We start from the raw sequence: 141,607 nt of genomic DNA on the forward strand, positions 1-141,607 counted from the left end.
AAATTATGGTTAATATTCATTAGTGAAACGAATTTAACAAGATCCCCACTTAGATATTTTTTATATACATTATTGCCAAAAGAGAAAAAAAAATATATAAAATAAAAAATAGTCATGTAAACCCTAAAAAAGATAATAAAAAGAGCAGAAAAAAGGATAAAAGATGGTTTAAGAATGTAAGTGAAAATGAGGAAATAACCAAAAGGTAACCTTGCCATGAAGAAATCCACATATCCTTATTTACAAGTTCACACAATCTATTCAATTGTCATTAGCTATTCATGTCAGTTTAGCACACAAACACATAATGTGAATCAACACACCACATAAACTCATCTTAAGGTACATGAAAACCATATTTGCATATGACGAGTTGAAATTATTAAATATAAATTACACGTTTTTGACACTGATCGTCATACAATTGATTTGTTATGCTTCATTAAATCTATTAATATATAGGGTTGCATAAATCATTCACAAACCTTGTACGCAAAAGGTAATGTAAGCTAATGAGATATAAATCGACACACATTTGTGCATTGCACAAGCTTGATAGCTACTTACCATGAACAATTAATTAAAACCAGTCAACCCTAAACACGAAACCTATTAAACCCAAACACGTTACTAATTCAACATCCAATATTTTGCCAATATATATCATCAAATTTCATAATTTAATTATATAACCTTATCGCTTGTTCATTAGGAATTGGATATACATTTCATGTTAATCATTAATACCTTCTTAATTTACTAAACTTAATTGTCATCAGATGCTCATTAAAACGACATTTATTGACTGCTTTGGAATCTTTGAACTACTTGCATTAAACTTTATAATAACAATTATCATATTATAATTTTATTTTTGAAGAAATATCGTATTATAATTTTTATATACTTTGATTGCCTTTTAATATACTTTAATTCAAAAAATAGACAAATATGATACTCCAAAACCCATTTTAAGATTTATACCTTTACATTTTCAGAAAGCAACCCACAGATTCTTTGGCGGTTAAAATTTCTTAATTTCCCGCCATTTTTTTTTCTAACTGTCATTTTCATCGCGATTAATCTATGATTTCCAAGTGTCGTCCCCCTTCAATCTACACCGTTCATTTCAAAATTCCGTTAATTTTACCGTTTGTACGATCTTTCTCTAATGCTGGGAATTCAAGACTCGGTGTTTTGATGCCTGAACATGAGTCAACTCGTTCTTTTTGTTCTTTGGCGCTTAAATTGTCTGCAATTTATGGGTATTTTTGTGAAGTGAAGCAGATTCATTCACATGTAATAAAGTTAGGGTTTTATAAAGGGTTGTATATGCAAAATCAAATTTTACATGGTTATGTGAAATGTGGGGAGTTTTGTGATGCTGTCAAACTGTTTGATGAAATGCCTGAGAGAAATGTTGTGTCGTGGAATACGATGATTAGTGGGGTTGTTTTCAGGGTGGGATTGGGGTTTTGTTACTTTAGGAGAATGTTGTTGGAAATGGTGAGACCGGATTCTACTACGATGAATGCCTTGATTCGTTCGAATGTTGTATTGGGTGACCTTGCAATTGGTAGACAGTTGCACGGTTTTGCTAAGAAAATTGGATTGAGTTTGGATTGTTATGTGGGTAGTGCCATTGTTGATCTATATGGAAGATTCGGGTTAGTTAATGATGCGCGATTTGTGTTTGATGAGATGGAGATGAGGGACTTGGTTTCGTGGAATGTGATGGTTTCTGCATACAAAATGAATGGTTTGGTGGAGGAAGCAATCAGGGTTTTTAGATCAATGCAGGTAAAAGGAATTCGAGGGGATGAGTTTACTTTCACTAGTCTTTTGAGTGCTTGTAACTTGGGTGGATGTCGTGAATTATGCAAACAAATTCAGGGACTTGTTATCAAATTATCATTTGATTTGGATCTGCAAGTGGCTACTGCTCTTATTGATATGTATGTGAAGAATGGAAGTGTAAAAGATGCTAGAAAGCTGTTTGATGGGATGGTTTTCCGAAATCTTGTTTCTTGGAACACAATGATTGTAGGTTATGGACAGCAAGGTTATGGTAAGGAGGCTATGAAACTTTTCGCAGAATTGTTCAGGAGAAATATTAAACCAGATGAACTTACTTTAGCTAGCATCGTTAGCTCATGTGGCAATCTAGCAGCCTTTAGTGAAACCACTCAAATACATGCTTATGCTATGAGTCTTGGGTTTGATGGCTATTTATCAGTTGCTAATTCTTTAATAGTCGCATACTCTAACTGTGGCAACCTAGCAAGTGCCTCTCTATGTTTCACTTCCATATCAGAACCAGATTTAATTACTTGGACATCAATTATCAGTGCTCATGCATTTCATGGCCATGCTGAGCAAAGCGTTGAGATCTTTGAGATGATGCTATCAAGTGGTCTAAGGCCGGATAATATATCCTTTCTTGGGATACTTACAGCATGCTGCCATGGTGGTCTCATAAGAGAGGGACTTGATTACTTTAAATTAATGGCCACTGACTATAATATTACACCAAGCTCAGAGCATTATGCTTGTCTTGTCGACCTCCTAGGGCGTGCTGGTCTCATAGAAGAGGCTTCCAGCATTTTGAGCACTAAAACTTTTTCCCTTGAGTTAAACGCACTAGGAGCATTAGTTCGAGCCTTTAAAGCTCATGGATATTTTAAATTAGCAGAATGGGCTGCTGGAAAGCTCTTTGAACTAGAGCCTAGAAACCCTGTAAATTACACTCTTATGTCAAACATGTATGCATCTGTTGGCCAATGGCATGATGCAGCCAGCGTTCGCAAGATGATGAAGCAGAAATGTAATCCTAAATTACCTGGATGTAGTTGGATTTAAAAGTGCAGGAAAGGTTTTCACATCTCTGCTGTTGATACATGAAGTGTACTATGTCTATATGCTTGCCATGTGGAGCCGAGCAGGCTAATGAAATATGATGCAATTGTTGGTCTGCGCTTACGAGACAGGAGTCATCTTTTTATATAATGTTCAGGAAGCAGAAACCAATCGTAATTTCTTGCTTGGGCAGTAAGTCTGGACTCTGAAACTTCTCCAAGATCTAAATGAGAGACCAAAGTGTATTAACGTAGTTTGAGGTATGGACTCATCATAATTTCAAACCTAATTTGTTCTATATCTTATTTCATGTTGATCTTGATTATTTACATCTTCTAAGGAATGAATGATACATACATACATACATACATACATACACAAGATACCTAAAACATGCAAGTTCTTAACATCACTGATAGTTTTACTGACTGAATCACTAGTCCATGACAATATAAATTCTACATAGTGTTGCTTGACTTCTTACATCGACTAGCATCCTAGTTTTTCTATGTCTCATCACCACGTTAGGAAATAGAGTATGGTTTTAAACAGCTGTGCACTTGTGGAAAAATTGTGAATTTCCATATGCTATTATACAAACACAAAGCCAAATAATACAAATATATAGTAAGCCTGTTAAGGTATTAGGCAGGTCCAGTATATTGGTAAAAACTTAGGCCTGCCTTCTCTGAAATCCCTCCCTTACATGACAATATTTACGAAATGCAAAACCCAATATGAATAAACATGTTAGCCACCCAATCTAGCATGCAACTATCAAATTGACAAATAATATTCTTAGAAACAGGTGTAATATTAGTTGAAGCTGGATCATGGAAGAAAGAAAAATGCTTTCATAGTTTTACTATGAAGCACTAACTGATGATCAGTTAGCCATTTAGCCGGACTCTAAAAAACCATCATTTCTGAGATCTATGTTCTGTCATACTAGATTTCTTACTACCTTTGGAGGGGGCTACTCTTCTTTTTTGTCGATGGAGCCGCTTCCTGATACTATCCTATTGACCTATTCATATTATTTTGCCTTTTTCTTATTATTGCGGTCTATGATTGCCTCTATACATGGTTTAATGAGAAAGAGGACATGAATCATCAATGTGTACATGATGTGGACCTCAGAACTAAATGCCAAGGTTTGCTGGGTAATCACATCAAAGTAATTATCTCAACTCAGATCATTACCCATGGAAAGGATCCATGAATTAACAAATGTAAACTTTTTCTATCTTTTTGAGTAGATTGTGAGTCACCCTGCATAACCAACACTGATTTTTAACTGGTAACTAACTTGATGGTATATATCTCTCCCTTTTCTTTACTGTATTTTTACTTGTCGTTGATGCTACTATAATTAGTAAAATAAACGGGTGATAGTATTAGTAAAACATAAGTTATTGTTCTTCTAAATTTTTTTTACAGTTTATTCTTGATTGTTATAATGAGCATGATTGTTACTTTGTTAGTATGAGTTCGTGACCAGTTACTGATTAGAGTATAAATTATGAAAACTGATTTTGATATTGAATACATACTCGAAGTTAATCCTTCGAATAGTCATATAAATAATTTTACACGACATATTTCCTTTTTTGGGATGAGAATAATACATGTATTATGTAGCATAATGTTGCACATTTAATTAATGACCACTATTTCTGATTCATAAACTACTGTCTGTGAATGAACATGCCACCAAACTATGTACGGAACAGTACAAAACCATTATAAAATGGAACTGTAGCAGATCTTTGCTATGCTAACCTTGGAATTTGACATAATCTTGCTTAAGTATGCTTTTTTAGCGCGTTCTTGTTATATGGAGTACTTAATTAATATGAGGGGTTGGTGGTGGGGGTTGGATCTGACAAATGAGCAGCTTGCCAATGAATTATCTGCACAATTTGAAGTTTTGAGAAGGATCTGAAGTGCATTATATGTTATACTTAACGTGTACGGAATATTGATAGAGATGCTAAAAGCCTAAAACATTACTTTAAAAATAATTACTGTATACAGGCAAGAAAACTTGTTTTTTCAGTTCATATTATTGTTTCAGTACAATCCCTTTCTTGGTGGTCCATTTATGTTTTTTCTTTAGTCATCTTTTTAGTCTAGTAATCAGATCAAATCATTACTCTCTATTATTATTAAAAAGAAAATTCAAAAATATATTACAGCACTTTTCGAAAATCTGTTGTATCTTAAAAAGTCTGTTGGACATCCTGAGAATATTTCAGGAATAGTAGTAGGGTTAGTAGTGTTGCCAAAAAAAAAAGTGAGAAAATTATTTCAGAAATATTAGTAGGGTTAGAAGTGTTACAGTAGGGATGCAAATTGCAATAGAGACATTGAAATTATTTTATATCATCAATTACTCATTATTTTTGCCTAAGAAATACTCACTTAATGTGGCAAATGAAAAGTACTAGGTTATTTTACAATGAGATCTTAATTTTGAATGTTCTTATCCTCATGATATTGGCTATAAGGCCGCTTTTATCCAAATAAATAGAAAGATACAAGATAAGATAAAGCGGTAAAATATACGTGGTTTTATTCTTAACACGATAAGATATATGTCATCTTAGCTACTTACACCTAAGTGATTTTAGAGTGAGACTTATATATACTTTGTATATACAGCTGATTCGATCTAGTATATCGAAAACATAGGAAATTATGGTTTCCCTTGGCTTATAATTTATACGGACTGGCATTATACCAGTCTTCTGAGCTAGGCACCAAAATATATACTTCGTATATAATAAAAACAAAAACTCTTAGCTTTGGATCATATTATGATTCTGAAATTTAAGAATTGACAATAAAATTTTCTAGACCATACATTTGTTGTGCATGAATATAGGTGTATGTCCTTTACTGTAATGTTAATGTCTCATTAATTTAAAAATGCTAGCTTAAGTGAGTCACTGGACCCAAACCGTTGAAATATCCAAGTCTTTCTTTCTCTGTTTTTCTCTGTCTCACTCAATCCTCACAAGAAGCAATGTGTACTTGTCTAAGACCCGCCATTATCTACCCCAACCCGATTTCTTCTCTCCCTTTTTCTTTCTTTGGTATTCAACAATAATTCTCAGGTATGAAGAAAATTGGAAGTAGTAAGGAGAGGAGCTCTGAAAAGGCAATAAGACCTGAGGCTCTGTCTCGGCCCTCTGTTTCCGACACCGCCATTGTCTGTTCCAAGAGTCGTCAGAAATCAGGGAATCCTGTTAAGTATGCTGCAAAAGCCGTTGCCGGAGTTATTATTGATTGTTTTACGCCTCCAGAGGATGAAAATCCTTCTAACTATCGAAAACAGCGTAGTTTCCAGCAGTTAAAGTCATCTTCAGGTAATTCTGAACCTTTTCTTTTTTTGCTACTCACTAGTTTACTTACAGTAAGAGGGTCTTGATTAATTTAGCGAATTTGGAATCAATCTTTTGATTAATGAGTTAAGTTTTTATTTTTTTTACACCAATGGAGAAGACAGGAAAATTTACAGTGACATTGAAGATTAGTAGTTGATTCAATGTATCTCTTGATATTATAGTTGAAGATTATGTAGAAAATTCAAATTTTCTGTTCTGAACTCTAAACACTTAATATACTGGTATGGTAGAACTCATTCTCATAATATAAAAATGCTTGCTTTGGTATTTGACAGTGATTGTGTCAGATTCTGATCTATGAAGTTGCTTGATTTTCAGTTTCATCTGGTACGAGTGACAGTGAGAAGAAACATGGTTCAATTCAATCATTCCGTCTAAGTATGGAGGGTGACCTTGGAAATGACAAGTTTACCTTGTCACAAATATACAAGGCAACAAGGAATTTCTCCCCTTCCCTTAGGCTTGGTCAAGGAGGTTTTGGGACTGTGTATAGAGGAACACTGGATGATGGCACCCTTGTTGCTGTGAAACGTGCCAAAAGGGTATGCAGGAAGATCAGAATGTCATTTCGTTCAATCTATATCGTTGTAACTCATGTTCTTTGAGTCTGCATTTTTTTTCCTTGACATGTTTCTGTTTTGCCAGAACGATCATGGTAAACATTTGGGAACAGAATTCCAAACTGAGATCCAAACACTAGCTCAGGTGGACCATTTGAACTTGGTGAGGTGTTATGGATATCTGGAGGAGAATAATGAGAGAATCCTTGTTGTTGAGTATGTTCCTAACGGAACTCTCAGAGAACACTTGGACTGTAAGTCCTCTTTTCCACTTGAGCACTTTTCGTAAGAAAATTCAGAGCTCAATAGCGTATAATGCAATACTGAATTATTAATGCAGGTATGCGCGGTGAGGTTTTAAGTATGGCTACAAGACTTGACATTGCAATTGATGTTGCTCATGCTATTACTTATCTTCACATGTACACAGGTATAAATATCCCTACTGTTTTATTCTTAAAAAGAGGAAAAAGGAAGTATGATACGAGCAAGTATTTGTAGCTCTTGAGTATGAATATCTGGTTTACTTGATTAAAACTTTAAATTTGGTTGCAGATAATCCTATTATTCATAGGGATATCAAATCTTCAAACATTCTTCTGACAGAACGTTGTAGAGCAAAGGTGGCCGACTTTGGCTTTGCCCGGCTAGCAGCAGACAGAGACTCCGGTTGCACTCACGTGTCTACTCAAGTTAAAGGCACTGCTGGGTACTTAGACCCAGAATACCTTCAGACCTACCAACTCACTGAGAAGAGCGATGTATATTCCTTTGGTGTATTGTTGGTGGAACTGATGACCGGAAGGCGTCCTATTGAAAATAAACGCATGATGAAAGAGCGGATTACATCAAGATGGGTATGCCTTAATCTCCTCTGCTTGTTTTATTTTGGATTTCATGACTCTTAAGACTTCATTTAATAAGGAAAAATAAGTTCATTTACGTGTTTTGAATATTGGATGAGCTAAACTGCAAAAGTGTCATGCAATTGTTCAGTTTTGAAGCCCTCCCTACTAGTCCTTACCTAAGAAACTTTCAACTTTGTTTGTAGGGTTATATCACATTGGGTTTCCCTTGCTTTAGTTTTAAAAGAGGAGCAAAAATTTGCATTTTTTATAAAATTTACTCTGTTGATTGATAATGTGTGAGTGTAGGCCATAATGAAGTTCACAGAAGGAGATGCAAGATCAACGCTTGATCCGAAACTAGAAGCAACCACATCAAATATCACTGCATTAGAAAAGATTCTTGAACTGGCCTTAATATGTCTAGCTCCACAACGTAAGAATCGGCCAATTATGCTGAGATGCGCAGAGATACTCTGGAGCATACGCAAGGACTTCAGAGAGCTATCAGCTTCAGACGCCTGCTCTCTCTCTCCCAGCATGCGCAGAAGTGACTCAGTAGGAGAAGTCATACTTGCAACAATATGACAAGCTACTTTATTCTTAGAATTTTAAGCACATATTTTTGCCCCTGCAAATATTTTTGGTTGTTTATGAAAGATATGTACATCAGTGTATAAAACAGAAAAGATGAATTTCATAAACGAGCTGTATTGATACTTACACCATTTAAGTGTTAGTTACATGAGATTCAAAGGATAAAACCATTCTTTTTTCAACCTAGAAATGTACATGAGCAACTAGAGAAAGACAACTACCATTACAAAGAGAAAATCTTTGATTTTCCCTTGAATAAATACAGAGTTTCCATCCTTCAGTGTGATCAATGTACTATATCAATGATATTGTATTTAATCCCACATTATGTATAAGTGCACTCTATATAGTCTACCCACATTGATACTGAAGATCTATCTCAGAAACAGGTACGATAATGTAGAAATCTTTTCTCAGTAGAGACCTCTATTCCTTTTAATGTGCCACGTATCTACTATCTACATGAAAGATGGAGCATATCACCCAATCTGTTCAGCTCACTCATAGTCTTTCTAGTAATACCATAATTAACAGCTATACTCTAATCAGCTCCACGGGAACCTGACTCCTGTCGAGTTAATTGGTAGTTTTCAATTTGTGGTCTCCGGTTCTCAGTATTGGTTGCTCTAGGTGTAACCTTTGAGCAAAGAAAGAGAAAAGAAGATGTATATATGCTCACATGCCATAAACTGTAACCCGAAAAAAAAAAATCAGATCAGTTGCCTTCAAAAAGGGTTGAAATTACATTAGCCTTCTTAGTGACTCATATGGAGATTGATAGCATCATAAAGATTACCTATGCCAAATCCAATAATTCTGATAGTTTTCAAGGCTCCAGCTTACAGCAGCCATTGTCAGTGCAACAAAACCAGCCACCAAAAAACCCCAATGAAAACGCTTCAAGAGCATCTTGACAAAATTCTGAAGTGATGTTTTTATGCCGTGCCAACTGAAAAGAAAAAGGCATTAGATTGTACTAGTCAAATATTATATTGCATGACACAGCAAAAATGCTGTTCAACAATTGTATGTATATCCCAGTCCAACAATTGATCAATTTGCAACAATAGTTGTATAGTTATCACCTGTAAAATTCACTCAAACAAAATCCAGCAGGAAATGAAATTGATCTGAGTTTAGTGGATAGCTCAATGAGCCAACCAATAAACAAAAAAGTGGCCCCAATGGCAATTACCAGAACCAAGTTCGAAGACCTGCAGGGATCATCAATTCAGCACAGTTAGTGGGGGAAAAAACTTAAAAGTTCAAGTTTTGCATCAAACTGTACATTTACCTGGTCGCCCCAGTTATGGCCATTAAAGCTGTAACAATTGAAACAACAGCGTGGATAGTCCTTCTCGAAGTTTCAGTGATATCAGCCAAATACACAAATGTGTTCACCACCGCCATAAAAGACAGCCAAAAATCCATGAACTGCATATAGCATGAGGAAATAGTAGTAGTTTAAACAGTTAGGAATATAAAACTAAAAAACATGCATCTAATATGTGCATAACTGCAGGATCACACACGACTGATGCTAAAACCAACTAGACCAGATAGCAAAAGATTGGTACATAAAGACAAATTATACAGAGGGTAAGTCTTAGAATGCGACCGTATAATAAATAATTTATTGAGACTCTAAGAGCCTCCCTTGAAAAAGCAAGAAATCACCTTAATAATAGAAAGATTGATCCCAATAGGACAACAAAACCAAAGACTTATTCAGAAAGGATGGGATCAGTTACATGGAGATCATTTCTACCAACACTGACAAGACCGTTTAATTAGGCCCAAGAATTTATCTTATATGATCATTCACAAAGATCAAATGAGTGCCCCAATATCACAAGTTAATAAGTTATTGCAAAGCCGTCCCAGATATGCTTCATGTCAACATGAGAATTTGATACAAACTACACTAAATAGAGGATAAACAATACCTGTAACACACGAAATGTCAGTGCACACCAGGTACCCACATCACAAGCATGATAAAGTCCACTTGAAATTCCACTCGATGTATAAATAACCCACTCTGCATAAGCCTGCACCAAAAATTTTCCAGTGGATAAGGACCAGAGAGTCCCAGAGACCCAAACGACATCTAGCAAGACACTTGTACACAATGAAAATATGATGTAGAATACAACGGAAAGGTCTGCAACCACCTCTTGAAAAGGATCAGTTTATGTATCTTTAGATTTGCAGGTTCAAGTAAATAAATGTTTATCAAACTCGTTTTTTACCTTATTTCGAAGAGCCCAATATGCAGGAAGAACAGCAGCAACATTAGATGCAACAAGTGAAATTGACTGCCACATGTGCCCTGCATCACTTTTAGTTGCATAAATTAAAATTTTCCTTTGATGAGAGCTAAAATTTTTAAGGAGGAAGAGTATAAAGTATCATTGTGAGTTACTTTCATCACAGAAGAATTACAAGCAAGAATAAAGCTTTTTCCGACATGAAGTAAAAATCAAATCAGGCATCCAGTCACTAGTCAGCAAATTAGATCGATTATGACAAAAGGAACTACATAGTAGATACTGTCTCAACAAAATTACCCTATGTTCTATGCATGCTATATGTGGCTGATATGAAGGCCAATGCATATAGATCGAGACTAGATTCCCTTCTAATTTAACATCATGATTCATGAGCATGAAGAAAACCTTCAGCTTACATGTTTCATAAGACACAAGCAAACAAAATGTATATGTCAAGTAGTTGCACCAAAATGACAGCAGGTAAAGCATGTTATAATCAATAAACATACCTCGACGAGAAATAATTTCTGTACTGCAATCAATGCCCCCATGGGTCCGGTCACAAGCACAGTAGCTGAGGAGTGACATTATACAATAAATAGAATCAATGGTGAATAACATCATAATGAGAACCTAAATTAACTTTCATATATATAAGTAGAGATATTGAGTGGCTGAGCCAACAGAAATGGCAACTAAAACACTACACCTGTATACCGTCAAGCCACTTTCATCCACAAAATTTTGACACGCTCCATGAGGGGTAGAGCATTTCTTGGGACATCTTTCAAGAGAAACAGAAATCATAGTCTTCTCTAAGGATGGACTATTAATGGAATTTAGACGCTTTAAGCCAAAAGTCCAGGTTCCTTCCCTAGCATATAAGACATAGAAATCGACCAACTCTTTGCTAGAATTATATAGAAGGAAAAACATAGAATCATCGCTGCTGTTAATATGGTTTATGTAGTAAAAATCCCATATATCAGCAGATGGAAGCCCCCCATATCTCACATAAATTTCATAACCAGCTTTCTCTTCTGATGTTAGTCTGAAGTGCAAATTTAATCCAGCTGCACCAAGAGGAATGTCAAGAACAAAGTATGTCCAAGTGATATTTCCCAGTGTTGAATTACTGATAAGGGGTGCAAGAGGAAAGTTGGCTGAATTAGAAGACGCGATACCATTCAGGGGTACATAATAAGATTCAAAGGGAACGGATGGATTCTTCCTCAGAACTGTCTGCAGCAAACCCAAATTTGATGCATCAATAAGTTATTCTTTCATGTGAGCTTGCTTACATAAGTCAGCAGGAGAAGTAACCAAAAAAAAAGCTCAGAGCCACAGTATGAAACAAGTATGAGACAGTAGCTAAATAAAGAGAATATGCAACTATAATGACTATATACACAACATCTGTATAATATATATATATATATATATATATATAAAATTAAAAAAATTTTAAAAAAAAGGTGTCCTTTGAAGCAAAGCACTGCTACTGAAATTAAAATAGCATACCTCATTATAAGAGGACATGCAATTACAATAATATTAATTCCATCTATGTGATTAAAACACCAGCTATGAAGTGGGAATAGCAAGAATACAACCAGTTAAGAGTCATATGACTGTTTACAACAGTTGTGAGAGAAATTTTTCCCATCTCAGCCTGTTGTCTCCTAACTTGGACTACTGTTGACACAAATAGCTTTTACACACTAGCACATTTGTTAACCTCACTCTCACAAAGAAAGCATATACTACTAAAGGATAGAATATTCACATATAACCAATAGAGCATACTGCACAGAAATGATCAAACATAATCTAACCTGAAGCGTGTAAATATCTGAAGTACAGTTGAATCCAGCTTTTCCCAAAGGACATTCAGACACCTCCCATGATAGGGAATAGCAAACTCTCGTGCCACTCTCTTGAACCGCATCTAATCCATTAGTCAGATTAATAAGGGCAATAGTGATGAACCAGCGACCTACCTTTGGTGATGGGACAATTAAAGAGCCTTTACTAATGTCACCAGAGAAATCATGCATGGTAGCAAGAGCAATAGTGCCATAGCGAGCATAACACATAATAGCAACTTTCCCAGCTTTATCTGCATTGTTGAATGATGATGTTCTATTTAATTTGACGACTGTGGCTGAAATGGTTAGGCTCTCTACCATTCCAATTATTTCCAAGGAGTAGACTCTGGTTTCATTATCCCCAAGGCAAGAATTTCCAACAGGATCTCTACAGGAAACCACATCTTTTGTAGTCCCATCATTTAAGTCAGCAGCAGATACATTTGGTATAGCATAATCAGGATATGCTTGAGAGCATGAAAGTGCTTTGATACTCTGGTTGCAGAACTGGCCCCACAAGTTTGATGCTATACATCCTTCCACACTCACATTGGCAGAAAAGGAATATGAACTTCCTCTACTAATCTGCACAGCACATCCCAAACCAGAGAATTACCAATAGATTTCCAGGAGTTTTTGTTTCATATATTATTAATTGCAATGAGCACAATATCACTTAAGAAGACATAAACAGAAAACTATGACACTGTCATTGGGACAACATTCTCGAGCAATGGTTGCATAATTTGAGATTTTGAAATACACAGGTCTCCATAGTACATTTTACAGGCGAACCATGTATCGTATGTAGTTAAGTATAAAATCCACATTTTCTATCCATCTCCAGAATCCAGTCTTCATTGCTATTAAACATAATCTAATTTCACTATTTCAGCAGTGATTCTAATCTGTATTAATAATGTTAAGGAGAACTATGTAAGCTAAGCTTCTGCTATGTGCTCATATCCTATTCCCAAAGGCAAGTCCTTTTTCAACTGGCAGGATTGCAATCTGCCACTGAAATCAAGCATGTTTCGCCATGCCAAAATCAGCTGAAATAAAGACGATCTGGATCCATCCCCCTCTCCCCACCCACACACATAGCAAACTAATACATATTGTTAACCCAATAAGTTTTACAATGATATTTTACGTTTTAACCTAAAAAGATACAGCATGCAAGAATGAACGAATCACATCTATAATTAGTCCAAAATCAGTAATGTCCAACAGTTAAAACAAGACCTAAAAGAAAGCAGTGAAAAAAGAAAAAAAAAAAAAAAAACTCCAGCAATAGCGTAGGATAAATTAAACAAGGTTTAGAGCACAAATGATGTATAGTTTACCATCTTTGATTGTGTCCTCATAGCTCCAACACCATTGAAAAGGCCAACATACCAGACACCAGGGGTTATCTGCAAAAATCACTTGAAAGTCAGACCATTGAAGAAATATATATTTCAATGTCACAAGGCGGCTACCAATTTACATCAGCACTAAAAATATTAGGGACCTGTTCATTTGTCCAATTCAAAATTATCCTCTTTTCCAAAGGGTAGCAAAGCTCAACATTTTGTACACTTTCAATGAGTCCAACTGATCCATTAGAAAGTGATCCTAAAACTGCACCATTAAAAGATCACACTTTTCAAAAGGATGAAGAAAATGATATATGTTAGCTCAAAACAAAAGCATAAATAGCTCATTTATGACCGAAATATAAAATAAGAAATCAAAAAACAGACAATAAAGACTATCACCTAAATGATTCAAAGCCTTTTTTGAGGAATCGGGTAGAGGGGGACTTCCAGATCTGAAGCAAATGAGTGGCAGCGTGCTTTTGGAAATTTTTTCCACACTTCCATGACCCTGGTACAAAATTTAAGTCAAAGAAATGTAAAATATAGTGCACAATCCAAATTGACCAACTGAATTCCACGAAATAATAACCCTACCAAAGGCTAATTGCTTGCTCATTTTGAGCTCTTGATGATGAGCATATGAGGAGACAAATGGCCTCATATACCTACTCACTCATACTGTCATAGTTAGAAGTTTATGCTAGGTAATGTGCCTACCTATAGAAGTGGCATTAAAATTTTCAAATTTAATAAATTAAAGGATCATTTTTTTTTTTGACAGCAAAAAGGATAAATTCTTTATGACAGTAATCTGAAGCAAAATTTCCAAAGGGTATCCCCTAAGAGACGAGAATGCGAGCTTGCGTCAGAGCAGACTTACTAATCGTACTTACAAGGTTGACATCTGACTCTAGTCCTATAGACACTGAAGAGAACCATGGCGGCAAATCAACTGCAAGAACGATTACAATTCAATTACTGAATATTAGTCTATTAGATGCTTACTTCTACAATATAATCCACAAATTAATGAACTCTACTAATACTGTAGAAAATAATTTCTTCAACAAACTGAGAGATCATTTAAGCATAAAAAATAATCAAGAACCATAATAACCTCAGCAAAAATCTCTAAATACAGAAAGCTGATAACAATTAACAATAAAGTTTTTGATTTAAATTACAATCCCAACACTTTAAATTATAAAATCATCGTTCCCTTAAAAATTATAAATTTCTACCTAACAATCAATACTAAAAAGAATACTAAAAAGAATACTTTACAAAATACACAACACTCAACAGAAATAATAACTTAACCAATAATTAAACATGAAATATTACAGAACAAACAGCACCCAATAAAGAAATGACAACTATAATGGCTCTAAATTCACACAATCAATAATTAAACAACCAAATTGCATGAAAAAATTAAAACTTTAAAAAGGGTATCCAAAAATCAGAAGAACTAACCTCTAATATAACGCCATTCATAAGGTTTAAGCTTAGTTTGTGGGTAATTAAAGCTGGAAATAGTGAAAGAATTGTGCGGAATTTGGTCCGCAGATGAATAATCAAAGAAACCCAGAAAAAATACAAAACATAAATTCAGAAAATAATGAATTTTCTCCATTTTTCATTGAACTCTGCTCTACAATCAAAAGGGTTTGGGGGAGATTTGTATAAGGGCATTTAGTGAGCTTGTTGCTCATCAATTAATGAAATAAATAAAGTGTGATCGATGTTAATTTGTTGAGAGTAAAATAAAGCACTTTTTCTTATTATTTAACTTTAAATTTTTGTGAGTTGGTTGAATTTTCTATGGGAAAAAAGGAGACCAAAATAAGACGACGAAGAAATGAGGTGGGTTGACCCGGTTTTTCTATTGTTGACGGCTTCGCGCTGGAGAAGGTGACATCATTTTGAGGTTTTTATTTATTTATTTATTTATTTATTTATTTATTTTGAGCAGTTTGTAGTAACATTATTTGAGTTTGGAGATGATGAAAAAAGTGGTGTTTTATGGCAGTAATTCCAAAATTATGAATTTTTTCAATATTTACCCTAGAAAATTGTAACAATAAACCTTTAATTTTTGCAAAAACTAAAGTAAAAACTAAAGCTTCGTGGTAGTTTTCTGTTTTTTATTTTTCAAAATCATATGATACATGTCATATAATGAATTAAAAAATAGTCAAACTTATTAATACCATGATATTTTTAATAACTAACAAAAGAAAAAAGAGGGTGTTAAATACCGCCATCCAAAATGATCAAAACCGCCAACATTTAGTGTGAATTGACAGCCATACCCTTATTACGTCACCACTATCTTCCCTCTTGTCACCAATCATTAACACCTTGACACCACCACCCCAATTGACGACTAACACCACCACCACACTGATCGGCGACGATGACCACCACCACAACCACCCTGACCGGCGACCCACCACATCCCCCTCAAAGATGACCCACCACCTTCCCTCTTTGGTGGAAAGGTGGTGGTTTTTTTTTTTCTGACAACCGTACCAACCGAAGCTCAAAACCGGTTACCGGACACGATAACCGTTTTTGGGCTCCGGTTACCATGGAATCGTTTAAGGTGCAGGGTAACCTCCATGATAACCGGAGCCCAAAACCGGTTACCATGTGTGGTAACCGGAGCCCAAAACCGGTTACCGTGCGCGATAACCGAAGCCCAAAACCGGTTACCATGCGCGATAACCGGTTTTGGGCTCTAGTTACTGCGGTTTTTTGAAATAAAAAAAAAATATATATTAAACTACCACCTTCTCGTCGGCGAGGGAAGGTCATGGGTCGTCATAGAGGAGGGTATGGTGGGTCGTCGATTAGGGTGGTGGTGATCATCGCCGATCGGAAGGGGTTGTGGGTCGCCGAGAGGATAAGGGGTGGTGAAGTAATAAGGGTACGATTGTCCATTCACATCGAATGTTGACGGTAGTGATCATTTTTGTTGGCGGTGTTTAGCAATTCACAAGAAAAATGGAAACACCTTTTTCTTGTTTCCTATTTTTTGTTTTTTGTTTTAAAAAAACTAAAAATTGAAAAGAAAAAACGATGTTAAACAAGCCCTAAAGTACTAAGTGATAGGTTAAAAAACATTAGGTTAATTTGAGAGATACAACAAGATTTTGATTGTGATACAAAATGTATTTGGGTAGAACCATTGGCAAAACTCAACTAACTCATCAAGTCATCCTTATAAATTTGACTTATTTGACAAATAATAAATTTAGATAGTATAATTCAATAAAGTTTAATTTAAGTTTTGACATAATCACATTTTATTTTATTTTTTGAACGGGACATTATCACATATTTGACAATTTCTTGAACTCGGAAAATCTTTTTTTTTTTTTTTTTTTTTTTTGTGACAAAGAATTTTTGTAATTTCTTATAAATGAGTTTTTGTAATTCAGGATGGAGGAAAAGTCAAAAAATGGTTAGAAAGAAAAAAAAAATGTGTCTACTCTCCTCAAGTTTGAACCAACTAACCAAATTATGTCAAATAGAGCAAACTCTTGTTGGGAAAAAAGATAATTTGATATGTGGTTCTCATAATCTCATAATGATGAGAACAAAATTTTGACATAAATTTATGTTTTACTCCATTATACGGAGTAAATTGTAAAGAGGTCCAAAAAAATATAGAAAAGGGATTGTCACTTTCAATTAATTCTTTTATTTTACTGCAAGAAACTGAGAAATATCAATACGAACCTTTAAAAATTTCATCTTTGTCTATGCTCAAAGGTATGACACTGAACAACATTACACTGGTGACAATGTGACATGGTATAAGGTGGAACAACATCATGAATTATATATGACTCGAGTAACATTTTGAAATGCCAAGATTCGAACTAATTTGAAACCGAAAACAGAGCATAGCATAAGATCAAGCAAATTCAAACAAGCAACCTCGAAACAAGTTTACAACCACAACCCGTAAATCACTAAGAAAAACCCTAATTCTAAGAACTTCTACGTGAACCATAATTTACTCCTGAAGTATGCACATGAGTTAAAGCTAAGACTAAGTTATTCACTTATTCTCAGTATTTAATCCTTCAGTAAACTCAAACCTATAATGAATATACAAGTGTACGCATTTTTATACCATAGAAAGGAGATGATATATACTATGTGCATGGCATCATCATGCATTGTGTATAATAGAAAAGCTGGTGGTACGAGTAGTCGAGTATGAACATCTAATAGCATCGAACTCACTTCAGCGCACTGCATTCAGATGTCAGATTCGTCAGCTACAGCTAAATATAAAGAACATACAATATCTGTAGATACTACCAATCTCATCAACCAGTCCAGCCAATGAATATGTTCATTAAAGTTTGCATGTCGCAATCTAAGGATAAACATGGTACTCTGCCTCTGATTTTACAAAACAAGTTTCATACAAAAACTAGAACACATATCTTTCTTTTCATATTGAAAATTTAGGAAGAAATGGAGATATTATGGTAAGAAAAGTAAAATCATGCACATTGTCATGAACATTTTATACAAACAACATACATACTTCGAATTTAATATCATTAACGTCACCTCCAATCAGACATGCGTACTTAAAATATTCTCTTATTCTTCCAATAATGTGGGGTAGGAAATTTAGCAATTGCAACTTGCAACAAAATATACGTGTGACAAGAGGAAGAGATTTCACTTCTATATCACCAAGGCATAATCCTGTCCACCGAGCATTGCCTAGACCCCAATGATGCATAATGGGGGCCAATTGATGTAAAGGGAAAATCATTCCAAAAAAAACTCAAACCCGGATGTAGAGAAAAGGATACCTCAAATAAAGATATCAGAGCCCATAAATTAGCACTATTTAAAAATCCCCCCCTCCCTATAAAATTGGTGCATATATATGTCACATTGTCAAAACTCAAAACCATCATAGAAAAATAAGGGATAAGACATGGAATAAGACAATGTTACTTCAACGGAATTTATTGAAAAGTTAAAAGAGAAGACAATCATAAGCCCCACCAAAGCAAAAGCCAACACCTAAACTTATCCATCTCCAACACCTTAAGGACAACATATTCTGCCATCTAAATTCGTTTTCCCTCCTTATTCTCGAACAAAGAATTATCAACTTACAGCAAAAGCAACCACTTGAAAGAAGATTTAGGAAGAGGTGGTTACTCATATTCAATTAAGTGGGTTTGTTTTTATTATTTAAAATATCACAAGTGAGCACACTATTAAATCACAGAGATTATTACAAATGTAGAAGTTAGTCAGACTCAGAATCATTACTCCAAAGGATCCAAAATTAGAACAAGGGACAACTTTTGTCAGCAAAATGTGAAATTCGCTAGTAATAAAGTGGTCTAATTAAATATCGAAATTTTTTCTTCTTACTGATCAGGTAAACTATTCCACTCCATTTCTTCCCTTTCCCTACCCACTACTCCACTCTTCTCCCATGTGCACTATGCATTAAGCCTTCCAAGGCTGTTTCGTACAGGAGCAATACTTGACCATACTATATTTAAGAACAATGCGATTCGAACAATTATGAAACCGACAACATGATAAGCAACAAAAGTTCTAAATCAAGATAAGAGAGGAACTCACTTATACAAGTAGGCTGCTATTCCCAAAATTATACACAAGAGTATGATGTCGAGGCAGAAGTTGCGACTGGACCTCAGCTGATGATGATCATAAACAGATAAATAAATAAATACATAATTATCGAAAGTATACTTACTATTCATCAAATTTACGGATGACACGAGACATAGTTTAACTTCTAGAACGACTGAAGTACTGAACCCACCAAACATGCCCACAATAGGCAGCCAACATACCTGGGTCAGAGTGTCCTTGAGTCTCACATTGGTATTTTTGAGGTCAGATGTTGCTCTGTCAGCCTAGAATAAAGCCAAAAACAGGACCATAATTAATACAAAGTATAACATTGAGAAACATGAGCAAAGCAAAAGAACATAGAAGTCCAAACATCTATATACTGCAACAGTAATTGAAAATGAGATCATAATTATAGCAAGAAGCGATGTGCAACAGGCTAAGATATTAGATTATTAGAGAACACATAGCATAACTACACAAGGCACGTATGATGTTATAATTCACCATTCACTGCATCAACTGGATACTAACTATCACGTTAATTTTTTATTTTTTTTTTAAGACTAGGTCAGTGGTAAACCTAATAAAGAACATCAGAATACAAGAAACTATTCTGATTCAAAAGAATTGGGATAGAATGAAGTCTGAAGGCATCAAACATTTACCTTCTTATCCATTTCATCCATAAGTGGCTCTTGTCTATCCATTTCCTGCACATTACATAACTCAATTTACTTCTAGTTTCTGATTATTTTAAAGGTCTCAACGAATTATATCGCCAGCAAACCTCATTCATAGCTTGGGCCATATCTTTCAGAGTGTCCAGTCCTTCAGCAATATAATCTAAACCTTCATCCTGTAAAAACTAGAAAAGTTATCAAACAAAGAATCTGTGGATACGCATACATTATCCAAATCATCAGGAAAGTCATAACTACAACCACATAAGATTTACAAACTGTAATACTGTATTGAAAAATAGTGATCCACAAGAAATATTTCAATATTTCATCCTACCATTAGCACAGCACTGTAACTATAATCTACAATTCGAGCTATCTATCAGAAACATATCTAGACAGCCAGTCTACAACCCTGGATTAATAACACATCTATTTGGAGAACATAATCCCCCCCCCCCTCCTCTCAACCCACACAAACATATTTCTTACTGACCTCGTTCCCCCCATGGGACCCCATCATATCACATCAGTTCCAAATAATATCATTGGCTCCCTAAACAAACAAAAGAATCTAACACATAAGAGCACAAGTTTGGAAGCGGATACTTGAATCATCAAGAGTGGGGGGAATGCGATGGTATCTTTAATAAAGATCAGCAGAAGGTAAGACTTGCCTGCTTCATTTTCCGCATTTCATACTCCTGCTGAAACTTAGAAGGCTCCTCACTTTGTTCAAAATACCCAGCACGAGTCCAAGCCTCTACACCAATTTAGCAAAAGCGTCAGCACAATCATAACACTGGAAATATCTACTGTTATAATTTAAGTGTCGTATCACACCATTTCTATCTATAAAGTTAAAGCTTACAAACTTGAAAAAGAAACAAAACCGTATAACTATTATAGGGGCACCCTGGAAGTTATAATTCCCGATCATAAAGGAAACAACCCCCGTAGTAATCTTTAGCAAAACAGCTTCAGCTACATACATGATTAGATGACTACCTGAATGAGTGTCTATTTTAATAGCTGTCATTGAAGTCGAAGCAGTCCATCCACCAGTTTGCTTGGGTACAACTTGAGTGCCATCCGGTATTGACTCAATCCTCTCTTTCAGAGCAGACACTAAATCATTACGAGCTTCAAGCTCCTCCCTCGAAAGTCCTTTCACCTATAAATCATCATCTAAACTAATGAAAAAAAAAACAAACTAACACCACATAAGTAAAAAAAAAAATAGCAACCACCCCACTGCTTCATCAATTCCAAAATACTCTCTTATATTGCCTTTTCTTTTATATTTTCAACAAGTTCCATACTAAGATCTACTACAAGTCTACAACTCTACAAGTATACTCATTTTACATGACCAAAATAATAAGCCATGTTACTCGCACAAAATAGCCAAGTTAGACACTTGGACACACATTATGTCGGACACAAGTACCTGACTCGGAGTAACAATAAACAAAAAAAACTCGTAATTCAATCGTGAAAAGTATTGCAACAACCTTAAATTGTTTAAAACAAGTTGTCACTCACAAATCACAATTACCCACTACTTACAAAATAATCTGAACCAACTTGAGTCTTAGTAATTTTTATAATCTTGTGGTAAATATCAGTAAACTCAAACCAAACCTTATGCTACAATAATTCGATCAATTTACAACAGATCATCCGTTTGATTAACTGAAAAAATTAAACTTTTTCTGTAATTTGATACATAGTTTCTAAAAAAGGTTTAATTTCCCGAAAGTTTGTATCTTTGTATAATTCCTTCAATTTAATTTTTGGCCCTTTCTTAGTACAACTAATTATCTTTAAACCATATCAAAAACAAATCAATAATACAAACAAAACAAATCAATCATGAAAAAAAATAATAATAAAATAACAGAGGAAGAAGGAAATGATTGCGGAATTCATGGGTAGTCAAAATTAGGTCAAAGGAGAGAGAAAACAAACCTTTTTATAAGCTAACTTGTGTAATTTGGGAAGTTCCTCAAGCAAACGAGCCTTAATCCGTCTAACTTCGGCAAAAAGAGCGACAGCAGAAGCCCTATTTTTCTCGGAAGAAGCGGCGTCGGATTTTCCGACGGCAGTGTCGATATTTGACTGAAATTCGGAGTAAAAACGAGCGAAAGCATCTTCGCCGGAAACATCGAATTCGCGGCGTTTGTCGACGTCGTACTTGTCGTACTTGTTGCAAATGGCGTCTACTCTTGTTATTATGTCTACTAAACTCATTTTAATTGGGATTTTGAAGAGAGAGAATTTGGAGAAATGAAAGAAACAAATGTTTTAAGGAATTTATGTAAGAATAAAAAAATGTAAATAAATTAGGAGTTAGTAATAAATAGTTTTGATTAGTGCAAAGTTTAACAAGTGTCGGGGTTAGGGACAGTTTTGTTGTGTTGATGATGATACTCCATACACTCCAATACTCCATCATACTATTGATACTATATTACTATTGTATGTTGTCTTTTTAACTTGGGTTAGTTGGTATGGATGTGATTGAAAAAGTCCTTGATATTCTAAATAATAATGGTGATGTAGGTTCTATTAAAAAAACTCATATTGTTTTAATTTCGAAAAAAAGAAAGAGTGTGAGTCTCTTGTTGATTTTAGACCTATTAGTTTGTGTAATGATATGTATAAGATAGTCACCAAAGTTCTAGCTAATAGATTGAAGCTAGTTCTTCCTTATATTATTCATGAGTCGCAGAGTGGTTTTGTCCCTGGGAGGTTAATCACTGATAATGTGCTGGTTGCGTATGAATGCTTTCATTATTCGAGGAAGAAAAAAACAGGAAAAAAAGGTTTTTTAGGTCTCAAACTTGATATGAGCAAGGCCTATGACAGGGTTGAATGGGTGTTTTTGGAGAAAATGATCGATGTTGAAATTGGGGTTGCCAGATAATTTTGTTCGGTTGATTATGAATTATGTGAGTTCTGCAGAGTTCGATATTCTAGTGAATGGACAGCCGTCAAGATGTTTTAAGCCTAGTAGGGGGCTCAGACAAGGTGACCCTCTATCACCTTTCCTTTTCATCATGTGTGCGAAAGGTTTGTCGACTCTCCTTCGAGATGCCGAGAGTAAGCAGTTGATCCATGGTAAGATTGGTAGGCATGTCAACCCCATTACTCACTTATTTTTTGCGGATGATAGTCTTTTATTTGTGAGAGCGACAGAAGAGGAAGTGGATAATGTGCTTAATATTCTTTCTACATATGAAGTGGCTTCGGGGCAGAAACTTAATATGGACAAGTCGGAAGTGTCTTTTAGCCGAAACATGGAGCAAGAACGGAAAAATATGCTTCAGATGAAGTTATCTTTTAAGGTTGTCTAAGGACATGACAAGTATCTTGGGTTACCGACTTATATTGGTAGTTCAAAGAAGCAAGTGTTCCAAAATACTCAGGATCGTGTCTGGAAAAAACTAAAAGGGTGGAAAGAGCATTTTCTTTCACAAGCAGGTAGGGAAGTGCTAATTAAATCAATTGCACAGGCTATTCCAACATATGCTATGCAATGTTTCCTCATTCCGATGAGCATTTTGAATGCAATTGAAAAATTGTATCGACAATTTTTTTGGGGGCAAAAGGCGGAAGAAAGGAAAATGTGTTGGATTGCATGGGAAAAGTTGTATATTTTCAAGAAGGAAGGGGGTCTTGGCTTTCGAAACATGAAGAATTTTAACAAGGCTCTCTTAGCTAAGCAAGCATGGCGGATTATTTCTAATGAAAACTCTTTTGCGGCAAGGGTGTTGAAAGGAAAGTATTTTCCCCATTCTGATTTTTTCAACGCCAAGGTATCTCCTAATTCCAGCTATACGTGGAGATCAATCTTGGGTGCTAGGGATTTACTTGAGAAGGGTGTTACAAAATCTGTCGGCAATGGAGCCTCAGTCCGTATTTGGTATGACCCGTGGGTGCCAAATCTTCCTGCTTTTAAGGTAATTTCGACCCAACCCCCGAGTGTTGATGTGCCTTATTATGTTCGTGACCTATGGGTTGATAACTCATGGAATTATCAGTTGCTCCTTGATCATTTCAATGCTGTGGAGATGCAGGAAATATGTAATTTGCCAATCCCTATTCATGCTAGAGCCGACTCATGGATGTGGCATTACACTAAAGACGGACAATACTCTGTGAGAAGTGCATATAATCTGATCACTCTGGAACAGAAAAATGAGAAGCCTTCCACTTCGGCTTCAAATTGCAGTTTCGACTGGAATGTGGTGTGGAATGCTGAGTTGCCACCCAAGATTAAGAATTTTGCGTGGAGGGCTGTGAAAGGGGCAGTTGGTGCTCGTGAAACACTGGTGAGAAGAGGTATGCAGCTTGATCCAATTTGTCCTGTGTGTGGGGAAGAAAGTGAGAGTGTGCTGCATATGCTTGCTTTTTGTAAAGAGGCGAGGCTTCTTTGGTACTTGTCCTCGCTGCGACTGGAGGTTGGTAATTTTGTTGGGGATACGTTTGGTGATTGGTGTGTGTCTGTGCGTGAGAAACATAAAGACTCGCTATGGTGGAATGTCTTTTGGAGCTTAGTATGGGGAATTTGGCTTAGGAGGAACGCATGGTGTTTTGATGGATGGAAAAAGGAAGGTAATGAGGTAATTCGTAAGGCTGTTGGCTTGATTGGGGACTTTGAAAGTGCTCAAGGAACCTGTTGGTGAATGTTGCTCAACCGAGACAGAATGTCAAGTGGTGCGCACCAATGCAAGGGGTGATCAAGATCAACTCTGATGCTTCCGTCCCAAAGTCGAGCAATGTGGGATTGGGGGGAATTATGCGTGATGCTTTGGGTGAAGTTGTGGCTGCTATGTGCTTGCGGGTAGATGGTCAGTTTGGGGCTGATATTGCTGAAGCTCTTGCGATGAGACATGCTCTATGTATTGCTATAGAGTCGGGGTTTCGCAGAGTATGTGTGGAGACTGATTGCCTCAAACTTCATAGCTATGTCTCGAAAGGGAATGCTCCTCCTACAGAATTTGGCTCGATTGTTCACGACATTCTGCACATTGCCAAAGGCTGCCAGTCTTGCTCTTTCACTTTTGTAAAAAGAAGTGGTAACCGAGTAGCTCATGAACTAGCTAAATTGGCTCTTTCTTTTGATAGTCTTAGAGTTTGGCTTGAAGAAGTTCCTGGTTGCATTGCTGAATTTGTATTGGCTGACTTAAGCCCATTGAGTAATTAATAAAATTTCAGCCCTGTTCTCGTCAAAAAAAAAAAAAAAAAAAAAAACAAAACAAAACAAAACTTGGGTTAGTTGGGTAGTGGTTACGTAACAGCGTAGTGCCTTATAAGAGATTAAGCGGTTAAAATTTAAATCACTTAAATATTGCTCATAGTTTCACATGTATTGAAACCTAGAATGTTAAACATTATAGATTATACTGTCCAAAAAAAAAAAAAAAAAAAACATTATAGATTTATTAAATTGAAATTCTATTTTTAGCATGGTCATGTCCAAGCGTTACGATGTTGCTGATATTAGATTCAATGCTTACTTGTGAGTCTTCTAGATTTATGTGGTAAATTAAAGGGCATGTGCAAAGATTTCTACATCTATAACCTATATACGTAGTATAAATATGATGAGGTTTTGTTAAAAAGCATAAACAATTACAAATAAAGCGTAATACAATATAAATATGTATAGACACAAGCTATGAATTGTTCATATATATAATAGGTTCAGATATACATAATTTTTTTTTTTCTTCTTATAATCTATTCTATACATTTAACAGTATCACATTACAATTTACAGTCAAGTGCTTTGCTTGTTGACCAACTCTTTATCCATCAGAATCATAAAGGATTTAAATAGTCTTGATTCTCGTAGTTATTATGCTCACACTTTACAATTTTCAAGAGTAAATTAAATGCTTATATGTAGCCCTTAGGGCTATGTATATCATTTTCCTTATATTTAAAATCAATTTTCATAACATGTTTAAATATAGATCGACCACTGCTTTTAATACTAGGAAATTATTGTCACTAATTAATGACGATTAACCATCTCGATTCTCATAACTTAACTTATTGCTTATTTTAAGAAATTTATATCACACCATCTGGACAATTATTGCATCATTGTCTCTTCATTTAGACAATTTTTTTAATATAATTTTAATTACACGCGAGTAGTATTGTGTAAAGAATATGGAGTAATAATAAAAGTATATCTTAAAGGATCGAATTTATTGTTGAAGTTACCACAACATATCAATCTAAAGAAAAACATCCCAACATACATGATATTGATTAAATTACCTATAAGTCTGTGACTTAAAAATTAAAAAAAAAAAAGTTACAAACTTGCTTCTGCTACTCTCATGTAGGTTGTGGTAGTCCAACTATTTTGAATGAGTTCATCTCAGTTTTCGTTGTCATCGTCATCGCTAATGCAAATGAGTCCATCTATATTGTCGTTGTCATCGTCATCATCATCGCTAATGTTGATGGCTTGTTTATCAACCAGCACCGAAGCATCCTCATTCTTTTTATTCTCATGATGTATAACAACATCACTTTCGATTATGATACCTGTCTTTGCTTTACCATTGTGACTTCTGCTACCATCATCATCAGTAGGCTTGACCATACCTCTCTCTTTGGCCCAATTCGGGCCGAACATAGTATAGTAATAATAGTCAGAATATTTATTATTCTTAGCAGCACTTGTAGTATCCAACGTCTTCCCTCGAGTCTCATACCTATGCTTCTTCAAGGAAGAGGGGACATTTGATGGTAATGGTGGCGTCGAATTTGCTCCCAATGATGGCCTCGGAGAGGAATCGGTGGGTGGTGTCGAAATTGCTCCCAATGATGGCCCTTCAAAGGGTTGTTTTTCATCCTCTTGATGTTGTTCGATTGATGGTGGTGGAGTAGGCGATAGTGGCTTCCCTATGTATTCAAAAACTAGTTCCATCCGCGACTCTAGAATTCGATTACTATTTATATAACAATCAAATACCAAAATGGAAAAGAAAGTTATTAATTCAATTTTATTACAAACATGTTAAGCAAAAAAGTAGGATAAAAATTAAGAAAAATACGAGTTTTGAACACAAGAGATAGATTAAGATCTAAGAAACAAAAATACCTGTCTGAAATAGGAGATGGATTGGTCGAGCTTCTACCTTCAAACAACTATAATCGATGTCGATCGTAAAAATTAAAAAAAAAAAAAAAAGTCCCAACATTTAGAAAACAAAAAACTCCGAGTAGAAACATAACATTATAGAGCAAAAAAATGAAGTCAACATGAAGCTAATTACAAATTTTACATATGATAAGGTTAAAATGAGTAATGATTCACTAAGAACCCTAGGTAGGGGTTGTTTGCAGTGCGGTTTTGATCCTAAATCGAACCAAATCACAAAATCGCTGTTTATATTCTTTTCAAACCGCACTTATAACCAAACCACATCGCAAAAATGCGATTTGGTCTGGTGCGATTTGCGGTGTAGCCACATTTTTTTTAAAAAAAAAGACTATTTTAGAACGTTTAATTATCTAATAGTAAAAAAATGCATCATATTTTTAAGCTATCATATATATATTTTTTAATTGAAATAGTAAAAAATTGGTATTATGGTTTGCGGTTTGACGATCTATACCGCAAACCACTTCAAAGTGCGGTTTGCGGTGCGGTTTGGTCTAAATTGTTTTGGAAACGGCACCAACGAAATGCAAAAGTGCGGTTTGGTCTAAATTGTTTTGGAAACGGCACCAACGAAATGCAAAAGTGCGGTTTGGTCATTTTTCAAAATCGCGCCACAATTTCCAAATTGCACCAAACCGTATAATTGCGGTTTGATGCGGTCTAGACCGCACTCTAAACAGCCCTAACCCTAGGAATTTTGGATGAAAGCAGAAAAATGAGCGATTTAAAAAAACCCTAATTTATCACAAGAATTATCAAAAAAATGATAGCAAAACTTAGAGAAAACGTGAGATTTCATGATAAATAAATAAACAAAAAATGGAATAAATAGATATGAGTTGAAATGAAATTACCTGGGAAACGAAGGCATCATCATCCCAACGAGATTGATTAAACTTACAAAGTAAAAATGAAGCTCTTAATGGAGTTCCTTCAGGAACCACCCTCCTTGCGTGTTTTCTTATTCTCATGATTTGGTGCTTATTTTTTAAGGTTTTTGATTGAAAATGAAGAAAGAAATGAAGAAATTTGGTGTTAGAGTTTTCTTGTGTTCTGCAAAATTGTTTTTGCAGAAATTACTCTCCTTTTACATATTGTAACATAGGTGTGTATTTATAGTCAGTTTTTATAAAAATAATTAAATAAATTTTTTAAAAAATTAAAAAGGGCATTTTTTTTATCCTATTAATCCATAACAAAAAAAAATGTTGAAATAGAAAGAAATTAAAATCTGGACCTATTATGGTCTTTTATATCTCTTCCACTTTTTTTGTTTTATCCAATAATGCCCTTGCCAATGTATTTGAATTTAGTATAATGCCATTCATTGTTTTTTAGTAAATTGTTTTTTTTTTTTTTGGTGAGGAAAGAATTATCTATGCCAATATAATTTGCAAGTTTGTCAACCATTTTAGGGTGACACTTTAAATTTGAAATTAAATTGATCTAATTGTGTAGATTTTCTGACTCTATCTTTGGGGGAAAAAAATATATAAAGCGTACATACAAGTACTCATGTTGTGGATATTATATTTTTCTTGAAAAATTTGTAGCGGTATTTTAAAATTGAAAAAAAAAAAAGTTGTGTTGAAATGCATTACAATAAATTTTCATAATTCTAATTTTGAATTTTATCTGTGAAAAAGTATGTAATAATGCAGATATCACATTAAAGCTTCCCAATGAAAAGTTTTATATATAATTTGTTTCCTTGTTAACAATGATTTGATGATATCTCAATTATTTGAGATTGTATTCATTACCTCAGCATGCTATCAAATATTATCAATGGCAAGGTCTACATAGTTGATTACGAATTAGAGTTTATTCTATTCACTTGATTTTCACGTACTTATTAGAAGACTTATTGGATTTGTAAAAAACATTTTCATTGTGAATTATATTAGGATGACATTGATTTTTTACTAGACTTAGCTGTGAACTATGTTGATACAATGATACGTACAAAAGTATTTGAAACACGTTAAGGTCAGTATTTATTGTTTATTTTTTTTTTTAAAAAAAAAAAATCTTTACGATCAAACTAATCAAATCAAAGACCTTTCTTCCCCAAAAAAAAACACCTAAATAAATTCAGGGATCGTTTGACATTGTTGTGGTTTTTTATTTTTAGGTTTTTTGTAATCTAAAAGTATATGATATGTGTCCCATAATGAATCAAAAATTATATAAACTTATTAAAATTATGATAAATTTGAAAACTGACAACAGAAAATTGGAAACACCTTTTTCTTGTTTCCTATTTTTAGTTTTAAAAAAAAAAGGAAACTGAAAACCAAAACTGATACCAAACAAGCCCTCATATATCAGTTTTTTTTTTTAAAAACCCTCATTGTAGGTAAAGAGGCACATGATTAAAATTTAAGAAAACAAAGACACAACTAGTAATTATAAGTGTATAGCCCAATTCCAAATGTGTGGCCCAAAATCTAGGCAGTCATAAACCTTTATAAATAGCCCACTCCATAATCTGCCCTATATTTCTTAAAGACCTAAATTTAAAAGAAAGACCGTACGGTAAAAAATAAAAATAATTAATAAATAAAAAATAAAAAAATAAATAAAATAAAAAATCCCAAATTCGCAAATCACTAATGCGATTTAGCTTGTTTAAAATTCTTTCATCTCATTTGTAATTTGTATTTCCTTTATCTAATTATTCTCTATAAAAGGAAAAAAATAAAATAAAAATCTCAAGTGAAGGTGAATTAATCCTACCCAACTCATGGACAACCCAAACACAGCCTGCTATGTCAACTAGTTGGTGCATCCCTAAGTCATCTAACCCCAAGATCTCCAAGTCAATACACCTATAATCTATTCCTTAGGAATTCTCCTTGTGAGAAAAGCTTTCTAAGCTAGTGTTTTCTTTTCGTTCCCTTACTTGGCTTAAAACTAATTAAACTATCATCTAAGACCTAGCCTTACAAAGCCATAAATGGAATTAAAGAAAAACTAGGGAGATCAATAAGGATTACAACTAAATAAAAATCAAGAAAATGTAATCAACTAGGAACATAAAGAGTAACCTATGTAAATTTGTAAATTAAGAGATTATAGTAGTTCCAATTTTATCGGATGTCTCCAAAGAGACACAGTAAAAACATTGTTATTTTGGTAACAATTGTGTTTGTGTTAACATCCATATATATGGAGTATTTAATTTAAAATACAGATATAATAATAATATTAGTACATAGTAATATACTAATATCTATATTATATATATTCTAAGTTTCAACTATGTGATAAAAAAATAAATAAAAAAGAGGTCCTAATCAGATTAAAGATTAATGAATATATAACTATATAAAAGAAGCCTAAACTATTAGTTTAAGCCATTAATTGATTTATCCCTACTTCCCTACTTTATAAAAAGGGGAAAGATGTTCTTATGAATAGTGTGAGGACTATTATACCCTTAAAAAAGTTTATTTACCTATTTATCCCCAATTAAAATTTTGATACATTTGACCATTCATATCTTTTTACTCAATGTATGTGGGTTACATTAAAGCACTTTTGAGCCCACAACCATCTCTAAAAAAGGGTGTTTTTAAAAATAAATTACCACATTCACACTTTCCATTGACTTGTTGGAGACAATTACATAAACCTCTCCATATTTTATTATTTTATTATAAAAAGTGGGAAGATGTTCTTATGAACAGTGTGAAGGCTATTATACCCTTAAAAAAGTTTATTTACCTATTTACCCCAAATTAAAATTTTGATACATTTGACCATTCATATCTTTTTACTCAATGTATGTGGGTTACATTAAAGCACTTTTGAGCCCACAACCATCTCTAAAAAAGGGTGTTTTTGAAAATAAATTACCACATTCACACTTTCCATTGACTTGTTGGAGACAATTACACAAACCTCTCCATATGGCCATAACACTCTTATTGTAGTCATGGAACAATTTAATAGCTTTTATTGCCTTTTTATATAGTAATACATTGGTGAGTTATATTATAATCATTTTTAAAATAAATAATCGTAACACAAACGTGCTTCTACAATAAATATATAAATAATCTCTATTGATCAATCTAATACATGTATAATGCAACAACAATTAAAAGTCTGTAAACTATGATGTTCAAATACATAATTCTCTCACGAAAGGCTAGCTATACCGCGCGCATCGCGCGCATGGGCTCCCCTACTATGAAGTAAGTTTTTAATTATTCCACCATTCTTAATTAGTCATTAAATTAACTTATTTATTCTTATATATTGGCCATAACTGTTTGGCGTGACTTACTTGATCATCAATATTTATAAATAATTGTAAATAAAAGGCTAATGTACTATAATCATAATTGTATATTATGTGGAATTGAAGTTGACAAGTAATTCACCTGGATTTTTTTTTTCACTTAATTAGGAAGCATGTACTATTGTATTTAAAGAGAATAATACTCGTATATGATAAATGACAGGGCAGAAAAAATAGAGAATGAAAAAGCAACGACTTTAATTTAGTTTTGGATCTTTGTAGGAAAAATAATGAAAAATTAAATATTGATCTACCCCATTAAAATAAGGATATTTTAGTAATTCATTCCTTCAATTGACAACTCGTACTTTGTTTGTACTGTTCAAGAATCACATTTTTAAGACTGTAATCTTTTCTTTTTTTTTTAAATAAAAATAAATAAATAAAGAGTGAGCTAGTTTTCATTACAATTATAAGGAGAAACAAGACTGTGCTGTGCCTACAAGCAGGGACCTACCATTATTAGCGGCATCAAAATTTAGGGCACTAACCACCAAATATATTCTAATTAATAATAGTATTAGTATAAGTTTAAGTTAAGGATTAGTTGTAGTCCAATCTCATATTTTCATTTTAGAAATATGTCTTTCATTTAATAGATGCATTGTACTTCATATGCTTACAATTGTACTTGGAGGGTTCTAGTTCCTTTGACAATTGTGGTGATATCATAAATAATTGTGGACCTTGCAGTACCAACATATTATATATAGAGTATACATCTCGATACTGGTAACGATGAATACTTTAACGAATTTATGGATTAATTTGTTTGTGGTGGTATTCTTGATCATATCTAATCTTTTATTAAAAGTTTGTTTGGATAAATCACTTTTATATGGAACTTAAGTTATATATAAAGATGCAGGTTAATTAATAAACGACCTATTAATCAAGCCTTAATTTGAACATTATTGTTTAGATTAAGATATACTCCAACCTGTAGAGTTCATAAAGAAATTCTTGTAATGCTAGTCTTTCATTCAATTGATGTTACATTATTAGATGCTATGGAAATGTCAAAAACAAGAATCATAAAAGTACAAATTGGAACATTATGATTGAAAAATAAAAGGAGAGCCTGTTTTCTAAGGTTACCAAGTTGGCTAAATCACCAATTTACTGTATAAATAAAAATGATCATCCCAACCCGATAACCCACTAACCCAATTCCTCCTCTCTTTTTTTTAAATGGGAGTGTAAAAACAAACATATCATAAATCATGATGATAAAAATACTTGCAATAAAGAAAGTACAAGCTCAAAGAATCTGCCTTTTATTTTATCCTTCCGGTTTCTTTTTGTTGCATTTGTTGGGAGTTCTTGAACCACAATCTTTAGTATGCTCACTACTATTGCTATCATAATCTGTCAAACGCGGGTCTGGGTCGCACCCGCAAACTAAGAGAGAGAGTCCACTTCACAAGTCCAAGGAGGTTCCATCCCAAAACCATATGGCAATAGGAGGAGTAGCCCCTTAGCCTTATAAAGTGTTTAACTCTCTCTTCTTCAACTAATGTGGGACACTTACATGTGGTGACATTTGAGAGGTTTATTCTTCAACACTCCCCCTCACATGTAAGGTCCCTTTTAACTAGCCATTTAAGGTCCCATATCGTGGGCCTGGCTCTGATACCATGTCAAACGCGGGTCTGAGCCGCGCCCGCAAACCAAGAGAGAGAGTCCACTTCACAAGTCCAAGGAGGTTCCATCCCAAAACCATATGGCAATAGGAGGAGTAGCCCCTTAGCCTTATAAAGTGTTTAACTCTCTCTTCTTCAACAAATGTGGGACACTTACATGTGGTGACACTTGAGATGTTTATTCTTCAACATAATCTCATAAAGGGGCAGAAACATCGTATTCGGGGTTTTATTCTATATAAACACTCATTTAGTCACGTAACTGTAAACGTTCTTATGTATTTTGGGAAAATTAAAATGTTCATGAGATTGAATTTTTTTCACCCATCTCTAAGATGGGTCTATCGATCAATCAACCTATGTACAATATTTTAGAATGAACTAGAGCTAAAATTTGAAAATTCCTTTGTTATTCTTCTTACTAGCAAAAGTACAAGCTCTAAAACAGATATTGAATAGCTGAATGATTTAGACATTACACTTCAAACTGTAATATTTACCAAAGTAGGCTGCACTTAGTAAGGAGTAAATTAAAAAGGAGCATTTTCATGATCCATATTAGAACTTAGGATATATAAGTCTTACAAATGTACCTCATTGAAATTTCGAACATAACCAAGATAACATTTTCAATGAACTCTTCTGTTTTTACTCTGTAACAATCTTTTTACAGAATAACTACAAGCATATGATAAAATCATATAAACATAAACATCTGTATCGAATGGCAAGTACACCATGTATGAAGATTATCTAAGTAAGCCTGCTTTATTCATCGTACTGCTTTGATCAAAGTTGAATTTGAACTTCATCTAGACAACACGAGAGACGCTTGCGCTTGTGGGATGATTTGCATCAAACATAACATAATCGTCCAACATACACAAGTTATAACCAAATCTGTATATAGTGTGAGTGAGAATCGATCCCGGATCTCATACATTAAATCGAGAGAATCTATAGCCAGTTGAACATTTCCCCATTCTCAAATAATAAGAGTAATGGCAAATGTATGGGCTGCTTTATCAAAAGTTACATAACACAGTATCAAATTTTGACAATTTAGTGTAAAACTATGATTTACCCATTTGGAAAACAAATAGAATATCCTATAACTATATATGTATAATGAATTGAAATACTATGACTAATTTATATCTTAAGCACAAAATTGAAAATTTTCTCTGTTTTATTTTTTCTTCCAATATAAGGCAATTACATACTCGTATCATCCTTCAAAAAAAAAAAAAAGTACTCATATCATCGTGTTGAATGTTGGTTGCGTCTTTAACAAAATTATAATATTAAAAGACAATCCGCTTCAATGTATTTTGTGCTCATGATATATCGGACTGTGAGCGATGTATAATGATATACGGAATATTTCATATTTCAGCCCATGTTAATTTGGTCTCAAGTTCTTACTCTTTTAGTAGATAAATTCAATACTATAAAGTCCTATACTTTTAGAGAGGAAAGGAGATTTAAACTTATAAACTTGTAGTTATAGACACCCAACATTTGTCACATGAACAAGAAATCATTGACTCATATAACTAATTTAAAGATGATATATCCATGTTAAAGAAGTGTTTAAATTAATTAATGGGAAAATAAAAATACACTTTCCAAACTAAAAAAAGTGTTCGGAATATAAGGAGTGATAAAATTATCTTTTATTTTAAAATTCTATTTTTTCAGATATTTACCAGTTAAAGCATTCGCCATTTAGTCAAAATTGCTATTTTGATATTACACTTAATGAAATCTGTGATGAATTGAATGCTTAAAGCCGATGAATATTCACCTAAATTATTAATTTTAACAATTTAGATTATCAACTAAAGATTAATAAAATAAACATTATAAAACAAAAAAAAAAATCATTATTAAAAGTTAGTTACTTTTTTTTAACTTAATGTTTAAGGCATAAGATTGAATGTTTAATTTTTTTAATCAATTAGATTGTTATTTTTAAAAGAAAAATGGATGGAAAATTATTTGTTATGGACATATTGATTTGATGACACACATTAAAACTATGTTATAACACACATTAAAACTACTTTAAAAATATTTAAAAACTAGCTATATCAAGAGATATCCTTAAATTAATACGAATTATATTTCGATATTAAATACACAAATTATCTTTCATTTTTTTTAATTGAAATTATTTTTACCAAATTATAAATCATTTTTATTGGTTATTAAATATAAGTATTTTTTTCATGTTATTAATTATTTACAAATTTTCAAATTAGTTTTTACTCAATTGACTTATACTGAATTTTAATTAAATAAAGTGAAAAAAATACCTTAATATAGCTCCACCTTTTTTTTAGCAACACTTCTATTTTTACGCTGGCCGGTTCATGTTTTTTATTGTTAATATCTTTAATTAGCAATTTGTAAAAATTAAATTATAAACATTTAATGATAAAATTATATAAATAAATTGAGTTGAATCTAATAAAATTTCACATGACAATATTTATACTTAACTATAAACCGTTAAAGTTAGTCTAAGTAAAACATACGAATAGTGTAAAAGTTAAATTGTTGTAATTATAAAAAAAATGGAGGGAGTCGTTAGGCTTTCAAAGTTTGACCAATATATAGAGGATTGCTCATTTGACAAGTCACTTTCAAAATAATATTTTTTTTTTTGAAAAAGCTTGCTATTCTTACTCGACGGTCAGCTAGTTCAAATGACAGCACAATACAACACATTAGAAAAAAGATAAGAAAAAAAAACACCATAAAATTTCGACAAATACAAACAACAAAAGAAAAAAAAAACCTACAAGCTACAACCTTCGACCTTCCTAGCAGCAACTAAGCAAAATTAAGCATTGATAATAAAATCACATTAACGATTTAAGTGACCTAGCTTTCACAGGCTTACGAATTCTCCTACCACCATTATTTTCATCTTCATCTTCTTCATCATCATCGAAATCGTCTTCGATATAGTCGATTTCATTATCCAAATTACTATCCATCTCAACAATTTTAGTACCAGCATTAGTAATAGTATTACCCTTCATTTTCTTGTTGTCGTCATCATCATCTTTATCGTCTTCACTCATAATATTATGACTAGTTGAGGAAGAACCAGCCGATTCGTCAACTTCATTGATCGTTGTTGTATTGAAATAATTGCTATCATTACCCACATTGTGCTTGTTCCCTCCTCTTCTCTTGCTCCACCTCGGCCCGAACCCGGAATAATAGTAAAACTCATACGGGTTGCTATTGCTACTAACACTATTATTATTCGCGGGCTTTGTGGTTGCCGGGGTGATTACCGTTGGTGTCGTAGGTGTTGTTGCGGGTGTGGTGGGCTTCTTGGGCCGTCCCCGCTTCTTTGGAGGAGTGGGGATTGGCGGAAGTGCCACCTTAAGCGGTGGCGGCTTGAGTTGGTGATGGATATGTTGCCACCCTTTGTTCCTTCCATTGCCAACACCAATTTGTTGTTGTTGTTGTTCATCTTTAACAAATTCTCTCTCCTCGAGAAGAGACTGTGGTGGTGGCGGCGGCGGCGGTAGCGGTTTTTCGACGTACTCGAACGATAATTCCATGGACTCCCCACTAGGGAAGCTGTATTAACAACCACCATTTCAATCATAAAAGGATAAAAAGAAAGAGTGATACTTTTTTTTTATATCAATTTTTGAATTTAAGCGGAAAGATTTCTTTTGTAAAAAAAAAAAAAAAAAAAAAAAACCTTCCAAAATTAAAACCCTAGAACTCGAGAAAAAAATAATTTCATTGGAGATGAAAATAATTGAAGTAGATAATACGAAGATTAGCTAATTAAATACCTGTCTGAAGAAGGAAACGCATCCACTAAGCTACCATTAACGGCAAATCCATCTCCCCATTCACCCTGAGTGAAATTAATCGACGTCGTGAAAAAATAATAAACAAGCTAACTAAAGATGAACTAATTAAACCATTAACCTACTCTAATTACGATAATTACAGCTTAATAGTATCATCTTAAATCAAATATATATTTACTACTTAGAACCCTAGAAATGGAGCTCAAAAAATAAACTCCATTTTCAAACCCTACTTTTTTTTATCGCGCCTACAATAGTTTTTTTTGCAGAAAAAAATGAAAATGCAACAAAATATAACGATATTTCTCAAAATAATTAACACAAAGTTTGAATTTGAAATTGAAATTGTCGGGGATAAAAATTAGATCTGAAACCAGAAAATTAAAAAAAAAATGAAAATGAAAATACCTGGAGAGAGAAAGAGTCGACATCCCAAGGAGAACGATTGAGCTGACAAACTAGAAATGATGATGAAGAAGATGAAGATGATATTAGCCTTGCGTTTTTTCTAATCCTCATAATTTTCTTCTTGATTTTTCACAAATTTCAGATCTGCTAAAAATAATTTCGTTCAGTTCTTCTGTTTTTTTTTTTTTTTTTTTTTTGAGGGTTGAAAGATGTTTTAATTTAATTTTTCTCTCAATTATTCGTCGTTGTCTAGCTTTGCAGATCTCTTATCAAAGACGTGGAGTTACTTCTATATTTATAATAAGGGTTTTTTTTTAGTTTTTTTTTGTTTAGTGTGGTTGCAATAAAAAAAAATATAAAAAAATTAAATTTTATAAATAAATAAAAATGAAGATGAGTTTCTCGATATTTCAGAAATTTGAAATTCCATTATACCCTTAGTTTGAGTGTGTAATTACATGAATAGCATCCACATGTATTTTATTATTTTAATATATGGATCAAGAAATGGACTGTGGGTATGACATGTCATATTTTTTTTGTCCAAAGGTGGTGCCTTTTTTGGCAATAGATTACGCAATGGTGTAAGTGTTTGGTTCCATTTGTTTTTTCTGAAAGTATTTGATTTATAATTATAACTAAATTAATTGGCGTAAAATAAATGAAAATAACTTTAAAAGATTTTTAAAAATAGAGAAATTCTTTTGAAAGTTAGTATGCACATATTCATTCTTGTTCCTAATTAACATAATAATAACATTCGATTTTATTATACGAGTGCCAAGATATGTATACAATTATATATATTATATATACTTGTAAAATTATGTTCATTATCGATCAATTGGATGGAATATAAAATCTGGAATCAATTATTTTTTTTTTATAAGAAAATTCAATTTTCTTTTAAAAACACGAAACTTAATAGATATTGCAAATTGTTTATCGATCATCTCAAATTTTAAATTGTATTTCTTTTTTTGTAAGAAAAATTATTATTTTTTTTTAAAACCCAAAGCTTATAAGATATTGCAACGCTGTTTATCGATCATTTCAAATTTTAAGTTGTATCATACATGTATATAAACTAGGTTTACTTTAGATTATTTCAGTTCCTTATTACTTATAACATATTTTATCGTTTTATATGAGGTTTTTTTTTTTTTTTTAAACAATTATACATAATTTCGTAATGAAACAAATACTTGTAAAAACTATATAACGGGAACTAAAAATATATGTAATTTATGTAACAACCAGCAAATAGGTAATTAGGATTTTTATTTTTTTATTTATTTTTTTTTTTTTTTGAAGTGAAAGGGTGGGGAATGGGAACATTTATTTATTTATTTATTTATTTATTTTTGTTGCTGTGGTGGAAGAAGAGGAGTTCTTAGCTTGTACATATATATAGCAATACATGCGAAGATGCAAATGTGGGTAATTTAAAAAAAATCTAGCATTTTCACTTCATACTGCACTTCTTGTATGTTCTATGTTAGGTGTTATTACATGATATAAGAAGTAGTTTAATTAATTGACATAAACTTATACTTCGTACTTTATATTCAAATAAGGTTGTACTTTTTATTCCATCTGCTATTTATTGCATTGATTTAATCAATATCAAGTTTTAGAAAAATTTTGAGTAATATATTATCTTAGGTTAATTGTTTACTTAAAAGTAAGAAATGTGAGGGTAAAAAAAAATATAATGGAATTTTTTTTATAAATGTTAATTAATTAATTATAATTGAAATGATTTATATGAAGTACTTAGTTATATAATTAAATCAAATGTACATGACAAATATAAAACTCAAACATAAAACATAGCAATTTTTTTTAAAAAAAAAGTTGGGTAAAGTAAAAATTACTCGAATTACCAAGACTAATCAAGTTAATGTTGCTAAGTACACTACTTAATTTGCCTCTTTGATGTATATTTGAAAAAAAAATAAAAAAAAATCCTACATTCCTACATATAATGTTTGTAACATTAGTATTACACAGTACTTTTTAATTTTAGGGTATGTTCACATTTACTGAACTGAACTAAATTGATTGGAGCTGAACTGAACTGAGTTGAGCTAAGAGAGGGAAATTAAGAGCTGAACTGAACTGAACCGAACTGAACTTATATTATTAGAGCTGAACTGAACTGAACTGAACTGATTGGAGCTGAACTGAACTGAACTGAAATTAAGTAAATGTGAACAGACCCTTAGTATTAGTATACAATAAAAGTAGGTAGAGATAAAATAAGAGAGGTTAATAAATGAAAATGTGTAAGTATTGTGAAATAACACGATATAGTAGTAAAAAGAGTTTTTTTTTAAATGAAATTAAGTGAAAAATGTTGAAAATATTATAAAATGAAAAGGACAAAATATTAGAAAATTATAAAATATATATTTAAAACTAAGGTACTCCTTTAAATTTTTAAAAATGTAACGGTTTGACTTTTGTACTATTCACATGGGGACATGTTTGACTTAATTTTTTTTGATATTATAAAATAAATCAATATTATTATATAATATATCATTAGATTCGTCACAATGTCTACTTTTATAATATAATTTTGTTACAATTTATACTAATAGACAATTAAAGATATTAATAGTCAAAGTTATGTCTTACAAATATGTCATCAAACTGTTGCATTAAAAAAAATTAAAAAAAATAAGGGAGTAGTACTTACTGATAGAGGTGTCAAAACCACATCCTAAACCGATCCGAAAAAAAAAATCAATTTAGATATGGACTTGTGTGGACTTAATAATTTAATATGACTCAACTTTTAAAATTGACCCAACTCCGACCTAATCAGACTTAATCGGATCATTTGAATTGACACCTCTATTTACTGAGTACTCGATATATAGAATCCGCTAAAAATGGTAAGAGCTTAATTAGAACCGGTGAAGTTAAAGTAATAAAGACTTTGTACCCTATGGGCCTTGCCCAACGTTCTGATACTATGGACCAAAGCCCAATTTAAAATGAGTTTCATTATTAATTTTAAAGCTTATTTCTTAACACCAAAGACCATGCGCTACTAGAGTACTACTTTTTTTTTTTTTTTTTGAAGGGGAAGATAAAATTCATTAATAATAAGCCATACGGCACTTACATAAGATATCGTAATCGAACAATACAAAGACAAAAGAACCAATTACAAGTTCGAAATAAAGGAAACTACAATTGCACTCGCAAAATGACTTTCTTAAGTACCCTTGACTCATATAACGCTGTCCTATGCAGCCTCTTGCAAGGGAGTGTGACAATATGTTGTAGTTTCTGACGTGAACCTTCATTGGCTCATAATCCCGTACTCCTCGACCAGAAATCAAAATTGGTGTCGTACACTTCACCTTAGACAAGACATAAATGATATAAATGATATATCCTCCATTTTTGTTACATTGATTTTAAATTATTAATTGGCCAAATGTTTATATTAGAGACCTTGGATTTTATTTTAGTAAAAATCAAGATCCTAATACATACAAGTATATTTATTTAATTTTGTTGTCCCAAAAAAAAAAAAAAAAAAAAAAAAAAAAAAAAAAAAAAAAAAACTTATCCATAGTAGTATAGTTATTTGTAAAGAAAGTCTATAAGATTTATAAGATTTAAGTGACCACTCAATGACGCGATTAAAGCCTTAAGGGTTTAAGTCTCATTGCCTGTTGAATATACGAAGTAATAGATTAATGGTCATTTACTTTTTAAGTAAAATTCTCAACAACTAACCTAGTAGAGGTTTTCAAATCACCCTAATTTAACAAGAATTGTATCCTCTAAAAGTAAAAAAATTCCTAAATTGGGTACGACTAATAAAACAGATGTAATCAAATTGTAATAAAACATTTTTAAATTGATGGGCTGAAGCCATAATTGGCGGGTTTAGCGCCACACTATTACATTAGTTAGTTGATGTCCAAAAAACTAACAATTCTAAAAATGAACAAAACAAAAATATTTCAACGCAAATTTGGAAAGTTTCTCTATAATTAGACTATTCTTATCTTCCACCGTTATTTATTACCGAATTTCAGTCCTTTTCTTCTTCAATCCAATAATTCCTCCATTTTTATTTGTCATTTCCATTAATTATCTATTTACTAACACAAAACAAAACAATTAAAATCAGTACAGTATATTGCATTATTATTTCATAAGATAATAATAACATAAAAAACCTTAATCATTCATCTAGTTGAATTTTGGTGGTAAATCAATTATAATTAACTCGTTATTATAATAAAAATGGCTTCGGACGCGCAATTGGAGAAGATGAAAATGAGGCAAAGCTATCACAATAATTGGACAGTCGAACTCATGCAAACTCTTTCCGTTAACCCTGCTTGTTGTTTCCTTTCTCTGTTTTTTTCATAATTATTTATATATTCCTTGTTAATAATATTCGATTATATATTTACAATTTGTTTTTCGAACTTTGCAGATTGTTGCTATGCAGCTTGGTGGTGAGTAATTTATTTTAACTTTACAAATTTCTTTAATGATCATTTGGTGAATTTAATTCCTTCAACCTTTTTTTTGCTAATTTACTTTTATTTGTCTCTTTAAACTTTTTTAAGATCATTTGGTGAATATAATTCCTCCATCATTTTCAATTATTTATTTATTTATTTTTATTTTTTAAAGTTGACTTTTGTGGCGGACTTTTAGTTGAAATAAGTATTGCAATGAATTTCTTAGGAGTGGAAAAGATATCTAACTAATAAGTTTCCCTAGGAAATAAAATTCAACACTCCATATTATTCTTCAAACCGACACAACCTTGGAATAACAGGGTAATATATTTGAACATGTAGTTAATTAATATATTTCCGAATAATTCAGAATCATATCAAAGTCATACATTTTTCATAGTACATATCTAATCTTTAGTTTTACATGTATTATAAATTAGCTAAGAATGGTTAATTCACTTAAATGTGGACAAACTTGTCACTATGTCACGCCCTAAAGGCTAAAGTTAACTTGTAAATGTATGTTTTATGATATGTGTTAATAAAGTTTTACTAATATGCAGTGCACCATGTGCTTCTTACATGCTTCGCAAACGAGCCTTGTATGGTGATATGAGAAGGTTAATTGAACTTGCATAACTTCAATATTAAGTAGTCTATGAAACTTTTGTGTATATGCATGAACATAACATAACATAAAATGCTGATACTTTTTTTTTTTTTTTTTTTTTTTTCTGACAGATACACATGTTGTGGTGGATATATGCCCTGTAGTGGCAAGTGTGGAGAGCAAAAATGTCCTGAATTTTGTCTTTGTACTGAGGTTTACATTCCCTTTCTTGCTTTAATTTGCATTTAACTTCATGACTGTTTTACTACTTTGTTCTGATCGATTCAAGTGTTCAATTACGAAACTTGGTACATTCCATCCGATCCCTAAATGTAGTTCAGAGATGATATTAAGGAATTGACTAAAAGTATGTACCATAACATTCCTGTAAGGTTTGATTTGGAACATAAATTAGACTAGTGAAGTAGTGATCCTTCTTGTTACAATAAGCCCTTATTAAAAGGAAAGTGGACAACTATTTTGTGATGAACTTAGTGTTTTATATCAGGTTGTATGTTGTTTCTCAAATTCTGTTGCCTCAACGCGCTTCATGTTGCAAGACGAGTTCAACATTCACACTACAAAATGCGACAACTGCATAATTGTACTCCATCTTCCCCTTCATTATGTTTGATTTCCAAAATTTCTTTGATAATTGTACTAACTGATATATCTTTGGGGGTTAGGGATTCATGTTCTTCCTCCAGTATTTTGCATGCTTATGTTCAATAGTTGCTTGCTTAACTGGAAGCGAAGAACTCAATGACCTTTCACAATGCTTGAACTGTTTATCAGATACAGTTATGTGCACGTAAGTTTGTCATGTCTACTGATTGAATATGATCTGGTTGCTTTGATGACTATATACAAACTAATTCACATATTTTGGACATTTGCAGGGTTTGTGCATGTATGCAGGTATGCAGGACTAGCTACACTACTTAACTCTGCAAATTTTTGCTGTCATTTGTTCTAGTATTTCCTAGATTGTGTAACATACATTATTTAACATATTATGTCAGCTTTGAGATACAGAGCATTCTATCCTAATACAATTCATCACTGTATATGTTAATGATAAAATAATGCAGACGCAGCATAAGCTTGAGTTAGATAAAAGAGATGGCATCATTAGCGCGTTTCCTGCAATGACAGTCCCTCCTGTACAGCAGATGTCACGCATGGATCCCAGAGCTCACCCCCCATCAGTTGCTGGGAATCCTCAGATCGCCGTTGCATATGGTTATCCTGCCCGTTAGTTTAAGGCTAGTTATACAATTCATATACAGAGTTGTGAAGTGTTGGCTAAATTCTTTGTAAGAAAGCATAAGAAGGAATGATATTATGCATCACATGCTTGTATGATGCAAATAAAATGCCTTAATTATTGCAAGTAAATTGAATCATTAATGCTAGCTATTCTTCCACTTGTGACAGTGTACTATACTAAATGTTGTTGTAGTTTAAGTTGTCATTATATTAACATGCTTAGCTTGATTATTGAGCTGATCGAATGTAACTCATCTAACTTGATTCGAGTAGACATATAATGATCAAACCTTAACATGACCCAACTGTTTGATATGGGCACGCAAGTTTCGCAATCTCAGAAAGGAGGTTGGCAAGGGCAAGGCCATATTTTGTTCACTTATTATATGAACTTTAATCATGAATTTGAGCTAATTAAATATCAGTATAGAATAGCAAAAAGAGTTGATGAGTTCAATAATGGAATATTAATAAGATTAATCACTAGATATAATATAAGAACATCTATAATGTACTTGATTCCTGGTGTCCAACATTCTTGGTCGGATAACAATATAATAAAAACATCAACATATATAATTTATAATGTTATGAACCTCACTTGTATGTTTAAGAGCCAAATTATGTTTCTTCCAGGAACCTCACTGTATACTTCCTCAATTTTATTTTTATCTGAATTGTTGGCAATTTAATAGCAATTAATTTGTGATATAAAAAGAAGTTTAGACTATACTTGTATTAGTTTATGGCTATATTAGCCAGAATAGCCACTAAAGACTGTAGAGTACACCTTCATGTTAGGTTTGAGAACATATGACAATTGATAGGGCCCGAGTTTTAGTGTAGTAGGTCGTTTTTGGTGGATAATGGAGCCATAAATTTAATACTATTTGGTTATTGAAAGAAATTTCGTAGTCAGTAGGTGAGAGGACCAACATCACATGAGATATAAAAAGAGCGCTCCGTATATATGAGAATAGACTTTAATCTAACAGCCAAGTTTGTTTTTAAACTTTTGATGTAGATTTAGATAAGAGAACCCCATAATTTTGACTCATTAATTAATTACTTAAACAAGAAGACTAATTAAAATTAGACTTACTATTAGAGTAGTACAAGTATGTACTGTAACTCTGTAAACAGGATCGAAGCAAGGGCAATGGGCCCCAGGGCCGACAAGGTAGAAAGATTCGTAGGCCCAAAATCAATGACAAAAATGGGTTATTAACAATGGAGACTTTACGTCCCAAAAAAAAAAAAAAAAAAAAAAAAAATGGAGACTTTAGGTGATTAATTAAAGTTGGGGTGGGTGTTACACTGTTAGGTATTACAGCATTTAGGATTTGACATATTCCTTAGCTTAGGCGGCAGCCAATTTTTGTTAATTTCAAGTTTTGTAATGATTTTTCTTATAATTAATCATCATATCATTAGTTGTGCTTATGATACCTTAATTATATATTCATATGGGGATTAGTGCATGATAAAATTACCCACTTCTTGTTGACATCGATCACATTTATATACTCGTGTTATGCTTAATACTGAAAGCTACAAGTCTTTCCACATTGTTAGTCCGTCTTCAACCTCCACCCATATCCTTCTTAGATTACTAAATCCGATCATAAATCATTACTATCTCGAATGTTTGATGAGTCCCCGACATAACATCCACCGTCCCAACCAAGAAAATAACAGGGGATAAAAAAGAAAAAGAAAGGGAACGATAGAAGTTGTCAGGAAAAATAATGGAGGACATGTGCCATCAACTTAGAAGAGAAAAAATGTTTAACAGCAAGTTGAAAAAATTAACAGAAATAGGAGGAATTCAGAGTACAGAAGCCTGAGATAGGGATAGATCAAGTGCGCACATACACCCAAAAATTAGATACTACTCATTCATCACTTAATACAACTACTACTATACTTTGAAAAAACATTGAACCATTTTATGTCTCCAAATTTAAATAAATATTATAATATGGTCCCTTTTGTATGTAATGTGTTTACTAAGAAAACAATGGGGGACAAGAATACAAGATTTGCTAGGATGGCATGATTTAGTCACCCATATTATCAAGTTTGGGAAAAGTGTAAAAGCATTTATACACATGATTTCTGCATACACAATCACTCTCCTATCTTAATTATTTATGTTTTTCTAATTTAATTAATAAGTCGGATTTATATTTTATTATTATATACATGTATTAATTGAAATTATAGATATGGAGTATGAATCTTACCAACGATGACTTGTGTCACATATATACAAGTGATATATTTGTCGTGAAAGACTCAATCTTATGCTTCAGCTAAAGAAGTTTAATTGAAAGGGATGAGAATCGAACCAAGCCAGCACGAGTTAATTATGACTATCATTGAGCTTCGATGAGAAGCTACTTCGATTATCAAAAATTCACAAAACTAAGAGACAAAAAAAATGGTTTATTGCTTTAAGGTACTTTAAGGGACAAAACAAACTTTTATAATGATCTTGGATATCTAAAAACTTTGATTTTCAAGTCTAATAGATGATTGCATCTTAGAGTATAAAGTTTAAAATAATAATTAAGAGGTGATGGGTAAATGTAAATTAGTGGCTAGAACATGAATTATTAATCAAAAGATTTGTTTTTTCCTCTTCATTTTTACACATAAAAAATACATTTTTAATTTATTAGTAGTATTATTGTAATTATACACATGCAGGACCACATAAAAACACTGATCCACTAGTACAACTACCTATAGCAAAAAAAATAATTGCAAAATTATGCTATTATATGGTGACAAGATCCGATCATATCGCTTGTTATCTAGCTATCTGTGTCAATTACTTTCGAGTACTTATTAAGATTTTCTCTTTTTACAATTTTTAATTTTATTTTTAATTTTTTTGGTAATGATTTTTGAACCTCTCATGGTCCTATCCACTTTCACTAGGCATTATCATAAAACCGTACAATTATGAATTTTAATCATTTTAATTATTTATAATTTGTACGAAATAGATTATTAGTCTTATAGATTGTTAAATAAGTTAAATTTTAGCAAATTACACTCAATTTATATGAATAATTAAAGTTAGTACAATAATTAATTATTTGCTTAAATAATAACCATAATCATTTTTTTTTATGATGAGTTTAACATCATAATTATCTACAATATAATTGATATTTAACAATGAACAAAAAAAATGATGAAAATGACACTATAATAGTTTAGAAGAAATTATATACTTGTATCATATAACAATGTTCAGTATGATGTTTTTATTATATTATGAACATAAACCCTCCTAAATTATCATTAGTGATGTACAACCTCATAATCATATGCACTAAGAAAATTTTAAAAAAGTGACAAATAAAACTATTTAATCCTAGTAAAAAGAAAAGAAATTAAAGAGAAAATCCAGTGTAGTTATAATGATCAACATACTGAAGAAGATCGCAAGAATCAGCAGCTAATAGCCGTTGATTAAACTCATCAAGCAAATCATGAAGAAGGAAAGGTGTACGGCAAAGAGGACACGTACGATGATCAAGGTCCATCCAACGGTCAAGACAATCTTTATGAAAAATGTGTTTACAGTTGGATAACCACCTGATCTCTTCACCACTGCTAAACTCATACAAGCACACTGCGCAGCTTTCCTTCTCTTGTTGCTCCTTTGAGACACGTACGAGGGGGAGGAGTTCTCGTGTTACGATGGCGGATAATGGTGGGGAGGTGGGCCCCACCGTTATTCGAGGGATGGTGGTAGCGTTTAGTGGTGGAGGTAGCTGATCGAGGGCTATAGGGCCTGGCTCGAGGAAGTCGGACAGGCCCATGTAGTTGAAGAGATTGAAGAGGATTTTACGGAGTAATGTGAAGAAGGTGAGAGTGTGGATGAAGAGAGTTGGGATGAATACTTCGGTGTATCCAACTGGGAAACCCATGTTTGTGGTTTTTGTGTTTGGGGGATGAATAGAAAGGGGGTATCTTGTATTTATATAAGGGAAGGCTGGTGGGGGTGTTTCATGTTTTGGTATGTGACAAACCACTAGCAATCTAGTATGGTATATATGTGGTTGGTAGGCCCCTTGGTACGCACAACTGTAACCGTAATTAATTTGTTAAACTAATAAACGGGTCTGGGCCACACCCGTCACGTACAATTGTCCACTTTATACGACCAAGGAGATTCCACCTCAAAACCATATGGCAATGAGGGGAGTAGCCTCTTAGCCTTATAAAGTGGACAAGACTTTCTCTTTTCTTCAATGTAGGATACACATCCCAATATTTCTCTTCACTTTTATATTCTTTCAATGTGGGACAACACTTTCACTCACATGTGGGTTTTCTCATGGGCTCAACATAAACCTAGTAAGGTACATTGATTTTAAATTTTTTAACTACTTACTCATCGAATTTGTCGTCATAATAATAACTACTATCATTTACAATGGATTGTGGGAGTCTGGTAGATAAGGTACAATTAATTTAAATCATATATAACATCTAATGTTACTCCGTATTAACTACATTAATTGGTTAAAGTAAAAGTGATACTACACCTAAGACCTGAAATTGAACCTCTTTCATGTCTCTACCCTGTTTTCTTAAAATTTAACTAGGCATGAGTTGCATGATAATAAGATTCATAATGTTAAGGGATGGAGTAAGAGTATTTTTTCTTAGTAATTTCTTTCTAGGAGTAGAAAATTATTAAGATTCTTCATTCATATTTTAATTAAATTAAAAATAAACATAGGACTATAATAATATCTCTATATATGTCTTCCTATAATATGCTGTTAACCTGTTATAGTAGGGATTGTCTTTTGGAGGTTCCATTAGGAAAAAAAAGGAGGGAAGTAGGCTCCTTGTCGTAGCTAATCTAAGTGAATCTACTCCATAATCTTAAAAAAGGGTCCCACCTATTGCATCCCAAGAAAATTAAAGTTTTATTCCTAAAAAAACGTTGAAAAGTAGAAGCACTAAGTTTATTTTACGATTAGTAGATAGGCTTTTAGTGTCAAATTTTCAAAAGAATCGACTGTATAATAAGAACCAAGAACAAATAATATACTGTAGGTATTAGCATTTATTTACATAAATCTACTTATTCTAGAAGTTTTATACATAGAGTAATGAAAAGTAAAATATGCCATTCATATGTAGTATGAAGTATTATTGTAGGAGTTCTCAAAAAAAAAAAAAAAAAAAAAGTATTATTGTAGGAGTATGTGTATTTCTAATTCAAGAGGTACTACATTTTGGATTTTTGGGCAATTCTTTTACTCTACAATTCATCTTATATGTACAACCGATTATACTTTATATTCGTATGGTATAACTAGATTAATAACGTGGTTATTTCTTTGTACACAACTAAATAATAGTTTTGAAGAAATTTTGACCCACTAGGCCAATTGTTCGGGAAATCATTTTATATATAGCTTAAAAGAAGTCATTTAATTTTTAATTAATTCAACATGTGGATGCATGAATTTAATATTTACAAAAATATACCTCTTCAAATAATTTTAAGGAAAATCTTCATTTAGTTTTATATAATTAATACGGAGTATACATTAAAATAATCTATAAATCATTTTTCTGAAAAAAATCAAGGTTTTTTCAATTCTATAATGTTGTGTATTTTTTTACACTATAGTATTTTATTTTCAAGCTAGATGTATTATTGAAGATATTGCACTTCTAGAAAGGCCGATCATAAACTACTACAGAATACTTAGTATTAAGTTGAAGATATAATTAAAATTTGTAACTATTTTTATGCAGAGTATCATTTTTCAACAATAGAAATCCAAATATTCAACCAATGAATTAATTACTATAAGAAGATCAACAACAACCATGATTGAAAAGAAAGAAAGCTAGATGTGTTCTTCTGTAGCTAACATTATGATTTTTATTATTATTATAATTATTATATTAAAGATTTGTGGCCAAAATTAGCACCTAACACGTTTCATTACTTATCCTTTACCCTTTTAATTATTTCGTTTGTTTTGCCCTCTTGTTCACTTATAATTATTCTTTTGAATTAGCTAGAAATTATAATAATTCTTGATAAAAGATAAAATGCCACTACCATAATATATAGACGATAAATCAATAATAGGTGGAATGCTTAATCATCCTTTTTTAATTTGTCTATTTAAGTTCGTTGTCATAAATCATAACGCAAACATTCTACTACTACCTAGCTGATGCGTGCAGCTACATCTAGATAGAACAATTTAAGATTCAAAAGAATTTAATTATGTACTACAACTTACTAATTATTTCTTATAATATAGTTTGTATATGCCCTAATAATATATATTTGGTGTTCTAAAGATGAAAAATATGGGACCCTTTAGTAAGTGATTATCTACGTCTTTCCACATTTTTACACGTGCTTTTGTTTTATTTTATGTATGTACTCCGTATTAGCTAGGAAAACAAAATTGGTAAATAAACCCATTTCAGCTCCCATCATTCCCATGCATGTCTAATAAATTATGCATGAAATAAAGCATTAATTATGCATATACAATTATACATTATATTGTAGATGCTACATGGGACTCTTACAACAACGTTATAAATGAAGTTTAATCTTCTTTCTATGGAGTACAATCTATGTACAGGTACAGAAAATTATTTTAAAGATACTATTTTTTTTTTATTTAATCACGGGGTTTGGTATCCAACAATTTTATAATTGTACAAGTTCGTTATCCACCACTTTTCTATTCAAACTTAGTTATACACCATATCTAATTAAGTTAACCAATTTTGATACATCATAATTCATTAATCTAATACTCTGTAATGAATTTACGTTTAAGTGTATTCTAAAATCAAACGCATCAATTATATGATACAATCATATAACAATATAAGTAGTATACGAAGCTCAACTGAAAGATGAGACCCGATATTGTGAGGGGAACATATCAAATGGTATAATTAATGCTTATAGAGGGGTTGATGCCTACAAAAACAATTGAGATGATGTAAGGCTCACAAGTTGGAAACCGTTGACGCCTAATTGCCTAGTTAAGATTTGATCATTTTAGACGACACTTGCAATATATATGTGATGAAAGGTCATTTTAAATTTTCAATTATTCAATTATATACAGTATCAGAACAAAGAGATCGTCTTCAAATTGAATATAATGTTATATCGAGTTGGTGCAAATTAGCTTTGAATGTACGTTGGCCGTTGCTTTGGTTTCTGGTTATTAATTTTGTGATGCTGGTGGATTGGTGGCTTGTGACATTCTGTACAAGATTTGATTATGATGTAATTAATTAAATTATTGACAAATTGGCCTCAACATTTAATTAAGTGATTTGATTAATTACTTCCATTATGCATGTTTCATTGGAGATATTAGCTAGGTTTTGATTGTTTCAGGGCCATACTCTAATAGACTAAATAGTACCCCTATAATCCTATATATCTAGAATATCATATGTGAGATCCTGAGCTAACACAAATTTTAAATCATTATTAAAATAATTATTAGCTAAGATTATTTTTAAATCATTCAAAGCAATCACTTAACTCACTTATTTATTATAATGTTTGAGAAAATAGGGTACACGCAAATACTTATAGTATGTGTGGTTAAACATACTTTGTATAGACTTATTTTTCACCGTAGTAGAAATTATGTATAATTGTGTTGGAACTTATTTTGTCCGAAGTTAATTAAACTGATTATTTTGTCTGAACCAATAATAATAATATAGAAGTTCAAACAATAAAACACACCCTTGCTTACTTCTTCAAATTTTATTTTTTATTTTTATACAGTACGTAGTATAATTTTACACAAGGTTTATTTTAAAAGATAATTTTAATCCTTAAAAATGAATAATGATTAAAAAAAAGTACGTTATTATGTCTATACAATCAACTTGCATGGAAGAAAGTGAGGGTTGAAACTTGAAAGGGGTGAAAGGCCAGATGGTGGGTAATACGTACGGTTTTAATAATTAAGTTTGCGATGGAGAGTTGGCTCTTTGTTGTCTCAACTCATATATATACACAATACAACCCCCCCTTATTTTTCCCCCATTTCTAGCCATGCAAGACTATTGAACTTTTTTAACATGGCAATTACCCTACCCTTTAACTTTTCCATAATCTTATTTGTCATCATAAACCAGAAATGATATATAGTAGCCTAATTATTACTAATATTGAAATAAATACTTATAAGTTTTAAAGACAAATAAAGGAATTATGGTTAAAAAGACACCCTCCACGTACCCCCCCTCCCCCCTATTTTAGTTATTGGATATTTTACACATAAAAGTTAGTTAAGTATTGGGTGATCAGTTCCGCTCTCCATGAACCCACCCACCTAAAACTGATATATATATATGAAATTTTCAATAATTTGTATAAGATCCAAAAATATATATCTAAATTTCAAAAGTCGAGAATTCGAGATGTTTAAAAACTTATATAAAATGATCAATAACTTATATCCATCTCACCATGAAGAGATTAGTATTTCTCCGAGTCAAGTTATAAGTTAACTTTTACAAGTGATAATGTTTTTAAGATATAAGTTAACTTTTAATTATGATCTTTATGTAAGAAATTGACTTTTAAAAGGAATAATAAATCACATCACACACTCACTCATCGAGTCACACTACTAGAAAACACCTTAATTGCGACGGAAAAAGTTCGTCGTAAACTATGTAAATTCCGTCGTAAAATTGGTTTACGACGGAATTCCGTCGTAAATGGTTGTCGGAAAACCCTTTGTAGGAAAATGGCCATTTTACGACGGAAATTCCGTCGTAAACCAACTTTACGACGGAAATAATATCGTCGGACTTGGAATTGGCCTTTGATGAAGTTCCGTCGCAAATTTGCGACGAAAAGAGTTCCCTCGCAAAATATAATTTACGACGGAATTTTCCCTCGCAAAATATAATTTGCGACGGAATTTTCCCTCGCAAATTATAATTTGCGACGGAATTTTCCCTCGCAAAATATGATTTGCGACGGAATTTTCCCTCGCAAAATATGATTTGCGACGGAATTTTCCCTCGCAAATTATAATTTACGACGGAATTTTCCGTCGCAATGTATATTTGTACGATGGATAATTCCGTCGTAAATCATATTTTACGAGGGAAAATTCCGTCGCAAATATGTAAATTACGACGAAATATTCCGTCGCAAATTGTATTTCCAGCCCAAAACAAATTTTTGTAATTTTCTGCATTTTCAAACCTGAATTTTTTTAATGATAAATCGACAAAAAAAATAAATAAATATTGAGTCCTAAAATTGTTGTTTTTAAAAAATTAATTACCGACCTACGAAATTAGGGTTATGTACATATATATATAATAATTATGTCCTAGTACAAAAGATAGTCCACATTTTGGTATCTATACCAAACAAAAGCTAGGTTAGAGTGATTCTATGCTAGACTAAAGCTAAGCTACGCAATCGCCTGGAAACCCTGGCCTGCTCCACCACCACCCGGGTCGTTCCTAGGGTCTCGATGCTGAGGATGAATGGTGGAACATGAGTCGTTGTTGTTGAGACGACTCATCATCTCATCGAAACTCTCCTTGTATCTCCTCTCCATTTCAGCCATTCGGGCTTCCATTTGAGTTTGAAGAGTTTGCACCCTGTGTTCCATCTGGTCTTGCATTTGAGAAATGACAGACGGCGTGTATTGCTGTGAAGAACGGGAACCTTGACCCTGTTTGCCATAGTAGAACTCTGCACTTTGGCCAAGTCCCTTCACACGCCCCTTCTTATTGCGCCCACCCACCGACTCCCAGTACAACTCATTGGGACTCTTCTGAATCCCCTGACTCATTGTTTCTTCGAGCTTCTTCTGGTAGGTGTCCTACAAAATATTGAAGATAAAATAAAATATTGTTAAAAAAACAACCAACAATATGGAGTTATATCGCATACTTTTAGGTGCCTAAGGATAGAAATTAAGAAAATTAAGCACATATGTCAATTTTCAACCCTCACTCATCCAAAATCATCCAAATTTGGCCTATATGGCTAAAACCATGCTTATTTTCTAAGTTTTCAAGCAAATGTAAGGTTTCTTTCTTCTAACATTCCAATATCAATTGCTTTTAAGTGCCTAAGGATAGAGATTAAGAGAAATAAGCACATATGTCAATTTTCAAACCCTCACTCCTCCAAAATCATCTAAATTTGGCCTATATGGCTAAAACCATGCCTATTTTCTAAGTTTTCAAGCAAATGGACTCGTTCTTTCTTCTAACATTCCAATATCAATTGCTTTTAAGTGCCTAAGGATAGAAATTGAGCATCATCTTTCCAAAACAACATACATCCTTTCGGGCATGCATGAATCTTTTCATGGGGCAGCTCTAACCCCTTAACAATTTTCTTGACCTCATAGAATGTCTCGGCCATGTGGTTGTTGTTAGGAATCGCTTCATTAACCAAAGAAGCAAATCCATCAACACATCTGTGCGGCAAATTATACTCACACTTTAGGCTAGTGATTCTAGAAGCCATCTCTAACACAGACAATGAACTCCCTTCGTACAACGGTTGTTCAGAAGCCCTTAACAAATCAAAAAATGGCTTGGCTTGTGCATTAGGCTCCTCCTCTAATGAAACAGGTGGCTCTTTGGAATGGCCTTGATCTTGAGACTGACCAAAGGCATCCAAAACCATTTCACGATATTCATTTGACTCCCTTCTACGAGTTCCTGGAAACTCTTCCCCATGACACATCCACTCGTAGTAATTAGGTAAAAAACCGCTGCGATACAAATGAAGTTTGACCGTATCTGGATCCCAGAGACGTTTGTTTTTGCATTTAAAACATGGACACCTAACTTCATTCGGGTTGCTACTCTCGGGATGATCTTCCACATATTTAAGGAATTCATCTACCCTCTTCAAGAACTCAGGATTAATAGAATTCCCAACCTTCCTTTCGTACATCTAGCTACGTTCTTTTCGTTTCATGATTACAAGTTCTACACAACTAACACATATGCCATTAATCACATTAGTCATAAAGCACAATATATATTCATTGTAGATCAAACTGTTATGGAAATGAAAATGAGAAGAGAAATGATTTCCAAGGGTCCTTATGACTCCAACCTAACCCATCCTTGTACGTTCAATCTCACTAGTGAATGTATGCCAGAATTTCAATTCTATGGAAAATCCGGCAGCATCTCCCTACAGTTCCCCGAGTACACAATATAGGCGATTAGAAACACCTATATATGTACCTAGAGAACATTGTAGAGAAATGACAAGCAAGGATCTTCCTTAGAATTAAAACAAAGGAATACATTCACCACCTAAGTGAGAATAAACGTACAAGGACAGTCCCAACCGGGGACTATTCAAGACATACTCCTAATGTGTATGCCTTGAACGGGTATCTAGGCATATGATTATGCAAATGGTTTTTGTAAAAAATATATATACTTAACTACCATACAAAAAATTATACAAATATATCATAATTAAACTTAACATAAACAAACATATCATAAAACCTTAACATTAATATAAACAAATCAAACCAAACAAAACCAAACTAAACTAACATATCATAATATTAAATATAGTAACATGCATTATAAAAAATTATACTTAAGTAAGAAACATTATATTAAACTAAACAAAACTAAACTAGATTATAATGAACTAAAGTAATCTAACATACATCATATTAAACAAAACAAACAAAACGTACCTAAAGTTTCATAATATTAAACTAATCTAATATACTTTAGTAAAACTAAGCTAAATTAAACCACATTATATTAAAATAAACTAAACTAAAGTTTCATAATATTAAACTAATCTAATATACTTTAGTAAAACTAAACTAAATTAAACCACATTATATTAAAATAAACTAAACTAAAGTTTCATAATATTAAACTAATCTAATATACTTTAGTAAAACTAAACTAAATTAAACCACATTAAAAAGTAAACTAAACTAAACTAACATACTTACACAAAAAAAAAGTAACTAAACTAAACTAAAACACATTATATTAGGGTTTGTAATGTGACTAACCTTTAGATCTGCACTTGTTTTTGACAAATTGTACAAATCCTACATACAAAATATTTTAAAAAAATAATTAAATTAAATAAATAAGGGTTTATTATTAAAAAAAATTAAAAAAAAAATTGGGGAAAGGACAACTTACCAACTGCTTCAGCCACGGCGAGGGAAGGGAGGAGGCCGGAGGCTACGGTGGTCAAGGGAGGCTGCGGTTGTGGTGTCAAGAAAGGTTGCAGATTTGAATGTGTTGTAAAAAAAACCGAATATAAAAAAAAACAACAAAAAAACAAAAACAACTTACCTAGACGCGGCGCCGGCAACAACCAGAAGCGTCAACGGAGGGTCGCCAGAAAACGGAGGCTCGACCTCTTTCTCCTTTTCGTCCTCTTTCGCTTTCTCCTTTTCGTCCTCTTTCGCTTTCTCCTTTTCGTCCTCCTTTCGTTTTGGTCTTCGTCGGCGGCAGATTGGTGAAGACCGGCGCCGGAATCGGGACGGCCGGCGACGGATGCCCCTTTTTCTCTTTCCCTCTCTCTTTCTCTCTCCTTCTCTTTCTTCTGTTTCCAATTCGATTTTTTAGGTTTAGTCCAATTTGGGTATTTTTTTAAAAAACGTATAATCTTGCGACGGAATTTTTTTCCCTCGTAATTTTCATTTTACGACGGAATATTCCGTCGCAAACATATTTTCGACGAAATATTCCGTCGTAAAAAGAAAATTACGAGGGAAAAAAATTCCGTCGCAAGATTACTACGGAATTTTCGTCGTAGATATTTAAATCCGTCGTAAAGTTGCGAGGGAAAAAAATCCGTCGTAATTTTTGAATTTTGCGACGGAAAAACCGTCCGTCGGAAGTAAACCGTCGCTATTTTGCCTATTTCTAGTAGTGTCATCCAATGTTTGTTGTAAATTATTAGAATATTAATTGTGTGATAGAATCTGATTTTACCATATTACTATATTACGGAGTAGTGACTAAGTAACATTTTATAAACTTGATCAAAAGCCTAAGGATGAAAGTGAAACCTAGAAGCATAATTTCGAAAGAAAAGACACCAATCACTATTACAAAAGTGGATTACATTAGGTTTTGATGGGTAAAGGGTCCCATCCAACTCAAATAAACAAAAACAAAAACAAAAAGTAAGATTAGAGCAAGGTGCGGAAACTAAGGAGGTCCATACAATTTTTCAAGAGAAAAACCATATCAGATCATGAACTAATGAGCATAGAAGAGAAAAAGAAACAAAAATTGGGCAATGGGGAGACAAGATAAGCTAAGACTATCAGAGTGAAAATAACTTGTATTAGTTGAATGCATGCATGTATTAAAAGTTAAAACCCAACCAAAAATAAAAACTAGAATAGATATTTTTTGGACAAATTTATATGAAAATGAAGTATCAAGCTTTTTAGCCAAAAAAATAAACAAGGGTGTGGTGAGTGGAAAACGTGGGTGATTAGAAAATTAGTGATTTCACATTAAAGAGATAGAAGAATAATGACTAATGCATAAGATTGGTGGGCTTGCTATTCCGTCTGATTTGACATCAATCAAGTATGTATAAGATGAAACTCTACTAGCTAGACTTATATGTGGTCATACTCTCTTCCATCATGATATTTTTTGGATAGGTTCGTATGAAAGTGAAAAATCGAGCTTTATAACGGAACAAGGGGTGTGGTCAGTGGTGGGTGGAAAATGTAGGTGATGGCAAATTCAGGAGCGCCATATCTGATAATATAATTGGTTAGTTCACAAGGTGGTGGTCGTGGACTAACATAATGAGCCATATATACTTGTTGTAAAATGAAAGGGGGGGCCTGAGTGTTAATGTTATCCTTCTTCCAAGTGCCTGGCCAAGCCAAGACATTGATGGGCCTATTGCCTCCTGCCGCCTTCTTCTAACATGTGGCTCTTTGTTGGTTGTTTCAATTTATTTGGGGATATATACTATACTATACTTGCTTGTTATTCATATGATATGATATGGGTCTTTGTCATTTTGCATGTGCATTTGTATTGTACTATTTGTGCTTATTTGTTACATGTTGGTATATGTGAACATGCTCGCGATCGACTTAATAGATGATTGTATGTATCATGTATTCATGTGTGTATCCAATTATTGTTTGTAGTAAAACTTAGAGATGATTTTGGCCGGATGATCTCTAGACCAAGCTTCGATGCAAAATTGAAAATTATCCGATCATTTATTGGGTATAATAATCTTGAGATTTTAACTAGTGTTAACTCACTTGGTAAGGCTCTCACATCAAATCTTACAGGTTTGGGTTCGAATTTTATCCAGTGAAGGTACTTGAGGTAGGGATTCCCTTACCATCCCTTCTACTCCCAAGTGTCTGGGTAGCAAATATTAACCAAAAAATCCGTGAGCATTGAGATCTGGTCAGGATCCTCCTCACTATAAAAAAAAATAATAAATATAATGTTTGGGTATGTATTTAGGTAATATTGATTCAGTTTGAATTATCACATTTTATGATTCAAAAACACTTCAATTCCAAGAACAAAGATATTGCTCAGCGGCTAATTTTGACTGTCTAGATCAGGCTAGTTCTATTTACGTTATGTGATTCGTCTATACAATTTGTGTAAATAATAGACTCAATAGAGTTTGTTGTTAGTAGCTAGGAAGTTAAGAAGGTATGTACATATTGACTTATATGTTTGGAGAAGGCTCAAAGATTCATGTAAGGAGATGTATGTAGGTAATAATAAATGTTTGTTTACATTTACTGAACTGAACTGATTGGGGCTGCATTGAACTAAAATGAATATTTTATTATAGAAGGAAATTAGGAGCTAGACTGAACTGAACTAAATTGAAATTAAACCGAAGTGAACATGCCATAGTCAAGTACATGACTAAAAAAAAAAAAAACTCTTTGTAATCACTTTGTACTAATATTTGGAGTACAAATCATCCATAATAGTTTATTATTTGAATCTAAAAAGGCTCTCATGAGTCATGATTATGGAATGAATGTGGATTTTAATACATAATGTTGGGGAATTGGGGATGAGGAATTTAAGGTCTTAAATTGATGAAGATTCTAGAGCATCCCAAGATATAGTCAATTAATGCAATACATAACAGTACATATATATATAAATGTGATTTCGATATGCATCATGTACTCATGTGCATCATTTAGAGCACATACCCTTTAAATAATTTGAGCATAATTATGGTCAAACAATACAACATTCGTTTAATGGTCCAACTTATAAACATTATTCAACATCAATCTATGGAGTATAAGCCTATAAGTCTAAATCATTACGGAGTACTAAATTACTTTCTTTTACTAATATTTTGAAGATATTTTCTTTACTTAAAATTGACTTAATTTGCATGTATACAAAAATCCAAATTAATGTTATAATCAATTTCTAGTTTCTACATAGCTTTTTCTTCGCATGAAGGTAAGTCGTCTTAGATGAGATATATATGTCATACTCCGCTGTATATATAGGTTATAATTTAGGATATTTATGAAATGGTTAGCTAAAATTAGACAACAATAATAATTATTGAAAAGTGCCTATACAATGATGGAATTTGTGTACCAAAAAAATGAGAGTGATCGACCACCCAACTAATATTAGTCATTAGTTCATTACTTTTTTTTTTTTTTTTTTTTTGAAAGGAGTCATTAGTTCATTACTTAGTAACATAAAAAAAAAATGGATTATTCACATACACCTTTTGAGTAAAATAAAAATAGCACTTGTAATCTTCATTAGCACACAAAGCATGTTATGACATGTTAATCCACCTTTAATAATATATTCGAATGCAAGGCATGGTCCAATAATGATGTAGATGTAAACTTCTCACCATTTTACATTCATTAAAAAGAACCAAACAAATATTGTTTAGTCTTTTTTCCCTTTGTTTTTTTTTTTTGCTTTTCATGTGATTTTACTGTTCTACAAAAGCTTGTTGTTCCTTCTTTGATTAATTATATTTTTCTCATAATTGGATAACGTCCATGTTCGTGTATAGTTTAGGGATACTAAAAAGATTTTAAGAATATTAAATGAAAAAGGATGTCATATGTAGATAGATGGTGCTTTATCTTGTATCAATATGATATAAACCAAAGTATATGACATTTAGAATAGGAGTGAGGAATTAATACGACGTACAAAGTATGTGGATCAAGGTAATATACGAAGTATATATACTGAGATTACCGACTATAAATTGACAAATGATCTCATAGTCGTTCATTCTTTAAGTTAGGTTAGTCCATTAAAGTTGGATAACCAGTTAACCACAATTGATCTATAATAATTTCTTAAACATAACAAGTTTTGTGTGCCTAGCAGCCTAGGCATTATGCACTTCAACAAGTTTGTCAAGGCATGCTTGAGCCGAAAGAAATTATAGACCCCACAAATATATTTATTATCGCTTAGGATGGTTAAAGAGCCGAGCTGAAATATGACTCCAGTGGAGTTAACAACTACTCGTAGTTACAATTTATAAATGTATGATGAAAAAAAATTTACGAAGTAATGTATTAAACTAACTAATGGCCTGTTCTCTTTAGCTTATTTTCAGTTCAACTCAGCTCCAATTAGTTCATTTCAGTTCCTAATTTCCTTCTCTCATAAAATATTAATTTTAGTTTAGTTCAGTTCAGCTCCAATATGTTCAGTTCAGTTCCCTAAATCAAAATAGGCATTAAGAATATAGAATATAGATTAATGAAATCATCATTATTACGATTTACGAAGTAGAACAATTGCATGTTCATATGGTTCTGGTCAGAGAAAATTGGACCTAAGGCCAGATAATAAATTGCACTGTTTTGACACAACACAATTTTACCCCACAACCATCCAATGAACCAGACCTAGCCAGAACGGCTCAACTCCCAACGAGCCAACCCACCCTGTGGTTCAACCGGGCTAATTCTGTCGGCCCAATGGCTACCTTAATCCCCAACAACTTAAATTTTATTTTATTTTATTTTTTTTTTTAAAAAAAAAACAGAGAAAGATTTTGATTGTGATTTTTGGTAGGAGATTCATCAGATCCATCTCCTCCTCTCTCAACTGCTGAGAATCAGATCGTTGTCTCCTCTTCTTCTTCTTCATCTTTTTCACTGAAACTATGCTCTCAATTTCTTCCTTCGAACCCTAATTTTCTCTCTCCTCCATTAATTTGTTCTTCTCTTACGACGATCCAAAATGTATATGGCTTATGGATGGCCGCATGTAATGCCAATTGAATCAGGAATTTCCGATTCTTCTCAACGAATTATTTATCTTAAAGTTATCAATCGATTGTTGCTCGTTGTCGCTCCTTCTCATCTTGAACTCTGGAGTTCTTCTCAGGTTCTGATTCTCTCTATATTGCTTTTTGATTCAGTTCAATTTTTGTAAATTTTAACAAAATTTTCCGTAATTTTTAATTTTTTTTCTTGCGGAATTCGGTAATTTACTTGCTGTTGCTGGCATTTTTGTTTTAAATTGTTGCTGATCTTGTAGAATTTCTGCAAATTGTAACTACTCATATAAGTTTAGTTTTGTCCTTTCTATAATTTGAAATGTGAATTCAGTAGGCTGAGTTTGAATTTGATTGATTTTCAGCTGTTTTTGTAACTTTAAGTTTGAATTTTGCTATACATTGATGCCGAATTGTGGTTGTGGATTATTGTATGGATGTTGAACTGGACTGTTGGGCATGAGCAGCAACATCTGGACTGTTGGATGTTGAATAGGTGAAGTGATGATAATTTGAATAACATTTTAAGGTTTGAGGTGTGAATTTTAGTTGGCCGAGCTAGGGCTGTTAGAATTTTGTTACACATTGATGAGTGGATAGTGGCGGTGTAGTTTTCTTCGCATTCTGACGGTCTGACTTGGAGGCATAGTAGTTACTTTGGAATTGTTACTTTGTCACAAATTGTGTAAAAGCATGGCAATGTGACTATCCTAGTGACTTGGTAAACTTAGTTCAGGAAATTTTCTTGTGATTTCAGAGAAGAAAGAAGTTATAATGTGAATGGTTGCACTAGTTTACACTCATGAGAATTGAGGCAGGGTTGAATTGCACTATTTGCTTTGTTTATTTCGACTGTGATCTGATTATACGCTTTTAACTGTGTCTGACATTGTTTATGTTCTTTGTTTTGTTTGATTAGCATAAAGTGAGATTAGGGAAGTATAAAAGGGATTCAAGCTCAATCCAGAGAGAAGGTGAGAATATACAGGCTGTGTGGAGTCCAGATGCAAAATTGGTTGCTGTTCTTGTGAGTTTGCTTCTCTTCTAATTCCTTCTTTGATTTCTAGTTTATTTTATTATTTTAAGCACTTTCTTGTGTTTTCCACCCAAGTATTTGAAGCATTCTGGTTTCTTAAGTTGATTTTTCCATCGACCTTTGGGTTTTCCCATGTACAGATGAAATAGGATTGATTGATATGTAGCACCTCAATCCTTAATTATATACTAAACATTTGTTTAGCTTGGCACCTGAATGGCTGAATACATCTCACTATCTTATGATGAATATTTAAGCATTATGTCCAGATTCTGCTATACTTTTTGGATTGGAATGTCGCAGGAGTACAATATGTATTTTTACGATCAAATAAGCTGCCTTCATGAGTTTAGTGCTTGTTGGTAGGTTGTAGGTGTAAACTAATTGGTTAGTGTTACTGTGGTAGTCAAGATCATTTGTCTATCAGTAGTGGCAAATTGATTTAGTATTTTAGGGACTCAACATTAAGAAACTTAGATACTGTGTTTTGCTGACTATTGGTACAGTGGCTCTTTCCTTTTAAGGATATATAGGAAAAATCTGTCAGAGATACTTGAAGAAGAATTTTTACTATGGCTAGAGTTTTTCTATGAATTTGATAGGATTATTATCTACCTAAAAAACTGTGGAGGGAGGGCTGCTTTGTATGTATGTGATGGAATTATTATCATTATGAAATAGCGTGGAAGGAATGCATACTACCCTTAAGGTAAGAAGTAATTACTTATAGAGGAGAATTTTCAACGTAAAAGGATGAGATGGCACAAGTTAGTTGGAGTTATGGAATTAGTTATGATAGCCTAAAAGCCTAATTCACAGTAGCAGTGAGAAGTGCCAGTGCTTATTATGATGGGCATAATGAAATTAGTATTTGTTGCATAATTAGTATATGCCTATCTCTTAGTCTTGGCTTCGCCTGTGCTTTCTTTGAGAGTAGAAATGTAATACTAGTAATATCCTTTGCTGGAAAAGCTAAAGCCAGTGAAGGGGAAAAATAGGCTGTTGTGATAGAATGTGCTACCATAAAGATACTAGATTCTGTTTCTGTGGCAATCTGTGGGTTTTGTTTGCATTTGTGGGTTGATGTCCAAAATAAGTACATAATATTGCCGTCTTTAACTTTTCTTTATTTCCTTGCAGACTTCTTCTTTCTACCTTCACATATTTAAGGTGCAATTTTCTGATAAAAGAATACAATTTGGGGGAAAGCAGCCATCAGCACTGTTTCTTGCAAACATTAATATTGTCCTGAATGAGCAGGTCCCTTTCTCTGTCAAGGATTTAACAGTGTAAGCACCGACCTTTACTGCTTGGCTTGGGGATATCATACAATATCCTAAACTTTTTATGAAACTTCCTCCTGCTTATATTTTTCTTTTCATCTTTAAGTGCCATGTGGATTATTATTGTTTTAAAGGTCAGGGGACTGAATGAAAGTGGGTGACCTTTAAGTTACCTAATCCTAATATATGAATAAGAGTATTATATAATTTTTAACGATTTTTTTTTTCCCAGTGCTTCGTGAACCATCTAATGTGCTTATTGCAAACAGTAATACTTGGATGTCTTAACATACTGCTCATAAGTGTTTCATTGAACCTTTTCTAATTGGTTTCTGATTAGTTTTTTCCCTGCCCAGGAGCAATATCGTATGTGATAATAAGCATTTGCTGATTGGACTCTCTAATGGTTCCTTGTATACTATATCATGGAAAGGGGAGGTAAGCTATCAGTACCTTTAGCTTCAATTGCCAACAATTTACTAATTCTTGGCTGAATCACCCCCAGGCCACACTATAGGTTTTTTAGCTTACATGTGTCTGTAATTTTAGGTTGCTACAACTGCAAGTCATCTGCATGCCCACAAATGTGGTTTGATGACTGTTATAACTATCCACTCTAATCTCTATGCGGTTGTTTTTGCAGTTTTGTGGCACTTCTATTGTTGACTGCCGTATTGGTGAGAAAAATGAGATCATTAGTGCATCTAATTGTTTTGAAAATGGCTGTGCAACTGGAAGAAGTCCAGAAGTAAATCATATCGACCCAACACTCTGTGGACCTTCTTCTATTGTGGGGTTGGAGCTTTCGTTGCTATTGAGGATGCTATTTGTTCTTTTCTCTGATGGGAAGCTTTTACAGTGTTCTGTAAGCAAGAGGGGCCTTAAGCAAGCTGACTCTGTAAAAGCTGAGAAGATATTTGGTTCAGGTGATGCTTTATGTGCTTCAGTAGCTTCTGATCAGCAAATTCTTGCAGTTGGTACTAGAAGAGGGGTTGTTGAGTTATATGACCTGGCTGGATCTGGTTCACTAATGCGTAGTGTTTCATTGTATGATTGGGGGTAAGCCTTTTTATGTTGCTTATCTTGGAAATTTGACTACAATGATTGTGTATCAAGTCTCCGTTGCTAGATGCTGTATCTCTGTACTTTGAGAATGGTGATGGGTCTGTATAATAGATTTATGATTGCTGTGGCTAATTCACAGCGGACTAGATGCTGGTCTAGTCTCATTTCGAATTATTTCATGCACTGGTATGATGACAGTGGCTTTAATTACTGATAATTTCTGCAGGTATTCTACTGAGGATACTGGTCCTGTTAGTTGTATCGCGTGGACACCTGATAATTCTGCCTTTGCGGTTGGATGGAAGCTTAGAGGGCTTACAGTTTGGTCTGTCTCAGGCTGTCGCTTAATGTCAACTATCCGTCAAGTTGGCTTGAGCTCTATCTCTTCCCCAGTACCTAAGACAAACCCAGATCGGAAATCTGAGCCCTTAATGGCTGGTGCAGCAACAATTCACTGGGATGAACATGGATACAGGTTGTATGCGGTGGAGGAAAAGTCTTCAGAGAGAATTCTTGCATTCTCCTTTGGTAAATGTTGTCTTAACAGAGGAGTTTCAGGCTCAACCTCTGTTCGTCAAGTGATCTATGGTGAAGATCGTGTTCTTCTTGTTCAGTCTGAGGAGACAGATGATCTTAAAATGTTGCACCTTAACCTTCCAGTTATGTGCTTTACTTGTCTTCTTTCTTGCCACTCATATTTTGTCTATGATGTGGCCCTTTCTGACATCGTGTTTGTCCAGGTCTCGTACATCTCTCAGAATTGGCCAGTTTTACATGTGGCAGCTAGCTTTGATGGAACATTCTTGGCAGTTGCTGGTCTTCATGGATTGATATTGTATGACGTACGTCTGAAAAAATGGCGATTCTTTGGAGATGTTACACAAGAACAGAAAATCGAATGCAAGGGTTTGTTGTGGCTGGGGAAAATTGTTGTTGTTTGCAATTATGTCAGCTCATCTAACACGTGAGATTTATCTCTATTCCTTTTAGATTCTGTTAGTGATTTATAACTGCCTATCCTCAAATAAGGAGAAACTTCGACTTAAGAATGGACAATAGAACAAAATCTAACGGCATATTTTCAAATAAGGAGAAACTTTGACTTAGAAATAGATAGTAGAAGAGAACTGTAGAACAAATTCTAACGAGATCCTGACTAGATTAAAGGACATAAATAAGTGTTTTAGGTCCTCATTAATTTACGTTCAATTGATATTCAGATTATTGGTGTGTACCTTGATGTAACTTGTGCAACCTATATTTGGCCCGCTGGTTTATTACCTAAAAAGTTTGAGTACATGGTTATGGATTACACTCAATCTCCTTGATCACGATGATTGATTAGGAATGATGTTTAAACTTTGGAATCTCTTGAATTGTGTAAACTAGTAAAGTCTGTCCATATTATTTCGGGTTGAATACCAACTTACTGAGGGATACTCCTTCCGCTCATTAAGATATTCTTATAATTGTATGCCATATCCTTTTTTCTGGAAATGCTATAATATGTCACAGTTGTATTTGCTTTGTTCTTTGTTTTCTCTTCTGTTGGATGCTGACATTGCTCTAGGCTGGTACTGGGAAATGCACAACACTTCTGAATTGGGTATCAGTAACTATGTAACTTCTCTTGAATTTGAGTTCATATGCAGAGTTATGTGACAGTCAAAATGATTATATCAGTAACTCTTAGCAGCTTATGTCACCCTAAGATATATTTACTAAATAATCCAGCGGGGTGATCTGTTGTCTATCTTCATGCTTGTCTGTGGAATCATGTATCGTATTCGTTTCGAATAATAGTAGTAAACAGTTTTTGTGGATTTATAAATTGCAGGTATGAGCTGCTATTTTATCCTAGATATCATCTTGATCAAAGTTCACTATTGTGTAAAAAAACGTTGCTGACAAAGCCGATAGTCATGGATGTTTATCAAGATTATATACTGGTTGCCTATCGCCCTTTTGATGTCCACATATACCATGTGAAATTATCTGGTGAATTGACCCCTATAAGTAATCCAAATTTACAGGTAAACCGTCTTCACTGTATACTCTTGTTCATAATTAGAATAATTATTCGCATATTACAGTCCTTTAGAATTCAAATTGTCTTCATGCAATTTCAAGTGATAAAATGACAAACAGCTTTCTACAGTACGTGAGCTCTCTATCATGACCGCAAAGAGCCCTCCGGCATCTATGCGCTTCATACCAGATCAATTTTATAAGGATTATAGTTCAGTAAAACACAAGTCATCGCAAGAGCCTGTGAGGTAAGTGTTGAAAAGCAAAATATTGATTATGCTTATGAGGAAAATACCATTAAAAGCAAAGTATCGCTTCAGTAAACAACGCTTATGGAAGTCCTTTCTGTTTGATAGATGTTTGATATTGCGTGCAAATGGGGAGATGTCCCTTCTAGATATGGATGATGGGCATGAATTGGAGTTAACAGATTCTGTTGAACTGTTTTGGGTTACATGTGGCCTATCAGATGACAAAGAAAATCTCATTGAAGAGATTACTTGGTTGGATTATGGTCATCGAGGAATGCAGGTGATAATTTCCCATTTTTGTGGTTCTTCTATTGAAGCTTTTCCTTTTTGATGACAACCTTTTTCCTAGCCTCCTAGGCCATTTTGGATTTCTGATAAAAGTATTTTGGAAGTTAACTTTTACAGGTCTGGTATCCATCTCCAGGTGTTGACCCTTTCAAACAGGAGGACTTCTTGCAGGTATTGACATATATTCTGATATAAGTTAAAAGGGGATGAATTGAATAATGAAAAAGTACATTGTGTCAGCTGTTGAGGTCACTGGTTGCATGAATGCTGTTTCTAAATGTTGCTCGTTTTACCTCTTATCGAGAATATCGACTACTGTTATGCCTACTGTGACAATGAATGAATATGCCTTCTATCCTCTTTCTTCTGTTAGCCAACATCAAATGAAAATGGAAGTCTTTTTATGCCTTCTCAACTTTGTATGTTACAGAAGTAGTCCTTGATTTATTGTAAAAAAAGGCTGTAGAAAAGAACTATGATGACGTTTCTAGATATTATCCAACAAGCAGGACCAGTATTGCAACACATGGCATAGGATAGGCTAAACAAATTGTGTAGTTTGAAGGTTGGACAATTGAGAGAGTATTAAATTTGTCGCTATCATCAACATCACATGTTCCTTTCATTTTTTGTTATATAGTCCATATTATTATGCCATTTTGTTACTTTGAATTCTTTTGTTTTCTGTTTTCTTTGTTTTAACATTTGGTTGAATTCACTTCATATTTAGACAGTATGAAATGAGAAATAATTTCGTATATTTTCTCTATGCTGTTGATGATAATGATTTCAATTTCTTTTTTTTAGCTGGATCCTGATCTTGAGTTTGATCGTGAAATTTATCCTCTGGGACTTCTTCCAAATGCTGGAGTAGTGGTTGGTGTTTGCCAGAGATTGTCATTTTCTACGTGTACGGAGTTTCCATGTTTTGAGCCGTCTCCCCAGGCACAAACTATATTACATTGTTTGTTGCGTCACCTCCTTCAGGTATCCCTTGCTTCTCTTCTTCAATTAGTTGGGGTGGACTTTTAGAGCCGATCTATATTTTGCGCTTATGAAATTATGGTCATATATAGAGATGTCAATACGGGTAAACGACTCGGGTTTTGGTCAAGTAAGAGTAGGTCAGGTCAACTCGGGTCGGATCAATTCAGATTAATTCCATAACCTATACAGGTCGGGTTTGGGTTGGGTCATGCTTGAGTCGGGTTACGTCGAGTCATACTTCTTTTCGGGTTTGGGTTAGGTTTAGGTCGGGTTACATTTGGTTCGGGTGAACAATAGATCGGGTTTAATTCAGGTTTTCACTGGTTAAAAAGGGTTATGGTAATTCTCGGGTTCGAGTCGGGTTTGGTTCGAGTCAATTTGCGGGTTAGAATCAGGTCGGGTCATTCTCGGGTTTCAGTCGAGTTCGGTTCAAGTCAATAATTTGCGGGTTATAATCACGTCGGGTCATTTTCAAGTCGGGTCATTCTCGGGTTCAAGTCGGGTTCGGTTCTAGTCAATAATTTGCGGGTTATAATAAGGTTGGGTCATTTCCAAGTCGGGTCATTCTCGGGTTCAAGTCGGGTTATGTTCAAGTTAATAATTTGCGGGTTACAATCAGGTCGGGTCATATTCGGGTTCAACTAACTATAATAAATAATTACCATTATTATCAAGTTAATTATTTCCCTATATATATGGCAATATAGGGAACTATAGTCTATAGTTTAGGAAGATAATTATCTCCTTTGACCATACAACAAATATATACTATATTTAACTCTTAAATTTGAGGATGATGCTCCTTTCTTTTGCTGGCCTAACCAACTTGGTCTCCTTAGACAAAATGCTTTGATCAACAATAATAAGGTGGTCTAAATTGCATTTAAGGTGATTTGAAATCGAGTCAGGAATAATTTGGGTTGAATTTAGGCCGGGTCAATTTGTAAACCGGTTGTAACAATAATAAGGTGGTCTAAATTTTTGACTTTTTTTCGCCCGGAATAAAAATTGCTGAAATGTTTATCATGGTCCCTAATACCCTAATACTCACCCAATTGGACTCCCGGAGGGTGTTAAGGACTATGATAAACATTTCGGCAATTTTTATTCCGAGTGAAAATAAGTCAAAAAAATTAAAAAATTGAAGGCTTATATCCACCTTTTTGTGAAATTTTGGAGTCTTCAGGCCCCGGTGTCTAACAGACTTGAAATTTTAAGGAATACATCTCGAGGTCATATAATGTCATTTGGAACCATATTTGATCATTGTTTGTTGTTATAAGTGTTCGTGGTAGGCTTGAAATAATGAAATCGGTGCATGTTATAAACCAGTATATTGGCCGTTTAAAGGCAAATTAGATGGTTCCACCCATCCAATTGGACTCTTGGAGGGTATTAGGGACCATGGTAAGCATTTCAACAATTTTTATTTCAGGGTGAAAAAAAGTATAAAAAAATCCACACATTTTTCGAAATTTTGGAGGTTTCGGACCCGGTGTCGAAAAGTTTGAAAATTTTAGGGGAACATCTCGGGGTCATATAATGCCGTTTGGAACCATTTTTATTCATTATATGTTGTCATAAATGTTCGTGGTAGGCTTGAGTTAATGAAATCACTGCAAGTTGTAAACCGGTAAATTGGCCATTTAAAGAAAAATTGGATAGTTCAACTCACCCAATAGGACTCCCGTAGGATATTACGGACCATGGTAAACATTTCGGCAATTTTTATTTCCGATCGAAAATAAGTCTAAAAATTCTAAAATTGAAGGCTAATATCCATGTTTTTTTGTGAAATTTTGGAGGTTTTGGAGTCTTGTGTCGAAAAGCCTTCGAGATTTTAGGAGATAAATCTAGGGGTCATATAATGTTATTTGGAACCATATATGATCATCATATGTTGTCATAAATGTTTGTGGCAGCCTTGAGTTAATGAAATCGGTGCAAGTTATAAACCGGTAAATTAGCCGTTTAAAGACGAATTGGATGGTTCCATCCATCTAATTGGACTCCCGGACGGTAGTAGGGACCATGGTAAACATTTCGGCAATTTTTATTTCCGGACGAAAAAAAGTAAAAAATTTCCAAAATTGAACGCTAATATCCATCTTTTTAAGAAATTTTGGAGTTTTTGGGGCTTGGTGTCTAAAAGTTTTGAAATTCTAAGGAATACATATCGGGGTCATATAATGTCGTTTGGAACCATAAGTGATCATTATTTTTGTCATAAATGCTCGTGGTAGGCTAGAGTTAATGAAATCGGTGCAAGTTGTAAACCAGTAAATTGGTCGTTTAAAAGCAAATTGGATGGTTCCACCCACCTTATTGGACTCCCGGAAGGTATTAGGGACCATGGTAAACATTTCAGCAATTTTTATTTCTGGTCGAAAAAAGTAAAAAAATTCCAAAATTGAAGGCTAATATCCACGCTTTTTGAGAAATTTCGCAGAGTTCGGGGACCGGTGTCGAAAAGATATGAGATTTTAGGTGATACATCTCAAGGTCATATAATGCCGTTTGAAAACATAAATGACCATTATATGTTGTCATAAATGTTCGTGGTAGGCTTGAGTTAATGAAATTAGTGCAAGTTGTAAAATGGTAAATTGGTCGTTTAAAGGCAAATTGGATGGTTCAACCAAACCAATTGGACTCTTGGAGGGTATTAAGGACCATCGTAAACATTTCGACAATTATTATATCCGGGAGAAAAAAAAGTCAAAAAATTCCAAAATTGAAGACTAATATCCACACTTTTTGAGAAATTTTGGAGGTTTCAAGGCCCGGTGTCGAAAAGCCTTGAAATTTTAGGTAACTTATCTCGGGGTCATATATGTCCGTTTATAACGATTTATGATCATTATTTGTTGTTATAAATGTTCGTGGTAGAATTGAGTTAATGAAATCGGTGCAAGTTGTGAACCGGTAAATTGGTCATTTAAAGGCAAATTGGATGGTTTCACCAACCATATTAGACTACCAAAGGGTATTAGGGACCATGGTAAATATTTCGGCAATTTTTATTTTCGGGTGAAAAAAAGAAAAAATTCCAAAATTGAAGGCTATTATCCACGCTTTTTGTGAAATTTGGTGTCGAAAAGTTTTGAGATTTTAGGGGATACATCTCGTGGTCATATAAAACTGTTTTAAACCATAATTAATCATTTTATGTTGTCATAAATGTTCATGATAGTCTTGAGTTAATAAAATCGGTGCAAGTTGTAAACCGGTAAATTCGCCATTTTAAGGCAAATTGGATGGTTCCACCCACCTAATTGGAGTCACGGAGGGTATTAGGGTCCATTGTAAACATTTCGGCAATTTTTATTTACAAGCGAAAATAAAACAAAAAATTCTAAAATTTAAGGCTAATGTCCACGTTTTTGAGAAATTTTGGAGGTTTGGAGGCTTGGTGTAGAAAATCTTTAAGATTTTAGGGAAGACATTTCGGGGTCATATAATGGCGTTTGGAACCATATATAATCGTTATATATTGTCATAAATGTTTGAGTTAGGCTTGAGTTAATGAGTTAGGCTTGAGGTAAATTGGCCGTTTAAAGGCAAGTTGGATGCTTCCACTCACCCAATTGGATCCTTAAGTGTATTAGAGACCATGGTAAATATTTCGGTAATTTTTATTTCCGCATGAAAAAAGTCTAAAAATTCCAAAATTAAAGACTAATCCACGCATTTTGCAAAATTTTGAAGGTTTCGAGACTCGGTGTCGAAAAATCTTGAAATTCTAGGCAATAAATCTCGGGGTCATATAATGTCGTTTGGAACCATATATGATCATTATATGTTGTCATAAATGTTCGTGGTAGGCTTGAGTTTGTAAAATCGGTTCAAATTGTATATCGGTAAATAACGGCAAATTTGGATGGTTCCACCCACCCAATTGGACTCTCAAAGGATATTAGGGACCATGGAATACATTTCGACAATTTTTATTTCCGGGCGAAAAAAGTAAAAAAAATTCCAAAATTGAAGGCTAATATCCACGATTTTTCAAAAAATTTTGAGATTTTGGGGCTCGGTAACTAAATGCTTTGTGATTTTAGCGGATATATATTTCAGGTTCATATAATGCCGTTTGAAACCATATATGTTCAATATATGTTGTCATCAATGTTCGTGGTAAACTTGAATTAAAAAAATTGGTGCAAGTTGTAAAACAGTAATTTGTATGTTTATAGGCAAATTGGATGGTTCCACCCACCCAATTGGACTCCTAAAGGGTATTATCGAATACTGTAAACATTTCGACAATTTTTATTTATGTGCGAAAAAAAGTCAAAAAATTCCAAACGGAAAGCTAATATCCACGCTTTTTTAGAAATTTTGGAGGTTACGGGGCCCAGTGTCGAAAAGTCTTTAGATTTTAGGGGATACATCTTGGTGTCATATAATGCCGTTTGGAACCATATATGATCGATATAAGTTGTTATAAATGTTCGTGGTAGGCTTGAGTTAATGAAATCGGTGCAAGTTGTAAAATGGTAAATTGGTCGTTTAAAGGCAAATTGGATGGTTCCACCAAACCAATTGGACTCCTGGAGGGTATTAAGGACCATCGTAAACATTTCGGCAATTATTATATCCGGGATAAAAAAAGTCAAAAAATTCCAAAATTGAAGGCTATTATCCACACTTTTTGAGAAATTTTGGAGGTTTCGGGGCCTATTGTCGAAAACACTTTAGATTTTACGAATACATTTCAGGGTCATATAATGCCGTTTGGAACCATATATGATCATTATATGTTGTCATAAATGTTCATGGTAGGCTTGAATTAATGAAATCAGTGAAAGTTGTAAATCAGTAAATTGGTTGTTTAAAGGCAAATTGGATGGTTCTATCTATCCAATAGGACTTTCGAAAGGTATTAGGGATCATGGTAAACATTTCGGCAATTTTTATTTGTAGGCTGTCAAAAAAATTCAAAAATTAAAGGATGATATCCATGCTTTTTGAGAAATTTTTGAGTCTTTGAGGCCCGGTGTCTAAAAGTCTTGAAATTATTGGGAATACATCTCGGGGTCATATAATGTAATTTGGAACCATATATGATCATTATTTATTGTCATAAATGTTTGTGGTAGACATGAGTTAATGAAATCGGTGCAAGTTGTAAATTGGTCGTTTAAAGGTAAATTGGATAGTTCCACCCACCCAATTGGACTTCCGTGCGGTACTAGGGACCATGGGAAATATTTCGGCAATTTTTATTTCCGTGCGAAAAAAAGTCAAAAAATTCCAAAATTGAAGGCTAACATCCATGCTTTTTGAGAAATTTCGAAGGTTTTGGGTCTGGTGTCGAAAAGAACTGATATTTTAGGGGATACATCTCGGGGTCATATAATACCGTTTGGAACCATAAATGATCATTATATGTTGTCATAAATGTTCGAGGTAGGCTTGAGTTAATGAAATCGGTGCAAGTTGTAAACCAGTAAATTGATCGTTTTAAGGAAAATTAGATTGTTTCATCGACCCAATTGGACTCCTGGAGGAAATTAGGGACCATGGTAAACATTTCTGCAATTTTTATTTTCGGGCGAAAAAAGGTCAAAAAATTCCATAATTAAAGGCTTATATCCACGTTTTTTGAGAAATTTTGGAGGTTTCGGGACCTGGTGTCGAAAAGGCTTGATATTTTAGGGGATATGTCTCGGGGTCATATAATGTCGTTTGGAACCATATATGATCTTTATATATTGTCATAAATGTTTGTGGTATGATTGAGTTAATGAAATCGGTGCAAGTTGTGAACTAGTAAATTGGTCGTTAAAGGCAAATTAGATGGTTCCACCCACCCAGTTGGACTCCCAGAGAGTATTAGTGTAACACCCTAGAAATTCCTTTATTTTAAAATACCTGTTTTGCCCTGTATAAAACTTTGAATAGGAATATCTAAGACATTACCGCCACCGTGAAAACGGTTAAGGCAAATATCAAAGATACACAGCGGAAGACTAATTTTAAAAACCTTTCCAAAACAAACCAACTTGAAAAGCTAACCTAACGAAAGTAAAGTTAAATCCAAAATGAGCGAAGTAAAATGAAAATCAACCTACAACTTGGAACCATTAAAGACCCTTATTAAAAACCAAAACAAATCCAAACTTGATGTTAGCTTCACATATAATTATTAGCATAAATAATTAAAGTAGAAACACATTGTAACTAATATAAACTAGCATGATTCGCTCTTCACTCGTGCCCCATCATGAATATGCCTCAATACCTGAAAAGCTTATCTCTACTTGTCTCCACTACTCTCCATTAAAAATGGGTCATCATAGGGCTAAGATAAAGACATGGCCAAAACACACAAACACACAATCAGCAAAGCCGAGTACATAAGCGTAATTAAACACATTAACATGCTTTCATCTATCAACACACACTTACCTCATTGCACCTGTTCACAAGCACACACACCAATCAACAAGACACAATGACTAGACACTAATTAATTCATTTTGCATTGATTACGCATCGAACGGGTTTCCACCTCCTAACCTCCCCCAAATAAATTTGAGGTTAACTAGCACGGGAGCTAACCGTGCGAGTGACAAAACCACACAAAGGTGGCGGAATTCCTGCGCATAATAATAAATAATAAAAAAGGAATATACAACGTCCTGTACTCCATTAGAAGTTATGGTTAAATATAAAACCCCATAACTCCCCCCATTGTTCATACTCAAGGTATATACGTTCTAAGAGTTTTGGTGCGTAATCTCTTTCACTTTACGTTATTTACAGGTTATTAGACTTGGTGATGACTCTCAAAGCATAATAAGTCAATCAACAATAATTATACAATCAAACAAACATACCAATTTAATTATTGAATAATTAGTGACCACATATTATTTATTGTTGAACCCTTTTTAATTCTACCTCAGTGTCAAATATACCTTAAACGCATAAAGCGCCAAAAATCCTATCCCTCGGTGTTAAAAACACCTTAAGTGCACAAGGCACCAACATACAAAGTATTCCTTGTGTACGTAGACACTTATATAGCTCCTTCCTCATGCTTAAAGCATCAGTAAAAATTATATGAACCATAATAAAATTCCTTTTCAATATTCCAAACCAAATTAAACAATTAGTTTAATTAAACATGCTCTCTATCATTCCATAAATAAATATGTGGTTCACAAACAATATTTCAAGCTATTATTTTCCATTCAATAATCCATCACAAATAAATCATGCTTCGTAATCCAATCACCGATAACATCCAAATCACAATTTTCATTCCAAACCTAGCATGATATTACTTATAATCAATCACACACATTTAGCATGCTACTACATTACTTAATTATGCTAAGTACGCGAACGTACCTCAATTAAGCTCTTAAAATAGCCGAGTACTCTACAACAAAACCCGAATCAAGTCTCCTACATAAAGGGACAATAATAGTACATTAATTACCCTTGTATTCACAATTTCCAGCAACTTAAATTCACTTTAGATTGCTTAAAATAATCTGAAAATTATAGTAAAACCCTTAATTAAACTTCTCTTTAATGGATAATTAAACTCTTTTTATAAACACAATTATACTACTTTATACAAAATTCCAGCATTAATACTTTGTTAAAAACTCCTTAAAAACTCATTAAAATCATATCTTTATACTTGGTTAATAATCGAAATAAATGGGTATTCAAAACCCCCAAATTAATTAGTGAAAGAACCCTAAAAAAAAGCCATCTTTAACATTTTAAAATCCAAACCATATAAAGTATGAAATATGAGTAATAAAATCAAACCAATAATCTAAAATTTTAGATTATTATCATCAAAATATAGAATTTGATACTAATTAAACAAGTTTTAATAATAAAAATCCAAACCAATACTAATATGTATAATTATACAAATTAATGAAATTAAACCAAAAGAGGAGAGATGAGAAAGGGATGATGATGATGACGGTGGCAAGGGCGGTGGACGGCCAGCAGCCGACAGCTGGTGGGTGGCTGGGCGGCGCCGACTACGGCGGGTGGAAGAGCAGCAGCCGTGAATAAAAGGGGAAAAAAAAGAAAAAGGAGAAGGAAAAGGAGGAATAGAGGAAGGGGGAAGGCCGTGGCTGACCATGGTCGCCGGCAGGTGGCCGACCGGTTGTTCCCGGCGGTGGAAGCCGTGAGGTACTTCCATTCATAACCCACCAAAATTCCATGTTAATGGAAAGCTACGGGAAGGAAGGAAAAGAAAAATAAAGAAAAGAAAGGAAGTAAAAGAAAAAGGAAAAATTAAGAAAGAAAAGTAGTGCCTTTGACCATTTGACCTTTTTGGGTGGTTAAATTTTGGGGATTCAAGAGCTATTTATAATGTAGGGTAAATTATTGACATTTGGGCTTATATGAGATAATACAAGGGGGAGATAATTCGCCCAATAAATGAAAGAATGTTTGGACTTGTTGTAGACATAAGTTGTAATTATAGAATAGGTATTGATCAATTCAAAACTCATTTTAATTAAATCCCGTACTTAAAATAATTTGACTCAAAAGATATATATATACATAAATAAATAAATAAGTGAATACAATATAAAATATATAAAAAAATACGGGGTATTACAATTAGAGACCATGGTAAGCATTTCGACAAATTTTTTTTTCCGAGCGAAAAAGTAAAAAAATTCCAAAGTTGAAGACTAATATCCACACTTTTTGAGAAATTTTGGAGGTTTCAAGGCCCGGTGTCGAAAAGCCTTGAATTTTTAGGGGATTTATTTCGGGGTCATTTATGCCCATTTATAACGATATATGATCATTATTTGTTATCATAATTGTTCGTGGTAGGCTTGAGTTAATGAAATAGGTGCAAGTTGTGAACCGGTAAATTGGTCGTTTAAAGGCAATTTGGATGGTTTCTCCCACCCAATTGGACTTCCGGAGGGTATTAGGTACCATGGTAAACTTTTCGTCAATTTTTATTTACGGGCGAAAAAAAGTCAAAAAATTCCAAAATTGAAATCCATGTTTTTTGAGAAATTTGGGATGTTTCCAAGCTTGGTGTCAAAAAGTTTTGAGATTTTAGGGGATACATCTCGGGGTCATATAATGCCGTTTGGAACCATATATGATCATTATAGGTTGTCATAAATGTTCGTAGTAGGCTTGAGTTAATTAAATCGTTGCAAGTTGTAAACCGGTAAATTGGTTGTTTAAAGGCAAATTGGATGGTTCCACCCAGCCAATTGGACTCCTGAACGGTATTAGGGACCATGGTAAAAATTTCGGCAAATTTTATTTTCGGGTAAAAAAAGTCAAAAAAATTCCAAAATTAAAGGCTAATATCCACGCTTTTTGAGAAATTTTGGAGTTTTTTGAAAGAGCTGTCGATTCGGTTAAACGGGTCGTATTTAGGTCGGTAAGAGTGGGTCGGGTCAACTCAGGTCGATTCAATTCGGATTAATTCAATAACTTATGCGGGTCGAGCTTGGGTTGGTTCTTGCTTGGGTCGGGTCATACTTTTTATTGGGTTTAGGTCGGATTTAGGTCGGCTTAATAACAAGTCGGCTTACATTCGGGTCGGGTGAACAATAGGTCGGATTTAATTCGGGTTTTCTCGGGTTAGGGTAATTCTCGGGTTCGAGTCGGGTTTGGTTCAAGTCAATAATTTGCGGGTTATAATCAGGTCGGGTCATTTTCAAGTCGGGTCAGTCTCGGTTTCAAGTTGGGTTTGGTTCAAGTCAATAATTTACGGGTTATAATCAGGTTGGGTCATTTCCAAGTTTAGGTTATTCTCGGATTCAAGTCGGGTTATGTTCAAGTCAATAATTTGGAGGTAACAATCAGGTCGGGTCATTTTTAAGTTAGGTGTTATTCAGGTTCAACTAACTATAAATAGATAATTATCTTTTTTGTCAAGGTAATTATTTCCTTTGACTATAATATATATGACATTAATATTGGGAACTATAGTCTATAATTTAGGAAGATAATTATCTCCTTTGACCATACAACAAATATATACTATATTTAATTCTTAAATCTGAGGGTGATGTTCCTTTCTTTTCCTGGCCTGGACCGACTTGTTCTCCCCAGAAAAAATGCTCTGATCAACAATTATAAGGTGGTCTAAATTGCATTTAAGGTGATTTGAAATCGAGTCAGGAACAATTTGGTTTGAATTTAGGTCGGGATAATACCAAGTCGTATTGATTTCGAGTCGGGTTAGTAACAGATCGGGTTGAGTTTTTTGGTCGGGTTAGTAATAGGTTTGGTAAAATTCGGCTCGGGTCAATAACAAGTCGGGTTGATTTCGGGTTGAGTTTGTAACAGGTTGGGTTAGGAGCGGGTCGGGTTGAATTCACGTCAGGTTAGTAACAAAAGAAGTCTGGGTTAAATTCGGGTTTTGACGGGTTAAAATGGGTTTGGGTCAATTTTGGTTCAAGTCGGGTTTTGTTCAGCTCAATAATTTACGGGTTACATTTAGGTCGGGTCATTTCCAAGGTCAGTTCATGTTCGGGTTCGGGTCTCACATATTCGGGTCAACTCGGGTTTAGGGTTGGTTTCAGGTCGAGTCAAGTCGGGTTTGGGTCACCATTTTTTCGGGTTCAGATGGTTCGGTTAATAATCGGGTTTGAGTCGGTATTTCGGGTCGGGTCAACTTTTGACAGCTCTAGTCATATTAGATCTAGAATAGTGAAACCATAAATTGGATAGCATAGTGAAACCATAAATTGGATAGCATTTTACTTGTGGCTTCTTGGTGCTGTCGTTATTAGATCATGGTCATTTGAATATTGGAATTTATTGAAAGACAGTGAGTGATGAAATATAATCTACACTACAAGTTTGTAGAGTGTGATAGGTATATATGCTTGACTGATTTTTTGGCGGTCACAGTAAACATATCTTTAAGGTATCTTTAGTTAGAATGACGCTTGTAATTTCTTCTGTTGTTTCGTTAGGATTTTTCCGCCCCTTTTGGTTTCTTATATCTGTTCTTTCCTGATCATGTCTCATCAATTGTTTTGTTACTTATGCAGAGGGATAAGATCGAGGAAGCTTTAAAGCTGGCTCAATTATCGGCAGAAAAGCCCCATTTCTCCCATTGTCTTGAGTGGCTACTTTTTACAGTATTTGAAGCTGAGATTTCAAGGTACTTTAGTCTGTGGAAATTATAACCCCAAATCTTAGTTGTACATGTGTATGTCATACTACGGAGTATTATATATTTATGCTGTAGTTACACAACTGTTTCCCCTGATTTGGTTATAGCTGTATAAGTTAAATATATAGTATGTATTAAATTAGAATGGAGCTTTCTCATACTTCTTCATTAATCCTTTTTAGTGGAGAATTTGGGTTTTTTATATGCACTTTCCTATAAGTGACTCTCAAATGTCGTGACCAATTTTTTTGGTTAAAGGGATTGAGAATATCTTTAATATCTCTTCCCAACTTTTGTAAGCAGTAGGTACATTATATACCCCTCTATGAATTTTTGGTGCATATGTCACTGGAAATTCGAGTTATACATATAGCCAGATTTAAATTCAAATAGTTAAGGACAGTTTGTGATACGTTAAATTTGTAACTCAAAGTTTGTAAAGTTATACCAATAAAATAGGGCCTATGCTTTTTTTTTTTTTTTTCTCTTTTTTTGGAATATGTTTTATTATTGAACCTAGTACTACAAGTCTACAACCCATGTTATACTGTTGAATTTTTGTTGTTGCAGTATGCTCTGTTTTCCTCTGTTATACTGTTTGGCTGTGTTAAATTGTCTCAAACATTTCTTTGCAGGCAAAACGTGATTAAAAACCAGAAGGCAGTCTCCATTCAAAAGCCTGAATCTCTTTTGGAGAAGACATGTGACTTGATCAGAAATTTTCCTGAATATCACAATGTTGTAGTGAGTGTTGCTAGGAAAACAGATGGTCGACACTGGGCGGATTTATTTTCTGCAGCTGGTAGATCAACAGAGTATGCACCTTCTGTTATTGTTCAATTATCCTTTGGCTAACATCCAGTGAATTTATATTTGGTTATTAATTAATTTTTGTTTGATATTGTTTACAAAATTAGAAGACCACATCCTATTAAGTAGAAACCAAAACCCTTCAAAATGTGAAATTTGCATCAGCCTTGGAGCAAGGCCCAATTTTTAGGAATGGGCTCATTTACATCTCATTCTACTTTTTAGTGCTTCATCAAAAGCATAGATCATTATGTAGACATAACTCCTTGTAGGTTACCTACCAACTCTATTAAAAACATCCTACATCACTTCTTAAAATGCTCCAATAAGAATACATTGTCTGCAACAGGCAAGATCATCAATAAATCAAACATTAGAATTCAATTACTATTCTGTTTATCAGCCTGGTAACCAAATAGCTGTAAGGCTAATTTGTTACAACTATTTTGCACAGGTTGTTCGAGGAGTGCTTCCAGAGAAGATGGTACCAAACTGCAGCTTGCTATGTTCTTGTAAGTTCATTTTTGGTTTTATACAATAATTGTTTACTTTTGCATAATTTTGTGGTTTCGAAGAAATTCTTTGAGGAATCTTCTTGTTTTGTGGAATCAAGGTGCTCTCTTGTCCTATGTTACGACTGTAAGAAATTATATTGTGCTTGTTTTTTGGAGCATGCTTCTCCAAACCTCTTCTTTATGGAAAAGCAGTCTTACTTTCAATGTACACATTTATTGTTTTGTAGATTTCAAATTCCTTGTTTTTGCATCTCATACATGTTAACTTTTCTTAGGTCATTGCCAAACTTGAAGGTCCTGCTGTCAGCCAGTACTGTGCCTTGCGCTTGTTACAGGTACTTGAAGTGGAATTCTATCAATAATATATATTTTTTTCTTCACCTTACCGTCAAGTGTCACCCCTCTTTAACTGATTGGGAACCTTTTTACCTTGCAGGCAACTCTTGATGATTCTTTGTATGAACTTGCTGGGGAATTGGTAAGTAGTTTGAATCGGCTGTTACTTTTACAGAGCTCATCTCATCTCGCCTCTACCAATTTCCACAATTCTCTTTATTCTGAAAAAACGCTAAATAAAAAACTGCATTTCAGGTGAGGTTTTTGCTGAGATCTGGAAGAGAGTATGAGCAGGCACCGACTGAAGAAGGGGTTTCACCTAGATTTTTGGGTTTGTTTCTTTTCTCTTCAAAGAAGCAGCCTTTTGATTCCAAGAGGTAATGTACTTATCTTACATCCTTGTTGTTTAGTGTTTGATTCAGAGTTGTTTAAATTTCTGAGTGAGGCTGTTACTTTTGGTGCAGCAGCTCACATAAAGAACAAAGTGCTCATGTCACTTCTGTTAGAAATATTTTGGAAAGCCATGCTAGCTATTTAATGTCAGGGAAGGAGCTGTCAAAGCTTGTTGCATTTGTGAAGGGCACTCAGTTTGATGTGGTGGTGAGTGAGCTATGGTGTTTATTACAATATAGTTAATTACTATTTACTTTATCATTTGCATTTTTAATGTTTACGGCTTCTTAGAGCTTACTGTGCCAGACTTAAGTCATTAGTCAATGACTCAATGCCTGATCCACTCTTCTGTTTCTTGTATGTTCTGTTTATTATGCTGCATATAATTTTTGTGACTTGCATTTGAACAGGACTTCCTCCAACGAGAAAGATACGGATGTGCTCATTTAGAAAATTTTGCTTCTGGTCTTGAACTCATTGGGCAAAAGGTATATATATACATATATATCTGTGTTTGTGAAACTTACTACTTGGTTTTCCTACCCTGATTGGTTATTTGAGTGTTAAGTGTTAACCCCCCCCCCCCCCGCCCTCTTTTTCTTTATTTTTCTCATGGTTCCTGAATTTGATTTATCTGTAGCTTCATATGGGTACACTCCAGAGTCGGTTGGATGCTGAATTCCTCTTGGCTCACATGTGCTCTGTCAAATTTAAAGAATGGATTGTTGTCCTTGCAACTCTGTTGAGAAGATCTGAGGTATAACACAGAACTTGATGTAGTATTTAAAGTCAGTGTAAACATGTAGGGTTATTGCGTTTTGAAAAATATCTGCTTGCAATTGTGACTCAGAGCACATTTTATGTAATCAAGTATCTTTGATTGTATTATATAATCTAATTGCATTTGAAGGCAAATGATAGGGTTTTTCCACTTTCTGTCTTGGGGTAGTGCCTCTTGTTCTATGAGGATGAGACAGTACAGTTTTTCTTAAAGAGTTCATCTGATCATCCTCAGGTACTCTTTGATTTATTTCGGCATGATGCGCGTCTTTGGAAAGCATATTGCATCACTCTTCAGGTATGCTTCTTTGTGACAACAAATATGGATTACATCAAACTTCTGTTGTGTAGAATCATTAAAAGGGAAGGATTAGAGATTCAGATTAAATAGAAGTGTGTGTAATACTCCCGCAGTCCCGCATACAAGTTAGAAAGAAACATGGAAAAATACTTTCATATGCATCCTTCTCACTGTTTTGTGGTTAGAATTTTTTTTTTTTTCTTTCTATCACACAGAAATATAGAGGAAAAAAAATCTTTAACTAAAAAGATGCACATTTTGTTGCAGAGATTGCATGTGTAATTTGAGTACAAAAGAGTTGTATATAAAGTATATAAAATCTATTCAAAAAAAAAAAAGTATATAAAATTATGCACATGGAAACCTCTCGTATGTCCCTGTACAATACAACGAATACATTGATAGATTTGATACTCATTAGACCACCATTGGAATTGATTGAATCACAAGACTTTCCTAAAAAAAAAAAGTATGAAGCCACAATTTTTTTTTTCTTTTTTCTGAGCCTTGCTGGTATCCTTAAAACATGCACATCCTGACAATCGGTTAATTGTTCGTATCTTATTGTCTCCCATGTTAATGTAGTCGCAACCAACATTTGCCGAGTACCATGATTTGGTTGAAGAACTGGAGGAACGGCTCTCATCTGTTCCAAAATTTCAGGAGATATGACGCCAAACTTGTAAAGTCGTAAGCTTTCATCCCAACATAGTTCACAGGCTTTTGAGGGTGTTATTAATGTTTATTGGTGCAGTACCTAGGCAAAGAGCCCTACTACCTTAAATGACAATTTCCACTTTATAGGGTTCACATCTCTGTATTATGTGTAGGAGCAGCAATAGTGTATCATTCATTCTTTGGTTTTTCCCTGTAGCATTTTTGGTCGTTGCAGTTATATTAGAATTATAGCATCCTCCGCGGTTGTACATAGAAGCTAGAAGCTAGGATGCAGCCATGAGGACTGTGATTGCTCCCGGCAGTTGACAAGCCTGGATCAATATATATCGTCTGTATACCTCTGTTTTTGTATTGATTGATAAGAGTACGGATGTCCCTAATAAAAGTTTTAGGCTCCATATTCTATTACTTTTGCCATGTATCATATAACTTTCAGTTAAATCTCACCTTATTTTAGAGGTCAGATGCTTAAAAATTTCATTCTCTTATGTTATAATCATTTGCTCAATAATGTGAAAATATAACATATGCTGATTATTACTCGTAGTGATAGTGATCATCAACATTACTTCGTATAAAATTCTACTGTATGTATGATCTTTAGGGGGTAAGGGAACAATGCACTCCCTAATGCTGCAAATAAATAGAGAATGGAGGAAGTGCTTCGTATTAACTACCGATTTTATTACTATATCAATGCACTTTGACTTACATTCATATTAGTTCATGTCGATGTGTTGTCATAAGTTCTGATAGAAAAAGCTAGAATGACAGGCGAAAGACAAATGTAACTTTGTTTACATTATGTTAAGAAGGTTGTAATCACACGCTCAAATGGTGGAAGTTTACATTATTCTTCCATTTATATTTGTACAGGAGTAGAACAATCTGTATATATGGTATTGATTCAGAAACTACATATCAGAGGTATGCCATATAAACTAAGAGAAGAAGCTGTGATGGAACTGCAGATTCTTCTAGCTTCAAAGTTAAATATGTTGCGCATCACACTTATCACACCAGAAATAAACCACTCAAAAAGTTGTTGCTCTTCAGTTGCAGCTGAGTTGAGGTTGGCAACTCACCAACTAAAACTGATTGATTCAAAATGCAGATTGTCCACCAAACCAGATCCACATATGGCTGCGACTTCGTGTCTCAGCCCTGCAGGACCGCTAGCAAGTACTCCAACGCTCGAGTCCTTACAATCAAACAGCAATCCTGCACAAAAACAAAGGGTCAGATTTTGGCTTTGTTCTATACACCAAATTAACAAGTTGACATTTTTTTTTCCAGATAAAAGTTAGCATCAGGTGTAATAGTGTAAATGTGTAATACATTGTAGTCAGAAAACATATGTTGAGGAGTAAATATATATGAAGGTATTTTAGCTTACTCTTGAGATCAGGCCTTTCACCAAAGTGAATTTCTGTGGACTCAAGGATAGACTGATGAGGAAGGCTCTCAAGTTCTCTGTCAGCGTTATAGAACCGTGATTCTGGTGTTGCCTGTGGTGTTATACCTTCCATGTTTGTAATTTTCTTGGCTTCCATGGCGTTTCTTTTCTTGTTCCACAGGAAGGCACCACTAGCTGCCACAACCATACACCCACAGAGTATTAATGTAGTAAAGATCGTTCTTGCAGCCGAAGGGAAGATGTCATTAGTGTTATGATCAATAGGGTAGATGTAGTATTGTGTAAGTATCCCCATGAAGATAAGGAATCCAAGGAATGATGACGCGATTATAGCACCAAGCCAAAGCCAACCATTCTTGCCTAAGTTAGGGGTGATGGGTGAATCGGATGCATTTGGCTTGAACCAAATGGCTTGCGGTTGCTTTAGGTAATCTTCGCTTTGTACTTTCTCTCTTGTTACATAGGCCTTGATTTGTAGGTCTATGCTTGAAAGATCTGAGGTGGTGCTAGAGAGCGGGAGGAGGAGATTCAACATTGAAAGACCCGAGGATTTCTTGAATGAGGAAACAAGAAGAATTTTTGGGGTTTGGCATTTCATTGTGGTGCTTATAAAGAGAAGTTCCTGAATAATGGAGATGAATGGCGTTATCCCACTGCCTCCACTCACCAACACAAGTGTATCGTGCCTGTAACCACAATAAATAAATAATTAATCAACATAATGAATCAAATAAACTTCTGATTGTTACTGAACTGAAATTATTTTTACGGGTTAAATTGATTCTTACTAACCTTAGAAAATGTTTAGAGGCAGGTCCATAAGGTCCTTCTACTGAGACTTGAAGACGATCAATGGATGAAGAAGAAACAATGTCGTAAAGCTTCCTAGACCATTTCCCTTCAACCTTGATTACAACACTAATCTTGTCTTGCTCCAAGTTACTACTAGAACTAACAGTAAAAGGGTGCCATTGGAGCTTGGAAATGCTTGGGACATTAACGAACATTATGCTAGTAGGATTGTAACTCAAACTCATGCTTTTGACAAAGTTGAGCTCAAGTGCTTCACAGGACAAGACACGAGCGGAGAGCAATCGCACACGTTGGCTCGATTGGAGGTACCGCAAGTAACGATCAATCATGAATAGGTAAAAGCCAGGAAGCATGTAATAAGCATAGCCGATGCCTACATGAAAGAAGAAGAATACGACGAAAAGGATGTAGAGGTAGTGAGCGTAGAAGAAGACTTCAAAGAACTTTCTTCGAATTCGAGGGTATGTTGCTGCCCATAAGATTAGTCCAAAGAACAAGGATAGTTCTCCTGCTACATTAGATACATCTGTTTTACTCCACTTCAAAGCCTGCATATATTTTGGATCATAAAATGAGTTTGCAATAAGTTTTGAGGTCCAAAACAATAAGTATAGCAACTATTTTGTAATGAGGGAAACAAATTCTAATTATCATAAACAAAACTAAATAGATGCCATCTCCAAAACTTGTACATACTTCAAGTGTTTAAATAGTTAGTAAATTCAATCATCAAGGTAACGTACTTAGACTATGTCAAATTTTCTTTTTTGTGGACTTGGGATTTACAAAAATACCTCAATATTACATGGGTCGGAATCTAATCAATGGAATTTGGTTCATTTATCATCATAACTCGCTAAATTTAAAAGTCTCTCAGTAACTTTATTCTAAACCTTTTTTTTTTTAGAAAATTTCCAAAAAAATTATCAAGGGCAAAAAAGGAAGAGAAAAACTAAACTCTCACTAATGTGAATGTACGAACGCCGGCCCATGTGGTAATAGGAAAAATGGACCACTTAAAATTTTACATGTAGAAGAAAAAAGGGGTCCACAATGGCACTTCCAATAGTCCAAGAAAAGGGGATGTTATCGTTAAAAGCCCACCACTATTTTTGGGCTAAATCTGCAATTACATCAGTTGTGCTTCATCTCCACTCGGTTTATGTTGTTGGATTCTTGCCTATGATTGTGATTCAAACCCGATTCTTAATTCTTATCATGTACTACTGTTTTTCAGTCTTATGTTCTTCATTTCCTAAATTCTTTGTATCCAAATTCACCAATACCATACACGTCCCACGATTTTTAGACCCTACCATTTTAATATGCTAGTGTTTGATTTGTACTTCCTACAGGGTACATGGATTGATAAATGATAATGGTCTAATTTGACAATTGATTTTAATTTGTCGACTTAACTTGGCTTGTTTGATTTAGTTGATATTGGACCCGCATCATCATAGGAGTAGAATGGATAGTGTAAAAGTTACCTCAGAGATTTCTCCTGCAACGGCCCAAAGAGGGATATAGCCTAGGCCGTGGGCAGTGAAGAGTGCCATAGTTAGATGGCCTAGCCAAATGTGATATTTAATGCTTCCTTCGGAGGTTAATCCAAACAAGGGCAATATCGATGATCCTCGAGTCACTGGGTAGAACAACAATGATAAGCATATGTTACCAGTTAGCCCTAGCCTAAACACGGTAGCTTCCCACTTGTACAAGTATCTGCAAAACACGTCCATCAAGTAAATATATATTGATTGTATAATAGGCGTTACATTAGTCATATTAACAAAGTTATACAAAGTATCAGTCAAAGTAGTCATGTTAATTTTGAAAACTGTCATCCATAAAATCTTGTTTTTTGTTTTTAAAAAGCCGAATTTAAAGGTAAATATGTGCATGAATCTCATGAGAAAAGTAAGTTACCTTTGGCTTCCCTTGACTTGGATTTTAGAATAACCAACATGCAAGTACACAGTCAAGGACCAAACGAGAAACGCGATGAACATCAGGAGAAATGACAATTCTACCCCTGAGACTATCCCTAACGGTCCTCTTACAAGCACTGGCCTCCTCCACGTTGCTAACCATCTTGTAACACCACTACTTTTCCCGTCTTTCCTGTTAACACAATTAACATTTTAAACTTTCATTAATTAAGAATTCTTCTTACGTTACAAAGGTCCAAAATTTTAGAGAAGTGAATCAAGAGGAATTTAAGTACATATAGCAAAAAAAAATTTCTTTTTCTATATAAATTTTGGAATGTGTATAAAGCTATATCCGTCATTTTCTCTCATATACTTATTTTAATTTCTTGTAACATGAATATTCAAAATGGGATGTTAAATGTCACAAGACTCACAACTTATATGACAAGATTGACATCTAAATGGTGTCACAATCTTGTGTGACACTCATTTATTGGTATCACGTAAGATTTAACTTATCAGTATTAATTAAAGATTTTCCCAAAACAATGAGAATAATGGCGATAGATATATAATTATACTAGAGTATATATACAACAATGAGTAAACAAATGGTAAAGGGAATAAATAAAGTGAAGAACAAGTTTGATATTTTGGGAATAACAAAATCAAATTTAAAAATTGTAAGAATTACTCATTCATTCATCATATGTAATTATACATAAAATTAAACAACATACATTCAGTATTTCCCCTCTAAATACTTATTTACTATGTTTCCAAGGGAAAAAATAAAGTAATAAAATCCAATTCAGGATATACTCTTAAAATAAAATCTCTCATATATGGCAAATAATACTCGTATTTGATTTCATTTCTAATAAGAGCATCTCCAATGGTTTAATTGTAAGGACTTGCTTGCAATATAAATAAAATTTCTAGCTACATGCTTACCATTGGAGAACAAAAAATTGAGCACCATGCTAGCAATTGTAGCCCAAACAAGCTACATGCTTGATTGAAAAAGAGACAAATAAACTCCACTTATATTATAACATGTGTATAATTATTTATTTATTTATTAAAATTTATTTTTTACAAACTAAAAAATGTTGTAGCTTACCATTGGAACACTTTGTTGCTAAAAAGTGTTGTAGTTAAAAAATTAATATAAAAAAGCAAGCTACAAAGCATTGTAGCTTGCCATTGGAGATGCTCTTGATCAGGCCTTTTTTTATTCGCATCAGTTTTATTACCCACCGCATCATTGACTATGTAAAATCGTGACAATTTTTATTTTATTTTTTAGTTACAAATTTTGACATTTACCATTTTTGTAATTATATGGTTAAAGTTTAAACTTGTTAGAAAAAATAAATTGTTCTAAGAAAAAACATTCATTCCAAGCTTTCATGTCAAAGCCAAGTACTCGTAATTTTTCACTTTTATGTTACTAAATAATTAAGTTGAAACTCCCTTTCAAAAAAAAAAAAAACATTATAAGTTGAATCTAACTATTATATAAATATAATAAGTGACTGAGTTAGTAATGAGCGATATTCTTAAGTAATTAGATAGTTCTGCCTAGTCACTTTAAAAAATTAGACAATAATTTTCAAAAATGTGATTTTCAATTTTTTTTGTGGTAATTAAAGAGAATCATCTCTGATTATGTGATAAGTCAAAGAGAGTGAGATCGAGTTGAATATCTCTTGAGATTTTTCTCGACTGTATGTTTTTTTTTTTTTTTTTTCAAGAAAAGTAGCAAAAAGAACCAACCTTGGCACTTGATAATCAAAATATTTCTTTCCCAAATGATGGTACACGGATCCTAAAACCGCAATGAAGAGGACAGGAAATACGAAAATCAACAACGATGTACCTGCAAAATTATTACCACCCTCATTATCAATTTATCATCAAAACTTTATGTTATTATCTTCACATGCATATATGCATGCATTCAAATTTAATTAATGTAAAATAATCGAGTAACATATATATAAATAAAACCGATACACTAAAAAAGAAACGGAGGGAGTAAGTAAATATACCTTGAGTACCAAAATAAGTCGAGGTTAAGGTTGCGGACATTTTAGTCCTCCAATTGTTTCTGTAAAGATTAGTAGGCATAACAATCCATATCACAAAATAACCCAACATTACCACCGTTAATACAACCATTATCACTTTTCTAATTTCCTTCACTTCTCCTCCTCCATTATTATTATTATTATTGGTTGATGATTTTCTCTCAACTCTTACGTCCGCCATTTTTAATTTCTCTCTCTACACTCTTTTTCTCTCTCTAAGATTTTGATTTTGTTGTGTTTCTAAAATGTAGGATTTTAGATCCATTTATATAGGGAGAAAATAAGAGCGAAAAGGGTGTTTTTTTTTTTTTTTTTTTTTTATAAAAAGTATATATTTATTTTTATTGAAACTAAATATTACAAGTACGGAGTAGCTTTTTTAGTCCAAGTAGTATTTTATTTTTTATTTTTATTTTGGTGGATGTATATTGCTATGTTAAGGGGCATGGTTCACGTACCAAAAACATTCCCTAATATGTAAGCGATACATAGATTACGTGATAGAATTAAGAGATAATTAATTAAATAATTGATTATATAGTTTTGACATTTTTTAAGTCAAACTTTGTAAACTTTGTACACTTTCACTGTAACTATAAAGATTTTGTTTGGTTAGCTCATCTAAAAAGAAATTAAAATATAATAATTGTGCTTCTTTCTATTTGATTACCTCATTTGTATTCGAATTCATCATTCTATTAGCTTAACTATAGCTCATAATCCAAAAGGCAAGTTTCATGCGGCCATTTTGTGTGTGTGAATGATCAAATTATCTACTGCCTAGTGTCTCTATAATTTTGCACTATTTTGTGTTCAATCTAACTATTTTTTATTCGATTTTTCAAGAGTTTATATTATACTCCGTAATTTACTTTTAATCACTTTGAATTATGGAGTAAATTACAAGAAACATATTTTTTTGACTAATTTTTTTTTATTGCAACTATTAGTTTTTAATTTAAAAAAAAAAACTTACAATCAAATTCAGATTATTACTCTGTATATTTACACTTTTCTCATGAAAAAATACGGGTTATGACTTATATCAATGATAAAATTACGTATTGCTTGGTATTATCAAATACTGTATTTCATATTTATGGTTGTATTATCTTCTCATATACTCAAGATATCCTTTGAGATTTCATTAAATATGCAATTAATTGCTATTTTAGAGTCTTATGTGTAACGACACTAAAAATGAGTTAGTTGTAACTTAGCAACGTAAGAAACACAGAGCTGTCAATTTCTTTGGTTGTCTAAAGTCGAAAATCAGGAGATGCTGAGCAGTGTCCACTCAGTTCATTATACACTTGTTTTTTCTAATTTTTTTAATTGGTATTTTTTTTAAAGCAGTGTACACTTGTTTATAGTCTTCTCCCTCCGCCCCTTTTTGACCTGTTATTTGTTTATTAAGAGTCCGTTTACTTTATTAAGTTTTGGTTGTATGAATTGACGTGAGAAAATTATGAGGTCGAAATTACAGTATTACATAAGTTAAATGTGATAGCAAAATATTGTCCTTTATAGATGTTTATGATATGTAACAAACTCAAAAGGTGTGAAGGGAGTAACAAGCAAATTTCAATTTTGTTATATTAGGAAGCAATTTTGAAAAATAGGATATCCATTAGATATGATTGACTTTTTAAAGAAGGGGATATTCATACTCACTAAATTTGGCTAATGATTCGTAAAGTGGGGCAAAAAGAATTATGTTTGACCTTTAGCAAATTTTTATTAATTAATCAATTTTTATTTTATGCTGGTGAAATTAGTGGCTCAAATTTTATAATTGTTATGTTATAGAATTCGCGTGTGTGCTCGTGTCGGTTTCGTCTTTATGCGAGGTGGACCATATTAGGATGTGTGTCTTCTTGTGCCATTTCTCGTTACAATAAACACATATATATCCTCTTCTTGTATTCCGTATTTTAATTTCTTAATTTCTCGATTTTAATACAAATTATTTTCCTATATTTTTATACATATATTGCTTGGGGTCAAGAAAATCAAACCTCTTTTACAAAGATTAAAAAAAAAAAAAAAAAAAAAAGCCTCTAATCAACTAGGCTAATTTTAATTCTCGCATGTAAAGTCTGATTAAATTTGTCTTGGTACATATACTTCATAATACGGAATTTTAATCTTAACACAGCACTACCAAAAGCTTTCAAGCTAGATGCCCGTAAATTCTTTGTGAACGACTGAACATCAGCTAATAATCCTTCCAAAGCCTAAAATCCGGATCAGTAACTCAGGATGAATGTTTAAACGAAAGGCAATCTAACAATTTAAGAAACATTTGGTTATTTCCCTGGACAACACAAATCCAACTTATACCTTAGTTCCTCTCTTATCCTTACAATTTACATATAGGCATATATTCCCCACTAGAGAGACTTTGAGGGTGGAGATCCCTTACCCTTCCCCTTCACTCTCAAAGTGTCTGACCCGCAAATACCTAACCAAAAAACCGTGAGGGTTGAGGTATGGTCAGGGTCTTTCTCCTTACTCCAAAAAAAAAAAAAAAAAAAAAAAAAAAAAAAAAAAACAACATATAGTCATATACGGAATAATTAATACGTAGTATTAAAAGTTCATCTTGAGAGGAGGGTCTTGAAGCGTTCCTTTTTCCTCTAGCTTACACGAGACATGCAATACCAAAGTTTTGCTGAACAATAGCTTTGGGGCAATTGGGGTTTAATTGTTTAATAAATGAACATTACTCCGTATTGTTCTGAGTAATATATTCAGTTTCTTATTTTATAGTACGAAGTATTTGCTTGCCATTCCATATTTCAGGGGAGGGAATTATTGAAAAAAAAAAAAATATATATATATATAGCAGTAAAACGATTACGCCATGATCAGATTGGCGTATGGCTCAAATTAGAGCTGTAAGGCCTGTAAGATGTAACTCATGCAGTCATGCCTCACCGCAGAAGTGATGTCTTGTGTAGTTGTGTTCGTAAAATAGTAAGACAACTAGGCAAGGCACCACCAACGCTTAACCCGGTAATACCATTCATTGTTATAATTTTGATAGTAGAATTATGCAGTTAGCAGCAAAAACTATCAAGAATTGAAGACTATTCCAGCCTTGTTAAAATATAACCTATTCCTGTTATTTGATCAACCTTGCAACAGTGATAGCCCCCCTTTCAAACTCTTGCAATAGAGTAAAAGCTCAAGACCAACTTGTAATCGAATGATGACAGTTTCTGTTTCTTCATGATTCGCTAGTTATTGTATGAGATCAACTCACAAAAAAGTTGCTTTTGTGAAAGAAGAGCAGTTCACAGCAAGAAGTTTACATGACTAGGTTTTATCATAGCTACAGATTGCTGAATCCGCCCATAACAAACTATCTCATACAAGACATGGATCATTCCTGTATGTCCAATACAAGAAGTGATATAAATGACCAGTGCACTAATCTTGTTCCTTTCATGGCACCAGGCTAGCCAGTAGCCAGTGTGTATGTGGCTATGCTTCGAACAAGGATGAGACAGTATTTGGCTGAAAGCTTCCACATCTTGAATTACACTGCTCACTAATAGCTTTTCCTAGTTCTTTTGAAATAACATAACTACATAAACGAACTCACGAAACTTGAAATTCCAATTGTTATCAGAAAACCAAAACTGGTGCTTGCAGAATCATAGCAATATCCAACTGTTACTAAAGGATGCTCAAATTTACTCCCAGCTTTATTCAGTACTCCAGCAGATGTTCACAAACCATTAGGAGATTATTTTTAAAGTATGCTTGACTTAATGACCATAAATCTCCATGTTACAATCCACAGATGACCATCATATTACAGGATGAAGACCTATAAATACAGAACAGTAAACTCTAGAAGAAGAGTAATTCTCTCTTTCCAGCTTCTAGGGATGGTACACTCTTACTCATTTTCCATCGACTTAATAAAAGATTGAAGAAAAGAATAAGAATGAGATGATAGTTAGGAATTGCCAGGGTGCATAATATTAAAACAATGAGAACCAAAATAATCACACCTTTTAAACCAGAAAACTAGAAAAGTTATCAAAAGTATATCCATTACAGTTGGTTTTCATTCATATGCCTTCACCAATCACCATATATTACACTCAAAAAACAAGATCAATAATCTCAGAAAAAAAGAAAAGTTTGTTAACATTATATGAATTATCAACAAAAATAAATACGGAGTGCCTATGATCGGAAGTTCTAAGTTCTTCACAAAATACAATTTACTTGCATAACTGAAAGAGCATCAGTCCAACCATCTGAGTCCTTTCACATCTAGCAATGCCACAATCAAAGTGTTCTGAGGTCCAATACTCGACCTTTTAACAAGACCAGGGCTTGATAAGTTATGAATGTAGCAACATATATGGATACATTCATCTCCAAAGAGACTTTCATTCGCAAAATTATAAATAGGTAGACTTCAAACTGACTTCAGAAACATCCACAGGCAATGGAGACCATGCCACAGAATCACGCACAGCCATTAATCTTTTACGCAAGACAACAGATGCAGCAACCAACAACCCTACTGCAGCTACAAGAAGCACCAGAAAACTACTATTTCCTCCCCTACATCTCATGATTGAATTTGCAGATACCATTCCATCAAGACTATTTAGTGAGTTGCTCATTTTGAAGACTTCTATTCCATTCAGTAATGCATCAACCCCTGAAGGTGAGCTCCAATTTGAATGCCCAACACTAACAGAAACAACCCCGTTTTCTCCATTGACAACGAAATCAGCATAGTAAGGAGAAGCCAAACTGTTTGTAATAGTCGTTAGATCCAAGTTTTCAATGGCCAAATCCCCATTAACATACACATTGAAATACAATGATCCAAGCACAGGACTAGCAATGTCACAAAAATGAGTCCTCACAAGATACTTGTACCCATCAACAATTGGAAAACCCCATGTCAAATACTCCTTAGCAACACCAGGATTCGAAGCACTAATGACCCTCGCGCTGTTATACACATTATCAGGGGCAACCTCGCGGCTCGCTCCTCCCAATTGATACTTAATTCTACCACCAAAATGAACCTCTTTAGACCCATGGTCTGATTCTAAGAACCCATCATCAGTAACCCATGTTCTCCACAAAGAATCATTAAAAGGGGTCACTTTAGCACCTCCAACATTAACCCTAAACATAGTTTCAAACGCATTTCTGGAAATTCCATCAATTTTAACCACCCCATTAGAATCTACAGATTGAGCAATGTCCAGTATCAAATCTTTAGGCGCAGAAATAACTTCAATTGCATTGACAAAGCCAAATTTAGATTTCTTCAAAGGTTTGAACAAAATTTCAAGGTTATTACTATCAACCCACAAAATATACTCCCTAATTTCAAGTGATTTCATGGTCAACCCACTAAATTCATTCAATAACAAATACCCATCAGCTAAAACATGAAATTGAGCATCAGAAAGATCGAATTTCGATGAATCAAAGCGGTGAAAATGAAGACGTACCAAATGGGCACCTTTCTCTTTGATCTGAAACGCATATTTTGAGGGTTTTCTGAAGATTCTGACCGAGTTGTAAAGAGGGGAGACATGGTCTAACTCAGTGAGGGGGATCGTCCGAGATGCAGAGAGTCGAACCGAGTGAGGAAGTGGCGAATCATCGCCGGAAAACTTGCGATTATCGGAGTCGGTGGTTAAAGGGGCGTCGGAGCCGGCGTTGATTAGGTAATGGTCGGTGGGAGTGAAAGAAGAGGAAGCATCAAAGAAGAGCTGAAGAAGAAGGAGAAGGAGGAGAGAGAAAATGGAAAATTTAGGGAGATTCGCCATTGCAGAGAGACAAGAAACAGAGACAAGAAGAGTCAGAGGAAAGAGGGAGAATTATTGTGAAGGAAATGAAGAACAGAGCTCAGAAAAACACGGATTTAATTAAGATTAATAAACTTTTTGGTTTAAACGCGTTGAACATTCTGACAGCTAGCTATTTTTGGGTGTGCCCTCGAGTGGGCTGGGTGGTAGCCTGGTAGGTGAACATATCCGTATTCGGGTACGGGGATTATTAAGGGCGTAAATGAGGCGAGATATGATAGGTTCAATTCGACATTACTCGATGTACTAGTTTGTAATTGAAATTAGATATGAAAACTTATGCACCACATGGTGCAATAACATATGGACATGATGCACAAGCCACCAAGCATTATGGGCAATGGGGCGTAGGCGTGGCTATAGGGCACCTATCCATGGTTATAGGCTCATAGACTCATCGCATATACGGAGTACAAACACATAACATGGCATGCACTTAATGCTACATGCATAAACTAACGCTTTTCAACTCCAGCCAATGGCGAAAGTATAAACCAATGTTAAAGCTTTCAAAACCCTATCTTCAATTATCAGTTGTTATCCTTGTAATGACAATATGCATCACCCGAGGTCAATCACATCTAATTTCGGAGAGAATGAGTACGTTGTTACAATTAAATCCAGATATAGTTATTAGTGAGTGCATTCATTAGATTTCCATGGTATGACTCGGTCGTTTAAGCAACTTCAAATTCAAATAAGATACATGAGAAATTATGTTACATTTTAAGGCAATAAAACGAAGTACTGCAAGAGTCCAATTCTTTAATTAGCTCATGAGTGATAGCTGAGCACTTGAGCAAAGAAAGTTATCTAGTACAATAGGGTATCAGTCCAACTTGATCAGAAACAAAAAATAGTAAAAGAAAGAATTCAATTACTGCAACTAAGCTGTTTGATTAGAGTAATGAGCAACAAGCCCTGTGTACACCATATCTCCTGGATGCAAAAATTGATACATTATATAGCTTTACAAATACACTACTTGAAATTCTTTGAATTTCAGCCAGCTGTAATTTACTAATATATGTCACAATGCAGTGTGGGTGCCAAATTGGCAAATTTGAATGAACTAATACCAAGCTGTGACTCTGAGCCTTCAGTTTACTTCTGGTCAATTTCTCCAAGCGCGAGTTTTACTAGGACATCACCTCTTTTTGCTTGATAAAGTTGCTGATAATAATCATCTTGAATCAAATCTTTACTAGCTAGAGTAGAGTCGCCGGAATGTTATTTGTACCAGCCAACTAGGAGCCACCATAACAAGAAACAAAATCCGCAAGCAAAAGCCTGTGGAGAAGGACATGTCATGTTAATGCACTAATATCTATCAGTGGCCAACAATGCATAACTTTGTTGCAATGACCCCCAAAAGTAGTACGAGTAGTCGAGTAGTATATACAAATTTTCACTAATTTAGGGAGGTTACAGAGGGAGCTAGTAGCCTCACCTGGATAGAGAGAAGAACAATGCAGAGTGATTGTTCATACATTCTTCCAAAACGTCTCAAACAAAAGTTCACAAGTGTACCGTTCTTAGTCCCAGTTAGAAGTCCTGTTTGAGGGTCAAATCTGGTGGCATTCAAGATATTGTCAGATGAGGTAAGAAATACCATGTATGAACTGGGTTGAGAAAATAGATCAAAAGGATTACCTTGGAAGACGGTGTCGAGGACAAGGAATAATTCCAGCAATCTTGTAACAAGTAAGTCATAATAAACATATTAAGCAATGCTCAAGGGCAGATTGCCAGATTATATGAGGGGAATTGAAGAGAGGAGAAGCAAAACTAACCTGGGGAATTGACAGGATAAAATTGATGACTTGAGGGGCAAAGAAAATCAGTAGTGTTTCACTGCAAAATCCACAGAGAATCAGACTATTACTCTTTCCAAACAAGCATATACAAACTGAGTCTTTCTCCTGAGCTAATGGTCTAATGCTATATAACAATGACTTCATATGCATACTTTTAATTCGAACTTTTCACACATCAAACAGGTAGTAAACTCGTTAAGCATTCTATCAAAGAAAGTGAAGATGGATTGCTAGGCAATTATAGTGGAAATTGCATTCATCATAGACATGGAAGTGTGCATCTTATACATGACTGCATATGCGCCTGTCCAAACTTGAAAGCAATTTCTCAGGTGTGTAATAGTTATTCCTAGTTAAGGTTTCGACCAAGTAATAAAACAATATAGATGATATGGTGTAGTTTCAATAACAAAAGAAAGCTATTTCACCTGTAGTGACCCAGAATTCCAGCAACGGCCATTGTCATTCCAGCAAAGTATGTATACGTATCCCCAACAAAGACTGCAGACGGATACCTGAACACAAAGTCAAAGAAGGATCTCAAACAAAGTAACATAAAAGATACCTCAAGTACATAATACCAGTGACATAATTACCAGTTGTAAGATAGTAAAGCCAAAGATGTAGCAAACAAAGGTTGAATAAGATGAATAGAGAATAGATGAGCCTGCTGATACTCAGAATTGCCAGTGGATGCTCCAATTCGCAAGATATTATGTATCAGAATCTGTTAAGCACTCAATTGATCAGACTATAAAAATTACAACAATGTTTGTAGCAAATTCAAAAGTTGATAGGCTTACTGCGGATGCAATGACTACAGTCTGCCCAACTTCAAGACCATTTATACCGGCATGAATATTAATAGAGTTAGTGCAGAACACTGCCAGAAGGCACATATACAGTTTATACATCCATCCTGGATACATATAGAAGGGACGCGATGCCAAATTAGAAGATGTCACTTACGTACCTAGATCCAATGACTCGAACCCAAGATGTGGAATGAGAGGCTTTGGGATTACGATGGTTGTATGACCGGTATAAGCCATCAACAGAGGAAGAGCAGCAACTAAAGGCAAGACCAGTTTCCTGTAAGGACAACAAACTTTTAATGTCTACGAGTGATAAATTTCGAAATAATATGAAATGAGTCTGGACAGCCCGAATAAGGAGGAGGAGAATTTGGTCCACAAACTAGGCTTTGGAGCTTCCACACTAAAACCAATTGGCAATAGTAGGAGTAACTCCTCTAACTTATAAACTGGAACCACATCTCCTCTTTCTCCAATATGGGACATTCACAAGTGGGCTACAATGGGTTTCAATAACGAGTAAATGATAATTTTATCACGAAACTAACAAGATTAGTACTTACATTCTCCATGGAATGTCAAGAACGTCGTCAACAAAGCCAAGCAAAATCATGAAACAGATTGATGTCAAAGCTGAATTATACTGAACTAGCCACTACAAAAATTATCAATTTGTTCATTAGTATGACACATAACAAAGTCTGTCTCTACATTGAAAGAAATGTTTGAAAAACTTACAGTGGAATCAGCAATCAAGTTCAAGGGTTGAAACAAAATTGCCACGCCCAAAAACAGAATTACTACGGCCAAAAACACTGTCCCAACAACTATACCCAAAGATTCAGGACTGTAAATCAATAAAAACAAATCATTATAATTAACACTTTAAAATTACACAGCAACATTGCATCAATTGATTAGAGTCGAGTTAAAAAATGACACTTTAATGTTTCCTTGAGGAGTGCCAGCCTTATTAAGATCAAACCCAAACAAATTGCGAGAACCAGGTAACGAGAAGCGACGGGAATCATTCTCAAAGTTATAAGAAATCCGACGAAACTGAAAGCGCCATTCATGAGTATTGATCGCTTCAATTCTTCGTCGTCGATTCTCAGGAGAAGGTAAACATATGGGAGCAACAATATAGCGGAAATACCCACAATTTTGGATTTCATCATTGTATTTTGGTTCCAGAATATGTTTTTTGAGTAAACAATTAACTGGAGAATTGAAGTAAATGTATGTTATGGCCTCATAGTATCCGGAATTTTGAGGAGGTTCTTGCAAAATAAATACGAGTTTTAGATTTTTTATATTTATATAGAATAAAAAAAATAAAAAAAATAAAAATTTTAGTACTCGTATATTCTTAAATAAAAAACAAATCCTACGTTTAAAAGAGCTCTATTCCTATTGCCTAATGGAATAAAACTTGGAATCACTTTTTATACTTCGTGATATGCAAGGGCACTTTTGCAAAGCATGTAACATATCAACAAAATTTATTTAAGCAAAGTGATGTGAATATAGAATGTTCGTCGAAATCTTGAAACACAAATTTTTATGTGTCGCTCATCATAGGGGTTACTTTGTTATCATCTGTGTTATAAGGTTACTAGGTCAGTGTTATAGGATTATTCGGTTAATATTACATGAGTTATTTAGTCAATGTTATAAAAATTACTTTTTTTTTTATAGGTAATCACACACAAGACGAATTATAAACTATTGCATTATGCATACAAGAATTTGCTCTGTCCATAATAGTAAATTTGTTAAGAAAGTACGTACTATTAAAACTCCATCCATTTATGAAGCTTTGATATATATGATAAACATCAATGGCATCAAAGATGAAAGTATACAAGTGCGTAAAGAGCCTATTTACAATGGTAAAAGTTTTTTAATTATCCTAACTCAAAATTGCTTCGATTCGGCCAATAAGAACCCAAATGGGTTAAACTTGAATTGAAAGCAAGTAAAAATGAGAAGAGAGATGATAATTGCTCAAAAAAAATATAGCAATTTTTATTAATTAGTTATTATTGTAATGGTTCAAGGAATTCCCCTTCTCTGCATTCTCCTACATCTATTACCACTGTACTTTTCTTGTCTGTATGCATCACCCTACAACAATCCCTTCTTGGACCCTGCCATAAGACCACCATTGCGCACAACAATTAGAAAACTGAGTAAAATAATAGTGCAAAAGGAGTAATTTAGATTTAATTTAAAATCCGAATATGTCCATCTTAAGGTGACTGTTTTTTACTAACTTTGAATTTATAATTTTTTATTTTTTTTAAAAAAATCCAGATAATTTAAGGAGGGAAATAATTAACCTTATCTAAATTATTCTATCTTATCAAAACTTATTTAAATATATCTCGGTAATCCTTATCAAAACCTAATACTACTTAGGGGGCGTTTGGTTCACGAAATATAGGTATGAGGTATGGGTTTAGAATGACTAAAACTATCATATGTTTTGTTGTCAAAAATATGAATTTCAAACCCATACCTCAAACCCATGAGGTATGGGGTTTAGAAACCTTGGGGGGGAGGTGGGTTTGGCTCATTCCATTCCCTTAGGTATCAAATAAAAGGAGAAAATAGTGAGATATTCCATTCCAGAATCAAACCAAACACATGGTATTAAGTATCAAGTTCCAACCCGATACCACCTTAACCCCATTCCTGATTCCAACCCCATACCACTCTGTGAACCAAACGCCCCCTTAATTTTCTTAAGTTTATCTTATTTGAGCATATTTTTTTTATGAAATAAGTTAAAACAATGTGAACCATAAAGGATATAACACGCCTCAAGCATGGCCATATTACAACTTTTTATTTTCAAGGTCGGTTCACTTCAGCTTATTTTCATTTCAGTTCAATTAAGCTCCAATTAGTTCAATTTAGTTCCGCTCTTAATATCCTTCTCTCATAAAATATTCATTTCAGCTCTATTCAGTTCAGTTCAACTCCAATCAAATTAGTTTAGTTCAGTAAATATGAACAGGCCCTTAGCCTATATAAAAAACTAGATCACAAATAATGACTAATCATATTTTGATTACAAAGATAAAAGTAGAAAATTACCTCATCCCATTTATGAGGGTCAGTAGGCTTCTTATACACTTCAACCTTGTGAAACTTCTCAGGGTTCTCAGCTTTCCACCAGCACCAAGGATGAGGCATTTGATATAGCTCATACTCACTCACTGTCACATTAATCTCTGCATTATTTGCGGCTTTAGAAAGATAGTATATGAAAGGCTTCTCACAAGGGTGCTTGGTAAATGGTCTTGTGTTGAAGGCAAAACTCGCTGGCTCATCTCTATTGTACCAATTGAAAAATGTTCTAGACGGTCTTTGCATCTCTCGGGGTGTGATGGAACCACGAATGATCTGCACCGCGTACCCCCAGGAGACTGAGACGGTCCAGTTCCTGGTGGAGTCGTAGCATATGGACTGTTGCATTAGTGAGTCCGAGTCTACTTCTGCTGCTATCTTTAGACGTTGCAGCGCTTGGAGACGGGTCATGTATGGAAATATTGGATCAACTATTTCTAAGTGATGTAGTGTTACTAGTGGTGCTACTGGGTGCGCTGTTAGGATCCCAAATAGGTTGCCATGCACATCACACTGCCAAATTATTTAAAAACTTTAGGTAAGATATTTGTGCAACTTTAATAAGAGATGATAAAATACAGTACATATATGCAAAAACACTCTCTATCCAAAAAAATATGAACACCACGCCCATGGAATTGGAAAAAGTGCAGACATACTAACAATTATATGTCTATTTTACTCGACTTGTTCATAAATAATAGGTCGCTTAAAAGATTGGTGAATCAACTAAGAATAATTCGTCACATAAACTACATTGTTTAAATTTAGCTAAGCTTCCAAGTAGTTCATGGACAAAGACTTAATTTGTTTTACTAAATGTTCATAGACAAACACTTTCTAATATGTAAACATGTAATATTTCAAAGAAATAAGCATGGTTAAAAAAAAAAAAGTAAATATAGCACTAGCTTCCATCACTAATAATGGAGTAATAAAACGTGGAGAATGGATGAATAAAGGAAGACTAATTTTTGTGTACTTTCTACCTCCCACTATTTGTGTGCCACAAAAGTTATTTCAAGTCAACATATGTACAAAAAAAGGACTTAAGTCAATCATTGAATTCCCCTATCTCCACTTCTTTTGAATTTTACCCCATTAATCAAGGCATTGAAAACTACTCACTTATTATTTGGGATTTAATTAGTTTGGTAAGTTGAACTTTCATATGTATAATGTATTACAATAATTAAGCCATATGTCAGGGATAAATTGTGGAAAGTGACACGAAAATTTGGAAGTTGGAATGAAGTAAAAGGAGACTATGATTAAAATATACCAAACTTTTGTTGGACAATTAACAGAAATTCACTTCAAATTGTGGGTCCTCAAAGACTATAAAAGAGTGATATCTTTGACTTAAGTTATCTATCACTAAAATTATTTTGGATCATTTGGAAATTGTATAAGGTTAACTAGCTACCAAATCAATAAGAATGTAGTGAAAGTTCAAAGGAGGATGCAATGTATATTGTCATTACAATGGCTAAGATTCTAATATGGTGTTCTCAAATTTAATTATGATTAATAATAGTTATATAGTTATGGGGCATGATGCACATACAAGGACACAGTACATGTTATATTAGAACGATCACTCATGTTTGTATATTAGAACGATCACTCATGTGTTAAGATTGTCGGAATCTATAAAATTCATTCTAATTGTATATATATACAGGAAGTATAAAGTTGGCTAGTCCTAATTGGAACTTGTTTAAACTATATAAACTTCTAATACATATTTATATATGTACGAGAGATGTATGTGCATGTAAAGGTAGGTCGTGGTAAGAAATCATCATATGCACATGTGATATGGCATGTCGTTTATCACCAATGCCTAAGGTCACATTTTAGCATGTAAAACATGCAATTAATGGCGAGAGCACTAGTAATCTGTATGTTGAAATCAATGGTTTTATTTTTACAAGAACAAACAATTATTATTAACACATGTTGTCACAACTCCCTAGTACACTCCTATGATTTCTGAAAAACCAATTTAATAGGAAAAGAGTTTGTTACATAACCAAAAAAACTTGGTCTAAAACAAATACAAAACAACTTATAAAGCGTTATGGTAGGTAGGACTCCAACTTTTTGACCAGAAGTTAGAAAAATGAAATTAGTAGCAGTAATACTAACAAACTAGTAAAGTTGTAGTAGTAAAACCCAACATACACTCAATATCACTTTTATCATCAAAGTACGATGGACATTAATTTACAGCTTTGCATATTCATTACTCGTAATTAAACCACATTTTATAAATAAAATAAAATAAACTGACGAGCACTCACTTTTGTAACATATTGTTACCTTTAATTTTATTAAGCACCCATATTTCATTTAATCAACAATCAAGTATTACCAAAAAACGTGAAACTCAGAAAATTATAACAGCTAGTAACAATTCCTAATTTGTTAGCTGGAAATTGCAAAATCAACGTGACCATTTGCAATTTCACTCATAATAATTAATAATACTTATAAATTTAAATTTACATGCTGATTAACCGTAATTATCATGATAAACATGTAATTTAACCTAGTAAAGTGACAATGAAAGTATCAAAGTAGTAGTATATGAAAACGAACCTGGTGGAAACCGGGTTCTCTAGTGAGAGGAACACCGAGCTCGGCCAAACAAGCCTGAATCCGATCATCCGAACCGTATAAACCCGTATACCTTTGGATACAACCATCTTGCATTTTTTCAATAGCCAATGCTAAAGGATAACTAATAGCAAACCCTCCACCTCCAAAAGCCATATCATACGCAAAATTAATATTTTGCAAATGTGTTTCCGAATTACTCCCAATATAGTACATCTTATTATGATCATACTTTCGTAACACTCGAATTAAATTATCGGGAAAAAACACGGTGTCGTCGTCTCCCATGATGAACCACCGTACTTCGTCTTCCAACCCCATCCGGACGATCTCGGATACAATCCGAGTCATCCGGATGGCGGACCGGGACCCACGTCGATACGAGTACCCGAACCTAGAAGTATCCTCGGATACTTTAAAAGTCGGGTACTCATAAGGGTCCTCGGTCCGGGTTAAGTTAACCTTCCGGTCTAGAAATACAAAACCATGTGTGACATCAGGCCTCCACCATGACTTGATAAACTCCTTGCGTCGGCCCCACTTGTTAGCGGCAGCGCCAATGCCAAAAACAACGTGACGAAGCTCGGTGGGATCGGGGCTCGGCTCGGGGGCCGAGGCGAGGAGAGTGAGGTGAGTAGAGAGAGGAGGAGGAGGGGAGTAGAGAGATTTGAGAGAGAAAAAAGAGAGGAAAAGGTAAAAAGAAAGACCGAGGAGGAGAGAGAAAGCGAGTTTAGGAAGAGAGGGATTGAAGGAGGGATCAGAGGTGTGGTCTTTTAGGTGTAGTTTCATGGTTTTGTTTTTGTTGGGAGGAGAGAGAAAGTGAAAGAGGCAAAATAAGGAGAATGAAGGAATGAAATGGTGGTGTTGTTTTTAAGAGAGAGAGAAAAGGCGCAGAAATCTAAGGAGATATGATTCAGGTGAGAAGTGTTTTTGAGTTCTGGAATGTGTTTTGTAACAGAATTTTGGATTGGTCGTAGGTCGTACGATTATTTTCAAAACTCCAACAAATTTAATTTGATATTCATTTCATTCTTAAACAAGAAATTACGGAGTAATTAAAGGTTTAAAGAAGATATACATCAATTAATTTTTCTTCTACTCTAGTATTTACTAGAGCAAACTTGTACATTAGCATTAGATATATTCATTTCGGAAAAGAACAAAAATCCCAACAAAGGGATAAAGTAGAAGTATGAAAAGTCGTATTCTTATAATTTGTTATCCTACAAGAGTATTTTTAATGCTTATATGTAACCCTAAGGGCTATGTATAATCACAAGAAATAACCAAATAACAACCCGTAAAGTTCAATTTAAGCAACCAAATGTAACATCCCAAGTCAAGATTCAAAAGAAATAACCAAATAACAACCCGTATATCAAACAGGCCAAAAGGCTAGTAGAAGTTCAATTTAAGCAACCAAATGTAACATCCCAAGTCAAAGAGCAACAAGCAACGGAGGAAGTAATTACTACGTACAAAATACCAAAATTAATTAGGGAATAAATTATTTATGTTCTGTTTGAAGTTTTTCAAGACACAAGCGTAATGCTTATTTATGTTTGTAATTGTAATTGTAATTAATTAGCCTTTAATCAATAAGGAGGATACGTATGGAATATGAATTTAGCACTCAACAAGTCTACTATTAACATACAGAGTACTCCGTATTATAAAACAACGAACAACTGAACTAGCATTGAAAAATCTAACACATGTGGCAATAAATTAAGCACCAAGTATTTATTAAATTTACATTAACATAATAAATTTTGTTATAACTTATTGTTGTTGTGAATTGGGCTTGAATAACTATCAACCTTAGCTAAACTTATTTTCTTTGAACATATCTTATACGGAGTATAAACTACCATTTAAAAAATTTATAATTTTTTTTTGTCAATGAGAATTTTCATCCTTAATATTTTATAAATTTTCACATATCATAAGGGTCTGTTCATATTTACTTATTTTTAGTTCAGTTCAGTTCAGCTCAGTTGTTAATTTTTTGTTTTAGATGTTTTAGCATATTACAACGACAATAATAATAATAATAATAATAATAATAATAATAATAATTATTATTATTATTATTATTATTATAATTATTTTAAATTATATTCGTCGTTCAAAATGGTCACATGTTTTTTTATAGTTGGACTCATTGACAAAATGAGAGTACTACACAACAATTACTAGCTTTCATAATCGGTTAGTTTTTCGTCTTCTTCTTCTTCATTAAGTTGCTCCATTACCTCAGCATTTCTCTGAATTGACTCCCATATCTGATCAGTTATTTGGTTTCGTACAATATCCATAGCTGCTTTTTTGTTATCATCGTACATAGTATGATCTTCTGTTGGTCCCACGACTTCAACTTGGTGCGTGAATGGAATCCCTAGTTCATGTAAACGAACAAAATTGTGTAGAGTACAACAAGCAACGATTGACTACAGTAAAATATTGAAAAATACTTTTTATTTTTATGTATATATTTAAAATATAATTCACAAAAATTTAATAATTTAAAATACAGAGTTATTTTTAAAACACTTTTATATTTTTCACAATCCACTATATATATTATCATTATTTTTCATAAACATTTTCATATATTTTTATGCATTTTAATTTTTCAGTTCAGTTCAGCTCCAATCAGTTTAGTTCAGTTCAGTTCCAATCAGTGCAGTTCAGTTCAGCTTAGTTCAGTAAATATGAACAGGCCATAAGATAGTCACAACACGACCCAACGTCCCAACCCCATATCTAATTATGTTGCGTCGTGTCATGCCTAATTTAAAGTCTGAGAGGTTGTTATATACATCGTGTACCGTACATTCATGTGTATTTTGTACTAATTTTGATGATTGTTTTTCATTAATCATACCTTAAATTAGTTGGGTGTACGATATACCCAAATATATATAACAAATTCTATTCAACTCTATATTCACTAATTTTACCTTACTTCGACAAAACCCACGCCACAAGTATAAAAACGTGCCATGTCATATCGTGTCGTTATTTTACCCTTAGCAAGGCCAGCTTGGCCCAATGCCGTCTTTACCATATCTACGAGTTGAGGAATACTTATCAGCCCAACAAATGACTTCGGACATCAAGCCTCTATTTTCTTCTTTCGCAAAACTTGATTGAAATACCAACACGCGTTCTGTGCTGCATATCAGCTTCATTTTGACTTGACGAACCAGAAAAAGAATGGCTCCCCACGACATCCTCCATAGATTGAATTCAAGCTTCTTTCAAGAATCCATCCATTCTTCTGAACCATCAAAACAGGTATCAATTATTCGTTATATGCTTGTTTGTACTTTGAAATTCCATCATCAAATCAAATGCAACGCTTAGGAAATTACCCAGATAATTTATCTTGATCTTTCCCTTTGTAATGCTGAAATTTCTCCATTATATTTGTTTGGGTGTTGCTTAATTTGAGTACCCTAATTGTTTATCTTTTTAATTTGCAGTTTTGAAGTGGGTAATTTTGGTGGGTTTTTGTTCAAGTTTTGTGTTATTGCTGGAATTGGTCAGAAACTAGATAATCTTGTGAACTTCGGTTAGTGATAATGGCGAGAATTTTGTCTTCGAAGTTGAAATCGCTTTCTGGGTCTGTTTTTTCTTCACCAAAATCAATGTCATCTTGGTTGAATTATGCTTATATGAATAATATGAGAACTGGTGATCATGTTCATGTTAGACCCATTGTTGGTTATATGGGTCACACTAATCACACTGATACTCATAGTAGTATGTTGAGTTTTGAGCCTAGAGCTTGTGCTCAGCTGTGTAAACCCAATTATGGCTCAGCATTTTCACCCACATTGTCGAGTTACCGGGTTTTGAGTAGCTTCCCTTTAACATCTATGTCGGGTTTCCTGTCATATTCGTCGTTCAGTGGTAGTAAAGGGGATAATAAGGGTCTTGATGTTCAGGAAGCTTCTAAAATTGGAGATGCAAGTGTTGGTGGAGGTGGTGATGGGACAGTTGGGAATTCTGAGTGGGTTGATAAACTTAAGGATGTATGGAAATCTGTTGTAGATGCAGCTAATGTCACTGCGCAAAAGGCTAAGGAAGCCTCTGATGAGTTAACTCCTTATGCGCAGCAAGTGTTGGATTCTCATCCATACCTGAATGATGTTTTGGTACCTGTTGGTGGTACAATCACTGCTGCTTTACTGGCATGGCTGGTCATGCCAAGTATTTTGAGGAAATTGCACAATTATACTAACCGAGGATCGGCTGCTTTGCTGTCTGGAACTGGAAGCATATTTGCTATTAGTGTACCATACGAGAAGAGTGCTTGGGGTGCATTAGAGAATCCACTACGCCTTCTGACAACTGTTATGGCGTTTTCTGAAATGTCAGTGGTATTGCTTACATATTATTCTTGGATTTTGTTTGTCACATCATGTTTACTCAGATAAATTAAACAATACAGCTTCTGTGGATATGCAGATGCCATTTGATTGCTCCAGATGCTGTTACATCCCAGCTGATTGGTCAGCTTTGGAAAGGGGCATTTGCCTTTTCATTTGTATGGTTTGTGCAACGATGGAAGACTAATTTGTTTGCCCGTGCCATGGCTTCTGAACAACTTCAACTGCTTGATCGTGAAAGGTTGCTTACTTTGGACAAAATTTCCTCTGTTGGCCTTATTGCCGTTGGAATTATGGCTTTAGCAGAAGCATCTGGTGTGGCTGTTCAGTCTATTATTACCGTTGGTGGTATTGGGGGTGAGTATTCCAAATTTCTAAACTATGTTCTATTCTTTTTTTACATGTTTTGTTCTGAACATTAACTTCCAGTGTCACAATATGAGCCTTATGATAGTATAGATTCATAAAGGGCAAAATGAAGGCACCTATTGCTCTTTTTAGATCATATGCCTGTATGTGACTTATTCACCATACTGCATGTTAGGCATCTCCATGCCAGATCTTGTTCAGACTGTAACATATTAATTCTCATTCAAATCGAGTTGTGATAATCACTTTGATAGAATTATCTTTTAGGGTGATGTGGATCTTTTTTTTTTGTGTCAATGGCATGGTGAGGAGAGGGCAGGACCAAAAACTGTGGGAGGAATACAGATGAAAGAAACATTCTCAAGCTCTTCTGTGCTCTATGCTTAATCAAGCCAGTTCTAGTGAGAAACACTTTAGTGACCTTGCTTTTCGCAATAGGTGGATGGCTCTTTTGGTTTAAGTTTCCACTTCAATGCCTTAAGAAGAAGAAATTATAGGATTATAAAATTCTTGGGCCATAGTTTCTGCAGCACTCTACCAAATTGCCGAAATCTTATCTTTGCCACTTAATAAAGTTTGCATTTATCTACTTGTTATCCTATCATCCTGTGCCTAACTTATCATAGTTTAAAGTCTGCCAATTATCATATTGGCCACTCAAGTGTGTTTGTGAATTAATTTTTCTTCTGTTCTTCTCTGTCCAGGAGTGGCTACTGCTTTTGCATCAAAGGACATCCTTGGTAATGTGCTTAGTGGCTTGTCTATCCAGTTCTCAAAGCCATTTTCAATTAGAGATACCATTAAGTTATGCTGCCTAATCTCTCTTTCAGTTTATTAGTAGCAAAATAAAACTTCTTGTCTGATCATTACCCATCCCCTGGTTTTAGCAATGCCTTTTAGTTATGTTAATGGGTCCTGCATATGTTTTTGATGTGACTGCATTGATTTTACCCCCTTCTGTTTGCTGAAAGTAGTTCATCAAAGTTCAGGGTCTTTGTTATGTGGTTTGAAGGGTAGCATGCTGTTGGTTATGGCCCCTTTTTCTTCAGTTTAATAGCCTGCGTTTGGTACGCAAACTGGTATGGGGGTTGGAATCAGGAATGAAACCATAGTGGTATGGGTTTGGAACTTGATTCTTAATACCGTATGTTTGGTATGCTTATGGAATGCAATATTTTCTTTTATTTGATACCTAAAAGTATGGGAATGAGCCAAACCCACCTCCCCCCCAAGGTTTCTAAACCCCATACCTTGGGGGTTTGAAACTCTTAAAATCATAAAACAAACATAAGGTATGGGTTTAAACCATTCTAAACCCATACCTTATAACTTAATTATGTGAACCAAACGCCCCCTTGTTGGGTTTATTCAGCTGTAGACCTGTAATCATTTTTTCCCCTGTTAATTTCTCCTTTTGTGAGTGGGTTTCTTATGTAGCTTGGTTTATTTATGTCTCCCTCATGGCCTCATCTGTGGTTTTTAATTTTTTGCAGGCTGGATCTATAGAAGGTCAAGTTGTGGAGATGGGTTTGACTACTACATCATTATTGAATGTTGAAAAGTTTCCAGTAATAGTTCCGAATTCTATTTTTTCCAACCAGGTGAAAGCTTTTCTGCCTCTAAGCTCTATGCCTCTATAGCTCTTTCAAAAATTTACAGTCACTTTTTTCTTGACTGCTAGTTTGCATTAGTGAATCATTCTTGCAGTTTGCATTAGTGAATCATTCTTGCTCCTCTGCAGTTTGAATTTTTTAATTTACCCTTGGGGAACTAAGTGCATTTTACTGATTGTCCCATCAACATCTTAATTGCGCTTAATTTTATTATACAGATCCTGAATATAAATTGATTATTATCATGGATCTTGATTGCAATGGTACTTGTATATGTTTTGTTTACTTTGGGTCATTGTCACATTTGGCAGGTCATTGTGAACAAGTCTCGAGCTGGGTGGCGTGCTTTTATCAGTAAAATCCCTCTGCAGTTCAGTAATATGGAAAAAATTCCCCAGGTTTCAGCTGACATAAAGTCAATGCTAGATTCATATCCAAAAGTTTTCTTGGAACGTGAGGCTCCTTACTGCTACCTTTCTCGCATTGAGAATTCGTATGCTGAACTGACTCTTGGATGCAATCTCCAACAGCTGGTACTTTCCCTGTGCACTAATTTGCATACACTTTTCTACAGAAAATATAATTTATATTTAAGATTTACGTTAATATTACCTAACCAATAGAGCATCTGGTGGTTGTGAAGTTGTGATCATTGAAGCTGGCGGAATTGTTGCTAAAAATGTTTCTAATTTACTTTTAGCAAAAGGTTTATACGGCGTCTCTTGAGTACTATAGTTAAAATTATCAGGTTTCTGCTCCTGTTATTGCCAGTATAGCAAAAATTTGTTTTACGTATTCCAATACACGCTTTTGATTTCTTGGTCCATTGGATTTACTTTTTGTTTATTAAGGTTCATATTATGTTAAGACATAGATCCAATGACTGATAAGTTTGAGTTCTTTAGTGCTTGAAATTTATGACAGTTTATTACATTCACCTAGGCTTATACATCATCATAGTACATGTTCGGGGTGATGGCTTCTTGTAATGGCAAGGGTTTCATTTTAGTTTCTCTCCTATACATTATTTGATTATTTCCTAGATAGACATTTCTTACTTTTCTTCTCTGCAGGTGTTTCTTCCTTGTTTGTCAGATTTGAATTGATATATATTTACCTTTTTCTGGTGATTGTAGAGCAAAGCAGAGAGGTATTCCACGGAACAAGATATCCTGTTAAAGTGCATCCAGATCATTCAGCAGCACGGTGTTTTGTTGGGCACTACACAGCAAGAACTGATAAGCCAGTGATTTTTTTCAGATTGAAACATCCAGCACGTAGGTTTGCCCATCTGACCTTATTAGTCCCCAGTTCAGGCATTAAACTTGATACTTGAACTTCAAACTATGGTCCCTTTTTTTCATCTTCATATATACTGTGCTCATTGATATCCGTAAGATATTATTAGCCATGTTCATGTCCTAGCTGGTTTGAGTTAGACTAACATACTATCTAGCATTAGTCTTGACTGTCTGAAATTCCCAATACTAAAATACTCCTTGGACATTTGAAAATAGTATGGAGAGATTATCTTTTTACAAGCAATGCTAAAGACTGCAAATACTCGTTTTCCTAGCTAAATGTTCAGTATTAAACCTGTTCAGGAAAAGCCTATTTCTTACAATTCGTATTTCAGCTGTCCTTTTATTTTTTCTATTACTAATAAAGTTGTGGTATTTTGGATGATGGTAGTTCGTTCTCTACTCGTCTTCACCATCAAAGACATACAAGGCATGACACACCAAAGGTGATTACTATAACTTCTCTTGTTCCAGCTGTACGAGTCAGGGTGGAATTCAACGCTAGAAAATTTCCAAATTCATGAAGGAGCAAATCTATGTTAAGTACGTTACACTGCTGCTTCATATTACAGAATACTGTTCAAAAATTAGGAAAATTTTGACTCTTGTTAGAAATTTTGGTTGTATGTTATCATCATAGAAACTGCATCAGTTTGTTAATACTTCGTAGTTGGTTTAAATCAAAGAATGGTGGATTGTGGAGGCCTTTGTGCTATCTCAGAATGTAGATTGGAATTTCATCTTTATTTCTATTTTAATGATCCTCTTCTCCCATGACCCCCCCTCCCCCCAAATACAAGTTTTGGTTGAGAAATTTTACTTTATTTTTTACTAGACTTCAATAGCTACCCCTAAAAAAAGCTAATCGTCGACTAGAAAGTATACTAATGTAGTCAAGTGCTGAAACAACAGTTTCCAATTCTTATGACAGTGTACATAGGTGGCATTATAAGAAATTAGGATTTATTCATTGTTGGTTACATAGTACTCCTGTCATCTTTGAATATCAGGCCACATTTGGTTTGGGGTCAATTTTAAACTTAAAGTCTCTATTAGTTTGATATAGTCTTGTTTGGAAATTTTAGTCAGGAGTATCAATATAAAGCAATATAGGAAAGTTTATATTTTGACTGGTTACAGTTGGATAGTGACTTATTATGTATGCAGGAATTACAATCGATTTCTGTCCTAAATAATACTCCCTCCGTCCCTTAATACAATGCCTCTTTTGAGTATTTATTCCTCACATAGTAAAGAGAAAGAGGCATTGTATTAAGGGACGGAGGGAGTAAGGACTAATGGAGAAATGATAATTTTCATAGAGTCGATTGATAGGCAAGAACAGTTCTTGATCTCTTGGAGGTCAATCAGATTAGTAAAGTCGTTTTCTTTCTGAAAAGAATACACTCTACTTGGTAGAATGGAAATTCTTACAGCATCAAACTGCTTAATATAATTCTGAAATTTTGCTGGTGAAACTAGGGTGATATCCACCACACTACCTAGACTTTGTTGTGGAGACAAGTTTGAGCAACTGAACTAAAACAGAAGTTACAGAACAAAGATTAAAAAACTGACATAGGCAAAATCAAAGATGGTTGATCATTCCTTATATTTCATGAGCCTCTTGACGCATCTTGAGAGAGAAAGGTAAGAAGAGTCATCAACCTCTGATTTTGCTATAGGGCGAAATGCCCAGAACGGACCTGACCCGACAGGGTGTCCAAACTGACTAAGGTAGGGATGGCCATTGAACATCTGGATATGCGTTTGAGCCAGAGCAACCAAGGCCTCAGTGTGTGGATTTGGGTTGGTGACTGTAGTGGTGAGGCGGAGAGCAAAGGGAAAGAGGGCTCTCTTATCAGCTGAGTGGCAAGGGGTGATCATCTTGGTAGCAGGGGGCTGCATAACACAGACATACTGGTTGGCATTTACTCCATGGGGGGTGCAGTCGGCCAGAGTCCCTGAACCAGTGAAGTATTTTGCCACGGTTGCAGCAACAGCCTTGACTTGATGAAACCAAGCCATGGAATTATTCATGTGCAAAAAGTTGGCTATAGGACGAAGATTATCGTTAGCATGAGTGGTGGGAAAGTCGAAGTTATGATAGCTATCAGCAAATGACTTGTTCAGACTCTTGTCAGCTTCACAGGGATACTGCAGACCTGGGGAGCAAAGAGCATATTTCTCAAAATCAGACCATTCATTGAGAGGTGGAAAACTATAGTATCCAAAAACCTTAGTTTGGTTTCCGGCTTCCTGAACGGGGATGTGCTTTCCCAGAGAAGGAATCATCTGGGGGTCACCGTTAATTAGGAGGTTCAGATCCTCCAGAAGAGCGATAATCCCAGGTATGTTGGGGAGAAAGAAGGCGCTGTTACTGCTGCTGGTGCAGGTGATCCCACGCATAAAGGAGTTACGGCGTTTGGGGCCAGCACGAGATGGAATACTGGGGTAGACCAGACCATAACTATTTTTCATGATTTGTATCTCCGAAGAGCAGAGAGTTTTGAAATGAGGAAGACGGGGAGCTGCCACTGGAAGAGATTCCAGGGGGTGGCGGTCCAGAAAATGCATCAAGAATTGGTGCTGCTCAGAGCTACAAGTAAAAAGAGGATAAAGATGAGTTTATACTCAGTACGGAATACTTTGTAATTCGTATGATAAGTATTTCCAACTTATGAGTAGCAAAGAAGAAAAGGGGTGTTTGGAAATTTGGATAGTCAAGCATTGGAAACACATGCATAATAATGCATTAGAAGCTCAGCAACCAACTATATACTTAACAATAACTTCACAAGTATAGTTATTATAATGTAATTGGGACAGACTGTTGTCTTTCTTGTAATGCCTCTTGGCTTCCTTATTCCAAAAATTACCCAAAAAAATAATAATAATCGTAAGTACCGGTAATTAGATGTTTGTATTCTTATTGTGATCAAACTTTGATAATTTATTTTTGTCGAAATATATCTAATACTACCTTCATTAAATACACAAACTTTTAAATAAAACGGATGTTCAGTAAATTACTAAACATCCGTTATAAGGTGACAATAAAATGTGCAAAAGTTACACTAAAACGCACAAAAGTTACCGTGACATATATAAGAGTTATTTATGCTTTATTGATAAATTTGACAAAAGTGACACTAAATTTGACAAAAGTGACTAAATCTGACAAAAGTGTACCCGATGTACAGTAAATTACTGAAAACCGAGTGTATACAAAAGTTTTCCAATGAAATATCAATTGCAACTTTGAGTATTATTTGTGTGATATAAAATATTCTAAAATTACAACTACTCCTATTTTACAATCAACGTGATTATAAGACTTTTAGTCTGCTTCAATGAAATGAGCGTAATTAGTCTCTTGTGTTTAGAATAAAAGCATCAACGTCTGGGTGGTGTAGTCGGTTATCACGCTAGTCTCACACACTAGAGGTCCCCGGTTCGAACCCGGGCTCAGACATCTTTTTTAAGAAGATTTTTTTGCCTCTCTTGATTTGCTGGTATACTACACAGTAATTGACTACTGATTTTCATTGTTATCGGACGTAGAGAGGACAGCAAAATAAGAGGAGGATTCTGGAAATGCAAAGTGACATACAGTTGACAATATCGAGCTTATAGGATACTCATATGGAAAAATGTGAGATGATATTAATGATACATAGACCTCATACAATCTAGAGTCAAATATTATGTAATAGCGCATTTTGAATCAATTCAATACAACAAGATGCTACATCATCCAACAAGACAGAAAAAAAAAATCCACATTCCTAAGGTAATAAGGTATAAAGCAATCGTCTTTAATAGTGAAAGACGGAAAGTGGTATATAATCTGGCAATATACAGGAGAATCGTGCTGTATGTACATGCTTTTTTCCGTGGCATTCAAAGGAATCTCCATAGATTTTATGGTAAGCTGTGATTTACCACAAAATCTACTATTATAAGCAATTTACATTCTGCTATTCTTCAGAACAAAGAGGGCATTATACCACTGTTTATCACCGTGTCACGTTTCACTTTCATCGTCTCTTGAAAGAAAGTCACTTCTGGTACAACAATTAACGAATGAGGGGGTCTGGATTGAATGACACAGACTCCCTCCAAATGAGCTCTTTGATGTTCTCTTCAGTGAAAGATGGCTGCTCAAAATCAAAACTGAATGGCTGGGGACAAACAGGTTCCTCGTTGATGTCGTGTAGAGGGGCAAGGTATGGATGGCAAAGTGCCTCGTGAACTGAACAAAATCAGAGAAAAAGCATTAAATTGGTATTCAACAAATACTGGTATGAATTCAAAGACAAGAGCTAAACTAAGCCAAGCTGCCTCAAGAAGGCCTAACCAGGAAACAGGCCATACTAATTTTTCTCATCCTACCCTCCCTTTGAAGCGAAAGTGCGAAACTAACCACTCCTACATCAGCCTTCTCTACAGTCTGCCAGCTTGTGATCTGTCTTCCCTCACTTTTTCTTCCTTTCTCTCTCAATTTGTCTGTCTTTTTGACTGATTAATAACGCAAGCCATTAACCAATTTCCAAGTTCTACTCAACCTCCCTTTCCTAATCTCTTGCACATGCACACTCCATCCTGCCTTTTCCTTCCCGATCCCATGGCAAAACCCAAGTAAACCTAACCTGCACCTTAAACCTCAGCTAAACCTGACAAGGCTCAAGCTCAACTCAACTCGAATAAGCCTCTAGCTTACAAGTCACTGAGCAATCCAAATCATTTTTTCTCCAACGAATAGTTATATATTTTATTCACAATGATAATTTTCTTAAATCATGATACCTGTAATACGCTTGCTGGGATCAAAGACTAGCATTTTTTCCAGCAAATCAATAGCCAGCGGAGAAGCATTTGGAAATTTAACAGAGAATTGTTGCCTTGGATATTGAGGAAGCTGCCTAACATATCTTTTAGCATTGTCACTGTGTAGGAATTCTATACTGGAGTCATCAGGTGAACCTATGAGCTGCCAAGAGACAAAAGAGCCATTACAAATTTGTCAAGACTTTCCAAATTGTGACAATTCAGGGACTTCAGACAATCAAGACCACAAAGGAGAATAAATGGGGGATACTTGAATAAGCAAATAACAAAGTGACATTTATTTGATAAGATAAATTACTATATGATGGTCCTTAAATCATCTAATAACAATTTTTTAACCATGGATTAGTATGGACTAAAACAAACCTCTCACACTGTTAATTCAGTAGGAGTATATGGTATGCGGTGGAACACACCGCTAACTAGTAAATCAAGGGGGGCATTGATGCAGCCTCTTTGCAATCATTGGGATACAGCCCCTCGGTTTTTTTAAAGGTATGGCTGCAGATATAAGTCAGTACTCTCAGTGCACCAACCTAGGTGGGAGCTTTGTTGAAGACATTGGCATAACGGGTAGAATGATATGGTGAATTGACTAACAAAATAACATTATTATACAGTAATGGGTTATAACACCAGACCAACAGGACAACTGAGGAAAACTATAATTTTAACAAAACTTCTTTGCCAACCGATCTCAGTACATGATAAGCATGTATAAACATAGAATTTACAGGAGTTCTCATCTTTTCCTGCCAATTTTCAGTCAAAAATCCACCTATCCAGACAATATCCTGTTTGATGAGGCTACATTTATCTTGGATTCACAAGAGAAATATGTTTGAAATCTCACAAGTCAGACTAGTACTACAGTTTTTCCGGGGGTTACAAGCAATTACTGTACTGTATCCTACTAGGCTGTCATTGAGTAGAATGAGAAAAAAAAAAAAAAAAGTAGTGAGACTGTTAGCAGTGTAGTCAAGGGATAAAGATGACCCAAAAAAAAAGTTCTCCGACTTCATGCTAATAGAAGAAATTACATTCTTATGACGGGCAATATCAATATTTTAAACATAAAAACCTACCTCAGTAACAAGTTTCAGCTGATGAACATAATCTCTTCCGGGAAAAAGGGGTTCTCTGGTCATGATTTCCCCAAGTATACATCCAACAGACCAAATATCAATTGCAGCAGTGTACTCGGAACAGTTTAGAAGCAATTCTGGAGCTCGATACCACCGAGTGACAACATACTCGGTCATGAAATCGGTTTCTGAAGTTGTTCTTGCAAGTCCAAAGTCTCCAATCTTAAGGTCACAGTTTGCATTCATTAGCAAATTGCTAGGTTTCAGATCACGGTGCAGCACACCAGCCGAGTGAATGTACTTCAAGCCTCGTAAAATTTGATAGAGAAAATACTGTGAAAAAATTTGACCATCAATCATTTGTTAGGCACCAAATTCAAAGTAGCAAGCATGCAGGAAAAGACGACTAAAAGATGAGCAAAAGGATATATTATGACCCTCAATCATTTCTATCAAAGGATACAGAAAAAGGCCAAGAAAAAAACAAGCCAATGCTTTTCAAACATCAAGCTTTTGTTGGCTTTAATCTTTTCACTTAGAATAATACAGACAAAACAGCCTTTCAACTAGAAAGTATTTTAAGCTAAGACAGCCAAACTCCACATTTTCCTCTTATGAGAGACATGGGAGACTGGGAGTGAAATTATATTATTCATCAACAAAGTTAAAGCTAGACACAAGCGTTCAACTTTAGATTGATTATTGACTAAGAAAGGTTTTGTTCATTAAACTAATAATTTCAAAAACATCTATAACTTCATACAAACATACCCGACAATGATCATCTGTTAACTGTTGGTTGGATCGTATTATTTGGTGAAGATCAGTATCCATCAGTTCATGAACCATGTATACATCATTGAAGTTCTCTTTCTGTGGAGGTCGTATTATGTCCCGGATGGAGATAACCTGTGCTACGACGAAAAGTAACCGATTAGAAGATAACATTGAAACTCACAACTAATAAAATCTCCTACAATCAATAGGAGTCATAAACTCCTCAACAAAAAATAAAATAATAAATATACTTAAATAAAAAGTAGAATCATATAACAATGCACATGAGTTCAAATTCTAAATGTCATATTGATTATCTTCTTTTAGATGATTTAAAGTACTTGTTTGAAATGCTTCGGTGTAGTGGGGTTTCAAATCAATGCAGTAAAGTCTATGCAAAAAGAATCTAAACAATATGTTTTTGCAATAAGAGATTCCAACTCATAATATTGATGCATGGCCTTTGAGTTTTGGAGCAAAGAAAACTGAAAAGTGAAATGTTTATGTTTGGTAAGTTGCAACAAGCAAGAAAATGTGCTACCTATACCATCAAAATTTCATGGTTATGAAAAAGGGATAATAATATTAATATATATACCTTAAAATCACCATTACAAAACACTGAATAATAAAACTTACATTGTCATGATTCATGTGACGAAGAAGTTTGATTTCACGGAGTATTCTTTTGGCATCAATTCTGTTATGAAATGCATTGCTGACCTTCTTGATTGCAACTTCTTCCTGTGTTTCTGAATTGACAGCAGCACTGAGAAAATGAAAGAATCAATTTGACCATCATTGATTAGTAAACAACTACAAACACATCTGTAGTAGCAATAGGCTAGCTTAAGTATCAAAAGCACAGAAGCTCAATAATATAAGCAAGCAAAAGCAAGAGTAAAGCCTAAGAGACCACTAAATCATGATGGTATCTGATTCTTATAAACACATAAGATCAAATGCAAAGCAACTCCTGCGTAGTTTATCAGTAGAGTCTTTAACAACAAACAGCAGTTGATGGTGTAAACTTATGTGAAAATTAAGAGGTTTTACTTAGCATTCTTTGGAATGTCCAGTCTTTAACAGCCAAATACAAAGTACGGAGTAATAACTACAAGAAAAAAAAAACCTTGAATCTACAAAATCATATACTTAATACAACTGAAACCTGAGATACGACGATGAATACAGAAAGTTACAATTTTAGGCTGTATTTTCCCACTTAATCTACTTTTTTTTTCCATTTTCCTTTGAGTGATTAATATAAACTGATTTCAAAATATAAATTAGTTGAGTTGAAAAGCTTTTTCATAGAGAAGAGAATATTTTCTTTAGTCAAAGAAAAAATGCACATTTTCCTTCAACTCCTCAATTCAACATCTTCCTGACTTCCTCCTCTCCTCCCCTACATTTCTTCCCCATCTTCTCGGAACCACCCTTCTTCCTATAATTTCCTCTCTAACCTATCTAATAAAGAACTAACAAAAGGAAATTGATAAAAAGAAAAATCTCCACAAATATTAAATTTCTACAAAAAATTTAAGTTATGCTCAAGATGTTTTCTTTTAAACTAACACAGCCTACTCAATGTATCTCCCACCAAACAAAACATAGTCAAAATAGTCACATACTTCGTACTACAATATTCACAATGCATATGCGGATATGGCAACTAGCTTCGTTACTCAAGTCCCATGACTATTGAGGCGGATCAAATCCCGTCTACATCATTGCCCTTTTAAGAATTATATTCATTACAATTCATATAGTACCTCATTTCAATATCATCTACTAATTGATCAAACAGATCAAGCTTATAATCAATGATCACTCGCTTATTTTTTATACTTCATAATACAAAACACCCACAAAATTCAACTAACAACAACGCCTTAGTCCCAAAATGATTTGGGTTCGGCTAACATCAATCGTCATAAGTAACTGGACTCACAAAATTCAACTAACATTTAACAAAATATTAGGTATAATTAGAATAAAATCAGAAAAACGAGAAGAAAACTAACCAGACAATACCATAAGCGCCACGACCAACAGGGCGAAGAGGAGGAACATACTTACTAGAAACTTCGAAAACGTTTCCGTACAGATTGTACTGTACATACCTTCCTCCATGAGTGGGTGTTCCTCTCAAGTTCTGCTCCATTTTGATGGGGTTTTTAAGCTATTTAGAGGAGAGAGAAAGAAAGTTTGATGGGAGTTTTAGATAATTGGAGGAGAGAGAGAGAGAGAGAGATAATTTGATGGGTTTTCAGAGGAATTAATAGAGAGAGTGAAATGGGTGTTGTTGGGTGATGGTGGAAGGTTGACATTTCTAAAGAGAATAGGAGACCATTATATTACTTATTACTTGGAGAAGGTGACAGGAAGAGTCATTAACTCACTATGGTCAAAGACATATTCTTGTACTCTAACTATTACTCTTTTCTTAAGGTTTATTTTCATTGACTGAATTCAGTTGAATTGAACTGAATTGAAATGAATATTTTATAAGAGAAGGAAATTAGGAGTTGAACTGAGCTGAACTGCTGAATTTCAACGTATAAGAACAGACCCTTAGGTGTAAATGAACGCGGCTCATTTATTAAACGAGTTGATAAATAAGTAAGTGTTTTACGAACGAGTTTAATAATATATGAGCTTATATAATTAATGTGTTTTGTATTTTTAATACTATTTAAAAATCTTTAACTATACACTTAGGAATTAAATTAATAATTGTGAATAAATCAATAATTTAAGAACATAAATAAAAGAGTAGATCGTGAACATAAATATATGAGTTGTTCATAATCTTATTTAAACGCGTATATCTATGTTCGTGTTCAACCTCATTTATTGAACGAGTTTCTCTATTTTCAACGTCAGCTCATTTGTTAAATAAATGAACATAAACGAGTTTCAACTGAGCTCGAACCCGAGTAATTTATTGACCAACACGGTTCGTTTAATTTATTGATCAACTCGGTTCATTTACACCCTAACTAGTTTTTCCATCTCAAGATGATTGTTCAATATAAGTAAATTTACTTTTGTAAAAACTTGGCTGAATTAATGTGAGGTTCGTGTTTAATCTTTTGACAAGCTCTTACAAATTTATTTATGTCCGTCTTTCTCTTTCAAAACGTTTTAGTTAAACCAAAGGAGAACTAGACAATTTTAGTAAAACCAAAGGAGTACATTTTTGTCAATTTTTAAATATATATATTTATAATTTTATATTTTATAATGTCGTGTGGCCGCGTGGGAAAACCTCGTTGACAACGCGTGAAATAGAGTAGAAATTTTGTATTCATAGGATGACTTTGAATGAATGCATAAATGTCACAGTTTTCTAACCCAAACTTTTTTTTTTTTTTTGAGGACAATTTCTAACCCAAACTTGATACATCCATACTCATAAAACGAGTTACAAAAAGGAGTTACTTTCAACTTTTGAAGAGTTGGTTAGAACTAGAATGATGATTGATGACTAATACTACTCATTAAACAAAGGGTTAAATTGATCAGGAATTAATTGATAGTTTTATTATAAGAGGAAAATTATGTCTACTTTTGGAGTATTTATTCCAATGTATTACTACTTACCTTAAAAACAAATGTTATCATACTATCATGTAGAGCTGTCAATTCGGATAAACAGGTCGGGTTTGAGTTGGGTAAGAGTGGGTTGGGTCAACTCGGGTCTGGTCAATTCGCATTAATTCCATAACCTATGCGGGTTGGGTTTGGGTTGAGTCATGCTTTAGTCAAGTCACATCGGGTCATACTTCTTATTGGGTTTGGGTCGGGTTTAGGTCGGGTTAATAACAGGTTGTGTTACATTCGCGTCGGATGAACAATAGCTCGGGTTCAATTCGGGTTTTCACGGGTTAAAACGGGTTATGGTAATTCTCGGGTTCGAGTCGAGTTCGGTTCAAGTCAATAATTTGCGGGTTAGAATAAGGTCGGGTCATTCTCGGGTTTGAGTCGGATTCGGTTCAAGTCAATAATTTGCGGATTATAATCAGGTCGGGGCATTTTCAAGTAGAGTCATTCTTGGGTTCAAGTCGGATTCAGTTCAAGTCAATAATTTGCGGGTTATACCCAGGTTGGCTCAATTCCAAGTCGGGTCATTCTCGAATTCAAGTCGGGTTATGTACAAGTCAATAATTTGCAGATTACAATCAGGTCGGGTCATTTCCAAGTCAGTTCATATTCGGGTTCAACTAACTATAAATAGATAATTATCATTTTTATCAATCTAATTATTTCCTTTGACTACTAACTATATGACAATATACTAGGGAACTATAGTCTATACTTTAGGAAGATAATTATCTCCTTTCACCATACAACAAATGTATACTATATTTAACTCTTAAATTTGAAGATGATGCTCCTTTCTTTTGTTGGCCTGGACCGATTTGATCTCCCCAGACAAAATGTTTTGATCAACAATAATAAGGTTGTATAAATTACATTTAAGGTGATTTAAAATAGGGTCAATAACAATTTGGGTTGAATATATGTCGGGTCAATAACAAGTCGTGTTAATTTGTAAACCGGTAAATTGGTCGTTTAAAGGCAAATTGGATGGTTCCACCCACCCAATTGGACTACCGGAGGGTATTAAGGACCATGATAAACATTTCGGTAATTTTATTTTCGGGTGAAAAAGGTCAAAAAAATTCCAAAATTGAAGGCTAATATCCACACTTTTTGAGAAATTTTACAGGTTTCGAGGCCCAGTGTCGAAAAAAATTTAAATTTTAGGTTATATATCTCGGGGTCATGTAATGACGTCTGGAACCATATGATGTCATAAATGTTCGTGGTAGGCTTGATTTAATGAAATCGGTGTAATATTGTAAACCAGTAAATTGGCCTTTTAAAGGCAAATTGGATGGTTCTACCCACCGAATTGAACTCCCAGAGGATATTAGTGACCAAGGTAAAACTTTTGGCAATTTTTATTTCCAAGCGAAAAAAAGTCAAAAAAATTCCAAAATTGAAGGCTAATATCCACGCTTTTTGAGAAATTTTAGAGATTTCAAGGCTCGGAGTCGAAAAGCCTCAAAAATTTAAGGGATACATCTCGGGGTCATGTAATTCCGTTTGGAACCATATAGGATCATTATATGTTGTCATAAATGTTCGTGGTAGGCTTGATTTAATAAAATCGGTGTAAGTTGTAAACCGGTAAATTGGTCGTTTAAAGGCAAATTGGATGGTTCCACCCACCCAATTGGACTCTCGGAGGGTATTAGTGACTATGGTTAACATTATGGCAATTTTTATTTCCGGGCAAAAAAAAAGTCGAAAATTTCCAAAATTGAAGGCTAATATCCAAGCTTTTTGAGAAATTTTAGAGGTTTCGAGACCCGGTTTCGAAAAGTCTTGAAATTATAGGGGATACATCTCTGGGTCATGTAATGCCATTTGGAATCATATATAATCATTATATGCTGTCATAAATGTTCGTGGTAGGCTTAAGTTAATGAATTAGTGCACGCAAGTTGTAAACCGGTAAATTGGTCGTTTAAAGGCAAATTGGTTGGTTCAACCTACCCTATTGGACTCCAGGAGGGTATTAGAGAACATGGTAAACATTTCGAAAATTTTTATTTTCGGGTGAAACGAAGTCTAAAAATTCCAAAATTAAAGGCTAATATTCACACTTTTTGAAAAATTTTGGAGGTTTCGGGGCCCGGTGTCGAAGAGCCTCGCAAATTTAAGGGATACATCTCAAGTTCATGTAATTCCGTTTGAACCATATAAGATCATTATATATTGTCATAAATGTTTGTGGTAGGCTTGAGTTAATGAAAATGGTACAAGTTGTATACTGGTAACTTGGAAGTTTAAAGGAAAATTGAATGGTTCCATCCACCCAATTGGAATCCCGGAAAGTATTAAGGACCATGGTAAATAATTTGGCAATTTTTATATCCAGGCGAAAATAAGTCAAATTACAAAATTGAAGGCTAATATCAACACATTTTGAGATATTTTGGAGGTTACAGGGCCCGGTGTCGAAAAGCCTCAAAAATTTAAGGGATACATCTCGGGGTCATGTAATGCCATATGGAACCATATATGATCATTATATGTTGTCATAAATGTTCGTGTAGGCTTGAGTTAATGAAATTGGTACAAGTTGTATACCGGTAAATTGGCCGTTTAAAGACAAATTGGATGGTTCCATCCACCCAATTGGACTTCTGAAGGGTATTAGGGACCATGGTAAATAATTCAGTAATTTTTTTTTTCCGGGCGAAAAAAAGTCAAAAATTCCAAAATTGAAGGCTAATATCCACACTTTTTTAGAAACTTTGGATTTTTCGGGACTCGGTGTCAAAAAGCCTTTAAATTTTAGGGGATATATCTCGGGGTCATATAATGACTTTTGGAACCATATATGATCATTATATGTTGTCATAAATATTCGTGGAAGGCTTGATTAAATGAAATCGGTGTAAGTTGTAAACCGGTGAATTGGCCGTTTAAAGGCTAATTGGATGGTGTCACCCACCGAATTGGACTCCCGGAGGTTATTAATGACCATGGTAAAAATTTTGGCAATTTTTATTTTCGGGCAAAAAAAAGTCAAAAAATTCCAAAATTGAAGGCTAGCTAATATCCATGCCTTTTGAGAAATTTTGGAGATTTCAAGACCCGGTGTCGAAAAGCCTCAAAAAGTAGAGGGATACATCTCGGGGTCATATAATGACTATTGGAACCATATATGATCATTATATGTTGTCATAAATGTTCGTGGTAGGCATGATTTAATGAAATCGGTGTAAGTTGTAAACCAGTAAATTGGTCGTTCAAAGGCAAATTGGATGATTCCACCCACCGAATTGGACTCCCGGAGGGTATTAGTGACCATGGTAAAAATTTTGGTAATTTTTATTTTCGGGCGAAAAAAAGTCAAAAAAATTCCAAAATTGAAGGCTAATATCCACGCTTTTTGATAAATTTTGGAGATTTCAAGGCCCGGTGTCGAAAAGCCTCGAAAATAGAGGGATACATCTCGGGGTCATGTAATGCAGTTTGGAACCATATAAGATCATTATATGTTGTCGTAAATGTTCGTGGTAGGCTTGAGTTAATGAAAATGGTACAAGTTGTATACCGGTAACTTGGAAGTTTAAAAGAAAATTGAATGGTTCCATCCACCCAATTGGACTCCCGGAAAGTATTAAGGACCATGGTAAATAATTCGGCAATTTTTATATCCAGGCAAAAATAAGTCAAATTACAAAATTGAAGGCTAATATCCACACATTTTGAGATATTTTGGAGGTTACGGGTCCCGGTATCGAAAAGCCTCAAAAATTTAAGGGATACAACTTAGGGTCATGTAATGTCGTTTGGAACCATATATGATCATTATATGTTGTCATTAATGTTCGTGGTAGGCTAGAGTTAATGAAATTGGTACAAGTTGTATACCGGTAAATTGGTTGTTTAAAGACAAATTGGATGGTTCTATCCACCCAATTGGACTTCCAGAGGGTATTAGGGACCATGGTAAACAATTCGGCAATTTTTTTTTCGGGCGAAAAAAAGTAAAAAAATTCCAAAATTGAAGGCTAATATCCACACCGATTTTGTGAAAAAAGCCTACCACGGACATTTATGACTTCATTTAATGGTCATATATAGTTCCAAACGACATTTTATGACCCTAAGATGTATCCCCTAGGGTCTCAACACTTTTCGCCACCGGCACCTGAACTTCAAAAATTCCTCAAAAAGTATGGATAATAGCCTTCAATTTTGGAATTTTTTTTAATTTTTTCTTTCGGAAATAAAAATTGCCGAGATGTTTATGAAGGTCCCTAATACCCTCCAGGATTCCAATTGGGTGGGTGGAATAATCCAATTTGCCTTAAAACGGTCAATTTACCAATTCGCAACTTGCACCGGTTTTGTGAACTCAAGCCTACCAAGGACATTTATGACATCATTTAATAGTAATATATGGTTTCAAATAGCATTATATGACCCAATGATGTATCCCCTAGGGTCTAAAAACTTTTCGCCACCGGGCCTGTATTGTCAAAAATTCCACAAAAAACGTGGATAATAGCCTTCAATTTTGGAATTTTTTTGACTTTTTTCACCCATAATCAAAAATTGCCGAGATGTTTACCATAGTCCCTAATACCCTCCGAGAGGCCAATTAGGTGGGTGGAACCATCCAATTTGCCTTAAACACAGTCAATTTACCAATTCGCAACTTGCATGGATTTTGTGAACTCAAGCCTACCACGGACATTTATGACATCAATTAATGGTCATATATGGTTCCAAACGGCATTATATGACCCAATGATGTATCGCCTAAGGTCTCAAAACTTTTTGCCACCAGCCTTTAATTTTGGAATTTTTTTACTTTTTTCGCCCGAAATCAAAAATTGCCGAGATGTTTACCATGGAACCTAATACCCTCCGCGAGTCCAATTAGGTGGGTGGAACCACTCAATTGGCCTTAAAACGATCAATTTACTAATTCGCAACTTGCACCGATTTTGTGAATTCAAACCTACCATGGACATTTAAGACATCATATAATGGTCATATATGGTTTCAAACGCCATTATATGACCCTAAGATGTATACCCTAGGGTCTCAACACTTTTCGCCACCAGGCCCCGTAACCTCTAAAATTCCTCAAAAACCGTGGATATCCTTCAATTTTAAAATTTTTTCACTTTTTTTCGCCTGGAAATAAAAATTTCCAAGATGTTTACCATGGTTCCTAATACCCACCGGGAGTCCAATTGGGTGGGTGGAAGCATCGAATTTGCCTTAAAACGGTCAATTTACCAATTCGCAACCTACACCGAATTTGTGAACTCATGCCTACCACGGAAATCTATGACATTATTTAATGGTCATATATGGTTCCAAACGACATTATATGATCCTAAGATGTATCTGCTAAGGTCTCAACACTTTTCGCCACCGGGCTCCGTAACCTCAAAAAATTCTCAAATAGCCTTTAATTTTGGAATTTTTTAACTTTTTTTGCTTGGAAATAAAAAGTCCCGAGACGTTTACCATGGTCCCTATTATCCACCGAGAGTCCAATTGGACGGGTGGAACCATTCAATTTGCCTTAAAACGGTCAATTTACCAATTCGCAACTTGCACCGATTTTGTGAACTCAAGCCTACCACGGATATTTATGACTTTATTTAATGGTCATATATGGTTTCAAACGGCATTTTATGACCCTAAGATGTATCCCCTATGGTCTCAGCACTTTTCGCCACCAGCACTTGAAGTTCAAAAATTCCTCAAAAATCATGGATAATACCCTTCAATTTTGGAATTTTTTGATTTTTTTCTTCGAAAATAAAAATTGCTGAGATGTTTACCATGGTCCCTAATACCCTCGGGGAGTCCAATTGGGTGGGTGGAATCATCCAATTTGCCTTGAAACGGTCAATTTATCAATTCGCAACTTGCACCGATTTTGTGAACACAAGCTTACCACGGACATTTATCAGATCATTTAATGGTCATATATGGTTCCAAACAGCATTATATGACCCTAAAATATATCCCTTAGGGTCTCAACACTTTTTGCCATCGGGTCCCGTAATCTCAAAAATTCCTCAAAAAGGGTAGATAGCCTTCAATTTTGGAATTTTTTGACTTTTTTTTGCCTGGAAATAAAAATTGCCGAGATGTTTAACATGGTACCTAATACCATCCGGGAGCCCAATTGGGTGAGTTGAACCATCCAATTTGCCTTAAAACGATCAATTTACCAATTCGCAACTTGCACCGATTTTGTGAACTCAAGCCTACCACGGACATTTATGACATCAATTACTGGTCATATATGGTTCCAAACAGCATTAAATGACATCAATTGGGTGAGTTGAACCATCCAATTTGCCTTAAAACGATCAATTTACCAATTCGCAACTTGCACCGATTTTGTGAACTCAAGCCTACCACGGACATTTATGACATCAATTACTGGTCATATATGGTTCCAAACAGCATTAAATGACCCAATGATGTATCTCATAGGGTCTCAAAACTTTTCGCCACCAGGCCCGTAACGTCAAAAATTCCATAAAAAAGTGGATAATAGACTTCAATTTTGGAATTTTTTGACTTTTTTTTCGCCCGGAAACAAAAATTGCCGAGATGTTTAACATGGTCCCTAATACCCTCCGGGAGTCCAATTGGGTGGGTGGAACCATCCAATTTGCCTTAAAACAGTCAATTTACCAGTTAGCAACTTGCACCGATTTTGTGAACTGGACATTTATGACATCATTTAATGGTCATATATGGTTCCAAACGGCATTATATGACCTTAAGATGTATCACCTAGGGTCTCTACACTTTTCGCCACCGGCCCCAATAACCTCAAAAATTCCATAAATAGCGTGGATAAACCTTCAATTTTAGAATTTTTTTGACCTTTTTTCGCTCGGAAATAAAAATTGTCGAGATGTTTACTATGGTCCCTAACATCCTCCGGGAGTCCAATTGAGTGGGTGGAACCATCCAATTTGCCTTAAAACGGTGAATTTACCAATTTGCAACTCTCACCGATTTTGTAAACTCAAGCCTACTACAGACATTTAAGACATCATATAATGGTCATATATGGTTCCAAATGGCATGATATGACCTTAATATGTATCCCCTAGGGTCTTAACACTTTTCGCCACCGGGCCCCTTAACCTTAAAAATTCCTCAAAAAGGGTGGATAATAATAGTCTTCAATTTTGGAATTTTTTGACTTTTTTCCGCCCAGAAATAAAAATTGCCGAGATGTTTACCATGGTCCCTAATACCCTCTGGGAGTCCAATTAGGCGGGTGGAACCATCCAATTTGCCTTAAAACGGTCAATTTACCAATTCGCAACTTGCACAGATTTTGTGAACTCAAGCCTGATAGGTTGTCGTACACCTGTTAAAAATAAATTCCTAACAAAACCAACTAACAATGTAATAGGGTAAGTAGGGTCGAATCCACAAAGAGATGGTTATTCAATTTAACTTCTAAGGTATGGAGAAACTAAACTATGTCACGAAATTGGGATAGAAAAATAGTCTAAATTAAAATAGGAATAAAACAATTAATAAAAAGATCTAGGGTTATAGTTCGCCATGTTTATAGCTCTAAATCTATCAAATATCAATAAAAATTTAATCAATCAATTATCTAGAGCAATTTCTAAGCCTACGGTCGGATCTTAACGCTCTCATTCAACATATGCATTACAGTCACTAATGTAATCAGAATTGCTAATTGTAGGGAAGCCTCTAAAAGTAAGATCTTTCGATTCAAACTCTTATTAACATGAATTAATCAAATAATTGATCAGGTTGCTAGATTAACAATAAAACACTATCAATTAGAGAAATTAATAATCAAAATATTAAAAACATCAATCAAGATTCATTGTATAAACATGGATTCCCAAACCCTAGAAATAAACTACTCAAGCATGAAATAAATAATAAAAACTAAATCTAATGAAGAAAGCATAATAAAAATAAAAAAATAAAATTACTTCTATAAATTAAAGTAAGAAATTCAAGAACAAATACATGGAGGAGTTGTCCATGAAAAACTAGGGCTAGAGAGAAAACTAAAACAAACTTAAAATAATCAGTATAAAAAGGCATAAGGGAAAATATTAATCCTTTGGAGTATTTATAATATCCTAAGTTCTAATCTAAAAATAATTAAAGAAAAGAAATAAGAAAATAATATATATACATAAGTTGCAATATTATTGGATGATAGAAGGTGACGTGGCACGAATAATATCGAAGGAAACGAGGGACGAGTGATGTGCAGCAACGAAACCTCGCGGTCATGGGCTGGTCGTGCACTCGCCAAATCCTGCGGGCGTAGGTCAGCCCCGCGGCCTAGCAGTAGCTACGGGTTGCTCGAGTGGGCGCGAGGTATGGTCGCAGGCTACACTCTTGGATTGAAATGGCCGTAACTTATGTTCTAGAAATATTCTTGGGGCGTGTGACAAATAATTGGAAATCTTTTCAAGTCCAGTTTCCAACGCAATTTGAATCGCTTCAATCCAATCTGTAAAACTCAAGTTATGATCAAAAGAGTGATCAAAGGTCTGTTTTGCCACTTTACAAACCTTCATTTTTATTCATTTCTAACTCAAATTCATTTCCGTAAAGTAAATAAAGACCCTTGTGAATGCTGTATTCATGTATCATGCACGTATTAATCAAAATCAACATCCACAAACATGGGATCTCCAATTAATAAACTTAATTCATCGACTTCCAGCCAAATATCATTCGAATCAACTCCAAACACTACGAAAGCGTCCAAATGTCTATCAAATCACTTGAAACATTAAGAAAAACACAAACGGAGCGTAATAGGGTACAAAACAAACAACTTATGTATTTACGACCTAAAAAGCGACTAAAAGACCTAAAAAGCAACTATAAACTTAGCATAAACGTGCCTATAAATCCTATATAAATGTGATTCATTTAAGCCTACCACAGACATTTATGACATCATTTAATGGTCATATATGGTTCCAAACGGCATTATATGACCCTAAGATGTATTCCCTAGGGTCTCAATATTTTTCGCCACCGGCCCCAATAACCTCAAAAATTCCACAAAAAGCCTGGATAATAGCCTTCAATTTTGGAATTTTTTGACATTTTTATCGCCCGGAAATAAAAATAGCCGAGATGTTTACTATGGTCCCTAATATCCTCCCGGAGTCCAATTGAGTGGGTGGAACCATCCAATTTGCCTTAAAACGATCAATTTACCAATTCGCAACTTGCACCGATTTTGTGAACTCAAGCCTACCACGGACATTTATGACATCAATTAATGGTCATATATGGTTCCAAACGGCATTAAAATGACCCAATGATGTATCCCATAGGGTCTCAAAACTTTTCGCCACCAAACCTGTAACGTCAAAAATTCCACAAAAAAACGTAGATTAGCCTTCAATTTTGGATTTTTTTTTTACTTATTTCGACAGGAATAAAAAATTGCTGAGATTTTTACCATGGTCCCTAATACCCTCCGAGAGTCCAATTAGATGGGTGGAACCATCCAATTTGCCTTAAAACAGTCAATTTACCGATTCGCAACATGCACCGATTTTGTGAACTCAAGCCTACCACGGACATGTATGACATCATTTAATGGTCATATATAGTTCCAAATGACATTATATGACCCTAAGATGTATTCCCTACAGTCTCAAAACTTTTCACCACCGGGCCCCGTAACCTTAAAAATTCCTCAAAACCTTCAATTTTGGAATTTGTTGACCTATTTTTGCCCGGAAATAAAAATTTTCGAGATGTTTACCATGGTCCCTAATACCCAGGGGAGTCCAATTGGGTGGGTGAAACCATCCAATTTGCCTTAAAACGGTCAATTTACCAATTCGCAACCTACACTGAATTTATGAACTCAAGCCTACCACGGACATCTATGACATCATTTAATGGTTATATATGGTTCCAAACGGCATTATATGACCTTAAGAAGTATGCCCTAACGTCTCAACACTTTTCTCCACCGGCACCAATAAACTCAAAAATTCCTCAAAAAGCGTGGATAATAGCCTTCAATTTTGGAATTTTTTGACCTTTTATCGTCCGGAAATAAAAATTGCTGAGATGTTTACTATGGTCCCTAATATCCTCCGGGAGTCCAATTAAGTGGGTGGAACCATTCAATTTGCCTTAAAACGATCAATTTACCAATTCGCAACTCTCACCGATTTTGGGAACTCAAGCATACCACGGACATTTAAGACATTATATAAAGGTCATATATGGTTCCAAACGGCATTATATGACCCTAAGATGTATCCTCTAGGGTCTCAATACTCTTCGCCACCAGGCCCCGTAACCTCAAAAATTCCACAAAAATCGTGGATAAAAGCCTTTAATTTTATATTTTTTTTACTTTTTTTCGCTCGGAAATAAAAAATTTCAAGATGTTTACCATGGTCCCTAATACCCACCGGGAGTCCAATTGGGTGGGTGGAACCATCAAATTTGCCTTAAAACGGTCAATTTACCAATTCGCAACCTACACCAAATTAGTGAACTCAAGCCTACCACGAACATCTATGACATCATTTAATGATCATATGGTTCCAAACGGCATTATATGACCTTAAGATGTATGCCCTAGGGTCTCAACACTTTTCGCCACCGGCCCCAATAACCTCAAAAATTCCTCAAAAAGCGTGGATAATATAGCCTTCAATTTTTTAATTTTTTGACCTTTTTCGTCCGGAAATAAAAACTGCCGAGTTGTTTATTATGGTCCCTAATATCCTCCGGGAGTCCAATTGAGTGGGTGGAACCATCCAATTTTCCTTAAAACGATCAATTTACGAATTCGCAACTCTCACCGATTTTGTGAACTCAAGCCTACCACGGACATTTAAGACTTTATATAAAGGTCATATATGGTTCCAAACGGAATTATATGACCCTAAAATGTATTCCCTGGGGTCTTAACACTTTTCGCCACCGGGCCCCTTAACCTCAAAAATTCCTCAAAAAGCTTGGATAATAGCCTTTAATTTTTGAATTTTTTGACCTTTTTCGTCCGGAATTAAAAATTGCCGAGTTGTTCACTATGGTCCCTTATATCCTCCGGGAGTCCAATTGAGTGGGTGTAACCATCCAATTTGCCTTAAAGCGATCAATTTACCAATCCGCAACTTGCACCGATTTTGTGAAATTAAGCCTACCACAGACATTTATGACATCATTTAATGGTCATATATGGTTCCAAACGACATTATATGAACCTAAGATGTATCTCCAAGGGTCTCAAAACTTTTCGCCACCGGGCCTTGTAAGCTCAAAAATTCCCCAAAAAGCATGGGTAATTGAGTGGGTGGAACCCTCCAATTTGCCTTAAGACGATCAATTTACCAATTCGCAACCTACACCGAATTTATGAACTCAAGCCAACTACGGACATCTATGACATCAGTTAATGTTCATATATGGTTCCAAAAGGAATTATATGACCTTAAGACGTATGCCCTAGGGTCTCAACACTTTTCGCCACCGGCTCCAATAACCTCAATAATTTCTCAAAAAGCGTGGATAATAGCCTTCAATTTTGGAATATTTTGACATTTTCTCGTCCGAAAATAAAAATTGCCGAGATGTTTACTATAGTCCCTAATATCCTCCGGGAGTCCAATTGAGTGGGTGGAACCATCCAATTTGCCTTAAAACGGTCAATTTACCAATTCGCAACTTCCACCGATTTTGTGAACTCAAGCCTATCATAGACTTCTACGATATCATTTAATGGTCATATATGGTTCCAAACGGCATTATACTTAAAATGTATCCCCTAAGGTCTCAACACTTTTCGCCACCAGGCCCCGTAACCTCAAAATTTCCTGAAAAATCGTGGATAATAGCCTTCAATTTTAAAATTTTTTGACTTATTTTCACATGGAAATAAAAATTCGAAGATGTTTACCATGGTCCTAATACCCACCGGGAGTCTAATTGGGTGGGTGAAACCATCCAATTTGCCTTAAAACGGTTAATTTTCCAATTCGCAACCTACACCGAATTTGTGAACTCAAGCCTATCACGGACATCTATGACGTCATTTAATGGTTATATATGGTTCCAAACGGGCATTATATGACCTTAAGATGTATTCCCTAGGTTCTCAACACTTTTCACCACCGGCCCCTATAACCTCAAAAATTCCTCACAAAGCGTGGATACTTCAATTTTTAAATTTTTGACCTTTTTTCGTCCGGAATTAAAAATTGTCGAGTTGTTTACTATGGTCCCTAATATCCTCTGGGAGTCCAATTGAGTGGGTGGAATCATCCAATTTTCCTTAAAACGATTAATTTACCAATTCGCAACTCTCACTGATTTTGTGAACTCAAGCCTACCACGGACATTTAAAACATCATATAAAAGTCATATATGGTTCCAAACGACATTATATGACCCTAAGATGTATCCCCTAGGGTCTCAATACTTTTCGCCACCTGGCCCTTAACCTCAAAAATTTCTCAAAAAGCGTGGATAATAGCCTTCAATTTTGGAATTTTTTGAATTTTTTCGCTTGGAAATAAAATTTTCCGAGATATTTACCATGGTCCCTAATACCCTCCAGGATTCCAATTAGGTGGGTGGAACCATCCAATTTTCCTTAAAGTGATCAATTTACCAATCCGCAACTTTCACCGATTTTGTGAAATCAAGCCTACCACAAACATTTATGACATCATTTAATTTGCATATATGGTTCCAAACGACATTATATGAACCTAAGATGTATCTTCAAGGGTCTCAACACTTTTCGCCACCGAGCCCCGTAGCCTTCAATTTTGGAATTTTTTGACCTTTTTTCGCCTAAAAATAAAAATTTCCGAGATGTTTACCATGGTCTCTAATATTCTCCGGGAGTCTAATTGAGTGGGTGGAACCCTCCAATTTGCCTTAAAACGATCAATTTACCAATTCGCAACCTACACCGAATTTGTGAAGTCAAGCCTACTACGGAATCCTATGACATCATTTAATGGTAATATATGGTTCCAAACGAAATTATATGACCTTAAGATGTATGCCCTAGGGTCTCAACACTTTTCGCCACCAGCCCCAATAACCTCCAAAATTCTTCAAAAAGCGTGGATAATAGCCTTCAATTTTGGAATTTTTTAACCTTTTTTCGTTCGGAAATAAAAATTGCCGAGATGTTTACTATGATCCCCAATATCCTCTGGGAGTCCAATTAAGTGGGTGGAACCATCCAATTTCCTTAAAACGGTCAATTTACCAATTCGCAACTTGCACCGATTTTGTGAACTCAAGCCTACCACAGACTTCTATGACATCATTTGATGGTCATATATGGTTCCAAACGGCATTATATGACCGTAAGATGTATGCCCTAGGGTCTCAAAACTTTTCTCCACTGGCCCCAATAACCTAAAAAATTCCTCAAAAAGCGTGGAGAAGAGCCTTCAATTTTGGAATTTTTTTTGACCTTTTTTCGTCCGGATATTAAAATTGCCGAGATGTTTACTATGGTCCCAAATATCCTCCGGGAGTCCAATTGAGTGGATGAAACCATCCAATTTGCCTTAAAACGGTCAATTTACTAAATCGCAACTTGCACCGATTTTGTGAACTCAAGCCTACCACGGACATCTATGACATCATTTAATGGTCATATATAGTTCCAAACGGCATTATACTTAAGATGTATCCCCTAGGGTCTTAACACTTTTCGCCACTAGGCCCCATAACCTCAAAAATTCCTCAAAAATCTTGGATAAACGCCTTCAAATTTTAAAATTTTTTGATTTTTTTTGCCCGAAAATAAAATTCCAAGATGTTTATCATGGTTCCTAATACCCACCGCGAGTCAAATTGGGTGGGTGGAACCATCCAATTTGCCTTAAAACGGTCAATTTACCAATTCGCAACCTACACCGAATTGTGAAGTCAAGCCTACCACGTACATCTATGACATCATTTAATGGTCATATATGGTTCCAAATGGCATTATATGACCTTAAGATGTATGCCATAGGGTCTTAACACTTTTCACCACCGGCCTCAATAACCTAAAAAATTCCTCAAAAAGCTTGGATAATAGCCTTTATTTTTTGAATTTTTTGACCTTTTTCGTCCGGAATTAAAAATTGCCGAGATGTTCACTATGGTCCCTTATATCCTCCGGGAGTCCAATTGAGTGGGTGGAATCATCCAATTTGCCATAAAACGATCAATTTACCAATTCGCAACTCTCATCGATTTTGTGAACTCAAGTCTACAACGGACATTTATGACATCATTTAATGGTCATATAGGGTTCCAAACGGCATTATATGACCTTAAGATTTATGCCCTAGGGTCTCAACACTTTTCGCCACCGGCCCCAATAACCTCAAAAATTCCTCAAAAAGCGTGGATAAATTGCCTTACATTTTTGAATTTTTTGACTTTTTTTCCCCTAAAAATAAAAATTGCCGAGATGTTTACTATGGTCTCTAATATTCTCCGGGAGTCTAATTGAGTGGGTGGAACCCTCCAATTTTCCTTAAAACGATCAATTTATCAATTCGCAACCTACACCGAATTTGTGAACTCAAGCCTGCTACGGACATCTATGCCATCATTTAATAGTCATATATGGTTCCACACGGCATCATATGAACTTAAGATGTATTCCCTAGGGTCTCAACATTTTTCGCCACCGGCCCAATAACCTCAAAAATTCCTCAAAAAACGTGGATAATAGCCTTCAATTTTGGAATATTTTGACCTTTTCCCATCCGGAAATAAAAATTGCCGAGATGTTTACTATGGTCCCAAATATCCTCCGAGAGTCCAATTGAGTGGGTGGAACCATCCAATTTTCCTTAAAACGATCAATTTACCAATTCGTAACTCCACCGATTTTGTGAACTCAAGCCTACCACGGACATTTATGACATCATATAAAGGTCATATATGGTTCCAAACGGTATTATATGACCCTAAGATGTATCCCCTAGGGTCTCAACAATTTTTCGCCACCGGCCCCAATAACCTCAAAAATTCCTCAAAAAGCGTGGATAATAGCCTTCAATTTTGAAAGTTTTTGACTATTTTTCGCCTGGAAATAAAAATTGTCGAGATGTTTAAAATGGTCTCTAATATCCTCCGGGAGTCCAATTAGTTGGGTGGAACCATCCAGTATTCCTTAAAACGATCAATTTACCAATCCGCAACTTGCACCGATTTTGTGAACTCAAGCCTACCACAGACATTTATGACATCATTTAATGGTCATATTTGGATCCAGTCGGCATTATATGACCCTAAGATATGTATCTCCAAGGGTCTCAACACTTTTCGCCACCGGGCCTCGTAACCTCAAAAATTCCTCAAAAAGCATGGGTAATAGCCTTCAATTTTGGAAAATTTTGACCTTTTTTCGCCTAAAAATAAAAATTGCCGATATGTTTACCATGTTATCTAATATTCTACGGGAGTCTAATTGAGTGGGTGGAACCCTCCAATTTGCCTTAAAACGATCAATTTACCAATTCGCAACTTGCACTGATTTTGTGAAATCAAACCTACCACAGATATTTATGACATTATATAATGGTCATGTATGGTTCCAAACGGCATTATATGATCCTAAGATGTATCGCCTAGGGTCTTAATACTTTTCGCCACCGGGCTCCGTAACCTCAAATATTTCTCAAAAAGCGTGGAAAATAGCCTTCAATTTTGGAATTTTTTGACCTTTTTTGCCCGAAAATAAAAATTGTCGAGTTGTTTACCGTGGTCCCTAATATCCTCCGGGAGTCCAATTGGGTGAGTGGAACCATCCAATTTGTCTTTAAACGATCAATTTACACGTTTTCGTACACTCTTCCTGTATTGGCTATAAGTTTTCATAGGGCTTGCACGTAGTCGAATAATGGTCATATATGGGTCGAAACAATATTATTTGTCCCCGGGATGCATCTCGTAATTCCTAAATTGTTACAATTTCGTGTTTTATAGCCTTCATATTTGGCTTCCGTATATCATTTTTTAATTTCACCCTGCGATATTATGCATGTAAGTACTTCCTTGGGTTACCAAAGGCCCTTGAGAGTCATAAACAGTGTCCGGAACCATCTAAGGCCTTGGGAGTCGTAAATAGTGCTCGGAACCCGGTATGCCTTGTCCTGGGGTGCACATGTCTTATGCACATGCCACACGGCCCCTTGCCCACTAGTACCATCCAATATCCCAACACTTAGGCTTTGTGACACCTCTTAATCCCGTACTTAGCCTTTTTTAGCATACGAGATGCATCGCTAACCTTGTTTTCTAAAATATAGGGTGGGGGAGGGACGAATCAAAGTGACATAGGACTGAATCTCAGTATCCACCGCGCGAGCTTAGCCTACAACACGTGCCCAAACCCCTACTGTAGGACGGCATCAGGCGGTGGGCACATACGTCGCTTCTGGCCCGGATTTTGACTTAGAGGCGTTCACTCATAATCCAGCACACGGTTATGTCCGTGGTATTAGAGTTGAACTGAACTTATTAGAGCTGAACTGAATTGAACTGAACTGAACTTATTTTAAGCTGAAAGCCTAAAAGGAATTGTTTATAAGAGAAATATTAAGAACTGAACTGAACTGAACTGAACTTATTGGAGCTGAACTGAACTTATTGGAGTTGAACTGAACTGAACTTATTTTAAGCTGAAAAGAACAGGCCCTATGTTTTCTTCTTATTAAAATTCTTGCTAGAAGAAGATCATAAAAAACATTGTTTTGTATGTATGTATGAATGTGTGTGTGTGTATGTATGGATGTATATTGTATGTATGTGTGTATGTATGTATGTATGTATGTATGTATGTATGTATGTATTTATGTATGTAGTAAGGTTGGAAGAATTTGGATTTCTTCTTTCTCATTTTTGTTATTGATGTAAGTCATGCAAATTATAGAAAAAGGAAAATAAAAAGAAAAGTATGGAGGGTTGTTCATATTGCCAACCCAGAAGTTCTTTATTCTTCGATATAGGGATTGCTTCCAATAGTTGGTTGGTACACATGGATCAATTGTTCTTAGGGTTCTTCTGACAGTACACTTTCTCTCTCTTCATCTAGAGCGTGAGAGATCGATTGGCAGATCTTTCAAGAATCCATTTTGGAGGGACTTTGTTGTGCTCTTTTTCTCGAAAATTGATAGAACTGGTATCACTGCGGAAGACTGCAAAGAAAGAGCTAGATTTTTCGAGGATAAATTCTGTGACTATAAGGTTAAGATCTATGTGAAAATGCTTATGTCCATTTCAATTGTGAATGATGAGTGTACATCTATGCTTACTTATATAAATCACTTAAAATTTTCCATTTTATCTCCTTCTATTCTGTTCATGTATACGTGAAATGGTATGTGATGAGGATTAGTTTGAGTAGACATGCTTACTTCCCAGTTTTCGGCCACAATCGAGTGGTCTAATACTCTAATTCAAGTTGTAGTTATGTTATTTTAGTTTAGAACGATTATTTGCGATGTAATTTAGTTATAAGCGTAGTTTGGAGTCCATGAGTGTAAGCTTAAGTAGGTCCGAATAAGTGTCAAAGTAGTCTAATTCACCTGCAGTTTATGCGTGTGATAAAGTTGTATTTCCTAGTTTAATTTAGGTTAGGAGTCAGATGTTAAGCCTGCAAACTAGGTCTCCTAGTTAGTTTAGGATATTATTGCTTCCACTATTGTACTATATATATTCATGCTTAAATCAGTAGGAGAAGCAGAGGGTTTTTTCATATTTGGCTTAAAAACGTGAGTTCTAGGTCCTCTATTCTTCTAGCAGATAACTCATCAAGGTCATCTTCCATAAGGTCATACATTCACTCCATCCTCCACCCTTCATCCCCTCCTAATACCTCGGTTGCGCAGCTCACCAGAACAGATTGAAAACCCTCATACAATGGGTTCAACCACATTTTACTATATACGCCTCAACTATCATCAAGAAAATTGCAGTGAACACCACCAAAAAATAACAGAGAGAAGAGGAAACAATTTTTTTTGGCATAAACAGAACATTTATCAATTACTCAATTCAATGCACCTTCCAGCATCCGCCGCGTCATAATGAGGCATATATAGTAAAATGTGGTTGAACCCATTGTCTCCACTCTTATCCAGCAACACTTCCACCTTTATTCTTTGACTTTCGACTGACTTCTCATTCTAAAGATAATTCAATCAACAAAAACTCCAATCTCAACTTAAAATTCAATCAACTGACCTCGTCGAGCAACGATCAATATCAACGAGGTAAGGAGAAGAAGAACAAGAAGAAAGATGGTGGAGACTACAACGACATCGATTTAGAGCTTTGATTAGGGTATGATCGATGATTAATATACAAATGTAGAGACATATATATCATACTATAAGGTGTGCATGTTACTCATGATATGAATTCAGAAATTAGAAAGATAAAAAATGCGATGTGATACATGTGTTGAACTGATTAATACTATCACATTTTATGCAAACTCGAGCATTGCTTTGAATTAATGGCATCAAGCAATTTTTATTTCCGGGCGAAAAAAATTAAAAAAAATTCCAAAAATTTAAGTCTAATATCCACGCTTTTTGAGAAATTTTTGAAAATTTTATTTCGGGGTTTGGGTTGGGTTACATTCGGTTCTGGTTAACAATAGGTCGGGTTTAATCCTAGTTTTCACGGGTTAAAACGGGTTAGGATAATTCTCGGGTCCGAGTCGGGTTCGGTTCAAGTCAATAGATTGCGGGTTATAATCAGGTCGGGTTTTAGTCGGGTTGGGTTCAAGTTAATTATTTGCGGGTTATAATCAGGTCGGGTCATTTTCAAGTCCGATATTCTTGGGTTCAATTCGGGTTCAGTGCAAGTCAATAATTTGCGAGTTATAATCAGGTTGGGTCATTCTCGGATTCAAGTCGGGTTATGTTCAAGTCAATAATTTGCAAGTTACAATCAAGTCTGGTCATTTCCAAGTGAGGTCATATTCGGGTTCAACTAACTATAAATAGATAATTATCATTTTTATCAAGCTAATTATTTTCTTTGACTATAATATACATGGAAATATATTAGGGAACTATAGTCTATAATTTAGGAAGATAACTATCTCCTTTGACCATAAATCAAACATATACTATATTTAGCTCTTAAATTTGAGGATGATGCTCCTATCTTTTGCAGGCCTGGACCGACTTGGTCTCCCTACACAAAATACTTTGATCAACAATAATAAGGTGGTCTAAATTGCATTTAAGGTGATTTGAAATCGAATCAGGAATAATTTGGGTTGAATTTAGGTCGGATCAATAACAACTCGTTTTGATTTCGAGTCGGGTAAGTAACAGATCATGTTGAATTTTTTAGTTGGGTTAGTAATAGGTCTAGTAAAATTCGGGTCGGGTCAATAACAAGTCGGGTTGATTTCAGGTCGGGTTCGTAACAGGTTGGGTTATATTCGGATCGGGTTAGGAACGGGTCGGGTTGAATTTAGGTCAGGTTAGTAACAAGTCGGGTTAAAACGGGTTTGGGTCAATTTCGTTTCAAGTCGGGTTCGGTTCAGGTCAATAATTTACGGGTTACAATCGAGTCAGGTCAGTTCATGTTTGGTTCGGATCTCACATACTCGGGTCTAGGGTTGGTTTCAGGTTGGGTTTGGGTCACCATTTTTTCGAGTTCAAATGGGTCGGTTAATAATTGGGTTAAAGTCGGTATTTCGGGTCGGGGCAACTTTTAACAGCTCTACTATCATGCTACATTAAATTCAATTCATTTTCTGTGTATAGGAAAATTGATTCAGCTTCATGTCCAGTTTCCTTATGCTCAATTGTTTTACTTCGTAATTTCGTATGATATCGTTTAGCTAGTAGCTAGCTCATCCGTCTCTAAAAGTTTTTTAAAAGGTAGAGAAACTAAAGTCTTCATTCAAACAAATAAATAAATTACAGGGAAAAAAAATATGAA

General features: G+C 34.5%; 17 protein-coding genes and 1 non-coding gene across 24 annotated transcripts; 7 read left to right on the top strand and 11 right to left on the bottom strand.

Moving 5' to 3' along the window:
- Positions 1-985: 985 nt before the first annotated feature.
- Positions 986-5,609, top strand: LOC110714016 (pentatricopeptide repeat-containing protein At2g46050, mitochondrial-like). Its single transcript, XM_021892473.1, has one exon. It carries the CDS (start codon positions 1,087-1,089, stop codon positions 2,857-2,859), a length of 1,773 nt encoding a protein of 590 aa, XP_021748165.1. The 5' UTR covers positions 986-1,086; the 3' UTR covers positions 2,860-5,609.
- A 162-nt stretch (positions 5,610-5,771) lies between these two features.
- On the top strand, positions 5,772-8,435 carry LOC110714017 (calmodulin-binding receptor-like cytoplasmic kinase 2). The gene is made up of 6 exons (XM_021892474.1): positions 5,772-6,227; positions 6,585-6,808; positions 6,912-7,080; positions 7,167-7,256; positions 7,382-7,683; positions 7,981-8,435. The coding sequence occupies exons 1-6, from the start codon at positions 5,978-5,980 to the stop codon at positions 8,257-8,259; spliced, it is 1,314 nt and encodes a 437-aa protein (XP_021748166.1). The 5' UTR covers positions 5,772-5,977; the 3' UTR covers positions 8,260-8,435.
- LOC110714015 lies at positions 8,363-15,881 on the bottom strand. The gene is made up of 14 exons (XM_021892471.1): positions 15,247-15,881; positions 14,664-14,722; positions 14,170-14,278; positions 13,923-14,032; positions 13,756-13,824; positions 12,377-12,994; positions 11,251-11,783; positions 11,051-11,115; positions 10,521-10,600; positions 10,215-10,319; positions 9,563-9,702; positions 9,354-9,482; positions 9,065-9,217; positions 8,363-8,957 (listed from the first exon to the last, which is right to left on the bottom strand). Exons 1-14 carry the CDS (start codon positions 15,404-15,406, stop codon positions 8,810-8,812), a joined length of 2,478 nt encoding a protein of 825 aa, XP_021748163.1. The 5' UTR covers positions 15,407-15,881; the 3' UTR covers positions 8,363-8,809.
- Positions 15,882-17,590: 1,709 nt separating this feature from the next.
- LOC110714018 (syntaxin-71-like) lies at positions 17,591-22,536 on the bottom strand. Its single transcript, XM_021892475.1, has 8 exons — positions 22,080-22,536; positions 21,117-21,282; positions 20,786-20,871; positions 20,216-20,284; positions 20,094-20,138; positions 19,647-19,709; positions 19,411-19,487; positions 17,591-18,039 (listed from the first exon to the last, which is right to left on the bottom strand). Exons 1-8 carry the CDS (start codon positions 22,359-22,361, stop codon positions 18,027-18,029), a joined length of 801 nt encoding a protein of 266 aa, XP_021748167.1. The 5' UTR covers positions 22,362-22,536; the 3' UTR covers positions 17,591-18,026.
- A 2,304-nt stretch (positions 22,537-24,840) lies between these two features.
- LOC110714345 lies at positions 24,841-25,320 on the top strand. The gene has a single exon (XM_021892850.1). It carries the CDS (start codon positions 24,841-24,843, stop codon positions 25,318-25,320), a length of 480 nt encoding a protein of 159 aa, XP_021748542.1.
- Positions 25,321-35,571: 10,251 nt separating this feature from the next.
- On the bottom strand, positions 35,572-38,131 carry LOC110714483 (WASH complex subunit 3-like). The gene is made up of 3 exons (XM_021892999.1): positions 37,509-38,131; positions 37,080-37,144; positions 35,572-36,855 (listed from the first exon to the last, which is right to left on the bottom strand). The coding sequence occupies exons 1-3, from the start codon at positions 37,617-37,619 to the stop codon at positions 36,120-36,122; spliced, it is 912 nt and encodes a 303-aa protein (XP_021748691.1). The 5' UTR covers positions 37,620-38,131; the 3' UTR covers positions 35,572-36,119.
- A 3,652-nt stretch (positions 38,132-41,783) lies between these two features.
- On the top strand, positions 41,784-46,495 carry LOC110714308. Its single transcript, XM_021892812.1, has 8 exons — positions 41,784-41,883; positions 41,980-42,001; positions 42,574-42,630; positions 42,752-42,833; positions 43,129-43,224; positions 43,307-43,431; positions 43,520-43,538; positions 43,712-46,495. The coding sequence occupies exons 1-8, from the start codon at positions 41,784-41,786 to the stop codon at positions 43,877-43,879; spliced, it is 669 nt and encodes a 222-aa protein (XP_021748504.1). The 3' UTR covers positions 43,880-46,495.
- Positions 46,496-47,115: 620 nt separating this feature from the next.
- Positions 47,116-47,915, bottom strand: LOC110714309 (E3 ubiquitin-protein ligase RHA1B-like). The gene has a single exon (XM_021892813.1). It carries the CDS (start codon positions 47,834-47,836, stop codon positions 47,297-47,299), a length of 540 nt encoding a protein of 179 aa, XP_021748505.1. The 5' UTR covers positions 47,837-47,915; the 3' UTR covers positions 47,116-47,296.
- A 5,302-nt stretch (positions 47,916-53,217) lies between these two features.
- Positions 53,218-56,650, bottom strand: LOC110714517. Of its 2 annotated transcripts, XR_002510120.1 has the most exons (3): positions 56,124-56,650; positions 55,988-56,026; positions 53,218-53,791 (listed from the first exon to the last, which is right to left on the bottom strand). XR_002510120.1 is itself a non-coding variant. In XM_021893050.1 (2 exons), the coding sequence occupies exon 2, from the start codon at positions 53,759-53,761 to the stop codon at positions 53,375-53,377; it is 387 nt and encodes a 128-aa protein (XP_021748742.1). In that variant the 5' UTR covers positions 53,762-53,791; positions 55,988-56,650; the 3' UTR covers positions 53,218-53,374. The 2 variants fall into 2 exon arrangements, 1 of the variants encoding a protein (XP_021748742.1); XM_021893050.1 differs by having other exon boundaries at positions 55,988-56,650.
- A 4,294-nt stretch (positions 56,651-60,944) lies between these two features.
- On the top strand, positions 60,945-83,622 carry LOC110714552 (RAB6A-GEF complex partner protein 1-like). Of its 4 annotated transcripts, none has more exons than XM_021893091.1 (23): positions 60,948-61,349; positions 62,159-62,266; positions 63,416-63,564; positions 63,915-63,996; positions 64,202-64,617; positions 64,850-65,282; positions 65,364-65,587; positions 66,461-66,656; positions 66,772-66,899; positions 67,008-67,182; positions 67,308-67,361; positions 67,998-68,177; positions 79,205-79,317; positions 79,965-80,144; positions 80,594-80,651; positions 80,930-80,989; positions 81,091-81,132; positions 81,246-81,367; positions 81,455-81,590; positions 81,794-81,871; positions 82,024-82,140; positions 82,399-82,461; positions 83,050-83,622. In XM_021893091.1, the coding sequence occupies exons 1-23, from the start codon at positions 61,203-61,205 to the stop codon at positions 83,134-83,136; spliced, it is 3,348 nt and encodes a 1,115-aa protein (XP_021748783.1). In that variant the 5' UTR covers positions 60,948-61,202; the 3' UTR covers positions 83,137-83,622. The 4 variants fall into 4 exon arrangements, with proteins under 4 accessions (XP_021748781.1, XP_021748782.1, XP_021748783.1 ...); XM_021893092.1 differs by having other exon boundaries at positions 60,951-61,349; positions 81,458-81,590; XM_021893089.1 differs by having other exon boundaries at positions 60,945-61,349; positions 64,850-65,587.
- Positions 83,623-83,910: 288 nt separating this feature from the next.
- On the bottom strand, positions 83,911-89,675 carry LOC110714553 (ferric reduction oxidase 2-like). Its single transcript, XM_021893093.1, has 7 exons — positions 89,361-89,675; positions 89,086-89,188; positions 87,302-87,496; positions 86,863-87,097; positions 85,352-85,920; positions 84,539-85,245; positions 83,911-84,363 (listed from the first exon to the last, which is right to left on the bottom strand). The coding sequence occupies exons 1-7, from the start codon at positions 89,578-89,580 to the stop codon at positions 84,224-84,226; spliced, it is 2,169 nt and encodes a 722-aa protein (XP_021748785.1). The 5' UTR covers positions 89,581-89,675; the 3' UTR covers positions 83,911-84,223.
- A 3,750-nt stretch (positions 89,676-93,425) lies between these two features.
- LOC110714098 (probable receptor-like protein kinase At5g24010) lies at positions 93,426-95,337 on the bottom strand. Its single transcript, XM_021892573.1, has one exon. It carries the CDS (start codon positions 95,219-95,221, stop codon positions 93,824-93,826), a length of 1,398 nt encoding a protein of 465 aa, XP_021748265.1. The 5' UTR covers positions 95,222-95,337; the 3' UTR covers positions 93,426-93,823.
- A 684-nt stretch (positions 95,338-96,021) lies between these two features.
- Positions 96,022-99,070, bottom strand: LOC110714346 (UDP-N-acetylglucosamine--dolichyl-phosphate N-acetylglucosaminephosphotransferase-like). The gene is made up of 11 exons (XM_021892851.1): positions 98,897-99,070; positions 98,631-98,777; positions 98,456-98,547; positions 98,051-98,169; positions 97,881-97,996; positions 97,674-97,804; positions 97,506-97,592; positions 97,054-97,114; positions 96,914-96,954; positions 96,711-96,831; positions 96,022-96,550 (listed from the first exon to the last, which is right to left on the bottom strand). The coding sequence occupies exons 1-11, from the start codon at positions 99,068-99,070 to the stop codon at positions 96,491-96,493; spliced, it is 1,149 nt and encodes a 382-aa protein (XP_021748543.1). The 3' UTR covers positions 96,022-96,490.
- Positions 99,071-99,485: 415 nt separating this feature from the next.
- On the bottom strand, positions 99,486-104,831 carry LOC110714060. Its single transcript, XM_021892523.1, has 3 exons — positions 103,632-104,831; positions 100,995-101,540; positions 99,486-100,042 (listed from the first exon to the last, which is right to left on the bottom strand). Exons 1-3 carry the CDS (start codon positions 104,436-104,438, stop codon positions 99,935-99,937), a joined length of 1,461 nt encoding a protein of 486 aa, XP_021748215.1. The 5' UTR covers positions 104,439-104,831; the 3' UTR covers positions 99,486-99,934.
- Positions 104,832-106,783: 1,952 nt separating this feature from the next.
- On the top strand, positions 106,784-112,081 carry LOC110714059 (mechanosensitive ion channel protein 1, mitochondrial-like). Of its 3 annotated transcripts, none has more exons than XM_021892522.1 (8): positions 106,784-106,949; positions 107,603-108,030; positions 108,126-108,403; positions 109,120-109,220; positions 109,909-110,016; positions 110,340-110,561; positions 111,165-111,309; positions 111,721-112,081. In XM_021892522.1, exons 1-7 carry the CDS (start codon positions 106,869-106,871, stop codon positions 111,276-111,278), a joined length of 1,332 nt encoding a protein of 443 aa, XP_021748214.1. In that variant the 5' UTR covers positions 106,784-106,868; the 3' UTR covers positions 111,279-111,309; positions 111,721-112,081. The 3 variants fall into 3 exon arrangements, with proteins under 3 accessions (XP_021748214.1, XP_021748212.1, XP_021748213.1); XM_021892520.1 differs by having other exon boundaries at positions 106,833-106,949; positions 107,138-108,030; XM_021892521.1 differs by having other exon boundaries at positions 106,833-106,949; positions 107,138-108,030; positions 111,165-111,305.
- Positions 112,082-112,627: 546 nt separating this feature from the next.
- On the bottom strand, positions 112,628-114,144 carry LOC110714525 (IAA-leucine resistant 2-like). Its single transcript, XM_021893057.1, has one exon. It carries the CDS (start codon positions 113,904-113,906, stop codon positions 112,932-112,934), a length of 975 nt encoding a protein of 324 aa, XP_021748749.1. The 5' UTR covers positions 113,907-114,144; the 3' UTR covers positions 112,628-112,931.
- A 586-nt stretch (positions 114,145-114,730) lies between these two features.
- On the top strand, positions 114,731-114,804 carry TRNAV-CAC. Its single transcript has one exon. It is a non-coding gene; the product is annotated as a tRNA-Val (tRNA).
- A 163-nt stretch (positions 114,805-114,967) lies between these two features.
- On the bottom strand, positions 114,968-120,380 carry LOC110713972 (mitogen-activated protein kinase homolog MMK2-like). The gene is made up of 6 exons (XM_021892426.1): positions 120,070-120,380; positions 118,682-118,811; positions 118,037-118,174; positions 117,266-117,598; positions 116,139-116,322; positions 114,968-115,584 (listed from the first exon to the last, which is right to left on the bottom strand). Exons 1-6 carry the CDS (start codon positions 120,207-120,209, stop codon positions 115,409-115,411), a joined length of 1,101 nt encoding a protein of 366 aa, XP_021748118.1. The 5' UTR covers positions 120,210-120,380; the 3' UTR covers positions 114,968-115,408.
- Between the last annotated feature and the right edge of the window lie 21,227 nt (positions 120,381-141,607).

This window comes from Chenopodium quinoa, unplaced genomic scaffold (genome assembly GCF_001683475.1).
Source record: "Chenopodium quinoa cultivar QQ74 unplaced genomic scaffold, ASM168347v1, whole genome shotgun sequence".
Classification (NCBI taxonomy): Eukaryota; Viridiplantae; Streptophyta; class Magnoliopsida; order Caryophyllales; family Amaranthaceae; genus Chenopodium; species Chenopodium quinoa.

Excerpts from the sequence above, each read along its gene's own strand:
- LOC110714016 (XM_021892473.1), top strand. The coding sequence starts at position 1,087 with ATGATTTCCAAGTGTCGTCCCCCTTCAATCTACACCGTTCATTTCAAA.
- LOC110714017 (XM_021892474.1), top strand. The coding sequence starts at position 5,978 with ATGAAGAAAATTGGAAGTAGTAAGGAGAGGAGCTCTGAAAAGGCAATA. Across the intron at positions 6,809-6,911 it reads CTGTGAAACGTGCCAAAAGG|AACGATCATGGTAAACATTT; the intron begins GTATGCAGGAAG and ends CTGTTTTGCCAG. Across the intron at positions 7,684-7,980 it reads AGCGGATTACATCAAGATGG|GCCATAATGAAGTTCACAGA; the intron begins GTATGCCTTAAT and ends GTGTGAGTGTAG.
- LOC110714015 (XM_021892471.1), bottom strand. The coding sequence starts at position 15,406 with ATGGAGAAAATTCATTATTTTCTGAATTTATGTTTTGTATTTTTTCTG. Across the intron at positions 14,723-15,246 it reads TGAATGGCGTTATATTAGAG|TTGATTTGCCGCCATGGTTC; the intron begins GTTAGTTCTTCT and ends TCGTTCTTGCAG. Across the intron at positions 14,279-14,663 it reads TAGAGTCAGATGTCAACCTT|GGTCATGGAAGTGTGGAAAA; the intron begins GTAAGTACGATT and ends ATTTTGTACCAG.
- LOC110714018 (XM_021892475.1), bottom strand. The coding sequence starts at position 22,361 with ATGAGTTTAGTAGACATAATAACAAGAGTAGACGCCATTTGCAACAAG. Across the intron at positions 20,285-20,785 it reads AAATGCGGAAAATGAAGCAG|GATGAAGGTTTAGATTATAT; the intron begins GCAAGTCTTACC and ends TAGTTTTTACAG. Across the intron at positions 20,139-20,215 it reads TGGCCCAAGCTATGAATGAG|GAAATGGATAGACAAGAGCC; the intron begins GTTTGCTGGCGA and ends TGTAATGTGCAG.
- LOC110714345 (XM_021892850.1), top strand. The coding sequence starts at position 24,841 with ATGCAAGGGGTGATCAAGATCAACTCTGATGCTTCCGTCCCAAAGTCG.
- LOC110714483 (XM_021892999.1), bottom strand. The coding sequence starts at position 37,619 with ATGAGGATTAGAAAAAACGCAAGGCTAATATCATCTTCATCTTCTTCA. Across the intron at positions 37,145-37,508 it reads TCGACTCTTTCTCTCTCCAG|GGTGAATGGGGAGATGGATT; the intron begins GTATTTTCATTT and ends AATTTCACTCAG. Across the intron at positions 36,856-37,079 it reads GCGTTTCCTTCTTCAGACAG|CTTCCCTAGTGGGGAGTCCA; the intron begins GTATTTAATTAG and ends TTGTTAATACAG.
- LOC110714308 (XM_021892812.1), top strand. The coding sequence starts at position 41,784 with ATGGCTTCGGACGCGCAATTGGAGAAGATGAAAATGAGGCAAAGCTAT. Across the intron at positions 42,002-42,573 it reads TGTTGCTATGCAGCTTGGTG|TGCACCATGTGCTTCTTACA; the intron begins GTGAGTAATTTA and ends ACTAATATGCAG. Across the intron at positions 42,631-42,751 it reads TTGTATGGTGATATGAGAAG|ATACACATGTTGTGGTGGAT; the intron begins GTTAATTGAACT and ends TTTTTCTGACAG.
- LOC110714309 (XM_021892813.1), bottom strand. The coding sequence starts at position 47,836 with ATGGGTTTCCCAGTTGGATACACCGAAGTATTCATCCCAACTCTCTTC.
- LOC110714517 (XM_021893050.1), bottom strand. The coding sequence starts at position 53,761 with ATGAGTCAGGGGATTCAGAAGAGTCCCAATGAGTTGTACTGGGAGTCG.
- LOC110714552 (XM_021893089.1), top strand. The coding sequence starts at position 61,203 with ATGTATATGGCTTATGGATGGCCGCATGTAATGCCAATTGAATCAGGA. Across the intron at positions 62,267-63,415 it reads CAAAATTGGTTGCTGTTCTT|ACTTCTTCTTTCTACCTTCA; the intron begins GTGAGTTTGCTT and ends ATTTCCTTGCAG. Across the intron at positions 81,872-82,023 it reads TTGAACTCATTGGGCAAAAG|CTTCATATGGGTACACTCCA; the intron begins GTATATATATAC and ends ATTTATCTGTAG.
- LOC110714553 (XM_021893093.1), bottom strand. The coding sequence starts at position 89,580 with ATGGCGGACGTAAGAGTTGAGAGAAAATCATCAACCAATAATAATAAT. Across the intron at positions 87,098-87,301 it reads CAAGTCAAGGGAAGCCAAAG|ATACTTGTACAAGTGGGAAG; the intron begins GTAACTTACTTT and ends CGTGTTTTGCAG. Across the intron at positions 85,246-85,351 it reads GCCTCTAAACATTTTCTAAG|GCACGATACACTTGTGTTGG; the intron begins GTTAGTAAGAAT and ends TTGTGGTTACAG.
- LOC110714098 (XM_021892573.1), bottom strand. The coding sequence starts at position 95,221 with ATGGCGAATCTCCCTAAATTTTCCATTTTCTCTCTCCTCCTTCTCCTT.
- LOC110714346 (XM_021892851.1), bottom strand. The coding sequence starts at position 99,070 with ATGATGAAATCCAAAATTGTGGGTATTTCCGCTATATTGTTGCTCCCA. Across the intron at positions 98,548-98,630 it reads ACTTGATTGCTGATTCCACT|TGGCTAGTTCAGTATAATTC; the intron begins GTAAGTTTTTCA and ends TAATTTTTGTAG. Across the intron at positions 97,997-98,050 it reads GTTCGAGTCATTGGATCTAG|GATGGATGTATAAACTGTAT; the intron begins GTACGTAAGTGA and ends ATATGTATCCAG.
- LOC110714060 (XM_021892523.1), bottom strand. The coding sequence starts at position 104,438 with ATGAAACTACACCTAAAAGACCACACCTCTGATCCCTCCTTCAATCCC. Across the intron at positions 101,541-103,631 it reads GAGAACCCGGTTTCCACCAG|TGTGATGTGCATGGCAACCT; the intron begins GTTCGTTTTCAT and ends ATAATTTGGCAG. Across the intron at positions 100,043-100,994 it reads ACCCTCATAAATGGGATGAG|GGTCCAAGAAGGGATTGTTG; the intron begins GTAATTTTCTAC and ends GTCTTATGGCAG.
- LOC110714059 (XM_021892520.1), top strand. The coding sequence starts at position 107,237 with ATGGCGAGAATTTTGTCTTCGAAGTTGAAATCGCTTTCTGGGTCTGTT. Across the intron at positions 109,221-109,908 it reads CAATTAGAGATACCATTAAG|GCTGGATCTATAGAAGGTCA; the intron begins TTATGCTGCCTA and ends AATTTTTTGCAG. Across the intron at positions 110,562-111,164 it reads GATGCAATCTCCAACAGCTG|AGCAAAGCAGAGAGGTATTC; the intron begins GTACTTTCCCTG and ends TGGTGATTGTAG.
- LOC110714525 (XM_021893057.1), bottom strand. The coding sequence starts at position 113,906 with ATGCATTTTCTGGACCGCCACCCCCTGGAATCTCTTCCAGTGGCAGCT.
- LOC110713972 (XM_021892426.1), bottom strand. The coding sequence starts at position 120,209 with ATGGAGCAGAACTTGAGAGGAACACCCACTCATGGAGGAAGGTATGTA. Across the intron at positions 118,812-120,069 it reads GGCGCTTATGGTATTGTCTG|TGCTGCTGTCAATTCAGAAA; the intron begins GTTAGTTTTCTT and ends TCATTTTCTCAG. Across the intron at positions 117,599-118,036 it reads TAACAGATGATCATTGTCGG|TATTTTCTCTATCAAATTTT; the intron begins GTATGTTTGTAT and ends ATTTTTTCACAG.